Source organism: Pectinophora gossypiella, chromosome 13 (assembly GCF_024362695.1).
Source record: "Pectinophora gossypiella chromosome 13, ilPecGoss1.1, whole genome shotgun sequence".
NCBI classification, from domain to species: domain Eukaryota; kingdom Metazoa; phylum Arthropoda; class Insecta; order Lepidoptera; family Gelechiidae; genus Pectinophora; species Pectinophora gossypiella.
This window is the reverse complement of record NC_065416.1, coordinates 326923-433194: the sequence shown is the minus strand read 5'-3', so window position 1 is coordinate 433194 and position 106272 is coordinate 326923. Positions and strand designations below refer to the sequence as shown.

Sequence of the window (106272 nt, the reverse complement as noted above, 5' to 3'; positions counted from 1 at the left end):
GCCTATACACGTCCCACTGCTGGGCACACGCCTCCCCTCAATCAACCGGAGGGGGTAATTGGTAAGTTATTACCAGATTATTACTTCTATACTTGCTGCCCACTCTATGGTGGGCGTGAATTTATATGTAAGTATGCGATTTTATATAAAATTAACCTGAATTTAAATTTAATACTGCGCCTATAAGATTTATCCTCCTACATTTATTATAAGTTGGATTGCTATTTAAAATACACAGGCGCTGAAATTTTGGAGTTGATTTATTCTTACCATTCATTTTATATGAACATTATATGTCAGGGTTTAGCGGCAATCTGGATCTACTTTGTACACTCAGTTCACTACTTGTTAGGGCACTGTTGTTATCTTGCGTGTGTTCAGATAAAGAAAATCCAATAGTCGATACATCAATCAATCAATCAATCAATAATACTTTATTGCACAACAACATATATAAAGGACATAAACATACGAATAAAACATAAGCACAATAGGCGGCCTTATTGCTAAACAGCAATACATACATGTGTTTATTGAGAGAGGTTACACGACACTGAATCATTATTACAAATAGGAACGTTTACAGGTAGATCTATCATAACACGATACATTATATAGTGCCATATTCGGCACAGGCACCATCTCTCTAGGACACCAAAGACGCCACCCGCAAAACGTATGCAGTTGACACCTGGTTGCAAAACCAATAAGACACCACGAGCTAGCATTTATACAACTACATAATATATTTTTTCTACTCCTCTACTTTAATCTGGCATTTAAATAACCAAAAAGTCTAATATAAGTACATACATAATTAAACTCTTTGAAAAAGTGTACGCTCTATGGCCTATAAAAGCATTGTTTACAAAGTGTAACTGTACTATAATGTCGCCAAAAAAGCATTGTTGTTGTTTTTTTTTTGACCTGGAAACTGGCACCTTTACTTTGTTTGGTGCCATAGATATACTATAAAAAAAAACTATACATTTGCCGCCATTTTCCCGCGCGTTGGAAAATAAATTGGAACTTTTTTGTGTTTCGTTTAAAATTACGTCGTCGTAGAAAAAGTATTGTATGCAACGTTGTATAACTAGGTCAAAAAATGCTCGTGGCGTCTCTTATTGCGATGTTCGCCAAGGCTCACATCGCAACTCACGCCACTCGCATTTTTTGACCCTTCTTATACAACTGTTGCATAAAATACTATTTTCTACTCCTCTACTTTAATCTGGCATTTAAATAACCAAAAAGTTTAATATAAGTACATACATAATTAAACTCTTTGAAAAAGTGTACGCTCTATGGCCTATAAAAGCATTGTTTACAAAGTGTAACTGTACTATAATGTCGCCAAAAAAGCATTGTTGTTGTTTTTTTTTTTTGACCTGGAAACTGGCACCTTTACTTTGTTTGGTGCCATAGATATACTATAAAAAAAAGTATACATTTGCCGCCATTTTCCCGCGCGTTGGAAAATAAATTGGAAAATTTTTGTGTTTCGTTTAAAATTACGTCGTCGTAGAAAAAGTATTGTATGCAACGTTGTATAACTTCTTATACAACTGTTGCATAAAATACTATTGCAGTGGTGGTGTAGGTACTAATAAATTTGAGTAGGTTGGTGCTTTCCAAAGCAGGCAAGCAAAGGAATATTCTAAGGTTATTCATGCATGTAAGGTTGTAAATGTGAATCTTGTGCAAATCCATTCAGTGCTCTGGCGCAAGCTAGTCCTGATTAAAGACCTGGCTCGTTGTCGACGTACACCATTTTTAGGGTTCCGTACGTGAAATGGACAAACCAAACCATTTTGTCACATTAATCGTGCCAACGCCTGTTTATGTATAGGTAGGTAATGTTTCGATTTTAATCAAGTAAGTATCATTATTAGCTCATATACCTCTATAATAATATCTAAATCACAAATATCAGGTCTCTCTCTTTATTTAAGAGCTGCGCTCTTGTCAGTGCAGTAATCGCCTCCATTTTCATTACTCCATAGAAATATCAGATACCTAACACAAAGGGTTATAGGGTTTGAAATACCTGCACCTACTAGCATTAAAAAATTGTATATAGTTAGAATCATCTACGGATGTATTGTTCATAGTCGCAGGTTCGACTCCTGCACAGGCCTAAACCAATAATGATCGAATTAGTTTTCGAAGTCATGTTTGGATTTTAAATGATTATCATGTGCTCAGCGGTGAAGGAAAACATCATGAGTAAAACGACATTCCCGCGAGATGTGCATTTCCAGAGGTATGTGACCTAACCTGTATTGGGCTGGTTTTCCCTTCGCGGGTTGGAAGGTCAGACAGGCAGTCGCTTCTATAAAAAACCGGACCTCTCAAACCTTCTGGTACTTAACCAGCTTAAGCGGACTCTGTGAAAAACGGGATAATGCTAGGGAAATGATGTGAGGTACGGAACCTTAACAGCACGAGACCGACTCGCTGTTAGTTACTTTTCCGTGCTTATGTCTCTGTTTTCATACAGGTCCGCCATTACTTTACATTTTAGAGTCGTGCTTTTAATGGAACACATTGTTCATACGTAGCGAGGGTTTTCTAGCATTTTATCTCAGATTTTAGTCAGTTTTATTACTATTTTACCCCATTTATAAATGCACGGCCGCCATCAGAGCGACTAGTCGAGGGAAAACCTTTCTTTTAAAGAATATACTCAACATTTTAAACCGTGTAGCCAAAATTCCTACCAAAAATCACCATCATCTCCCTAGCGTTATCTTGTTTTTCACAGGGTCCGCTTACCTAACCTGAAAATTTGACAGGTATTTACATAAGCGACTGCCTGTCTGCCCTTCCAACTCGCAAAGGGAAAATCAGCCCTATACAGGGTAATGTTATACATTACTGCCTACCCCTTCGGGATATAGGCGTGGTGCTATTTATTTTATAAATTATGTAATACAAACTGGATTTAAAAAAAAGAAAGGAAAACATGAAACAGTAGGACTAGGGCCCTGTGCTGGGAGGTTTTCTGGCCACGTCTTTCCCTCAGCGTTACAGATTCCGATGTGGTAGTAGTTTTACAGCTAGGTACATAAATGTATAATTTTCCGAATTTTACAACTTCGAATCTGATGACAGATATTCAATTGGTACAAGATTTTATCGGACAATCATTAATCACATTGTCATATTTTTGTTCTTAAACTAAGTATACTCAGACAATCTAAAATTGGTAAAGTTCTGACATAAAAACAATTTGTCTGGAACACTTTTTTGATAAGATAAATGGACAAATAAAGGGACAACTGCGTAAATTTTCAGAAGTTTCCAACTTTACTGTTACGGATCACGTCTGTAGCCCCTAGTAGAGTGGGCAGCGCAAGTCACTATCCTGCAAATCACAATTTAGTGAGACGTAATTTGCAACTATAACTGCAACTATCACTACATAGTATAAAACAAAGTCGCTTTTTCTGTCCCTATATCCCTATGTACGCTTAAATCTTTAAAACTACGCAACGGATTTTGATGCGGTTTTTTTAAATAGATAGAGTGATTCAAGAGGAAGGTTTATATGTATAATAAGTATAATAACATCCATTAAGTAGTGGACAAATACTTACTGTTATTTTTGAGGTTTCTAATGTGATGTCGTAAATAATTTAATTTTTTTCTCAGCATTGCATCCGAGCGAAGCTGGGGCGGGTCGCTAGTTATTAATAACTGTAAGTACCTTTTATAGGCCTGTGGGTGAATTACACCCAAACAGCGTACAGGGCTATGCGCACCCATTATAATAACGCCTTCAGGGCGCTGATGGGGCTGCGCCGTCACTGCAGTGCATCTAGGATGCTAGCAGAAGCTGGAGTCGATAGCTTCTCAGCTATAATTAGAAAGCGCATCGCATCCCTGATCCATCGGGTGAGGAGCAGCTCCAACAGCCTATTGCAGACTGTCGCGGCAAAGCTGGACGTGGACAGTGCTATTATGCAGCACTGGACCCGCGTCCAACTTGCCAAAGACACTAAGCTATATAATTATTTAATCGATTAATTAATTGTAATTTTTTTACTAACATAGATATAAGACTTTTGTTACTAACAATTACTATGGGAAAACACCCGAAATAAATGATTTTTATTTTTTTTATTTTTATAGACAAGAAAAATCTGTCTTTTTTATCTTTATCTAGATGACAACTCGCATTCTATCTTTTTAAGGTACGGAACCCTAAAAATAAACCCTCTTAAAATAAATATTTTTATATTGGACTTTAAATTGGGAACCTTTCATCCGCAAAGGCACAAAGTGGTGCAATCAAATATAAGGGCAAATCAATTATTTTTTGGGACTTACCTGAAAACACAGCACGATTTTACCGAATTATAATCACTATCGCGAATTACTAACCTCATCAACCCTGGTGTCAGGGTTACTATTGAGCCGCCAAAGGCCCCTGACATGACTCATAACCCACACAATTAATTCGTTCGTTTAATTAGTTAGTAATTCGCCTCACAACCCACACGATAGAAGAAGAAGATCACTATCGCAGAATGGATAAAGTCGAGTTTTGTTTTATTTATACGTATTGAAACAATCGAATGTCACCAGATAGTTACACGCTTGGTTGCACCACCAGTAAGCACACATTTTGTGGGCTGCACTACCATAGTGTCCTAGTGAGAGAGGGCCTTTAAAGGAAAAAAAATGTCTCAGTATGCGCTGGTCTTTAGGTCAGTCAAAAAATTCAGAAAGCGATTAATCTCCATGGACACGGGAATTTCATTACGCTAAGTCCGAAACATTTTTAGGGAGCAGTGTTTGGGGGAAATTTTAAAAATACCTTCCGCAAGCGAGTAGATTGGGCAATGTTGACTTTTTTGGGGTCCGACGGCGTAATTTTAAACGTTTAAGCGTAAGTTCTACATTTTGATGCCCCTGGCGTGTGGCGCAACTAATCTGTGCTCCTGGTGTAATGTAGCTCAGTGAACCGTGAGTACTTAATTCATCACGCGATGATGAAATATATAGTCGTAGGTTTATATTTATTATTATATTTACAAAATATAATACAGAAAGTAGTTACAAGAGGGTAGGCTTCATTAAAGTCATAAGGCCGAATGTCCTTTTAAAATCCAAACCACATTTTTTAACTATTGTGTCTGGAAATCTCGGCCTTAGGAGGTTAAAAGAAGACTTCCCGATTACATGGGTAATGTTACAGCCAATCTAAATACACCAGGTCTCAAGAGGACGGCCAGAAACAAGATGGGCGGATGTGGTCAAAAAGGACCTGTGCTCGTGCAATGTCTCCTTTTTTTTTTTGACGTGACTTATTGTAGATTTGCCGCAGATTGCATTAACTACTTGGCCGGACAAATGGGGAGCGCTGAAGGCTCTCACCCGGTACAACGTTTAAGACAACAGGCCTGAGGGTGCCCAGTGCAATGTCTCCGAAAACGACACGTCCGATAGAGCGAAGTCGAAGATGAATACGAAGAAGGCAGACCCCACCATCAGATGGGACTAATAAATGCTAAGGAGAGAGAGAGAGAGAGAGAGAATACAGAACGTACATAGACCAAATTGGAGATGACCTTAGAAAAGGTTCAGTACGATCTATTCTGAACCGGCGTGCGTGTGTGAAACGATTGATGAATGTGGAGAAAACAGTAGTGTGTCAGGATCGAAACAAATGGAATATTATAGTCTCTGCTTACCCCGGTGGGAAATAGACGTGAGTTTATGTATGTATGTGTAATACAGAACCACGAATGTGCGTGTTACTTATTCTATACCGGTTTTTTCTCGACTCGAGTTTTAAAAGTGGTAATTTAAAAATGTTAACGATGCCGGGAATTGTTAGCTTTAGGTTGTGCTATCTCAGTTTTATTCAGATGAGGCAGCTTCTCTTGCTAAAAATTCATTCAACTTCCAGCATAGGGGAGTATTCTTTTTTTGTACCTAACTATTTTGTATGTAACCATTGCTTTACGTAGAGTTGAGGTACAGTATGTGGTCCGTTTTTGTAAAAGGTATATTATAGTGTAAAGTTTAATGTACCACAATTTGGTCGACCACTATAAACGGCGATAAAGCGAAAGAAAGAATTTTTTTAACAAAAAAAAACCGACTTCAAACGCAAAACTAAAAAGCAATAAATAAATTTACTTCGCACATAGTAATAAGTACGTATTTTCAATTAGTTAATTAATTTTATAATTCTGAAGTCGGTGCCAAGTAAATGCTACAACAACCCTAACTACTAAATATACGGCCGAATTGAGAACCTCCTCCTTTTTTGAAGTCGGTAAAAATAGTTATAGATATGGCCACGGAATAGAAGAAAGAGGATGGAAAGGCCATATTTTTGATTTTGAACGTGTATTTCTAGGCTATATACAACTGCATAGATTTTTTTGGTATCCTAATGAGATAGGCCCCATAAGGTAAAACTAGTTAGGAATAAATAACTTTTTGCGCAACCTTCGAATCACGAATCGCTTGCAGCGAAGTATTTTCCTGCTAAACTAAATATTTAAAATTACTTTCAAACCAGTGGAAATCAGTTTGACTGAGATGTTGATCAGTTCGTTATCTTATCGTGTTTACTTCTTGAGTCAGAATACCTTACAGTTACGTACAAAACTCAGGCCAATAAGTGTAACTGGGGTGGGCAGAGTCGCAAGCGTCAGCAGTCACACTCAGGTAATTGATGTCTTGAGGTGTTATAATGATTAGTAAGAACACAACCGCTGTGGTCTAATGGATAGAACGTTTAACGACTTAAAGGACCGGGTTCGATTCCCACTGGAGACATTTTCGGAATCGCTTTGTGTGACTGTCCTTTTGGTCAGGAGATACCAGACTTGAGTTATCTTATTGTCCAAACATTTCAGATGATTCCGTGTTTCGAAAGACACCCACACTAATCCTGGAGTAATACTGGAGAAGCGTGGTGGAGTATGCTCCATACGCCCTCCGTTGATTGAGGGGACGCCTGTGCCCAGCGCAGCAGTGGGTATTACGTTAAAAATTAATGTCATATAATATTTATGTTTGTACAAAGAAGTGTAAAATAAAATAAAAATGAGAAGGTTCTCGACATTATTTACAAATGTGCATAACTCATAACTGCACGAAGAATAAAGTCTCTTCAGTTCCTTATTATTCGGTATTTTGTGTGTACTATTTATATAGATATTTTATTTATATGTTTGTATTTATAAATATAAAGTATGTATTTATTTATTACTGAGCATGTATTTATTCGTAAGTTTTACTTAGTGTGCATCCACATTTTTTTAATTTTTACATATTTCCTCGCCTTATGGTTGTCTGGAAGAAATGTCTTTAAGCGATAAGGCCGCCATTTCACATGTAAAATCAAAGAGCAAAAATACAGTGACTGAGCCCAGCAAAATATTTGTAAACAGTGGTGAAATTATGACCCATTGTCATAATTATAAAATTTATGTTTCTGGACTATTACAAAAATGACATGTAACCAGGAGGTCTTAAGTGCAACCAGTTAATTTATTACTTTGCAAGAAAATGATTGCAATTTTGCAACTTATCGTACGTTAAGTGTCTTTTGTAACTATTTTCTTTTATTTTGGTGCGATGAAGTATATTTTTATTTGTAATGAATGGCACATAGTTTACCTAGCAGGGTCAATAACTGATGAAAGCGAATGTTGCGCCGGCGCACTCCAGTATGCTAGTGGAGTGACCCTGACTTTGATAGCTAGACATTATGGCGAGAATGTTCACAGAAACAAAGAATCGTTTCTATTGAGAAGTGTTCCGCAGCAAATATATAATATTTACACACCAGTAATCTCTAATGCCAATGCAAGGGCGGTGAGTGAAAGACATTTCATCATAATAACTACCGTTCCTTCCTTTACTGGACACGTGTATGTGTTCCACTTTTGACGCAACTGAAGTGTATGCAAATACTCGTCATTCATTTGTTTTATTTAATGAATAAAGTCTTTTTGATGTGTTTCCCTTGGTTTTTTTATGACGTGAGTTATTGTAGATTTGTCGCAGTTGGCATTAACTACTTAGCCGGAGTTTCCCTTGGGCAGCTAGACTTATTGACCGAAATATAAAAGGTAACTTGGCTCAAACATCTGACCAGTGCCTCTGTTAAACAGGAGACAACTTGCAACCATTTTCATAAGAAATCTGCAGTCAATTTTCATAATATTGATATTATGATGTGTATTGAGATCGCCTTAACTTCGCAAGTCCCGGATATCCAAACACAATTATACTATACATATAGATAAACAATGGATTTTGGGTTTTAAAAGGCATCTGAGTCTAATATAACGGTCGATTTTGTAGAAGAGATACACAGGAAGATCAAGATAATTAATCCAGCACATGTAGAATTTCTTCTTCTTCTTACTATTACAAATAAGTAAACAAAACCCAGAATATTATGGCCAAAAACTATCGTTAAAATGATGGTTTTTCCGTGTAAATCTTGAAGTATTTTATCAATAGTGTACTTAGATATAACGTTATAAACATTGAATAAGGATCTCCAATCTGAGCAATCGATTGGCGAGCGTGACAGCAGGCGCCGGCGTCGCGTGTCCGTTCACCTTTACATCAAAACATGGCACAAAACACTTCGCATTTTAAATTATAAATACATTTCAAATTAAACTTCTATTTATAAACGTGCCTTTAACAGTATTTTTAATTTGAAATTCAAGACATAATTGAATCTAGTCCTAATTTATTTTTAAAAACATTTCAATTTATAAATATTAAAACATACTGTTGATTAATTTATATTATTAGTGAGTGTAAAAAAATGGATGTCAAGGAAAAAAGAAACAATGAAGAGGAGAAGCCAAGTAAGTTTCCTAACAAACGTGTTTTATTAATAATCAACCATAAGCTATAGATAGATAAACTTGATAGCAAATAATATTAGAAAGTGATAAATATGAATATTCCCGTTAGCCTTGGCAATATTCGGTCTAGCCGTATGCTCGCCGTTTTAAAGTAGATATACTTGACGTGGCCTTTGTTCGAAATATTAAAAATTCTGGATTTGATCGCGGAATGTCCGCCTAGGACTTTTTGTTACGACTCTCCACTTATCACATAAAAATCTTATCCTTGCTAATAAATAAAGTTGTTTTTCAATCAACTACGGCACATTTCTTTTGGTAACTTTTTAATATCATCAATAAACTTGACATTCCACGTACACTCAAATAAGTTTTTAAATGCCATACAGGCAAATATGCAAGAATTTTCCTTAAATTCTTGAATAAGAATCATATTTTATTTAAGAATAAATAATTGCGAAACTTTTTGCTTTCTAGAAACATAAATAAGTTTACCTTGACTTTGATACTTTGATACTTTGATACGTATAATTCATATTGTTGAGTGTGGCATCATCTTCTGATAAAACAATTTACGAGTATACTCTAATATATTTTAAAATAGCAGCATTAAGAAATTAAAAAAAAAACAAAAAATTTACACGATTCATTTATAACAAACATCGTAGAACCATAGAAACAAAAAGAGTGTAGACCTAGAAGAACATTTATGAAACAAATAAAAGAGAAGGTGCAGGTCGTGCCGTATCAGGAGGTGAAAAGGTTTTAGCGGGAAGAAGAGAGGAATGGCGATTACTCCACCGACAAGAGCGCAGCTCTTAAATAAAGAGAGTAGAAAAAAATGAAAAGTTAACGGACCAACCCAGGAGTAGCGTGGTAGAGTAAAATGCTCCATACTCCCTCCGGTTGATTGACGGAAGGCCTATCGAAGGAATATTGGAAGAAATGGAGGGAGGCCTTAGCCTAGGAGTAGGACACTACTGGACAGGCTAGATAAAATTATGTTACCTGAACTATACCTACCTACCTATGTTACCTGTTATGGGCGATAGGCTGATCCCTTATCACCATAAGGTTCATCATATCCAGCTTACGACATCGTATCAACAGTGGCTGCAAGTTGTCTTTGATTACTTGTGGCTCTGCCCACCCCATTAGGGATTACGGGCGTGAGTTTATGTATGTATGTATGTATGTGTACCTGAACTATAAAATCAGCATGAATTATTCTTATCACACCTGCCTTCGAAATATGCGTAACAATGATACTTTAAACAGTAATATCTCACTGAGAACATGTAAAACGTACTATAAATATATCAATCATATGTATATAAAACAGGTTATTGGAAATATAGCTGTAGAAAGGTAAGTTATATAAAGTACTACATTGAGTACTGAATACAGAGCATGGAACAAAGAAATCGATCGCTAATAACACAGAATTGGCAAGAAATTATTCCGCCTTAAAACAAAACGGACTAAAATAGGTAAACTAAGTTTAAAATAATAATCCACACCACGAAAGAAGTCGACGGATTTTAATGAAACTAATGGACTAATGGAACCCGGGAAAGTAACTTCTTTCGTGACTATATTTAAACCTAGTTTATATTTTAGTCTTCGTTTGTGCTCCGGCCTTATTCAGTTGTGTAAAATATCGAAATGATCTCGAACGGGTGTCATTGCTTTCCCTAGTGGTAACTTTGGTTACAATACACATTATACCAAAAGCTAAATTGCTTTCGCGGAGTAAGCCACCCTCGTTGACTCTATTTCGTTAAAAAGGCCTAATCGAATCAATTCATCTAAAAAAGCAATATTGCTTTGTGACATTTGTGGCCATTGCGCACTTACTTTAAAGTCGTAAAACCGAATGATCTTTTAAAATCCAAACCCCATTGTTTAACTATTGTGTCTGGAAATCTCGGCCTTCGGAGGTTAATATTGCTTTTTTAGTGGATAGCTTCGATTTTCACCTTTAAATTCAAATTTAAATAATTTATTTTCAGACCATAATAACGTCCATAGAAAAAAATAATAATATAACATAAACACTAAATAAGTACAAAAATTGTTAAAAAATAAAAGTACAAATACTTACATAAAAATTATAAACAAGAAATTAAAATTAAAAATAATTAATAAAATTTACGTAACAATAAAAAAAAACACAAAAACAAAAAACACAAAAACCCCTCTGACTACAGCGGCCTCTGATAGCAGGGCGACAAGGCCCCAACTCTGTGGTATAACGCCTAGGGTTATAAAACGTTTACGACGCATACGGCCATAAACGCCATAAAAGGAAAACATTAACGTTTAGGAAGAGAAACGGGCCTACGCGGTCACCTTGCGAACAAAAACGCCGGAAGACGTTCCGGTATAAGACGTCCAGATAGAAGAAATCTTCGGTACTTTAAAGCAACTTTTCTCCTCAATTTTATGATAGAATAGAAGACAATACATACATACATCAACAGCCTATATACGTCCCATAAGACAATAACATGATTTTAAATTTTCACAAAACAATTACATAAGAGCAAAACGGATTTAATGAAAATATGAATCTGTCAGTTTAGAGGATTACAAAAACGTTACATACGACGAAAGTTGTTAGTAGAGCTAGCAGAAAACAACCTAGAAGAACGTACATTGCCATAAAAAAATATTCAGTACGATCACTCATACTCATCCTTACAATAATTGATCGTAAGACAGACATGTTGAAACACTGTACAAAAGTACTCATTATTCTTCCCATGTGCCAACTAACACGTAAGTGCGAGCAAGACAAACGGACCGCACGCTCCCTTACTCCTTTGTAGACCCAGAGGGGGTGAGGTCGGCGCCCGTAATGAATTGGTGCGGGGCGGAGGTTTACCGTTCTATTCGTAGTACTATTCCTAAATTTATGTAGCCACTTGAATTTTCACAGGTTCGAATCCAGCACATACCTAAACTAATGATTGTCGAATTTGCTCTCGAATTCATGTTTGGATCATAAATGATTATCACGTGCTCAGCGGTGAAGGAAAATATCGTGAGGAAACCCACATTCCCACATGCATTTTCGGAGGTATGTGACCTAACCTGTATTGGACTGGTTTTCCCTTCGCGGGTTGGAGGGTCAGACAGGCAGTCGCTTCTGTAAAAAACCGGACCTGTCAAATCGTCAGGTTAGGTAAACAAGGAGATCATGATGATGTCGCTATTTGAGTATGTTTGATTTATTTCAGCTTATGGCTTGGGATTGAGACATGTGCAAGCAGCTCTGCTGTTCCTGGGGATGGTGCTCGCTTTCGCCATGCGGGTCAATATCAGCATGGCGATTGTCGCCATGACTGATAGCACTAAAGATAATGTGAGTATTTGATGGAGTTGGGCGGTTTTGGTAGCTATCACTAATGAATACCGGCCACCTACTCCATCCGCCTCAGAGCATCTGCCTGCTGCGTTATACTGTCAAGTTTTGACAATGGCCATCCCCCTTCAGAATTCGCTACAAAATTCACGTATTTTTTTTTCAATTTTGCAACGGAAAATTTCACTTGATATCAACTCGGAATCATGGTCTGAATCATCATGTCTCTAACATCTGTATAATGAACGCCCTACGTGTGAATCACGATAGTGAAATGAACCGCGCTTTGAACAGCAGTCGGACGCGGTTCCTATTTACTTGAGTAAATATGCAGTTGTTACATGAGCCATAGCTGCCTTTCATATGGGGTCTTTGGCGGCTCAATAGCAACCCTGACGCCAGGGTTGATGGGGCCGTTAATGGTACAACCCACACGAGAGAAAAAAAAATATAACATACATAATTCTTGTAGTTCCTAGAAACCTGGTCAAGTATATCCCCTATTACTGTCTTCCTGTGAGATACAAATTGCTTTAGACAGCGATGAATGCTTCCGACAGAAGCCAAATATGAAATTTGATACGTAACATACTTACGTAATTTGATAAAGACCCACATAGCCCATTGCACTTCAAAAACTTGCTTATCAGCTCTCTTGTACTACAAGTTTCCATACATTTCCGATAACACAAAGCCATATTATCATTTCAGGAGTTTTTATCAATGATTGGATTCGTTATCGCCTACGTCTGTCAATCTCAAAATTTGTTACTCTAAAATTGTTAGAAAGAGCTAGTATGGTGCCGCAATTTTAGTTTTTTTTTACTAAATATTTGACCATTGCAATTTATTCATTTTTGGGGGAGCTGTAATATATACGTGAAGCACCTATCTACTTACCGCCGCACATTCGTAAGAATAACGTCTCTATAAACACATCATCTTCATCATGGGTCCGCTTACCTAACCTGAAGATTTGACAGGTCCGGTTTTTATAGAAGCGACTGCCTGTCTGACCTTGCAACCCGCGAAGAGGTAACCACCCCTATACAGGTTAGGTCACATACCTCCGAAAATATATTTCTAGGGAATGTGGGTTTGGTCACGATGTTTTCCTTCGCCGCTCAGCACGTGATAATCATTTATGATCCAGACATGAATTCGAAAACGAATTCGACAACATTGGTGAGCTGGATTCGAATCTGCAACCTCAAAGTGAGAGGCAAGCGTTCTACCAGCTGGGCTACCACGGGTCTCTATATTCATATACCAAAACAAAATCGGCACTTAAAAGAACAAAACACGAACTTGTCTTTCATGTACATTAGCAGAGGTGAACGCGTGCGCTTGGCAACTCCCGTGTATAATAATTACTTTGAGATATTTATTTATCTAAGCAAATAAATGTGTTTATTTATACTCTATTGTATTGTCTTATTTTTTGCAGTCATTTGACTGGAGTATACAGAAGCAGTCAGTGATCCTGTCCTCGTTCTTCTGGGGCTACATCCTGCTTCAAATCCCTGGCGGCGAATTGGCAGCCAGGTTCGGAGGCAAGATCCTCATCACTCTGTGTGTTGGCATCAACTCTGCCACATCGCTTATCATACCCATCGGCTCTTATTATGTAAGTGACTCGTGCCGTCCTTTTTTGGAAATTGGTATCTTGAATTGACACTTTCAAGGATACAGACCAATAGTCATTGGCATTTTAATTGTATGCTATGACACAAAATCGGAACATTGCCTTTAGATGAGTGTGAAGGTTGTTTTGGACAAATTGTGATCTACGTAGTGAAGACAAAATAAAATATCTGTTGACCAGAATGTAATTCAAATATTGTATATTTCGTTAATCACATATAAAGCTAAGATATTTCAGACTTTTTCTGTGAACTATAGAATAAATTTGCTCTGATATGTCTTTATTGGCATATGAAACAATTCAATAATAACAGTCAAGTCAATGAACGCAAAAGCCATGCTTTATATTGTTTAATCTTTACAAAAACTAACCACTTCTATTGGAGCGAAACAGTGTTTTATAAAAGAAAAACATCAGTCCTTGATCTTCAGCTAGAAGATTTTCATCTTCATCATGTTATACTGTTGTTTTATCAAGCGTATACACATCAATAGTTTTCTGCCTTGGTTGATTCGTCGTGGCTTTAAGTGCAGTGGACCAAAAACAAACAAAATTCTTTAGTGTTTCTTACTCAAGTACTTCAGATAACAATTTATTATCTTTAGTTTTATTCATGTCATGTTGATGACCTCTTTTTGTATTGACCTCATAGTAATTGTGTGCCTTCAAGTCAGGATTAAAGAAGCGAAGTATCAATTTGTCTGTTATTAATTATTTTATAGAGCTATTCAATTTTATACCGTTAAAACTAAATGTTGAAGAACTAAGCAAATCGTTGTCACTTATTGGGTACGTCAGGATTGATATTGGAAACTAGGTAGACCCTGAGAGTGATGTTCTCGATACTGGACAGATTGGTGGCAGTATGCTGAATGTCATGAAATATGGTGAAAGGTGGAAATATTAAGGAGAGGTTTTCGCCCAGTAGTGCCTACATCCACTTCTCGCCAACTATGTTTAAGTGTCATGTATTAGGGGGCGAGTCTTAATATTGAAAGAATACAACGCTATGTTCCAAACATGAATTCAAACTAAGTAGAATTAAGTGACGTAGAGGGATTGGCACCCGTGACTACCTCTGCTACCATGGATTAAGTAATGGGACAATACTGGCCAATAAGAAAAAAAAGATAAACAATTTTAGTGCAGCAATGACTTATTCATTAGTTTTTTTTTTCAGGGAGGTTGGCAATTGGTATGCGCATGTCGAGTGCTGCAGGGACTGTCCCAAGGCTTCCTGTTTCCTTGCATGCACAACCTGATCGGGAAGTGGGTGCCTCTCGAGGAAAAGAGCCGGCTGGGCACCTTGATATATGCAGGTAACCCTATCATGTATAGAATTAAGAATACATGGACGTGTTATAAAAACCGTTAAAGGAGTTATGACATTAATAACACGTTAGATATGAGGCTAACCACTTGTCAGAAGATGGTTCTTCATGAGTGGCTGCAATTTGCCTTCTGATAGCTTGTGGCTCTGCCCGTGGCCTTTGAGAAAATGGTCGGGTTTGTAGATGCATATTATCATATTTCATGTCATTATACAACTATACAAGGACTCAGTAGACAACGACACGGTGGTCAGATGACGTCGTTGCACCGACAAAAAAATAATTTTGTGGTAATTTTCGTCGAATGGAATTTTCACTAAAACATTTCGCGCGACCATTAAAGCTCACCATAACGGCTCATCATCTATCACGTTAGTGTAACAGAGAGGTCGGTGAGGTGTGGGGTTTGTACCTCTGATTACCTCAATTGATAGATAGATAAAATCTTTATTTAGGTTTAAGACGCTACATAAACTTCTTAATATTAAAATTTGAACATAATATGAAATGTAAGACTTAAAACTAAAAGGTTAATAGCTCGGCTAATGTCGTATCGACCCACATGAGGGACAATACGACGCCGATTTTCAGCCAGACCCTTAAAAAAATAATACAAAAAATAATATACAATTGGAATGGAATACAGTCGTGAGTTAATGTTAAAAAAAAAAGAGTTTTTACAATCTTATCCATGTTCGTTGTTGCTAATTGTGTAAACGTATGTACTTAAATAGATTTGCAGCTGACTAAACAACAGAATATAATTAGGTACCTATTAAAACACTCATGTGATACTGTTATGAATATGCACTTGCACAAACCGACACTATTGTTTTAATATCCCTCATTGTATGAGGATTATTTAAATAACTATTATAGGTACTGCCTCAGGAATAGTGGTCACGTCAGGGGCCTTTGGCGGCTCAATAATAACCCTGAGACCAGGGTTGATGAGGTTGGTCATCCACCTCACACGATAGAAGAAGAGAGACGAATAGTGGTGCTTCAAAATCGTACCTAGTGCTTCCGAAGCACGAATTATCTTACTCTTTTGGACAATCAGGTGATCAGCCTGTAATGTCCTAACCAAACTAGGGATCACAAAGTGATTTTTGTGATATGTACCCATCGGGATTCGAACTCGGGACCTCCGGATCGTGAGTTCAACGCTCAACCATTGAAATGAAATGAAAATTTGTTGCAATAAATGTGGTAAGTATGTCGATGGAAGTAAAGCTTATAGCACTCAACACATTTAGTCACGTTGTGACATACAATAATAAATAAGTACTTACATAAAGTACTGAAAAATATTGGACCACGGAGGTCGTTAGGGAGATGATGAGTGCCATCTTTATTTTTTTGGGAAACGCGTCCTGTAAAGTCCTTCATTGGGATGGAGTTACGAGCTTATGTTATGTTACAAGGCATCACTATAGTGGACCTATAGAGTACGTCGGCTTTATTGCAATGTTTATTTTTCCACACACAATCGTGGCTGGCAAATATTTTTGCGTTCTTTGCACGAGTGTTGGTTTTAACAAGTCAAGGCTGTATTGCAAATGACAATGCGGCAAAGTATTTGAACAAGTGGAGGATGAGACGGCTTTTAAGCTTTTTGCAGAATAATAGTTGGCAAATCGCCTCCCTAATTAGCAGCCTCCGTGGTTTAGTGGTTCGATTCCCGATGGGAACATTGTCGAAACCACTGTGTGAGGCTGTCTTTTGTTTGGTAAGGACATTGCAGTCTTGAACCACCTGATTGTCCGAAAAAGTAAGATGATTCCGCGTAAAAAAAACCTCCAACCAACTCGCAGTGGAGGAGCGTGGTGGAGTATGCGCCATACCCTCCGGTTGAGGGGAGGCCTGTTCCCAGCAGTAATGGGACGTACATAGGCTATTTACGTTACGTTTTATGTTTTAAATTACCTCCCAATCTGCAGTTAATTATTGGTATAATTTAATTTCCCAAATAGCCTCCTGCATAAATCACAAACACGCGTATTTTTTGAGTTTTCCTGAATATTTTTTTTCAGTGGTCCATTTGAAAATTTTTCCTCGAAAAAGACATTTTGCATATTTTTTAAATCCAGTTTTGATCTGCCTTTGTCTATATTAATTCGACTTTTAACACCAGAATCCGTCTGTAATATGTTTTGGTCTATCGCGTTCGTTTAAATAGATTTTCGTCTGCATTTAAAAATATGCTGCATATCAATGTATCCGTTGAATTACATATCGACTACAATTCAAATGTACGACACACTTTCATAACAGGAAAAAATCTGATGTTACCAGTTTATAAACGTGTTGAAATAAGCTTGAAGGACAACAAACTCGCAATTTACATTCAAACAAGTTTACATTCAAACAAACTTTACTAACTGCTTGTCGAGATTTAAAAATATATATTTATTTTTATCTCGAACGATTGAATTCTATTTTCAAAATGATAACTAACTAAAAACAGTTCAAATAACACGTTAAATTAATTTCCTGCCCATTTGTAAAGTTCCGTTGCCAACGTCAAAAGTGATACAAAAAACATTATAATAATAAAAATGTAGGTATTCGTTATGAAATTAATACGTAGAGAAACAATCAAATCAACAATGGCTCCCCTTGTCGACGTATCATATTCGGTTCAATAATTCGCAGACAATACCGGGTGCAGTGACGTGTGTATTTTTCTCGAGGCTATCCTCTCTCAGTTCGTGAGTACAAGGGAGTGAAGGTTTTTTAGAATAAGTTGATATTTGGTTGGGTTTTGTGTACATTTCCTTGCAATGTAATAAATACATGTTCAGGGGAAGGGAATAGAGTTTCAGGGACGAAAAGAAGAACTACAAAGATAATGTAATCGCAATGACATAGTACTCCAACATAGTGAGATGAGGGGGAGCTATGGCAGGTCACTACATAATTCGCGCTTTACATCTATGGGTTGTACCAATTTTATTGTCGATAGAAGCATTTATCAATAAATTCAAAGTCAATTAGGGACATTAGGTTTAAAATACTATAAAGATAATCTTCTACGACTTCTATTATTCTAAGTTAGGTTCAAAGTCCTGACTACTCAATACATAACGATTTTATTTTATTTATTAACGTAGATAGGTACGGTCACGAGCATTAATATGTATACACTTTGGTACCATGTCACATTAACTTTTTTGAGAAATTAAACTGTAAGTCTCACTAAATGCTAATGTGGGTAAATTATACTTGTAACTTTAGTGACGAATATCACTCATCATCGTGGCAATTTTTCAATTATAAATTACATTTTTTATTTCAACTTGAAAAAGGTCATTCATTGTTCCCTTTTAACAATAAGTTACACTAAAAGGGTGATATTAACCAGCTTTACAAAATATGATAATAAATTACCCACCTGCGACAAAATGTACTCTACTAGTAATGAAATTTTATTAAAATTTTGATTTTTAAAATAATTTTGCTTAGAACATGTAATTTATATCGGTACTAAAGCGTAAAAAAAACATAATAATGTAGATAATAAAATTCGGTAATCGAAATCACCGACAGAAATATGCAATTTAATTTTTTATTCTATATTCTTAATAACATTTTTAACATTCCATATTTAAAATGTTATTTTGTAATAAAAAATATTTTTTTCTAAACTTGCCGGAACGCAGATTCTGGCTCTAATAATTAATATCGGCATTGTATTAAGCAAAGATCCTCTACAGTGCTCTCTATTATTTCCATAACGTTGAAAGATTTATGATTGTATAGGTTATTTATTCAATTATTCAATCAATAACTATGTATTTAGATTAAGGATATAAAGAAAAAAAAATAATACTTTATTGCACAACGACATATACAAAGGACATAAACATACGAATAAAAACATAAGCACAATAGGCGGCCTTATTGCTAAACAGCAATTATTATTTATTCTTCATAGTAGTAGAGTTAATTTGTAAACTTTAGCTCATGTTGTTATAATTAGGTATAATCAGTGTTGACCATAATTATTATTGGCAGGCATACTGGAACTTTTCTTCAGCGAATTTCATTTTGTGTGTTTATTCTTAATAAATAAAAGTTATTAATTTGTATTTCTTCAGTCAATAACACATAATTTGCTCAAAAATTATTTACTGTGCTACATAGAGCAACACGGACCTCCGCGGCTGTGCTATCACTCAAATAAATAAATAAATAGAATTTTGATTTGATTTTCATTTAGGTGTTCTCTTCTACTCTATATTTAAAATAAACATACCTAATAAGGAATAAATAATTGAATAATTAATAAAGAATTGTTGTCCCAAATAATGAAAATAAAATAAATAAATAAACATTTACCTTTTTTACCATAAAAAATAAATGTTCATTCTTTCAAAATAAAATTTTGATTGGATTTTTCCCCAGGAGCTCAATTCGGCACGGCCACCCAGCTGATGGTGTCGGGCTTCATCGCGGAGGCGTGGGGCTGGCCGGCCATCTTCTACGTGAACGGCACGCTGGGCGCCATCTGGACGGCTATCTACGTCTTCATAGGCGCTGACTCGCCGCAGACCTCGAGGATGATCAGCGAAAAGGAGCGGTTCTACATTCAAAACTCTCTTGGGCATGTTGGTGTTGCTAAGGTTAGAAGGTATATTTCACACGTCCGCGGACACAAATGTCATTTTAAACTGACCACTTTAAAAACTAGTGCTGTCCTTTATTTAAGAGGAATGTTAACAAGAGATAGAGCTATAAACATAAACAGCCTATATACGTCCCACTGCTGGGCACAGGCCTCCCCTCAATCAACCGGAGGGGATACGGAGCATACTCCACCTCGCTGCTCCAATGCGGGTTGGTGGAGGTGTTTTTACGGCTAATAGCCGGGACCAACGGCTTAACGTGCCCTCCGAAGCACGGAATCATCTTACTTTTTCGCACAATCAGGTGATTCAAGCCTGAAAAGTCCTTACCAAACAAAGGACAGTCTCACAAAGTGATTTCGACAATGTCCCCATCGGGAATCGAACCCGGACCTCCAGATCGTGAGCCTAACGCTCTAACCACTAGACCACGGAGGCTGTCAGAGTAAAATTAAATTGTCTGTCGAAATTGGCACCTACACACGGAATGGATACAATAGGGAGCACGTAAAGTTTTTGTTTGAGCGTTTGACTCACGATCCCGAGGTCCCAGGTTCAAATCCAGGTGGGGACATATCGCAAAAATCACTGTGTGATCCCTAGTTTGGTTAAGACATTACAAGGTAATCACCTTATTACCTGAAAGTAAGATTATCCGTTACATAAGTCATGTCAGGGACATTTATATCTTCCGGTATGTCTTTATATTTATTCTTAATTGTAACTTCAGAAACTGAAGACGCCATGGAGATCTATTTGGACGTCATTATCATTCATATCTCTCATCGTGGTCCACTGCGGCCACAACTGGGGCTTCTGGACTCTCATGACGGAGATTCCTTCCTACATGAGCCAGGTTCTAGGCGTCGACATTAAAGCGGTAAGATCTTCTTTATTGCTTTTTCTTTAATTTCTTAAGCAGGGTTTTGAGATTTCTACATTTGCCTGGCCTAGAAGTAAACTCGAGACTGCGATAGAAAATATTTCAGTAGTCAACACGATGACTCTTTAAAAGATTATCGACCCAAAGTCCCCTTCACGATTCTGTTATTATTTTTGTGCTGGACAAATTCGAAGATAATCGAAGTCAAATTCTGGCGATATTTTAGATTTTTAGGTAAGTATACATTTGTTTCCTTGAAGATCTGAAAAACTAAGCGATATTGTAAGAAAAGATTCTGGCACTTGGCCAGTAATACGCTAAGCAAAAAGAGAAATACACCTTCGTTCTCTTGCGCTGTTTCTGATTAACGTTATTGATAGAATTTTCTGTTTCTTTCCAGAACGGCCTCATGTCAGCTCTTCCATACTGGGCGATGTACGTAATGAGCTTCCCACTCGGCTACTTGGCTGACCTCGTGCTGAGGAAGAAGTGGCTCAGCATCACTGCTTCGAGGAAACTATCCAATTCCATCGGTAAGTTGAATGTGCAACGAATCTATCCTTTTTTTAATATAATCCACTCGTATCTACTTGGAATATGTATGGCGTCGAGACCTCTCCAGTCGGAAGAACGCTTGATTCTCACGTGCCTGAACAAATTTGTTTTCAAATTTTGTTTAGATTTTTGGATCATAAAATATAATTCTCATGTCATTTCAAGGAAACCCTCATTCCAGAGAAATGCGTTTCAGAGATATGAGACCTAACCTGTATTTGGTTGCTTTTTCCCTTTAAATTGGCTTCTCTAAAAAAACCAGACTTGTATAATATTCAGGAGATAATTATTAAAACACATAATAACGGGTTCTTACCGCGTTTAAAGTAAGGATATGAGACTCCCGATAATAACCGCGTAAACTTAAAACAATGTATTCAGGAGTTGATCGATAATAATGTACTTAACTTACATTATCATGAACGATTACGATTGTCGTGATTTTAATTGAATATTCGAGTAACTCAATATTTAATGACGATCCTTCCTTAACTAAATTCTGGATAATTGGGATAGTGTTAACATAACGAACTTATCTATAGAAAATGCGTTGGTAATCTGCACATACAATGAATTATTTCTCATTTGCTTATTCTGCGTTTTAGTCACGTATTCCAAAATAGTTCATCATCACTAATTTAAGAGCCACGCTTTTGTCGGAGTAACATAGGAATGTTACAATAGCAATGTTAGGTGTGTTATGTTATAGACAGGAGTCTATGCTACTTTTTAGGGACAAATAGGGCAGTGGTTTCCCTCTTGCCTTCTGCCCAAAATAATTACGTATTTACAAATTATTTTTCGGTCTTGGTTCCTGAATCAAAATAAATATCTGTCAGATTGGCTTTATTTCTAACTACATGTGCGCAGGACACTACGGGCCTGCTATTGCTCTGATCGGGCTGTCGTACGCGCCGGCTGGCAATGTGACTGTTGCTGTGGCACTACTCACCCTCGTCGTTGGACTCAACGCTGGACATTATACTGGATACTTGGTAAGTAAATAATTCTAGTAATCTGTTGCAAAAATATAACATGACAGCGTCACCCCTGTATCCAAGGCAGAGGTGTATGTAGTATATACTTACACTCAATCCTCGCTAGCTGTCTTTAATCCCCGACGCAAAAACGACGTGGTGTTATAAGTTTGACGTGTCTGTGTGTGTCTAAATGTATATCTGTCTGTCTGTGGTATCGTAGCGCCCAAACTGATGATCCGATTTTAATGCGGTTTTTTTTTGTTTGAAAGTTATATCAGTCGATGACTATGTTACCTACTGAATAAAGATATTTTTGAATTTGAATTTGAATTTGAATTTCAGGGCTATGTTTGGTGGAAATCGGTTCAGGTCTTCAAGGTCATCAGGTCGTTTGTTAAGTGTGATAGGAATGTTACACGCTCAGTTTGCTTGCAAGCATATGTGGGATAAGTTTTTTTTTGCTTTTTATAGGGTTTAGCATTTTTCACATTTTGTCGTAATAATTGAGTATGAGTATTTTTTTATTAGGTGAAGTCTTTTGCCTTTAACCAGGCACAAACTCTGGAAACAACCTGATATCAATATGTACGATCTAAACATACATTAAAACTCATTAAGTGGTTCAGAGCCCGTGACATTACCATGTAAACCAAGCATTCTCCGGACAGGGCTATTACTGGTTTAAAAATATAAACATAATTATTGTTTCCGAATAATCACGCGAGCAAAAAGGACGCTGTTTTGATCGCTTGATAAAGATGCACAGGAATTTGCGTGTGATTTGCTAGAAGGCTCATTTTTTATAATTTGTGTTTTACCTTGTTTAACAGTTGGTACACATTGACATGTCGCCGAATTTCGCTGGTACTCTGATGGGCATCACCAACTGCTTCGCCAACGTCATCTCCATCATCGCTCCACTCGCTGCTGGCGCCATTCTCCAGGACGAAGTAAGTAGTGACGTTTAACATAGCCGTGGTCATATGCCAATAATTTGTCTCAAGAGTTCGCTTACCACGGCATACGACCACGGCTCTCTACTAAACATCACTATTCTGAAGAATATTAGAAAAATATACCTACCTATTTTTTTGTTTCATACTATATAGAGCGTGATTTTCCCTTAGTCGTGTTTTAGTTTTTAAACTTATATTTTTATTTAAGTAATACTAATTATTTATTTTTTTTGTTTTTTTTTTAAATTAAAAGAATAAATGCTATTATTATTTTTATTTTATTTATGATCACCATGCAGCTAGATGAAGTTGGTGAGTGATTTAGTCCGATCAATGCGGTCCAAAAAGGGGCTAACACCACTCTGACCACCATCATTTCACAGTGAAAATACTTAACTATCATAAAGTCCACTTATGATGGCTTCCTTATACCGGTATCCATTCGGTACGGTCACCTCTAAAATTGTGTATGTCTACATACTTTAGAACCGTGTCGCATTCATATATTTTGTCATTTAGTTTGACTTTGTTTTAGTTTGTCGAATAAGTTAATGTGACTTGGTTCGAAAGTATAATACATACCTACTTTAGTTTTGACTTTACAATCTAAGAAACTATAATCAAAAACTATAATGGTTACAACTTTCAGACGGACCCCAACGAGTGGCGTAAGGTATTCTACCTGTCTTCCGCCATCTACATCATTTGTAACACCTTCTACGTCATTTTTGGCACCAGTGAGTTACAAAAGTGGAATGAAGTCTCTAACGATGATGAGAAAGGTAATAATATCAACATAACATAAGCGCATGACTCCCAATTGTGTTAGCCAGAGGTACAGTCATGAGCAATATAATGTACCCACTTTAGGACTCTGTCGCACTAACATATTTGACATTTAGTGAGACTTACAGTTCAATTTGTCAAAAAAGTTAATGTGACATGGTACCAAAGTGTATACATAATGCTCGTGACCGTACACCTATGGGACTGCCCGCAAGATCATGTCAATCTGACAGTCCTTATATAAAAACAGAGTTTTGTTTATTAACCATTAACCAAATATTAGTTTGGGCACGTTAAGCCGTTGGTCCCGGCTATTAGCCGTAAAAACACCTCCACCAACCCGCAGTGGAGCAGCGTGGTGGAGTATGCTCCATACCCCCTCCGGTTGATTGAGGGGAGGCCTGTGCCCAGCAGTGGGACGTATATAGGCTGTTTATGTTAACCAAATATTAAAAGGTCATTGATGGTTCATAATAGGTAGTATGACACCTTGGAATCGGAACGTCCGTAGACGTTCTGTCCTTGAAAGTGTTAATACAACAGAGTTTAGTTTATTAACCCTTTCATGGACAGAGAGCATGGGTCATTGATGGTTCATAATAGATAGTATGACACCTTGGAATCGGAACGTCCGTAGACATTCTGTCCTTGAAAGTATTAATACCACCCTTATATTGTCAATTGCAGTTTAAAATCAAGTAATGGGCATTATATCATTAGCTCAAGACTATATCCCGATTGGGGTAGTCAGAGGTTCATCCATCGCATGATGAACTTAATACCCATACCTTACTGAGCGTTCTGTAATTAATAACAATATTTGTTTTTTTTTTCAGATACAGAAGCAGAGAAAAAAGTAGAAAGGGCTGTGTAAAAGCGAGAAGTTTATAATGTACCTGACAAATGATTAACTAAAGTAACATATTTTGACAAAAATAAATAATAATTTTAATAATAATTGTGTTTTAATTAATAATTATTCATCTATTCACAGAATACATTGTATACGTATAACTAAAACACCTCCAAACTGTCATATCGAGGCGAGGTGTCCAACAAGCTGGCAACAAAATTGTTTTTTGAAATAGCATTATCAATGTTTGTAGAATTGAAGGAAAACAAGTGTGCTACTTTAATAGTTGCTACACAGTAATTGCTGTCGTGACGAAGTTCTTCGTCATTAAAATTAATTAGCAAATTAGTCATTTACTTGGTTTATCTTCATTATAAGCGGTCGTGCAGGCACCTTAGTACTGTTTACATATTAATTAAAATTCAATAGCCCATTGGTAAGTCTTTATCAACAGGCTATTGCATTTTTACTTTTGGTTAGGCTGTTAGCCTATCGGCAACGGGCTCGCGCCTTATATGGAAGTCTGCCTACCCCTCTGGGGATATAGGCGTGATGTTATGTTACGTTGTTTTAATATAATAGCAGGGTATTTTTCAGTAATTATTATGAGTCGCGGGTGGACTGTATTTCCTCAGCACTGTATTTCTGACTGTTTTTCACCAGTTGACTGTATTTCACCAGACCAGCGTTGAACGTACACGGTCGTTTCCTTTCTTTCTCTTCAACTCCCGTCTCTCGCAGTTTTAACAGTAATACAATCAAACTACCTACTAAACCGATTGAGTTATTTCCTATAATCATGTCACTGACTACGGCTTCGACACTACTCAACAATACAGTTTGCTTATTCGTTACAGTTTTCAAAATAACAGCATGCCGCTTTGACATAATAAACAGTAATTCGTAACAATTCAATTACATAACATAACATAACATAAACTGCCTATATACGTCCCACTGCTGGGCACAGGCCTCCCCTCAATCAACCGGAGGGGGTAAGGAGCATACTCCACCACGCTGCTCCACTGCGGGTTGGTGGAGGTGTTTTTACGGCTAATAGCCGGGACCAACGGCTTAACGTGCCCTCCGAAGCACGGAATCATCTTACTTTTTCGGACAATCAGGTGATTCAAGCCTGAAAAGTCCTTACCAAACAAAGGACAGTCTCACAAAGTGATTTTGACAATGTCCCCATCGGGAATCGAACCCGGACCTCCAGATCGTGAGCCTAACGCTCTAACCACTAGACCACGGAGGCTGTTAACAATTCAATTACTTGTAAATAAATATGAAATTTGTTTGATATGAGTTCTTGAATTGTCTTCTGGTTACTGTTGGCTGTGCCCACTCAATTAGGGATTACGTGCATTAGCTTATGTATATACGAAATTTTATGAACGTAATAAAATTACAGTTGTTAGCTTTTTAAAGTAAGTAGTTAGTTATGAATTAATACGAAATATGATCTTCTTCTTATCGTGTCGATGGCAAACTGAATTGTATCGGCCCAAAACTTGGCAACAAGTACGGCGCTATCTGCAGCGCTCATCAGATCCTCCTGTGTACAGGTGTTCGGGCACGCAGGACACGACACGATGTAAGATGTTCCATCGTTTGGGGAACAGTGCCGCACTTGCACTTTAAGTCCGAGCCATCCGAGAAACCCCACCTGAACAAATTGTCCTTACTTCGGCCCATCTGAGTCCGAAGTCTATTTAGAGACTTCCAGGTAAGCCAAGGTAAATCAAGACCTGGCGGAGGTCTCTCGGACGGCGAAACAAACGAAATGTGATGAGCGGAACAAACGTCAAAACAGCTATCATAGCGTGCCGATAGATTTAGAGGTACTATCGACACGCTACCAGTTCATACTGGTGATAACCAGTTTGTACCCCACCAAGATTTTGTAAAGACTTTATATTACTCACGTTTTAACACTCCTTTTCAATGTTGCTTTTGTCAGACCACTTGTGTGGTAGATAAATTATTATTCAGCAAGTTTAGATCAGATCTGTCAGATTAACTTGTGCCTATCACCATGATATTATCGGCAACTTGAACCCATGTAGATAGTACATGACATTTCGATCTTATGTAATATGAATTGATGTTACTATTCGGTAATAGAATTTTTAGGTACTTATAAATTTGAACAAACAAGATATTGTTTATATTTTTCAATAGATAACTAGTCTGTTTGACTTTTTTGCTGGATTAGAAATAATGGTGTAGCATAGAATTTCACGTTAAGAAAGTTGACTAACAAATCATGTCTCTCACACATGATAAAAGTATTGTATGGGCGATGAGCTGGGAGGTTAAAAAGGCCACAAAAGCATTTCATCTTAAAAAGCAATATTGCTTTTTGATATTTGCTGGCATCGCACAATAATAAGAAAAAAAAATATAATGAAAATAATAATAAGGGATATATAAACAAATAGTGTACAAAAAGAATAAGAATAAGTAAAAACAAGTAAGTAAGTGAGAAAATAGTTGGAAATATTTTTTTTATGTGCAAATTTTAACGTCAAATTGCAAAATTGATTTTAAGATGTAATGTTTTCGTGTTAAAGAATTGTAATACATATTTCATCATAATCGATTTTAGGTGTACATTACCAAGAAAAAGAGTTATCACCTGATTGTCCGAAAGTAATATGATCCGCCATTGGTCCCGGTTACTACTTATTGATGTAAGTAAGTACATAGTCGTTACTTGAGCCATGCCAGGGCCCTTTGGCAGCTCAATAATAACTACTACAGTACAGCAGGGTTGATGAAGTCGGTCATTGATCTCACAACTCACACTAAATAATGTTATCTTCTAATGTCTGCTATCTAGGAAATGCAATCCCGATCTCGCGAGATCTCGCCTAATTTTCAGGGATCAATCTCGAAGCATAATATGACGAGATCTCATTCGAGATTGACGGGATTGGGCAAATCTCCTTCAATTATACTTTTTGTTTTGATTATGCTGATATCTAAAAAAACACTTAATTATTTAGTCAGTAATATTAAATAATAAAGGTTATTGTTTTCTTTCAAAAATTTTTTGTTTTAATTTACCTTTCCCACAAACAAGCAGTTTCCATCGTTTTCAGCCATCCTAACTTTATATACACTTCTCATCAAAAAAATCGAAACACCTTGCAAGTTTACGTTTTGTCAGGATTATCAGAAAAATGTGTACATTTAGGAATAAATGTTAAATGTCGTTTAATAGTGAGTAATATGAGCTTATCAAATCTTAATGTTAATGTTCTAAATTTAAATGAATTTTTCATAGGTTTCGTATTTTGTTAAATGAGTCATTTTTATTCCATATGGAGTATAAAGGAAATGGATAAAACAACACACGTAAATGAAAAAAAAAGCTAAAAAACGTTTATTTAATAACTTGTATTCCCTCCCCGAGCTCTAATTACTGCTTCCATACGGTTCTTCATCGATCGGATGAGAGTCACGATCACATGCTGTGGTATATTGTCCCATTCCTCTTGGATTGCATCTTGCAGCTGGCTAAGTGTTTCTGGGGCAGGATCTCTTGCTCGAATTCGTCTCTTAAATTCATCCCACAGATGTTCAATGGGATTCATGTCCGGGCTTCTTGCTGGCCATTCCATAATAGAGATATCGACTTCGTTAAGATAATCTCGTACGACGCCCGCGGTGTGAGCCCTAGCATTGTCGTGCATGAATATGAAGCCGTTGCCAATAAAATGTGCATAGGGCATCACATGAGGCTCGAGACACTCTTCGACGTACCGATGACAGTTTAGTGCAGGCAGACGTGGCCCAGACACGAAAGCAAGCTCTGTCTTACCGTCGGCGCTGATTCCTCCCCAAACCGTCCACGAACCGCCACCATAGCTGACCTTTTCTTCAATGCAGCATTGTGCATAGCGTTCTCCGTCTCTTCTGTAGACCTTGTTCCTTCCGTCGTTACCATACAGCATAATTTTACACTCATCAGAAAAGAGAACTTTGCTCCACTGTAGGTATGACCATTTTAGGTGCTCACGTGCAAAGTTAAGGCGCGCTCTTCGATGGTCTGCAGTTAATTTCGGCCCATTTGCTGGCTTATGCGGTACCAGTCCACGATCCTTCAACCTTCTTCTAATTGTAGAGTCACTTACAGCCACCCTTCGTACAACACGAAGCCGCTGCTGCAGTTGAAAAGCGTTAAGGCGTCGATTTCTTAAAGAAGTTGTTACAATAAATCGATCATCTCGCTCAGAAGTGACCCGATTCCTGCCAGATCCTGAACGGCGCGTGAACAAACCAGTCTCCCGATAACGTTTATAGACTCTATGAACAGATGACAGGCTTAGATGCAGTCTTGCAGCCACAACACGCTGACTAAGGCCAGAATCCAGCAATGCCACAACTTGGGCGGCTTCTGTGGGCGAAGTATCCATACGTTTTAGAAAAAAAAAACCTTTTTTTAGACGTCCCAAAGTCACAGTATTGAAATAAAAAACAAAAAGTTTAAAGATAGGCGCCAATTTTTAGTTTTTAAACGCTAAATATACTCCAACCCTAAACACACATTTGTCTCAAAACAGTGATGCATTTCGTTTATAAGATAAACAAATGAAATTCTAATTTTGAATTTAGAATTTTCGCTTATTACTGTAATGGCCAAACTGCCAGCTATACATTTATGTATTTTTTTTCATCGTATGAATTCTTTTTTGTGTTAAATTCGGACAGAAACAATGAAAACGGAAGTGTTTCGATTTTTTTGATGAGAAGTGTATTTTTACGAACTAGACGAGATCCCGAATATTTTGGGATCTCGAATTTGCGATTTCGAGTCGGGATTGCATTCTATACCTACTGTCTCAATAAAATTTGATACTGTGGCTCACGCGAGTTTAGATCCATCTGCGTGTCTGTAAATATTTTGCAATTAACCGACATCAGAACAAAGTGAACAATATTATAATTCAAATGGTGAGTCAACAGTAATGAAAACACTGTTTAAGAATGAAGTAAATGACAGAAAAACAATAGGAAAACCTTGAGTATGTACACTCAATAAATGTCTACGGTTCGTGACGGGAGGATGATAACTGTGACTGTTCTTGATATCGACTCGAGCGTTTTTTGTAACACTTTGTAAGACGTTCTTGTTTAGAGCGCATTGAAAAACAAGTCTCAATAAATATGAAAAATTCTGCTTGTTAGGTTTATTTTATTTTCAAAAAAAAAAATAGGTAACGGTCTAGTCAATTTTATTTAAGGCGGAAATTTTTTATACTGTTAAGTGAAAATGACAAATGAAAAGGTCGAAAATAACATAGAAGATGAACCAAAACCAAGTAAGTACGATTTTCTGTATACATACTTATTTACTTAACAAAAATTTATATACTTGTTAAAATTGATTATTAAAAAAACTGCTACTTAGTTTCGTGAACCTTGGAATAAACGCTAGGGAAATGATGGGCCTCAAGGTCGATTATCAACCGCATCAACTGCAGTGCAATCCGGGTCAGGTTCGAGGTCTTGGCTCATGTAACGGTTCATCACCAATTTAAGAGTCGCGCTCTTGTCGGTGTAGCATTATCCATGCTACTTTTCAGGGAAAAATAGGGCAGTGTTTCCCTCGTGCTTTCCGCCCCGCAGTTTTGTCTGACGCCAGTGGGATGGCGCCCAGAGTAGTCTACTTCAAAGCCGTACTAGGACTCCTGTCCTCCGCCTCTCAATAGTACTGGGGGGTTAAAAAGGCCACATTATAGCAATTCATTTAGCAAAGCAATATTGCAATTTGACATTTGCGCATATAAAAGTAAGTGCGCAGTGCAAACAAATGTCAAATAGCAATATTGTTTTTCAAGATGAATTGCTTTGATGTGGCTTTTTTAACCCCATTGACAGTTACTGCTGCCCTCTGTCAGGTTCCAGGTTACAATCCCTGTGACTCGCCTTTCCATCCTGCATTGTCGTATCAATATAACGGCTACGCATCTGTAATCTTACTTATGGCGTACAGTCAGGAGCACTGGCGTTATATGCCTAATTCCATTCTTTCTTGTCAAGTGTTCCGTTGTCTATTAAGGGCGTCAAGTTCACGAACCGCCGGTCCTCGGATCTATTCCCGGTCAAGCTAATAAGCACTTTGTATGACTGTTCTTGTTCGCCAGATTGTACTGTATCTATCTGTATACATTTGTGTAAATTTGTCTTGTATGTTGTGTGCAATAAAGTATATTCAATTTAATTTGATATGATTCTTAATTTAGTCACCAAAAAACTTATTAAATTTAAAGCAACTGGACTTTGTTAATGATATATTGCACAACGTCTGTTACCTAACAGAAAGCTGGATGAGGTCTGGGTTCTCAGTTCATCTTGCGATGGATGATCTCTGACTAATTGCGATATAGCCCTGAGCGTATGTTATGCTTATGTATTGTTGTCTGTTGTGATCCTCAGGTTACGGCTGTGGTCTCAGGCATGTGCAGACGCTGCTCCTTTTCCTTGCGATGATGCTGGCCTTCGCCATGCGCGCCAACATCAGCGTCGCCATCGTCGCCATGACTGACGACACCAAGGACGATGTAAGTTTTATTTAGAGTTAGCAAAACACCAAAGTATTCCGCTCACTACAACCCTGATACTCCACCTTTATGCTCGCCGGTTTATAGTACTCTTGCGTTGACCTTTACGTCTGCGTGTTGAGGTTTTCCCACCGCGCTATGATATGAGGTTCTCCAAAAAAGGAGTGAAAAAGGCATTTCAATCGACATTGAAATGCCTTTTTCACACATGCCTTTGTCGGCACAACATAGGCAATACGAGTACCTGAGTGCTGCAAATGTCCATAGGCGGCGGTTCCTGTTTGCCGTCCATGTCACATAAAAAAGTTGCTTTTATTGCGATTTTAACAAGTCGTTTTTCTTTCAAGTTACATCTTATCTACATCTCATCTCTTTACATTAGTATTATAAATCACATCACACTGAAGACATAGAATTTTTTTTATGTACTCGGTTCACCTGATAACCATCTAACTTGAATTCAAATGGAGAGAAAGTACAGTCAGTTCTCTAACATCAACTGCTGGTCTTAACAGCCTATTATGTAAGTGCATTGATTTAAATTAGTCAACCATCACTATAACAGCACGTCAGATTCTTATCGAATCAATGATCTCAAGCACACTTTTATATCGCATTGCATTTTGTTGTAGTATTGCAAATGCATATTCTGACAACCCACGTAAATTTTTATCTGAAAAGTGAACTCTCTGAAGTACTCATTTCCCCTTATCAACCACGTGTCTATTATTATCATGACATGTTTCTTATTTTGATAATATTTTTTTGCTGACTAAGCATGTTAAAATTACTTGTTCTTAGCAACACAAATCCTTGTCCAATTCTGGACTAGTAAACCCAGTTTCTAGCTTTTTATGGTCCCTGGAACGTAGCTAGGTAAATAGCTCTTGATGTGTATGAAGACCCTAGAACAATCGTATGTAGTGTGCATGTAATTAGACTTGACAGTCGCACTATTGAGTTGCAAATAATATACATGAGTGAAATTATGATTTGGAGAATCTCAAAAAATGGCCGTCTTTCACATTTATGTTTTGGGTGATTTACTTTATTTGAATTTCCAGACATTCGATTGGAGCATGCAAACACAGTCGGTGATCCTGTCCTCATTCTTCTGGGGCTACATCGTGCTACAGATCCCTGCTGGTGTACTGTCAGCCAAATTTGGCGGCAAACAGCTAGTCACAATAGTCATAGCTGTCAATTCTGTCGTCTCTTTGATTCTACCTCTTGGAGCGTATTATGTTAGTACCTATTGTTTACATTTTATAGACGTGAAGAATATTTATTGTTGTTGATTTTATTATGCCGCCATCTATCGCGACAGTTGTCGTCTGCTATTTATATTATATATTTAGTAATATATTATATGTCAACATGAATATAATATTTGTGAACAATAGAAATGGTATAACTAACAAGTTTTCTGAAGTAAAGTTTTGAAAACCTGTGATATTGACTTCGAAAACCTTGACTTTGAAATATTAACTTCGAAGACTATATACTTTATTTGTAGATTAACGTCTGTGACCTCAAATTGATTTATTTCAGGGAGGTTGGCAGTTGGTATGTGGATGTCGGATACTACAGGGTTTATCCCAAGGTCTGTTAAATCCGTCAATGCATAGCCTCATCGGAAAGTGGGTACCACTTGAAGAAAAAAGTCGACTGGGAACATTTATTTATGCTGGTAAGAGGTATCCTGTGTTATTGAAACAAATATAACACCATAAAGAAGTCCTATATTTATTGAATCTATTTTAATATTTCAACATTTTACAACGACATTAACCAGATGAGCGACCTTTGGTGATTCATATTCATTCCTGTTACTAATTTTGATGAGGTCGGTCATCGAATTGACAACTCATACGCAAATTTTCACCATTGGTCAATAAAATTTAACCTTTCATTCATAAAAGTATGCCAGTTGAAAACAATAACAATTGTTATATTATGTTTTCAATATAATTTTCAATCAAATCTGAAAGTCAACAAGTAATATTACTGGGGGAGCCCTGAAAAGGGCTGTTTGTGGTTGAGTCCTGAAAAGGACTGTTTTGGGGATCCATGATGAAATCGCAGGATAAAGCACCGGGAGATTCGCAAGGAACAGTCCGGTGAGCCATTTCAGTCGAGAACGAACCCTTGCCCTTGGTTAAGGGAGCTTAAGCTGGATATTTGATCCAAGCAGGATATTTGTCTGCCATACGCAATAATAATAACAAGTAATATTGAAACACATTTTACCGGGTTTTTACCACGTTAAAATCAGAGATATGAAACTCCCGATATTTGAATACTGTTGAAAAAGTCATGATCACGGGATGATTTTAACGCGGTAAGAACCCGGTATTATGTATTTTATTTATTATAATAACCGCGTTTAACTCAAAGAATGTATAAGTAATATTGTCTCATAATCATCTTCATTCTTGTAAGGTCAACAGTTCGGAACGGCCATCCAGCTCATGATATCAGGCTTCATCGCGGAGGCATGGGGCTGGCCGGCCATTTTCTACGTCAACGGAGCCTGTGGTGCCATTTGGTTGGCTGTGTACGTGTTTATTGGAGCTAACTCTCCTCAGCACTCCAAGATGATCAGCGAGAAGGAGCGGCATTACATACAAAGTTCCCTTGGGCATGTTGGTGAACAAAAGGTACTTTTTTAATTCTTATTATTTTTAAATTATATAAAAAAACTTGATTTGAATTTAAGCTTGTACCTGTTGTCTAAAGCTAAAGTTCTGTGTATAAGATTTACTTTAGAGTATATTTACGCCACATCTTGTATGATGCATGCTGCAAATTATTATTTGTATTTGTTTTCAGTTTAGAATCTTCATAGACGACTTTATAAAAAAAATAAATTTATTATAATACTATCACCTAACAAAGTGCATAAATCATAAAACTGCAAAGTGATTGATGAACTTTTAACAACAGAAACTCAAACAACTGTTTCAGAAAATACAAACCCCGTGGAAGTCGATGTTCACTTCCATACCGTTCCTGTCCCTCATCATAGTGCACTGTGGACAGAACTGGGGCTTCTGGACTCTCATGACCGAGATGCCCTCCTACATGAGTCAAGTTCTTGGCGTCAATATTAAGGCGGTGAGTTCCTATAGTAACAGAAGTTTATGTATCAGCACTATTGACTACCTACTTAAAACAAAAATGTCTTTAATGCTTGGTAAATAAGTAGACAAATGTTATTTCATCATCAGCCGTATGACGCCCACTGCTGGGCATAGGCCTCCCCCAAGGATCTCCACAACGATCGGTCCTGCGCTGCCCGCATCCAGCGGCTTCCCGCGACCGCGACCGCGGCCGCGTGTTATTTAATAAATATAATCTAATATTTGTTCTGATGAAGAAAGCAGCAGACAGAAATAATTTATTTATTCATTAAACATTATGTCCGGTAGTAAAAGATGTTTTTGAAGATCATAGAATGTCAAAATATAGGTACTGAACTTCTGGTTTTACTTTTTTTTTTTTCGTAAATACACAGTGCATAAGATCTAGCTTATGCTTGTAAAATTCCAGAACGGTGTAATGTCAGCACTGCCGTACCTGGCGATGGTGGTTTTGAGTATTCCTTTCGGCTTCCTCGCTGATCTGGCCATCAAGAAGAACTGGCTGAGCATCACAGCTGTTAGGAAAGTCTCCAATTCTATTGGTGAGTTTGGTGGATTGGCCGGAGATTCATTACCCTAAGCTTCTTCAATTTCTTCTGAAATAGGTATTGTTCAATTATTAATTATTAAGACCTAACGCAAATCTATTTAAATAAAAATCTGCTTATTTTCCACTTAACGTTCCCTTTTCTATCGAGAAAAAGAAATGAGGGAATACAAAGGTTATGAAATAGTACATTATTTGTTTTTTTTCTACCAGGTCATTATGGTCCAGCGTTAGCTCTCATAGGCCTGACATACGCACCAGCCGGGAACGTCACAGTTGCTGTGTTGCTGCTGACCATGGTAGTGGGCTTGAATGCTGGTACTTACACTGGCTACTTGGTTCGTATCGTTATTATTGTTTTTCTTTGGAATTACTTTGTAAAGTTTTAGTCATCAATGCAACACTACATAATCTTCTTTTTGATTTCCAACTTATCAGTTTTATGTAAGCTTTTTCGAATGAGAGTGGAAGAAGCGAAAGTGTGTGAGTGTGTGTGTGTGTGTGTGTGTGTGTGTGTGTGTGTGTGTGTGTATCATAGTAAATGAAACTCCTTGATCTCTGCCTACGCCAATGGAAAACATACGTGATCTTGTGTACGTATGTATGTGTAAATTATCAGTTATTATTTTATTTATTAATAATACACATTTATTTCACACTATAATTATAATAAATTTGAATTGTTTTTGATTTTTTTTTAATTTGAATTTGAATAATGTTCTTTCTTTGTCATTGGGATCTATCATGACAATTTCTGCAGATTCAAAGTGTTTTCTTTGTACTGTAACTTTGATATTTTTTATATTTTACAGTTGGTACATATCGACATGGCGCCGAACTTCGGTGGAACAATGATGGGTATCACCAACTTCTTCGCAAACATCATCTCCATCATCGCTCCACTAACTGCTGGAGCTTTACTTCATGATGAGGTAAGGATTCTACCACTTCTTGTCGTTGGCATAATCATTATCATTTCGCTATTATGAATATACCTATCTTAGGATTTCGTATAAAAATGGCTTCAAGTTGTCTTCTCGCTTCTTGTGGCTTAGCTTTCGTTCGTGAGTTTGCGTATGTATGGATTTCCCTAGCATTATGTGCTAATGCTTTTACACAGGGTCAGTGTATCTAACGCGTTAGTTTACAGTTGTTTTTTGGGTCTTTGGCGATTCAATAATAACCCTGACACCAGGGTTACTGAGATTGGTCCTCTATCTCACAACCACACGATATATGTTTACCTAACCTGAGGATATTGACAAGTTTGGTTTTATAAAATTCATTGCCAGTCCGAAAAGGGGAAACAATCTGAAATACCGATCCCATACATCTGAATCATATTTCGGTTTCCTCATGATGTTTTTCTTCACCTCTATCAATTATCAAACAATGTGTGACGACTGCGAAGAGAAGTCGAATTTGATTTATGTATCTTGAGGCATGACTAAGGTTCCTAACGTTATGAGATATGGAAAATCATAACAATAATAATGCAGCATCTGCCTGCGATTGGCGAATTCTTTCGAATACCAATAAATAAGATATGGCATTTTCACGCCGTTAAGGTTGCGGTGTTGCTCCAAATAAAGACATTTATTTTTCCCTTTCAGACCCAAGCCAGTGAATGGCGGAAGGTGTTCTACTTGTCATCTGCAATATACATAATCTGTAACACTGTCTATGTCATCTTTGGAACCAGTGTGAAGCAAACCTGGAACGACGTACCTGAAATCGAGGAAGACCGAACAGGTATAACACATACTTAGAGCATAGAATAAGGAATAATAACTACGTATAGAACGGCAACTCTCCGCACTCCATCAGCGACTGAACTAGGTGCAGTGGTTGAGCGTTGGCCTCATGACCCGGAGGTCCCGAATTCGAATCCCGGTGGGGACATACTACAATAATCACTTGGTAATCCCTAGGTTGGTTAAGACATTACAGGCTGATCACCTGATTGTCCGAAAGTAAGATGATCCGTGCTTCGGAAGGCAAATTACTGGTTACTATTTACCGATGTAAGTAAGTAATCGTTACATGAGACATTTCAGGGGCCAAAGGCGGCTCATTAATAATCTTGATACCAGGGTTGATGGGGTTAGTAATCCACCTCACAACCCACACGATAGAAAGAGTACTTACAAAGAGAAACCATAAAAAGTGACCGGACGGAGTAGTGGACATATAAAAGTACGTCTTAACAATGATAATGCCAATAGGTGAGCTCGTTTACGGTCATTACTAAATAAACTTTGCGATTCCAATCTTCTGCTTAATTTGCGGTTTGTAAAGCGTTCCTAAATTAGACCTGATGGCGTAAACTCCATACACAATGTGAATTGACAACTATTGCGAACTCGTGTAGGCGTAACAAACGACACTATTCAATAAAGCCGAACTTCCAATGCCGCGGACTGTTCTGCAGAAGTCCACAACTTCAGCGGTCTTCTAAATTACAGACAATGTCTCCAGTGTATTCGACAATTTAGAACGCCGTAGTTAACTCGTACATCTACTGATGCGAACTAAAAGGTCTGTTATTATGACGAACCCTACCAAATGAGCCAATGTGATGAATGCGTTTCCTTTTAACTTGCCACCAGCTATGTCGCGGTGATATAGTGTACGAAATAAGTCTTGCAAAACCACAATCTTCTAAAAAGAATATGCCTATCTTTGAGGAAATATTCGTTATAATAGTTGAAACCCTAAAATATTTTTTTAAGTTTTATAGAAGTTTTCCGTATTATTACTTAAAATAAAATGAAATATAATTAAAATAAGAATAAGAAATTAAAGTGGAATTTCTTTTTGTAATTTCTTTTTGTAGTGAGAATGAGAATGTTAGTTTTACTTTATCTGTAACTAGCAAAGCTTCAAATCGGATGAGTTATGTCAGGGGCCTATGCTGCCGTGTCACGCACAAGTCTGCTATCTTAAAATAGTCGAGTTACGAATAACCAGTGCAAAAGGGGTTTATATCCTATGCTTTACATAGTTCAGTAAAAACATTTTAAAATTTATTGATACTTTTTGAGATATAGAGGTTGACAAAGTCTGCTAACTTGATTTTTTTGCATGTGGGTCACGCCTAACTCCTCTAACTAAAAGTTACAATAGATAGGCGTGACTACGACGAAGGCAATCCTAGCGATTCGCGACATTCTTTGTACTTGCAAACCCGGCGCCCAGGGAGGAAACACTTCCTGAATCTGAGAGAGAAGTCGAGGACCCAAAATGCTTTGAACCAGGCATAAAGAGGAAATATTTTTTGGTTTGAATAAGAATGAGAAACTTCTTTAGAACAGTGATACTGCCTGGAACCGTTGGTCAAAGGATTGAGTTTTGCAAGAACCATCAATGGGAGGATACAATACCAGGCTGGAAAACTGTTTGTTGTGAGAAAGCATACTCAAATGTGATGAGGATGATAAGGTCTTGTGACTTTTCTTGTTGAATAAAGAATTGCAATGGATTTAACCCTGGGTTTTCATAACTGAGCAAGCGATAACATCATCGCTATTAATATTATTTTTAGTTTTGGTCATCAATTGCAGCATCAAAATCGTAAATAGTTCATGAGCACAGGGTTATTTTGTTTATTGCTTTTGTCCCTAGATGATTCTCGTTCGCCGAATGCGATTTTTTGTAAAACATTTGTTGAACCTTTGCTGGGTTCGGCTTCTTCAAGGGTTCTATGTATATTATACCCCCTTGGAAGCGGTTTTTGTGGTTTGTCGCGAAACGGATTCAGGTTTTATGGACTGATGGTCTGTGTTGTCGATTTTTGTAATACTCTGTCAGATCGTCAATCACTTTTACTCTCGAGAATTCAAGAGTTCGCTGTGCAACCGGGAACTGTATCAGTTGCCATGAGGGTGTACCCTGGTTCCAGAGGTTTGTGTATTCTGCAGTCACAAGTGAGGACGAGTTGATTGATCTCATCATAGCCAAGAATTATATTTTTCTTTTGTGAGGTATAATAATTGTCACAATTCAAAGCCATTTCTTGTGATTGAAAGGGTTGTTCAATACAGAGACAGAATGCTGATGCTGTATTATTGACTTTTCAGCCTGCAGTGGCCTTTCTCGAAAAATAATCCTTTACGATTGGTTTCCACATCCATAGTATGTAAATATGATCCTAAGCTAAAAGCTTTTTGGCAGTACTTTCAATTTTAACACCATCTTCTGAATATCTACGAGTTTCATAGGTGGAATAAGTCCCATAGATGTTTAGAGGGCGATCTAAATAATGAAGGTACCTACTGTTGACGAGATTTTTGCTGTGGATGTGCAGGAGGCTATTAGCATGCCCAGGCTAGCTGTGGGGATTGCTATTTTCAAGAACGTTGGTTCTGTTCATTGAGACGTTTGTGTCAAGGGTGAAATATGATACTGAGGCGAAGCAGGCGGAGGAGGCCAGTTTTTATAGTTTTATTTTCTACTTTCTTCGAGGGTTGTCCCTCGCAATAGAAAACTAAATTCCTACTCTGAAGTACAAACTTCACAGGATCCATTCTTGTTGAGAGTGGAGATCCATTTTCAGCAATGATCGTCTTGATTGACTCTTCTACGCTTGTGGCTGCAAAAAGCGTAGGGAGTATGTTTCGAGCCGGTGCAAACTTCCATCGTGTCTGGTACAATTCGTGCTTGTATAGCAGACAAGTTTTCGGGAGAGGGGAGTTATGCAGTCTAGCAGATTGTGTGGAGAAAGAGTAAATAAGTCGTCGGAAGGTACGACAATGCAGACTCTTGGCCACAAAAACATTATTTTATTTTGCGACGAACTACTGGAAGGTGTTTCCAAGGGGGTGTGGTGTGCTGGCCTTGAGGATGGTTGAATTTAGTAAGGGTTCAACAGATGTTTTGAGTAAGGGGTGGTGCATGTGTGCCGATGATTATACGTATAGAGTCATGAAAATTGTGAGGAGGAATTAATCGATTCCTGAAGGTTATGCCTAAAACATTTTTATGCTGTTGGAATCCCATTTTTTTCATTCTATTGAGAAGAAGTTTGAACATAATTATATATTTCATAAATATTTTTTCTAAACATTCATTATATTTTAGATTATTTTATTTAAAATTATAAAATTACATAATTCTGAGCTCTTGATTGCTGATTGATGAATGTGTACGAAGCAAAAAATGAATGTCAGGGTAGAAAAAAAGGAATTCCGAACTTGTACATTAATTTTTCCAATTTTGTAGATATCAATATTAAACTAAGTACTTAATATAAATATTTTCCTTGTATTTCACTTAGTCTACTCAACCCGGGCTACCCCAAAAAGCAGTATTTATAGAAAGCTTGTAACGATCATCTCTTACAACTAATAATTAGCATAGATGGATTAAAGTTATAATAACAAACCGGCTGCATGTGCCAAACTCTGCTAACTTAATATAGCACAGACCGCGTGACCACATTTCTATGGAAGAGTGGTCATGCACAACTCTTAAACTCGATTTAAATAAAAACTATTATAATAAAGAAAAAAATCAAAAGTGCCTGTTATTCAGAGTACATTTTAGGATATTTTCTGATATTTTGATGACAGATATTTCACTTAATACGAACTATACAGACGATTAACTGAAAAAAACTTTAAAGGCGATTTACTCAAAACAGCATTTTTTGAGATAGCAGAGATTCGTATGACACGGCAGTATGGCGGCTCAATAATAACAAAAAATACTTTGTGATCCCTAGTTTGATGTGGACATTGGACGCTGATCAACCGATTGTTCGGAACTAAGGTGATCCATACTTCGGAAGACACGTTTAAGCCCAGTCTTTTATTTACATAAATATGTAGTCGTTACATGAGCCATGTCAGAGGCCTATGACAGTTGACCTATGACACCCTGGTCAACACCCTGACACCAGGGTTGATGACTCACACAAGAGATGGATTTTTAGGTATCAAATCTAATCTAGGTAGTCTTCTGTTTATTTGCAGCCCCACTGGTACCTTTAGATATTACAGACGTGAGTTTAAGTATGTGTATAAGATGCAGGAGCTACCATTTCCTACCGCTAGTTTTGAGACGAAAGGTTACCGACATAGCACTTCTAATGAACGCAGCCAAATGATGTCTGAACTTCTGTCTAAATTGCTATTTTATGGGCAATTTTTGCGAGAACTAACCATGATATCTATTTGATACGATCTATAGATAGTTTTAACAGTTTACCACCTGAGTACGATTAAGAACTATTTAGTTTTAAAATTTTCATGATGCGAAAAAAAATTGCGTTTACTTTCTGACACAAATGACTTATTAGCCCTAGTTTGGGAATATCAAATGTTTGTACTTAACTATTTTTTATGACTGTAAAAATGGTAGGTAACTTAGCTACTCAGCTAACCAGCTCAGTTAGCTTAGCTGTCTCTACATAAGTAGAGACTTATAATTAGCCTTGAGTTAATGTCTGCTAATTATTTTACGATATTTTTACGCCAGTAAGTTTTCCTCAAAATAAATAAATAAAATAAAAATAGGTTAAAAAACCGTTTTAAGTTAAACGGTTTTATGTTAAATATACATTGCAATGTTTAAGCTAAATGTACTAAAAACCAAAAAATAATAAAATAGATACAGTCGTGGGAATTATAAACATATGCATAGACTAGACTAAAATAAAACCGTGGGGCACGTCAATTGTCTACAAATTATCGACTTAATGTGCGATAGAAGAATCGTTTAATTCGTCGTTAGGCAGTTGGCCCGCAGACAGTGAGGAAATTACTTACTATTTTCTTGCTCATGGAAATTCCAATAGTTTTACACTCCATGTAAATAAAAGAGATGTTTCAACTAGTTTATCGTTGGACATTCACACTGCTGGCTGGCGAGGAATCGTTTCACTGCTCGTAGTTTGTCTTTAATCGACAAAACATATGATAAAAGTACTACTCGCTCACCACTATGAAACCCTAAAACTCGCTTATAATCGAGCTTGCTAGCTTGTTTCCACATTCTAGCCCTACTTATCACACATCCATCGTTGTCAGTTGAACAACTGCCTAATTATAGAGTAACATTACAAAACAAACATTTTATCAACGATTGTAGACAATTGACGTGCCCCACGGTTTTATTTTAGTCTAGTCTATGCATATGTTTATAATTCCCACGACTGTACCTATCTATTTTATTATTTTTTGGTTTTTAGTACATTTAGCTTAAACATTGCAATGTATGTTTAAGAATAAGAATAAAATAATTTTATGTTTAACATAAAACCGTTTAACTTAAAAAGTTTTTTTACCTATTTTTATTTTCTAGTTTTTAGTTTTTATTTCGCATTCTGTTTAATTCATTTAGTGCTTCATTATTGCAAGGTTTCGTGCCCGTTAGTTTATTGCAGTCCAACTCCTCTATACGTAGTCCCTGCAAAGATCTTACTCTACTAAGAGCCACGTAGGCTTGACCTTCTTCAAACAGTTTCGCACCTAAGTATACGACTGCGTGATCCACAGTGCTGCCCTGCATTTTATGTATTGTAGAAGCCCATGATAGTATTAAAGGCAACATTCTTCTTTCAGCCGTCATCCCAGATTCAATTTCTAAATTTTAATCTTATTATTATACGCCATTTAGTGGCTGCGCCCATCTTAAATATTGAGGTTGTATAGTGCACTGTATTCTTCTTGTCAAGCCCTTTTATTTGATACCCATATTGGTGGGATTGATAAAAAATTGTTATAAGCCATTTGGTAGCGGCAGCCATCTTAGATTTCAATTTTGCATAGTAAATTGTATTCTACTTGTTGAGACCTTTCATTTGATACCCATGTTGATGGGATTGATAAAACCTAAGTTATCCGCCATTTTGTAGAGGCCGCCATCTTGGATTTTAATTTTATATAGTACATTGTATTCTACTGGTTGAGCACTTTCATTTGATACCCATATTGATAGGATTGATAAAACCTACGTTATCCGACGGATTGATAAAACCTACGTTATCCGCCATTTTGTAGCGGCCGCCATCTTGGATTTAATTTTTTTTTAGTATATTGTATTCTGCTTGTTGAGCCCTTTCATTTGATACCCATATTGATGGGATTGATAAAACCTACGTTATCCGCCATTTTGTAGCGGCCGGCATCTTGGATTTATAATGATAATGAATAAACATAATTGTAGTGTCACCAAAATCCAAAGTGTATACAAAATTTCAGATTAATCGGTTGACAGGAAGAGGGTGAAATTTGAATTACTAAATTTGACCCAAGAATAAATAAAACCGTTTAAAAATAATTATGTATAATCACAGTAAGAATTAGGATCAGGTTTTCTTCAAACAATCAAACATTGGATCTCGTGTGACTTTTTGATTGGGGATCTGTTCAATGTCTTAATTGGAGCCTTTGAGTGCCAGCTTCAATTGTCGTCACACAATAGAGTTGAGGTCGCAATACCTACAAGAAAGGATTCAATTAATGTCACAAACGAATGTTCCTAACGCAGAGTGTTATTTTAGGAAACCAACCTTTTCACCTTTCTAGCACGAAAAGGGTGCCTTTCTCCCGTAAAAACAGTGTGGAAAAGCGCGTTTTATCTACTTAAGACACAAAGTAGCTTTTAAATTTTTAAATCGGATTTTCCAATAAAATAATGCAAGGGAACACAAACATGCAGCCTAATCTACAGTGTTCATTCCCATCTATTTGTTTTATATGACTTTTTATAGAAAATAATATTTTACAATGACTCCGTTTCGACACCACCTAATTTTATTTTATGTTATTATACCCTATCTATCTATCTTATCCACCAAAAAAGAAAGGAACTGATGTCTGACAACTGTTAATTTTGAAATGAATGAGTGAATGAATAAATAACCCGGGCAAATAAAATGGCATTTCGCTGTTATGCAACCCGTTTGATGTATGCTGTCAACTTAATTTCGTCGAGTTATTGGCCATACTTGTTGCCAAGTTTTGGGCCGATACTATTTAGTTTGCCATCGACACGATAAGAAGAGAAGATTGGCCAATATAAAAAATTGGGAGGGTTTTTTTAAATTTCTAACTAAAATTGACGTGTGTTCCATAAATTTTATGCCTATCGATTAGCCGTCCCTTCCCTTCTCGGCGGATAAGAAAAAGACAGGTATATATAACTTAAAATTACATGGTATGTACTGGACTCAGCACCAATTTGAATTTAACTTTTTAAAATGAATTTATTGTCACTTAATTACAAATAACATACAACAACTAATGTTTTTTACATTACATATGGTCCCAGTATCCCCGAAGTGCATATGCATGTTCGCTAACATTTTATTCCATCCAAATTGAAAGATCTTTCAAGGACCAAGTGTAGCAAGAAAAGTATACGATATTCACGCGGGTTTTAAGTTAGCGAATGCATCTTGGTAAGGAATTCAATCACAGATCATATAATACTAAAATTCAATGTTCTCCAGAGTACAGACATTGTATGGATGTTTCTGAATTTATAATTTTTCTTCGCATCGTAAATACCGACAAAAATGTTGCTGTCCACATTTATCATAATAAGAGATTTTGAATTTAGAAATGGTAACTCTGCAGTTATTGAGCAGTTCGTTATTTCGAGTGGTTGACTAAATTACACTACGCTTCAAGAAACGCTACCTCTAACAAACGCTTCGTACCCTTAACACTGTTTCTGTAATGATTCAATTTCTCACTGTTATATACAATTTAAATCGATTAATCCAATTTCAAATTGATTAATCCAATTTCAAATTGATTAATCCAATTTCAAATTTATAGTTATGCCTGCATTGTTCGTATGTACGTATATGTCGCAATCGGATTGTATAATCCGCTGTATTACATTACGGCTAGCTGTTTTCAAAAACAGGGCCGTTTTGTAATGCGGCGGTTCAACAATTCGCTGTATTGAATGCGGCTAAGTAAAAAATCGCCGAAACGTATTCGTCGCCATACGTCATTCCACACGGCTAGCCGTAATGTAATAAAGCGAGGGATTAGCCGCCTCTTTGACAGTTTTTAGTTCCGATTTTTAACACTCATGGCGTTGCTTGTCATAACAACAACAATGGCGTTGGATGCAGAAAGTGTGTTATTAAATAGCGAAGTTACAAGTGAATTAAATAAAGGAAACGTGTTAAATATGTCGGTAAATAGTGAATTTAAGAACAATTTTCAAGTGCAGTTAGAAAAAAATATTATGGGCACCCTACAATTTAAGTAGTAGTGCTGCTAAACGTGGACCGCTTTATTGGAGAACGTATCGCAATGACAATACGGCTAAACGTAGAACCGCCGCATTACAAAACGGCCCTGTTTTTGAAAACAGCTAGCTATAATGTAATACAGCGGATTATACAATCCGACTGCGACATATACACTAATGTAACTAATAGTGAGGTAGGTGTATTTCTATGTGCTCTCAATGAGTAAATCTACTATGGTTTATAGTAAATTCGGTACAAATAACATAGCATTTAATTTTGTCGCATCACATGCGAAGATAGACAGATACAAAGATGTAACCTAATATATACAGTAGACGGTCGACGTAACATAGATGTAAGTATATATGTTATATACCCACTCTAGACAGCTTTGTTTAAGTCCCGTGTTATAGGAGGCGAACCTAACGGGTGGAATCAGTATAATCATAATTTACATAACATAAACAGCCTGTAATATACATTCCACTGCTTGAAACACGCCTCCATTCCTTCAACCGGAGAGGGCATGGATCATATTTCACCACGTTGCTCCATTGCGGGTTGGTGTAGGTGCTTTTACGGCTAACAGCCAGGACCAACTGCTTAACATCCCCTCTGAAGCAGGGAATCATCTTACTTTTTCGGACAATCAAATGATTTAAACCTGCAATGTTCTTACCAAACAAAGGACAGTCTCACAAAGTGATTTCGATAATGTCCCCATCGGGAATCGAACTCGGATATCTCCAGATCGTGAGCCTAACGATCTAACCGCTAGGCCTCGGAGACTGATAATCATAATTTAACATTTTTTATATTTTGTTTCAGATCCTGAAGCTCAGAAGAAAAATGAACAATAGTTTGAAAACAAGGACTATGTTAAATATAACCTTAACAACACCACTGTTGGATACAGGCCTTTCCTCAATCAATCGGAGGTGGAATGGAGCATATTCCACCACGCTGTTACAGTGCAGAATGTGCTTAAAGTGTAAATATTATAGGTTCTCGTACAATTCGATGAAACATTAAGTTATAATTTGTAAAAGAGAATTATTTATTTTAATGTAGATTAAAAATAAATTATGAAATAACTAAAAATAAAAAAAAAGAGAAATACAGTCACGAACTTAAACCCATTACATCAATTATTAATTACTATCCTGTAACTTTAAAAGCAGAGTCAGATTATTTGGACAAATCATTCCATTTCTGTTTCCTGGTGGATCCACAGGCGAGGAACAAGAAATTAGTGGCTATTAGGATCCCTGCAACCAAGAAGAATACTTTCCGCCATTCACTAGATAAAGTCTGGAATAAAATTCATTTTCAAAGTACGGATACTGCTACTTTTATCATTTAAAGAAAGAAACGTTTATTACATCCGGACACCACAGACACAGACAGACAGGTACATTATATTTAACACAGGACAGAAACCACACGGAAATCAATAAGTACACAAAAAAAAAATAGATATTTAGGTAATCATTAATCCTATAATAAGCTTTTTACATACAGTTAGCTTCACATGAGCTATGAGTAAAGTATGTGAAACCTTAATGATTCTGACATTGGGTTTGGTAAGACAAGTGGTGATGACGATGAAGAAAAATGTACTCACTTCATCTTTGATCATAAAGCCAGCAGCGATAGGAGCGAAGGTGGACACGACGTTGGAGACGAAGCCACTGATACCGATCATAGTTCCAGCATGGTTCGGAGCCATGTCCAGATGTACGATCTGGTGAGCAAGTCACTTGATTACAAATATGATCTTAAAAAAATATCCATTAAAAGATAATAATAATAAAAACACTTTATTGCACACAAATTCACAAAACAGATCTTTGAAACCTAGATTTTTTTTGAATGGGAAGGAATAAATAAGAAAACAGGATATATGCGACTATCCAAATTTAACGTTATTTTAAAATTGACATAGATAAAATAAATACTTTCAAACGGCCATACTCTTAAGTATCGGGGATTTTTCCTGTCTATTCATTTACTCTTCCCAAAGCATGGGTAATGTAGTTGACAGTATTCGAAAGAATATTCGAAAATGCCTTACGTTGAATCCGGCGTAGACTCCTGAACTTAACCCAATGCATACAATAAGCAGCATGACGGCTAGAGTGATTTCGCTCGTCACATATGACAACCATATTAGAAACAGCGCCGGTCCAAAAGAACCTGAAATTTAAGCAATGTGGTTTAAAAAGTTGTTTAAGCTATTTGAAACTATTGGCGAAAATTTCCACAAACTTACCTATGCTATTATTAATTTTGCGACACGCATTGACACTTATATATTTTTTTCCTAGCGTATAATCTGAGACGAAGCCAAATACGAAACACATGATGAAGGCAGCTAAATAGGGAAGAGCTGATATTATACCGTTCTGAAATAAAAACTTTAATAAGCAATTTGTTAATGTTGAAATAGAAGAAGTTGTAATGCTAGTGGTATTACATTATGAAATGCAGGAGACAGAAATGAATCTGCGCTTATTGTGACTAGTAATTTAGACTAGTTCTCATTTTTCATGTAAGAAAAGTATCTCATTCACATATCAGCAGGCAACGTTAAGTAGTAATAGCTCTATGTAGTAATACTATTCATCTGTATGCAGGTTTATGTATTGATGTGTGTGTGTGTGTGTGCGTGCGTGTGTGCGTGCGAGCGTGCGTGCGTGCGTGTGTGTGTGTGTACTTACCGCTTTAATATTGAAACCTAAAACCTTGGTCAGGTAAGTTGGTAGCTCCGTCAGCAGGGTCCAATAGCCCCAACTGTTACCAACGTGTGTCACTATCAGGATCAGGAATGGAATTGATGTCAACATCGCTAGCCATGGAGTCTTCAGTTCCTGAAAGAAAGAAACTATTAACATTGTAAATAAGTATTATAAAAGAAAAATATTGTTAGTCATATCAAATACTTTACTAATTTGCAAGAAGGCACTACAATTTATTTTCATAATACAGTTTTCAGTCATTGCAAACGATGGCTATGATATAATGATGTTTCACTATGTCACTACTAGTATAGCAGTTTGCCTCGAAAAATTTTGAAATGAAGTAATGTTAGATAGAGAAACACATAGACAGCCTATATACGTCCCACTGCTGGGCACAGGCCTCCCCTCAATCAACCGGAGGGAAGCAGCGTGGTGGAGTATGCTCCATATCCCCTCCGGTGGATTGAGATAAAGAAAACGTTCTATCAAACTGATACAACCTTGGTTGTGTCATCTTGTCCCAAAGACCGTTCGATGTATATTCGCTCCTCTGCGCTTATACTTTTAGAGTTCAGCGGCGAAGCAGATCCCATGACGATGTAAATTGCCGTCCAGATTGCTAAGATCAATCCATTCACGTAGAAGATTCCTTGCCAACCCCAGTACGATGCTACAAAGCCTGCCATTAGGTATTCCAGGGCAGTGCCAAGCTGTCCACCTGTGGGAAATAAATGGACGCTCAAGTACATTCAACCATGTATATTTACAAGCCAAGCTTTATTTCGTCGCTTCCGAAAATATATTTTCCATTGTTTACGATCCTATGCACTGGACAGATATTAAGGTGGATTTTTCTTAGATACATGGGCAAGAGTGCAAAAAAAAAACGCTAGTTTGTTCCATGTCTGCCTAACACGATGAAATATTGGTATTTACGCTGGGTTGTTCCTGTCACTACACGATTTACCACATCGCCTTGACAGTGTTAGAAGCGGCAGCAAATTTCTGATGATTTATTGCAATATACACTGCATTAAATGTGATAACCGTGAGTAATGTAAGTCATATATGATTGTCAAACATACATAAACACATGCTCGTAATATAAAATAGGGTTGGAAAAGCCACACATAAATAAATAAACAAACAGAAGATAATCAAAAGCTACTTTTGTTAAGAAGTCTACACATGAGAAATACAACAGTCTACATGTATGAGAAATTGTATGGTAACAGGTGATCGGCCTACCTATATAGTGGTCCATCGCTTTAGATACGACACAATACTTCTGTAGAATTTTCAATATGCCCGGAGAAGACAATTAGCTGAGAGCGTGGCGCAAGATAATTTATTAATGTTATCTTTTATTTAACAGCCTCCGTGGTCTAGTGGCTCACGAACTGGAGGTCCAGGTTTGATTCCCGATGGGGACATTGTCGAAATCACTTTGTGAGACTGTCCTTTGTTTGGTAAGGACTTTTCTGGCTTGAATAACCTGATTGTCCGATAAAGTAAGATGATTCAAAGTCAAAGTCAAAGTCAAAGTATTTATTGCACACCATATGGTAAACAGTCCGTGCTTCGGAGGGCACGTTAAGCCGTTGGTCCCGGCTATTAGCCGTAAAAACACCTCCACCACCCCGCATTGGAGCAGCGTGGTGGAGTATGCTCCATACCCCCTCCGGTTGATTGAGGGGAGACCTGTGCCCGGCAGTGGGACGTATATAGGCTGGTTATGTTTTATCTCTTTTATTTGCCTTATTGTAGATCTGCTTCGAATGGCGTTCACCATGCGCCTAGAAAAACCCATGTTATATCTTACCAGCATACATGGCAGTGCTGATCCGGCTTCTTTCATCTGGTGGGGCCCACTTCCCCGTCAGCGTGTGTATGGTGGGCAGCAGCAACCCTTGGGCCAGTCCTTGGATCAGTCTGCATGCACAGACAGCCTGCCAACCACCCTGGAGCATAGAAAAGCACCACATAACACCACGTTGTTGTTTATAAACCCACACCATTGGCCCTGACTTCATCGGAAGGGGCCATCGAAACTCTGATAATATTATTTATGTTAAGCCTTTAGATTTATTTTTTGTGGCGACGGCCAAGGAGAAGTACACTTACCATGATCTTACCTCTAGTGATGGGAAGGCATGCCAAAGTGAGAAAGCCAAAATTGTTTATAAAGTGACAGATTTAATTTTATGACAGCATTTCTATCTGTTCGTGCACTCGCATTAACTACTTAGTCAGGTAAGCTACCTGTGCTGTAACACCAGATTCATAGTCTAGGTCCGATCATTCAGAAATCTCCTCTTGGTCAGGTTATCTTTACTTCAGCTAATCGGGTTTAACACTTCTGGCTATACTTTAGTTCTTTAAATAGAAGCTTCGCTTACATAAACGCCGGCTATTGGCAGAAGCATGCTGGTGAAACAGTTGACGGCACCACATGCAACCATAACGACCTTCCCACCAAACCGGGCGGAAAGCTCTCCACCAGGGATCTTGGTCACCAAATAACCCCACTTATAAGAAGACAGGATCACGCTCTGCCTTTGATGACTCCAGTCAAATGTCTGAAAGGAAATTTCTGTTTCAAATGCCCTGTCTGGTGTTAGGCCCATGACCCAGTCTGATGTGTACCGTCTGCGTGTAGACAGAGGTCATCACCAGGTACTTCTTTCATGTCAAAATTCTTTAAACGCCGTCGTTTAAGTAACTCTTCTGTCAAATCTGTTCATTATTTTTCTTTTGGGACACTTATAGAAAAGTATTTTCTTAATGGAAGACTCATTTGATTTTCTGCCTGAGCTTGAGAAACGTAGGTCAATGACCTACTTCACCAACTACGAAATCACAATTATAATTGAGTTCATTTCAAATTGCACAATCTTAATATTATGTACTTAAATTTAGTTATTTACGTTATTCTGGGTAGAGTCAGTCATGGCTACGATGGCGATGTTCATATCAACCTTCATGAGGAAGATGAAGATCATGCCAAGGAATAGAAGAAGTGCTTGGAAGTGACGAACTCCGAACGTGGAACCTGTAAAATAAGCACACTTTGTGACGTTGATTATTCTCCACACTACATACGGTGGCCTCTACGGTTTGGGACATTTTAGTAATGTTCGAACATTACGTCTAGTGGTTGGGATCTTGGCTCATAATCTGGAGATTCGGATTCTTCTCTCATTCTCAATGTTGTTGAAAATTACTTTAGGTATGAGTGTGTGTTCGTGCTTCGACAAATCCGTTTAACCATTTATCCCAAGCTACTGGCTCAAACTCATTAAAATACAAGAGTTGTTACAAACCCCGCATCGAAGCAATTCATCTAAAAAGCAATATTGCTATTTGTAATTTTTTGACATTGCGCACTTAGTTTTTTATTCGCAAATGTCAAATTGCAATATTGCTTTTTAGACGAATTGATTCGATTTGGCCTTTTAACTCATTTGTTCAACAAAGTCCCACTCAATAGTATCGGTGTAAAAAACCAAGGGTTTTATGTAGAAAGATAATATTTTTTTTCATACGTAACAAGAAGTTTTTTTTTCTTTATTTCTCGTGACTAAAAGCCATAATTACAAACTGTATTTGCAACTACTGTTATCTAGTTGAAAACTTTTTGCTTAATGCTTTCCTAGGAACAATTTAGCAACAATTAGTGTATAATGTATTTTTAATGTCTGGTCCTAATGAAACCAAAACAAGGATCGTTAACCCTCGCACAGACAAGTAGTTCCATTGCTTTATTTACTTTATTTATTTATCCTTGTAAATATACTAACAAAAGCTCTCTAGATATACCTTTGTATTATTTCCTAAGTTAAATCTTCGAATCCACGGCGTTTTGATGACTTTGTTGTGCAAATAATAACGGAAATACACATCAGGGGGCTTAAAAGGCCACATTAAAGCATTTCGTCCAAAAACAATATTGAAATTTCACATTTGCGCACATAAAGTACTCACAAATAAAATAAATACGAGAAAAAATCTTACTTGGTTTTTTGAAGTCCGTTATTTCTTGTGCAGACATTTTAATATTTTTCGTCCGAAACAAATTAATGTTGGGAATATATAATAAATAAATTCAATGCAATAATTTACTTTGCTCACAATAATTTAAAGTACCTAGTAGGTAACTACTTTACAATATGTGAGCAACAATCAAATGATTACACAATGATTATTACAGTACAATTGAATTATTCTAATTCGCTACAATACTCCATCACAACATAGGTACGTCTGATTGTATCAAAGCATATAGCAGTATTACCTTATTATCTATAAAATATAATATAATTATATGAGTAAAGGGAATAACTTTGTCGCAAGTGCTGAAGTGCTTTATGAACATCCACACTATATATAATATTACGTGGGTTTAATATATTTTATGTACTTTATTGCACTAAACTAAAATCAACGTTACAAAAATGACTTAACCAGTACATGACAAATGACGGCGGAAAAGATAATTCCATGTTTAAAAGAAAGTCTCCGCTACATAAGAAGTCCACGGATTTTTACCCGACTGCGGCGAAGCTAAAAGGAGGGTTATGTGTTTGACCGTTAAGTATATATGTGTGTATGCAAGTCTGTTCCAACCTAACTTCTTAACCAATTATTAGAATTTAACAAATGAGGTATCAATGTAAGCGTCTCATTTATTCGGTGGTTATAGGCCATATGGTATTGTGTTGGGTATCAAATGAAAGGGCTCAATTTGCACATTACCAATATGTTCATATTACTAGCTTTTACTTGCAGGTTTACTTGTATTTACTCGATAATTACGTAGACTTGATAACATAAATGCTCGGACTTGTTTCGGATAGAATTTATCTTAATAAATAAGACCCCATAACAATATAAATAAAAATATAAGTTTGAAAACTAAAACTTATATTTTGAAAAGAAAAATCACGCTCTATGAAAAGTATTGAGTCAAGAAAATATAATTTTCTATTCTCTGAAATTCTTTCGAATCAGATCAGCCAGTCTGTCACCGAGCTTTCTGTTAAAAATCTGTTCTAAAGAAATCGCTTTAAGCGATAAGGTCGCCATTTGCCATGTACTAAGTTAAGAGTCTTTTGTAAATATGTCCTTTTATTTTGGTGTAATACAATATTGTTGTATTTGTAAACTGCATTAAAATAATATTTAATAGTTTCTTTGAGACTGCGACTTAATTTACAAGTTACGTTGTATTTCGATGATCTGTTTATTGTTATCCATATTTACACGTGAATCTACGTTAAGTAATGAATATAACATTCAATCTCAAGATCCACACGCTTCAGACTACTAATTAATTAGCCTCTTATATTAAACCAAAGGATTGAAATTGTATGGGTAATAATTACTGTTAAGTATAGTATGTGTATGTGTATAGTACACACGCCAGCAGGACGATACGACAAAATAATTGTTTGAAAAACATTTTCATCGGTTGGAAACAACAATTTTAAATATCATTTTGGCTGACTGTAAAAACAAAGTCGTTAAAATGGGAGCCATTAGTGTCGAAAAGTCTAGTGAGTTTAAATTTTTATTGTAATGGTTTTCATTTTACAGATCACTTTTAAACGTGAAATAAGTAAGTACTTATTTTTACCCAACTGCGGCGAAGCAATGAAGGCTATGTGTTTGTTACAATCTAACTTCTAAACGACGTGTCACTAGAAGCATCGTCAAATAGTGATGTTTAGGAGATTACTTACATCACTATTTGGAAGAGTTTCAGAGATTTTTTTATTCTTGTTTCATACTTCACGATTTTTCCGTAGTCGGGATTTAGTTTTCAAACTTTTAATTATAAGTATTATTATTGATGAGCATTTACGTTTCAGCTATGTAAAAAAAATGAATAACGATTTTTTAATTTCGAAAATGATAATAACGTACTTTATAGTTTCTATAATTAGGTACTATGTTTTGATATGATTTATTGGAGTTTTTCCTCCGATGGCTCTAAAAAACTTGGCTGGACAAATGGGGACCCAATTGCTTGCTTGTGATTATTCATCAAATTATTACATAATTAAGTCACTGAAAATGCGTTATTTTGTGGTACGCTGTAACAGTACGCTGTAATAGTCACCATTTTGTTGTAAATAGTTAGGCACAATTAAGGAATATAATATATATTCACTATGCAGGGTACTTTTCTGTGGGAATTGAGGACATTCGTTATAAAACAACCTGAATTAGCGAACATACTACCCGTGCCAATATAACCTCCCCTGGTATCAAGGGAGTTGCGTACCTAAAAGGTGTCCAGTTATTTCGCTCGGGTATAATGTTTGTAATCTCTATTGAGGTTGGCGGTACCACAAAACATTAAATACAACTTAAAGCTACTTTTGACGATATTATATAAAGCGCCTTCTAGTGTCTCAGGCTATAAACCCATTGATCGAGACGGCCAATCAGCTCGTGACAACAAACACTTCAAAACCCCGATACCGACCCCGCCAGCGTGGTCGACGATTTTCCTCATTCAACACTTATCGCTATCGATCGACTAAGGTCAATTAATTCTTTAAAATATTTTCCTCTCAGACGACGCCCTGAGCCGTGGTTCGCGCCCAACTAGGCACCCTCAGGCCTGTTGTCTTAAATTTTGTACCAAGTAAGAGCCCTTAGTGCTCTCCATTTGTCCGGCCAAGTAGTTTATGACGTTTGCAGCAAACCTACAATAAGTCACGTCAAAAAAACAGGCTTTAAAATAATTTATTAGTCTCAGTATACTAAAGTATGACCGGCGAGGGTGTATATCTTCGGGGATAGAGATATGATGCTGTTTGTGATGTCGATGTTGATCAGTATGGCAGAATAAATGATCATATCGTCGCATGATGCGATATTATTTTGCCCAGAATGTTTACGTATTTTACTGATTCCAGTATAAGAAGATCAAAAAGTACCTAATTAAGAAAAGTTTTTACACACCGCAATAGTTTTTCTCATATATGATAAATATACTGCCTACCTAAGTGTTATTTTGTAATACAGTTTTAATAATTTTGATTAATTTTGTTTCATGTTAACTACTTACAATTTTTTGTGTACTTCTGGCTTAATTATGTTTTTTATCTCTCTCCCGGATTCACATGTGGCACTATAATATTTTTATAACAACTGTTTACCATATATGGTGTGCAATAAATACTTTGACTTTGAAAATCAATCTCATTTTTCTTTTATGATTCTTCTCTTCTTTGTCCACCCCTTCTTCCAGTTTAGCTGGGGTAGAGGTTATGTTAGAATGAGTATAAAGGTTTGACCGCTTCAATTGATGACGTCACACAACCATATTCATAATATAGTTTTGACGTTTCGTTAAAGCATCTTTTGACTGTGTTGTCACGTAACTTGTTAAATTATTGGTTGGTTGCTAAATTCATCTCACCGGTTGCAGCCTATAGTACTTGAAGTAGTCTTAGTTAATCTACAAACAATTGGTCCTAAGATTATCAACTGCTATGCAACAATGTTGCAATGTCTAGCATGTTATCAAATGAGGATTAGACAATCAAATTGACACGTGGATGCAGTGAAGTGAATCACACAACACACCGAGTGGAGAGACAGAAGACATTCTTCTTCTTCTCTCGTGTGGGTTGTGACCAACCTCGAGTCAAGAGTTGTTATCAGAGAGGTTATTTGTTGAGAATGAATGGCAAGGATGCAAACACAGAGTATTAGTGACATAGTAACGAAAACTTAGAGGGATGATTCAGACTATGATTCCGAGTTGATATCAAGTGATCCATCGCAAAAGTATAGAATTGAAAATATTATCATTTTGAACGTTTTTTTATTTAATGTCCAGTACGACATGAGAATGAACCCCCGTTCTATAACTGTAAAGGGGGCAGATGAAACTAATTAAGTGCCATCGACCACCGGGGTGGTAGACGGCACCTAATTAGTGCCAACCACCACCCCGGTGGCAAGCCTAAAGGGGGCAGATGAGGATAAAGGAATTGAAAATACTTAATTAAAAAAAACACAAATAAAATCATGAATTTGGCGACGGAAAATTCCACTTGATATCAACTCAGAATCATGGTCTGAATCATTCCCCTTAGTATTCGTTACGATGTCACTAATACCCTGTAGTGTATAGTATACTATTATATACTTGGAAAACTCTATCATACTAACCATCCTGGTCGATAAAGGTTTTACATACATACAAAAGATCACGCCTATTTCTCATTAGGGTAGGCAGAGACCACGGTGTTCCAGTTACTACGGTGTCCTGACTTTCACCAATCTTATCAAAGACTTCATGAATGCTCGCCACTTATAGGTTCTCTTGTGATAATTTGTACCTTCCTTCAACTGCGTCCTGTGCCCATCTGATAGGGTTTAAAATAATATAATGTTTATTCTTTTCTTTATGTGTCTTGTTTGTTTTAGAATTCGGCATGTATAAGCACTGTTGTTGTTCTTCGGTGTGATGCTGTCTTCTTCCAGAGTCACCATGAGTCTCGCTGTCTGAACTGAAGTATATTCAAGCTTCTTTACAACAGGATGGAGAACAAAGGGTGATAATAGAAGAGCAAATGTATTTGTAATATACGTGCTATTAGGACATAATCAGGCGTGTAGATAGGGTAGAGCATAGAGGTAAATTGTAGAATGAGGCAGCCACAATAGATCTTACAGGTCTCAATGATACAGTGCATGAAATAAGGCCTGCATAGTCCTCGGCTCCAAAGGAAATAATATCAGGCAAATAGAAACTTTGAAAATTATAACAAACCAGCTTCCAATATATATAAATAAACTGCAGAGGGCAGAGCCAGAAGTTGACAAACACCATCTTGCAGCCACTTTTGATCACGGAGTCCATAAATATGATGAACTTTGGGGTCCAAAACGCGCAAATGTCAAATTGTAATATTGCTTTTTAGATGAATTGCTTTGATGTGTCTTTTTTACGCCCCCTTACAGGTTACAGGTGATAAATCCATTGTTTTACAACACGCCAGGGAACCTAAGCAACTACAAGTTTCGTAACTTCTAATGCAAGTTTGTTTTCTCCGAAGAATAGGCTTATGCCAGCACTTCCATACTTTACGAATTACACATAATAAGCTTCCCTTTTAGCTACACAGTGGATTATTCCCTGAGAATGAAATGGGTTTCTATTAACGTCAGCAGAAAACTCTCCAACTCAATACATAAGTACTAGCTTTTGCCCGCGACTTCGTCCGCGTGGCGTGTTATAAAAGAGAGATCTTTATGTGTGTGGGATAGTGCATATCACAAGCATCTAACTTATGCAGTTTAGATTTCTTCATACAATTTTTTTCCCGCTAACTCCCATTTTTCAAAATACAGCCATAACTAAACTTTATATTTACTAAGGTATGCATGCATGCATGCTAGATTGAAAACATTTATCTTACGCGGTTTCGATTTTTTTCATACAAATGTTTCTTCCCGCTAACTCCCGTTTCCGTTGTAATTTTGCAATATCCTGTTGCAACTAAGCTTTAATGTAACTAAGGTACCTGCATGCCAAATTTCAAGCGTCTAACTTAAGCGGTTTAGATTTTTCATACAAAAGGATTTTCCCGCTAATTCCCGTTCCCGTGGGAGTTCCGGGAATTCCTTTCTTAGTGCACCTCTAAGGTACCTAAGCTACGTCCCTTCCAAATTTCAAGTGCCTACGTTTAGCCGTTTAGGCTGTGCGTTGATATGTCAGTCAGTCAGTTTCTCCTTTTATATATTTAGATTAATATGGTTCTACTTTTATTAGGCCACTCTTCCAATTTATTTCACCGATTATACCCGTTTATAAATTCAAAACACCATTGACACTTTTCTATAAGGAATAATTGCGATGGAGTTGCTTTCGATGGAGTTAAGTTTGATGCGTCAAAGCTTGGTGTCGATACTCGAGTACTTTTACAGACTACTCCGATTTGGAATCTAGTCGTGAACATTATAATATGATTATGTTATTTCTTTATTCCAATAGAGCAGTATTTGCGTATAGTGTGTGTGTGTGTGTGTGTGTGTGTGTGCGTGCGTGCGTGCGTGCATGCGTGCGTGCGTGCGTGCGTGCGTGCGTGTGTGTGGGTGTGTGTGTGTGTGCGTGTGTATGTGTGTGAGAGAGAGGGTGTGTGACTGTGTCTACACAACAGTTATGTTATCGTATATTGCCGACTTGTTATATTTTCGCAAATAAATACAATTATGATTTCGGGCTTCGTAAGTTAATAATATTCGAGAGAAAATAGAAAACAAGTCGAGCATAATAATAAACTAATAATAAAAGGAATGAGCATCTTCTTTCCTGTTTTCATGATAAAATAACATCTGATTACTGTATCGGTATGTAAGAGGAGCCCGTGCCTCAGAGGCTTGTTGATTGATACTGATCGAAAAAATATCATTTTTTACTTTCCTATTTTTTGAATCAAAAAAGAAATCGTTTGTATGAAAACGTTGCGCCTTATGCAAAATTGGATGCATGACTGACCAGTCATTGAATGGATTAGGATTCATTTGATTTTGGATTATTTAAAGTTACATTTTCGGCCTTACATGGCTAAGTATAATAAATTACATTTTAGTAACATGAATAACAGAAATGGCTGCGTGTTCTTTTATTGATAACTTGTGGCTCTATCCCCCCTCCCCCGTCCCTCATACTAGTTATATATTTTTTGTATGTATACTTTGATATTTGGTTTTATTTTTGCAGATGCAGAGGCAGACAACGGCAAGAAATCGTAAATTAGAGTTACAAAAAATAAATGTAATTAATTTAGTTAAAATTAATCGTAATTATAATTTGTGTTACATAATTAATTTAAAATAATTTAGGATTACAAGTAGTTATGATAGTTTATTCGTTAAATCAGTCACGTTTTTCCAGTATCTGTGAAGCTGTTCCAAAGTAAAGTCGTAAAATTGTTTACATATAACAGTCACGCGTAGAACTTTCAATAACTATCTGATCTAGTGATATGACTTACAGTTGGGATATGTTTGTAGCTAAAAGTGCTAGTTTATCGTTGATTTTAAAGGTTCCCGGTCACGGTCCTTAGACAAGATTACGAAAAACGACAGTGTGTAAGCCAGATACAAAAATTGCGACGCATCTGCTCCGCACGCTATGCGCCGCATGCCTTGCAAATCTTGCAATGTACAACCTAAAATGCGTGGCCATCCATATGCTGTGGCCATCTGTTCCTTTAGTTATTAAATAGCTTGTAATGTACACCAACATTGATTTAAAAGATATGTTACACTTTGTTAACGACGCACGGACATTTTTATATAGTTTTTATACTTTTTGATAATTATATATACAATCTCCTTAGTTTATAAGAATTTCCATTTTATTCTTCTATATGGTATGATTGTCTTTTGTTTTTTTTCTTCCATTTTCGCTGTCACAAAGATCGGTCGTTGAGTTTTTAAGTTATTTTATTTTTGCTTTTCTTTTATGTATTTTCTTTTTCCTTGTATATATTTTCAGTAAAAGTTATATTCTTTAGTTTTTCTTTTCATTTTCGCGCACCCGCTACCGAACACACTTTGTGAAATGACGTAGATTCAAAAATGTTAAATTACCTTCAACAAGTTTATGCATGATAATTTCGTTGAATAAATGATTTTGATTTCTGACATGTCAAGTGCATGTGAATTTGTTAATAATTATAGAATCAAACGCAATTAAGTAAAAACAAAGCCAATGACAGAGGTCAGAACTACTAAATCTGCTACAAACATACTCGTTCATTCATAACAGCTCTTTGCACATCGTAATAATGTTCATAATGTTGTTCGTTAAATGTTTGTTTTGTTAATGTTTTGATTACGCCTGTTGATAACTACTTGCTCCGTATTATCGCGAGATAACCTTTAAGTTTAATTTAAATTATAGTACTAAACGTGATTTTAAATGTATACAAAATGTGTGGAGAAATATTCATTGTAAATGTTATGAATTGAGCGACATGAAGGAAGTTACGCCAGACCTCGGACACTTCAAATCATATTTTTACCATGTGTGCTAACGTAAATGCGAGACAGACAGTCCCGAGGCGTAAGGCCTAAGACCCAGAGGGGGTGAAGTTGGCGTCCGATACGAATTGTTGCGGGCGGAGAGTTACGTAGTAGGTAGCTCAAGACTCAAGGTTTTAGACTAAACCATACCCCGGACTTTCCATATACAAGTCTCATTCTTACCGTATGCCGCCATGCGTAGATACAATACTCGCGCTCGATCCTTACTCCTTAGCGGTTTACGGCCGTTCAAGACTAAAGCATACCCCGGACACTCCATCTCTTTCTTACTGTGTACCGCCTAACGCGGAAGAGTGAGCGAGGCTCAGCCCGCGCGCTCTGCGCTTTACTCCTTAGCGGCTTACGGCCATTTAAGACTAAAGTAAGACCCAGAGGGGGTGAGGTTGGTGCCCGATACGAATTGGTGCGGGGCGGAGAATTACCGTTCTATACGAAGTATAAGTTATTCTTTACTCTATGCTTACGATGTGCTAAGCATTACAATTACACCATTAGAATAAGGTTTAGGCTAGATTTATTTATTTTATTTATTTAGATAGATATACCAACAGTACACATATTGTAAAGTTATAAAATGCCAGTCTTAGTTTTTGTATATGTGCCCCAATTACAGGTACACATTGCATTCACAATCACAACAACAAAACGTATATATCTAGGTGTATATAATAGTGGTGTGTAGGTGTAGATTTCTTCTTAATTCGCTTTTTCTGTGTACCAATTTGCATATCTTTTGTGGTCAATGTAATAAATACATTCCATAGAAAGGGTTCGGCTGACTGAGAAGCAAGCGTTTGAAATTCGCGAACCTTTCAAACAATCTCACGTACGCGAAATTTTTAACCTGGGCTGTAAAATTTTTAGCCTGTGATATCGATATATAGTTGGCTGAATTCCATGATTTTAAGCAAAAAGATACCTACTCACTCTGCGTAGCAGTTTGGATTAGTTTCGCGTTGTGAACCGTTGTTGTCTCTTTATCATTTTGAGATAAATAACAACGGAAAATTCATTGTTGTCATTAAGATTATCTAGGTACCTACATATTAAGATATAACTCAGTTATTATACCTTGTAGGTCAGAACAACGTGGACAATAAATATCATTGTTAATTGCAACGATCGTTATTTTAGCTATTCTATTATATACTTAATTATGACCATAACGTGTCTGACTTTGCAAACTGCAATCTCTGAAATTTTTTGCTAAAATATTTTTTATCTTATTGACAATAGCAAAAGGTGCTAATCTGATTCACCAACAATTTCAGATACGTCAGTTAGCGACAACAGTGACTATAATGTGTTATATTTACTTATATACATACTTTTACTTACTTAGATATGTCCACAGGTCATTTAAGAACTTTAATGAAATCTTTTATAAGTATGATAAGTTATGGACATTTTAGTTTATAAAAAAATACTTATTACAGGTTCTTGCGGCAGTTTTCTCCATAGCAAGTTAAGTATGAAAAAGTGCCTATAATATTTAATTACTATATCAAAAAAAATCTTCAAACACAACGATTACCGGATGCGTTATTGATAGTACTTAATTTGCTAAAAAATCTTTTCAGTTACAATGACAACTCAACGCCTCCATTGTTCTATCTTGACAGCATCTATGTAATGTAATGACTTCTCCGACACTCATCTCTCGACGGTCGATCGAAACAGATCGCGGGTCATGAGAGCATCGACCGTCGAAGAAATCCTATCGACACTAGCGACAATCGAAAACTTTCGACGAATTTGAAAAAATCCCTATAGTTTTACTGAAACCATGGGTGTTATCGAACCAGAAAATTTGAGACCGAGTAAGTATTCTGTATTTTCTATTACTTTTTTAATGACTTTGATTCATCATTTTGGATATCTTTACGAATTTAAATACCTGCCTCAGTTTGTGTCTCCCTCTAATTGTAATCTAAGAATTTTCATGAGTGTAAAAGCGTTTACTAGAAAGGTAGTACCTTGGGCCACATTTTTACTTTCATAAGATAAGATTGTTGTCACACGTGAATCTATATTTAATAAAAAAGAAATGTTCAATAAAACCCTCGCTACAAGTTGTCTTCTGATAATTTAACTCTGCTCATCCCGTTAAGGTACATACGTCTTTTATTTTGTACTGTTGTGTTATGCCATAGATAATAAAAAGGAAAATTTAAGACCTAAATCGACACTAAACTTATTACGATGTAATAAATTTACACCCTGATCTTCCGACCTTTGACCATGATAGTAAGTTATTATGTTTATAAGTCATTATGTCTATGCATCAAGTATCCTACAACCTTTGACTACTCAAAAGTAACCCAGACACCAGAGTTGCTGAGGTTGGTCATAGATTTCACAGCACATACCATAGAAGTAGATCACACGGTAACAAGTCACATTTTTGCCAGAATCTAACATGTAATGGTCAAAAGAAAAAAGGAAGATCAAACAGAAGAATTGCTCGAAAGGTAACATGAGTAAGAAAACGAGGACTTAAAAGAAGTAACGTCAGAACACTCAAAACTTTCTAACTAAAAGCATAAAAATATAAGAAATTCTACGTATATACGGACATCCTCCGCCCCGCACTAATTCGTATTGGTGCCGAGCTAGATTTGCCTCACACCCAGCGCTGGGTACCACTATAGTCTAAATGGCCGTTAGCCTTTAAGGAGTAAGAGAGAGCGTACGGACTAACTTACTCACACTTACGCAATAATAAAGCATACGACAAGATCGATATTTTTGTATAAAGGGTCCAGGGTGTGCCAAAGAAAATATCAGATCAATTACAAGTTAGTGCTTATCCGGATACAGCCAATCAGCTCGCGACACCAAACACTTTAGGACCCCGATACCGGCCCCGCCGGCGTGGTAGACGACTTCCCTCAATCAGCGCTTATCGCTATCGACCCTCTAGGGTCGATTAATTCTTTCAAATATTTTTCCTCTCAGACGACGCCCTGAGCCGAGGTTCGAGCCCAATGGGGTACCCTCAGGCCTGTTGTCTTAAACGTTGTACCGGATGAGAACCTTCAGTGCTCCCCATTTGTCCGGCCAAGTAGTTAATTCCATGTGCGGCAAATCTCCAATAAGTCACGACAAAAAAAAAAGGTTATCCGTATAGTATCCTGCGTTTCCCACATTATATTGACAGATGCAATTTTCACAGAAGCGAGTCAATTTAAACTTCCAAAAAGATAGATAAGTAATAAAAGCTTCTTCTTCATAGACCACACCAGCTCTGGTGTCAGGGTTTGTTATTGAATTAGATATGAAAAGATTAAAATATTCTACGTGTATTTCAGAGGGTCTGGGCGTGCGTCATGGTCAGACGCTGCTCCTCTTCTTCGCGATGCTGCTGGCATTCACCATGCGGGTCAACATGAGCATGGCCATCGTCGATATGACGGATGAGGACAAACCTGGGGTGAGGAGTGCTTTAGTTTGTATTTATAGGTTTTTCAATCTCGTTGTTATGTTTCATTTGAATAATGGTTTTGGTCTTATTTATTCTCTTCGTTCATATTCAAATAATAGTTTTGTAAGTATAAAAAATAATGTAAATTTATTCAGAAATAATAATAATAAAAAACAGTATGTAAATCTACCACAGGATTCGTCAGAAAAACATTCATATTCAAAAAAAAACAAATCAAATAAAAAAAATAAGACACATAACATATAATAACATACATAATAAAATCCGCACAAGCTTCGTCAAAATTTGTAATTACATTTGTTTTGTAAGTATTATTTTCTTGTAGTGGGTCATTATTTTTGTTGTAAAATTGTTTTTTTTTTTCGGATTGGAATTTTCTTCGTCTTTGCAAGTCGATGGTGATTGATACTATATTTTTGCTGACCAATAGTTGGCCACGCCTAAGGCATTGTCAGTGGCTTCGTGAAGTTCTTTGATAGTGCAAGTGTTAGGGCACTTTGGACAGCACAAATGTTGAGCATAGTTTGTTGTGATACTCCACACTTGCACTCATCGAAACCATCAACCAGGTATCCCCACCTGCAGAGATTATCCTTGCAGCGGCCAAACTGTCTCCGGAGCCTATTTAAGGACTTTCATGTCGGTCAAGCTGTCGGATTGGAATTACTAAATCACTATGCTGATTTTAGTGACGGACTTATTTAACTAATATTTCTTCTGTTGAGTATTCTTAATCATTAATATATAATTTTGCCAGACTAAAATATGACAATAAGTACCTCAGAAATGACATAGTTTTGCAAAATATTTGACTTTAGGTTTCTGGTTAGACGTGTTTGTATTGACGGTTTTTGGGCAATCACGGTCGCGTCACCAATAAAATGTTTGCTGTTGTATAAACGCATACACTTCACCTGGCGTCTTGTAAGATTCCTAACCAACAAATCACTAGGAGTCAACTGCATACATTTTGTAGGTTGTACCATACTTAGTTAGATATATAGTTCTAAGAGTTTCAAATCATGAATTCACTGAATACTGTTGTATTATTGTTTACTTTACATATGAATGTGGACCCACAGTGGCGTGCGTAGAAGACATTATAATCGAGAATGATAAGCTTATAACGATGAGAGTGAAGATAAAAAAACAAATATGTTTCCTTATAAAACATACTTGATGTTTTGATACGCAAGAAATGCGCTCAAAGCGATATGATAAGAGGGATAAAGAGGATCTAACATCTTGAGATCAAAGAGTAGCGGTTATGATAAGTCATGGGGATTTTCTGAAGATTTGTGGGAGAGCTCATAACTTAACGTACATCAGCGATACACCCACTAGACTTGAATATGTGACGAAAATACATCTGACTAATAGATCAGGGTTCAGTAGGAACAATTAGTTAATGCCATCTGCGGCAAATCTAAAATAAGTCACGTCAAAAAAAAATCACAAGAATGCGATGTGCGTCATTATACTGCACTCTTATGGTGCTAAAGGACGCCCTCTTGTGCCTATACCATAATTGGCAGGTGAAGAAGCACTGATAGAAGGCCTTAAAGAGTGTGCCCTTCACTTCATTACTACATTTTGCAAATAGGCGCGCAATAAGGAATAATACCACGCCTAAACGATAATAAATTACTAAAAACAAAAATTAAATAAGTACTAAATAATATATATAACAATAAATAGAAAAAAACAAATATTATAAAATAAAATGAAATATTATAAAATAAACTATTACTATTATTTATTTTATTATTATAAAATATTATATTTAATCAATAATACCAGTTGTTTACCCACCTAATAAAGAACGCGTGAGAATGATTTTAAATATGGATTAAAATTGACAATAAATATCTGGTAAATATTGTTGTTTTTTGGAAGAAGACAACAAGGAAAGTGATGGGGACAGGAATGCCCGAAAAAATATTTCAGAGAGAAGCCTTGCTTTGTTTTGCTTCGCGTATTTACATAAATAAGTAGTTAGCTACCTAGTAAACATTAAAGAAAATGTACCTTTTAATAAGCGATATGCATCTCTAAATCATCCATTTATTTCGGTATTTTTCAATAGTCTTAGGTATTACTAAAATATTCTTATACTTAGGTAGGTACCTATTCATTTTAAAAAAAAACTGAAATGGAATTAATGGATTCTCAGTATTAAGCGGTCTTAAACGTCTTAACCGTTAGAATAATTTTAATTATTTTTATAATCTTCTAACTGAGGAAATTAATTAAATTCGATTCCATAGGGGCTCATGATATTAAACTGTTCAGACTTATTATTTATTAGGGGGTAGTCGAAGTTTAAGCGAGGAGCGAGCTGATGGTGAAATATTACATAACAGAGATACGTCTACACGTCCCACCGTGTCCCACTACTAGACAATAGTAAAATAGAAAAAAAACTTTATAGCTCTCATAGGAAATAAAAGGAAAAAATAAAAAAGTTTATTAGTAACCCCTCGACGCATAACGAAATATTTTTTAAACGCGATTTACACGCTCTTCAACGCGAATCTGAGGTGAAGAAATCATATCGGCGTCCAAAGGACGTAATATACGATCCCGATTACTCTAGCCACAGAGACAGCTAATCAGCTCCCGACACCCAACACTTCAGAACAGAACCCTGATACCGAACCCGCCGGTGCGGTCGAGGATTTCCCTCATTCAGTACTAGGGTCGATTAATTCTTTCAAATACTCTTCCTCTCAGTCGACGCCTGAGCCGAGGTTCATAAAGGTCGTCCATAGAACCACAGAAGTCCATAGAACTGTACACTTTCAGTTAATCGCTTTTCCGCTTGTAGGGATACAGTCACAAGTGCTTTTTTTTAATATTAATAAGAGTACTTGCCCATCGAATGAAATTATCGTGTATATTTCTTAGGGAACTTTCCTCACCTTGTATAATCATCGACGTCTTCAAGTTTTTCCCGTAATCTCGTTAGATAAAAAGTGTTATAAAAATTAGTATCGTTTCTTTATCATCCACTTTCTGACCTACCAATAACAGTAATGATGAACTGAAATTTTATTACTCGACAGATAAATCTTATCACAGGCACAAATGTCATTTTAAAAATAAATCGTTTGCAACAAATATATAATTAATAAACAAAACATACTAAGTGCCTGTAGGTACCTAAACTTTAATTTTTTTTTTACAATTTGTTGATAAATGATAACAGAGTTGAAAGTCATTGTTCTAATGTAATGGAATTGTTTTCAAATATAGAACATAGACTCAAATCCGTTCTCTATACATCCGTCTTGCTTTTTTTGTAATTGTTTTGTATTTTTTTTTTATGATTATGTGTGTGGCGTCCTTTTTTATATAAAAAAAACTATTTCTATTCTATTCTATAAGGATCCACAGTAGGACATCATGGCGGCGGCATCACCACAGTCGCGTCACCAACAAAATATATGCAGTTGGTGGTGTGGCTACGTGGTATACCACCATATACCATGGTGGTGTGGCCACGGTCGCACCCCAGTGAAATATGGCCCTTATAGTAGGTGGTCAAATCAACCACAAGATTGTCAAAAGAAATGTATTTTGCTGCCTATAGCTGTTGTTACACTTATTTCGACGATGATTATACAATTAATTATATATTTTTTTTCTTATTCAATGCGTAGTGCCGATTGCAGACTAAGGAATAAGCTAGTCAGTTTACAGTAGCTCGCATTGCCGATGTAGTTTTCCATAGTTTTCAGTCCGCGCAACTTCATATGTGTGAGCTAAACTTGAACTTAATTAACCCTTTCACGGACAGGGACCATGGGTCATTGTTGGTTCATAATAGGTAGTTGAGAGTATGACAACTTGTAATCGGAACGTCATTAGACGTTCTGTCTTTGAAAGTGTTAACTAAGCCTAAGTAAGCAACGGGCATTAAGCTGAGCCCGCATCGTCGCTAGTGTGGACGCTGCCACACTCTTGCAACGCACTGATATAATACGGGGATACGATCCACCACGGGGATACATAAATACATTATGTGGACCCAGCTTAAAGCAGCCGAGCGGCTAAATAACGCCTTGTAATAACAACGCATATATCTATGGTCAGGCAATAAACAAGATTAATTGCATAATCCTTTTGTTAGGCTTCTGCCATTTATCAGCCGGCCGGCGGCCTAGCCGAAAAATAGTGTCCTAGGAAATTGTGGGCTCACGGTGATTTATACGTCCAATTTTTTTATCTAATGACACGTTTTTAAAGTAGCCATGTAAACTAACTCATCATCAATATCAGCCGTACGACGCCCACTAACTTAAATAGCCTATATACGTCCCACTGAGGGACACAGACATCCCCTCAATCAACCGTAGGGGAGTGGATAGATACTACAGCTCCACTGCGGGTTGGTGGAGTGCTAGCAGCCGAGACCAACGGCTTAACGTGCCTTCCGAATCACTCAATCATCCTACTTATTCGGACAATCAGGTGATTCAAGCCTGCAATGCCCTTACCAAAGGACAGTCTCACAGAGTGATTTTCGACAAAATGTCCCCATCGGGAATCGAACCCGGATCTCCAGCCCAATGCTACCACTAGACCACGTTGGTTGTTAGGTATGTGTTAGGCAATTATATATATTTAAATGGTGTGCTCACATGCCCGCTATGTGCGAGGATGTTTTCCAATAAGATTGGCTATATACGCCACACGCGAGCACTTGAACGTCGGAGTTGAAGCAGTCGCCGTTGCCGAAATCGGCTGGATCACATCATCATCATAGTCATGTGACCTGGAAGGTTTTTCGCTTAAAGTACTACGCCTGCGCATGCTTTTTACATCTTATTTAAAACATCATTATTTACAGCTTTCCGCAAGTGACTTTGTCCGCGTAGACGTCGGTTGTCGGTTTGGACACGATTTCTTTTGTCCCCTTGGGGGATGATTTTCTGCAGGTTTTCGTATGTTTTTCCCTAAGTATTAAACGTCTAAATCGATTCATCGTTTAAAGCGTGTATAGATGAATGATAGATAAATGTCACTTTTCACTTTTAAAATATTACTTACAGTGAATTTGATTTTTCTTATAAGTACCTTTCTAAGGGTTTTTATCCAGAATCAGTTGAGGCGATATTTTTTTAGTAGAATTCTTTAGATATATTAAAATTTCGTAATTTATAATTCTGATTATAAAAAGTTACTGACAGCATTTTTACCTAAAAATCTGCATAATAAATGGAAAAGCGAAGTGTTTAAAAATAATTTAAATACATTTTCTATTTAAATAAAGGGGATGGTAATTTTTATGAATCCTCATAAACCGCAGTACTGCAATTAAATTCCTCTAAACCAGCGAACCTTCTAATTCTTCTCTTAGTGGAGTCAATGAGACCCTTCATTCACTTGTAACTTGCCAGAGACAGGTCCGATTTTGATGTTGTTTTTTTTTCTTGTAGGGGTAGTTTTTTATATCATTTAAAATCAGAAACATCTTGAGTGGGGCAAATAATATTTCGATCATATAAAAAATGTATATAAAAAAAGTGAAAAGTAAAAGAAAAAGTACAGTAAGTAGTAAATAGTAGTAGTAGTAAGTAGTGTGTAAAGTGTGTGTGTATGTGTATGCCCGACAAGAGTGTGGCTCTTAAATTGATGATGATGATGAAAAAAATCTGATTTTATATGTTCAAACGAAAAATTAATTTAAAATACTTTTCTGGTTTTGTATAGAGACGGTTTCCGATTAGTCTGCCTAAACAGTTTTTGTAAACGAACAGGCGTTTGTCTGTCTGAGGGTCTCAAAGTTCTTTTTTCTATCAAATTAAAAAATAACTCCTAAGAATCCATTGCTTAGATTCGTCATAGTTTAATTCTCTTAAACTTACTTGAATTAAATTAAACGCAGTAAGAAAATAAGGGCATCAAAACATTTGCCTCCTACATTCTTGCTTCTAAAGGAAATTTCCAGCGGCTCAAAGGAAGTGACACGAGGCAGATAGGACCTATTTAATGTAACTCTTTACTATCTTTGGGTCCTGGAAACTTTCCTAGAGGCGTGTCTCGAGATTAAAATGACGTCCGCTGTGATGTTCGAGCAATAAATCACAGTCCGCTCTATCGCGCGGGCGTGGCCAAGATGGCCGGCCCGCTGCATAAATATTCCCGCCACTATCGAACAAATATATACTACAACTAAACATAGAATGATCTGTTGACCCCACGGATGTTTTAAGTATAGTTTTCATAGGAGATAACTTGCTGTTAGGTTGTGAGGTGGATTACGAACCTCATCAACCCTGGTGTCCGGGTTACTATTGAGCCGCCAATGGTCCCTGACTTGACTCATTTTAGGGGACCGGCGGCTTAACGTATATTCCGAAGGATTTTCTTACTTTCGTGTTAGCCTGTAATGTCATAACCAAACTAGGGATCGCAAAGTGATTTTTGTCAGTCCAATATATAACAGAGACGTCGCCTAACGCAACAATAAAAGATATCAGCAGCAGCTTCTGTGGTCCAGTGGTCGAGCGTTGGGCTCACGACCTGAACGTCCCGGGTTCGAATCCCTGTCGATGTCGAAATCACTTTGTGATACTGTTCTTTATTTGGTAAGGACTTTGCAGGCTTGAATCACCTGATTGTCCAAAAAAATAAGATTATTCCGTGCTTCAGAGGGCACGTTTAGCCGTTAGTCCGTAAAAACACGTCCACCAACCCACATTGGAGCAGCGTGGTAGAGTATACTCCATACGCTTTCCGGTTGATTAAGGGGAGGTCTGTTCCCACCAGTGGGACATATATAGGCTGTTTATAATATGACTTGATAATAACAATTGCGTGAAACCTATCCAATCGTTTGAAGGTCAAGGTTAAATTTTAATGTATTGCTTATTTCAATTATGATGTCTAGACCTACATTGAATTGTTACAGTAACTGAGTTCATTGTGATAGTACATTGTAGTAACATATTCGTACATTCTCAGTATTAAGTCATCTTGTCAGTTTCACAAGATATTTCTTAGTAAGATTCTTACTAAAGACTAATAAAACCTTTTTCTACTTAACAAGTTCGTGAGACATTTATTATATTGACCTCGTTAATCACCTCTCGTGAACTGTACCCTAACAAGTAACCATAAACAACTTTTTTTTAAAGTAAGCTAGACTAAACGAGATAAGAAATACCATAAAAGACTATAATATTTCCTCCATAATCTGGTATCGAATTACTAATAAGTATTAATTTCAAAATTCTTCCATTCCATTCTTCTTTCCTCTTTTTCCTTTCTTTATTTTCTCCCCATTCTTTCTTTCTGTATTTCCTTGTCCTTCCTTTTTTGGTTTATTTTTGTGATTATTATATTATGAGCGATGGGCTGGTCAGCTATCTACCATCAGACGTTTCGTCATATCCATTTAAGACCTCGTATCAAGAGCGGCTGCAAGTTATCTTCTGATTACTTGTGGTTCTGCCCACCCCAATAGGGATTAAGGCCGTAAATTTATGCATGTATGTAATTTGTGCAAATACTTCAGTAAACATTTTTTGTTGTGCACATACTTTGAGACCAGTAGTCTAGAACAAAGCATGTGTTTTCATATATCCCATCTTGCTTGATTACTGTTTGTTTGTGCCCATTAAATAATTAATTATTTTTTTATAATTTTCCAGCATTTCACCTGGAGCCACACCGTGCAGTCGGTCATCCTGTCCTCGTTCTTCTGGGGCTACGTGGTGCTGCAGATTCCGGCTGGTGAGCTCGCCAGCAGGTTCGGCGGCAAGTTCCTGATCACCACCGCCATCGCTGTCAATTCGGTGTTGTCACTGTTTATACCCATCGGGGCTAGTTTGGTAAGTAGAAAATCATCGGTTAAAGCAGCCTTTTGGCAGTATGGCGGGTGTGCTGCCGCCATAGGATGTGTTGTGGACTGTATGTAGAGTGTGTTTGGGATCAGGATCTTGAGTCAAAGCAAAGTCTCGAATTCTAAGCGTGTTTATTCGGCGAAATCGCCCATCTTAAGTACTATTTTTGGTTTCACAACTAGTTAGGTATTACGTGCTATCCACATTTGTCATCCTATTCTAACAGTAGTGACGTCCCGCTCTAATGGTACTTCCTCGCTCCGTCCTTTTCCAGCGGCGCCGTCTCGCTCTAGCACAGCGTCCGCGACAGGATGTTTTCGTGGTACCGAACAGAGCATAGTACCCCGCTAGCCACAAGTTGGTATTAAGACTCAGGATCGACGATTCAACGGTGTCACGTTAGAAGTTGTAATATGCGTCGTGCTGTCCAAACTACGTTAGCGTGTTTCAGGCCTGCTTTATTGAATGATGGCGCCATCTGTGGCATATGGGTGGAACTAGCTGATGAACTAGTTAAGTCCGCCACAACCTCACAGTGAGAATCAAGCACTCTTCCAACTGGGCTATTACAACTCTCTCTCTCTCACACATCTAACAATTTCAAAACATAACATAAACAGCCTATGTACGTCACACTGCTGAGTACAGGTGTCCCTTTAAACAACAACAGGAAAAAAATAAAAAACAACGGGATGAAAAAATATAATTATTTAAAAAATATTTTGAAAGTGCATCTCTCTGAGTGATAAAATAAACCAAACTATTCCATGAACAATCACGCTGATTTCCAACGGCAGTTTTTTTAGCGGCCGCTCTGTGTTTTTCGCAAAAAAAAAGGAATCTAGTGCGCTGTCGACGGGGTATAAATAAAAAATAAGAGGGATTTAGAATAACGCTGAATGCACAATCCTTCTGTTCTGCCCGGGTATTGATGATCACACCTAATTATTTCGATGAAATTGGTGCATTTTGAGAAGGTGTTCCACCAGCATCTTCGTCCAAAAAGTATATTCAATCAAGATTTTATTTTTACGATTAAATATTTTTTTATTTCAATTTGGTCACCAGGGAGGCTGGAAACTGGTGTGCTGCTGCCGAGTTCTGCAGGGTCTGACGCAGGCGTTCGTGTATCCTTCCATGCACCACCTTGTGAGCCAGTGGATACCCCTTGAGGAGAAGGGATTACTCAGCACCATCATATATGCTGGTAAGATAATAAGGCCCAGCAGCTTTCAAAAGTCCAGGACTTTACTCGCATAGTTCCGGGATATGAAGACTAACAAATATTAATAAACAGCCCATACACCACCCAATGCTAACATTGGCCCCAAGAGTATGGAGCATACCACGTTTTTCACCTGCAGGTTGATGAAGATGTTTTGGGCTTGTAGCAAATTTCTTAGCGAAAGGTTTTCAAGCTTATAAGTAATTTTAAGCCAAGTCAGTCAAGGCCAAAATAAAATAAAATAAGGCTTTCTGGCTGGTAAAATGGATTTGAAAGAAACATGTTCAATGTGGATTAGTGATAGGGAACTTATATAAATACACATACAAGAGACCACGCTCATTTTTCGTAAGAGTAGACATCATCATCAGAAACTACAAAATTCCACTTACTACGATCCTGGCAAATCACTTTGGCTTCAGGGCACTTTCAGACAAAACAAATTGGTGAATGTTATCGACAAATTGATATCAATTCCACTACTTAAGAGCTAACTAAGATAAACTTTCCGACTCCAAAGTTGCAAGGTATTAACAAAATTCTCTCCATTTCAGTATAACAATTTTTAAAGTTGTTGTTCTAAAGTTGTAGAAATCTCCTGGTACCTCTCATTGCACGGAATTGCACTGCCAGTTCTAGTTTCAAGTGGCAAGTAATCCTCTCAACGACCAACTTCTATTAACTGTTCAACTCTCTTTGAACAAAGCGTTTGGAGAAGTTGTTGGCACAAAGATAGCCCTGGAAGCTTTTATCAGGTGTATAAGTACGTAAGCCTCTCTGTTACTATGGTGGAAAGTCCTGAACTATACTCCATCCATTGAGATACCTGTGAAAGTATCAAGAGCTGCTAGTTAATATATAACCGGCCCGTTTAGTTGCAATAGGCTGGCTCCTATCACATGGGACTTGAGCGTAGCTGGCGAGGAATAGGTTTACTATATAAACCTCTATGCAAGATGATTGGACACCTAATAAGACACGACGAATTCATTAAAAACATCATAGAAGGAAAGCTAGAAGGAAAGAGTCCTTTTTCATTTTCAAATGCCTTTTCATTTTCAAAGAGAGGAAGGGGAAGACCAAGAAGAGCTTGCATGGAACAAATTAAAGAAAAGGTTAACGTCGTGTCTTATAGGGAAGTCAAGGAATTGGCCTTTGATAAACTGGAATGGAAAATGCTACACCGACAAGAGCGTGGCTCTTAAATTGATGATGATGATATACACTTCTGCATATCCCTTCGGAATACCTAACAGGCGTGATGTTATGTTATGTAATTGGAGGCAACTAGAAACGTGTATTTCTGTAAGAGCACACTGTGCTGGATTTGCCACACTTTACCTGTATACTGTATAGACTATGCCGTCAAGTCATACCTTCTTCTATCGTGTGGGTTGTGTGGATTACCAACCTCATCAACCCTGGTGTCAAGGTTATTATTGAGCTGCCAAAGGCCCCTGGCATAGCTCATGTAACGACTACATACATCAGTAAGTTGTAACCGGGGCCAACGGCTTAACGTGCCTTACGAAGCACGGATCATCTTACTTTTTGGACAATCAGGTGATCATCCTGTAATGTCCTAACCAAACTAGAGCTCACAAAGTGATTTTTGTGATATGTCCACACCGGGATTCGAACCCGGGACCTCCGGATCGTGAGCCCAACGCTCAACCACGTGATAATTATCTACATACATACATGTAGAAATTGAGGTTGGGTATCGCAAATAAAATCCGTTATTATTATTATACAATATTAAAAGTCTAGTTCAGACAACCAGTTTTCTAGGTCGGACGTCTTATGGAACTTTTACGTCAATTGAAAAGCCTTGAATAGACGCTTTCAGCCTTTCATCGTCTATGCAAATGACGCACAGGCTCAGAATAAAGTAGGTATTTTAGAGGTACTTTAAAACCTGAAGTTTAATAATGTAATAGCTAGATATTTTATCAGGTCTAAAAGTTGTCTGTGATTACATAAAAATCATTACAAATATTGTAGCATCCTTTTTTATGTCAACATTCGTGACATTTCAAAAAATATTTTAGGTTAAATTCCTTAGTTTTCTACCTGCCCTGGCCAACGTGGAATGCAAAATTATGGACTTTTTGAACAGTGTAGGGTTAAAGCATCTTACCTATAAACATACTTTTGTGTTATATTGTGAAATTTCATGTTTGATGTGGCTTTTTATCAAAGGGAATCGACAATGGAAATATCTCCTTGCCGGCCAAGTAGTTAATGCTGTATGCGAGTAATCTACAATAAGTCACGTCAAATTTTCACCACTTAACAATGACGATATTTTTTTAATTTTTATCGTTTTAAAACATTTGATTTACCGGATGTGAGCCTTGAGCGCTCCCCATTTGTACGGTCAAGTAGTTAATGCCATCTGCATTTTACAATAAGCCAACTCAAAAAAAAAAAAATTGATGCTCATGCTCAGTATTGGAGCTAGATAGACAGCTGACAAGCTACCGGTAACGCTTGCTGGTCTTATATTAATTTCCTTGCTCATTCTTTTGTTTTAAATCCGCAGGTGGTCAGCTGGGCATAGCTCTACAGCTAATCGCAGCTGGCTTCCTGGCGACGAGTCTGGGCTGGCCCGTCATCTTCTACGTGAACGGCACCCTGGGCCTCATCTGGACAGCAGCCTACCTGTTCTTCGGCTCCGGATGTCCTGAGCAGTCAAAACTGATCTCCGATGAAGAGTTGCAGTACATACAGACGTCTCTTGGAAGAGTTGGGGAGCATAAGGTAAACGGTGTGTTCATAACATTAAAATTTACAATAATAGGCTTGAGAAGTCCTAGTTTAAATACCTAAGGAGGACAGCTCTGACAGAATCCTAAATCATTGTATTATTTAGATATGTTTTGAACTATTATGTTGGCACACCCGGTCATACACACATACATACAAATAAACGGCGTAAACAGAATTGCATTTTGCTTCGATCCTGATATACTTCTCTTGCTTCCTCCACAAATTCAAATTCAAAAATATCTTTATTCAGTAGGTAACATAGTTACACTGTGAATCGTCATTTTTTTCATAACGAACGTCTCATCCGCCTAAAACTACTTCGCATTCAGCAATTGTTTCATATACGCACGCCGGTTCAGAGTAGACCGTACTGTACCATGTTCGTCCTTCTAGGTCGTCCCCTGGACATTAAAAAATAAAAATAAATAAAAATGTTTATTTCTTTATCTTTGTTATTTTTACATTATCAGGTGCACGGAGGCTCCATTTAAGCAACGATTTGCTTGTGATAGGAAACTCCGCTCTTCTATAACTAGATTTACATTATTACTATTTAACTAGGCTACAATAATTAAGTAAAACTAAGTACGTCGTGTCTACAAATCAGGAGGTATCATAAGTGTAAGTACTTAGTTTCAATTTAAGGGGTACAAAGTTTCACATAGAGGCCGTAATAATGCCAAGGTACTAAGCGAGTTTTATTTATACCTACAGTTTGCATTATGCGTGTGTACGTGTGGGTGTGTGTGTGTGTGTGTGTGTGTGTGTGTGTGTGTGTGTGTGTGTGTGTGTGTGTATGTTTGTGTGTGTGTGTGTGTGTGTGTGTGTGTGTGTGTGTGTGTGTGTGGGTGTGTGGGTGTGTGTGTGTGTGTGTGTGTGTGTGTATGTGTGTGTATATGTGTGTGTGTGTGAGATTTTACATTCCATAGTAAAATCGCATTTCATGGGGAGTTACCATTCTATAAGTAGTATACCTATTATTCAGTATGCTATGCTCTTGGGTGAACATTTTTAATATATTATACAGTTGTTAATCTTGATTCAAAGAGATTCAAAAAATTCCTGGAATAGAAGTACTTACCTCACAATCGTTATTGACGAATAACAATAAAGCCTAAAGAGAACAAAATGTTAATTAACTTATAAACAAACATTGAAAAAAATTTAATGATCTTTAAAAGGCTTACTAGAAGAAATTTCTGTTAGAAAAAAGTTGTGCCTTTTGTCTCTCCTCATGTTGTCATATTGTGTTTCTGTGTTATCCTGTGTACATTAAATTATTAAATAAATAAATATAAAAAAATCTGCGCTATATTCCTAAAAATAAAAGCAGATATGTTTTCAACGAGAAAATTCTATTGTATTCTTCTCATTAATGTCCTGCGGAAATATTCTTATGGTTGATGTTAAATATACTCATTGACCCGGGAGTCTAGGAGCTTCATGATTTCGCTTCACCTGCTTACATAACTCACTGATGCTTCACACGTAATAGGCTAGTTTCCAACTAGTCAAATCAGTTACTTTTTACTAAACGTCAAAACACGAAATTCCTATGGAATTTTTATGAAAATAAAAGCGGTCAAGTGCGAGTCGGACTCGCCCATGAAGGGTTCCGTAACAGCAAGTAACATAATAGAAAAGTAAATTACGGCTTACGATTTATGATGTATTAAAAAAAACTACTTACTAGATCTGGTTCAAAACAATTTTTGGTTGGTAGTTTGCATGCTAATCTACATCATATATTTTTTTTTTGTTTTATCCTCCTCTTATTTTAGAAGTTACAGTGTGGGGGGGACACACACATTTTACCACTTTGGAAGTGTCTCTCGCGCAAACTATTCAGTTTAGAAAAAAATGATATTAGAAACCTCAATACCATTTTGGAAGACCTATCCATAGATACCCCACACGTATGGGTTTGATGAAAAAAAAAATTTTGAGTTTCAGTTCTACGTATGGGGACCCCCAAAATTTATTGTTTTTTTTTCTATCATTGCATAAAAACCTTAATGCGGTTCACAGAATACACATATTTATCAAGTTTCAACAGTATATATATTATAGTTTCGGAGAAAAGTGGCTGTGACATACGGACGGACGGACAGACATGACGAATATATAAGGGTTCCGTTTTTTGCCATTAGGCTACGGAACCCTAAAAACACACTGTGACGTCTTAGAAAAACGCGATAAAATGTCGGACTTATTATTACGCTTATCTTGATTAAACTACATGAATAAGTTAAATAGAAAAAAGAAAATGTTTTTCGTTAGTTTTAGATATATCTTTATTTAGTCATCAGAATTTCATATTTGTCTTGTACACGTCCCAATTTGTAAATAATTTACAATATAAGCCAAGAGTGCGTTGTATTTGAGTGTCAAAGGTTCTTTATGTTTTATTTTATTAGAGGTAAAGTAAAAAGTGCGGATTCCTTTCGGTTCCACGCATGATAATTTATTTAAAAAAATAAAAATGTAGAATTATTAATTTCTTTTTAAGCAATAAAAATGTTTGACGACTTCTTTATATTTTATATCGGGCTCGCATTGAAAAGTATTTAATATTCATACTTAGTTAATAATTTTGGTGTGTATTTATTTCTGTTTACGAGTCAAAAACCCGTGACGTATGAACATACGAACGGTTAAGTAAGTAAAATGTTTAGTTTTCATAAGGATACCAAAAATAGTACTTGTGTACGAATCCGTAAACGAGTACCGTATTGTCTTGTTCTGTCACCGAAGTAGTTGGTAATTCGTAATTAATCGTAATACATCATACCTGCCCGTAGATGTCGTTTGCGTACACTGGCCATGCTGTGGGTAGTGTAGCGGCTTATGCCCTTCAGATGCGGAACCCTACAATGAGAACAGTAATAAATGTAATAAAATCATAATATAAGTCTAAATAAAATATGTACAATACGTATTTTCATGTCTGATATTACTCTTAAGAGACAGACAACGCAAGAGGCCCTTTCATATTTCACTCGAATTCCACTTACTCCCTTTTAGAGGGCATCTTTCTATGATACGTGACTGTGAAAGTTTCTTTGTGTTATATATTTTATGTATTATAATATTATGATATTTATCATTTATATCGTTTGTCTATTCTAAGTAGGTACTTACTAGCTTTGTGACATCGTAACGAATACTGAGAGGGATGATTCAGACCATGATTCTGCGTTAATCATCACCAGCCCATTAACGTCCCCACTGCTGGGGCACGGGCCTTCCCTATGGATGGATAGGGAGATCAGGCCTTAAACCACCACGCGGGCCCAGTGCGGATTGGTGGTTATTAACGACTGCTAATGCACCCGGGACCAACGACTTAACGTTCCGAAGCACGGAGGAGCTCGAGATGAAAACTTTTTTTTTCTGTGGTCACCCATCCTATGACCGGCCTTTGCGAAAGTCGCTTAACTTCAACAATCGCAGACCGAGCGCGTTAACCGTTGCGCCACCGAGCTCCTCGAGCTCCTGCCTGCGTTAATATCAAGTGGAATTTTCCGTCGCAAAATTCATGTATTTATTTTAGTTTTTTAAAATTATTTTTGCGACGTTTGAGTTCCATACTTTTGCGACGGAAAATTCTACTTGATATCAACTCCGAATCATGGTCTGAATCATCTCTCAAAGTTTTCGTTACCATGTCACTAACACCCTGTACTGACCATTTTGTGTCAATAATGACGTACAAATCAGTACCATTTTTAACGTGTTTTTTATAGATTTTCCGCAAATGTCTCTCTCACTCACCCGGTACACACACACACACACCCTAACACACCTATTCACGCACAAAGGAAGATTACTGTTATGATGCAATGTGTTGTTGTTACAGAGGTTCCCAACACCCTGGAAGTCGATCGTGACGTCACTCCCCTTCTGGGCGGTGATCGTGGCGCACTGCGGCCAGAACTGGGGCTTCTTCACGCTGATGACCGAGATGCCCACCTACATGGCCAAGGTCCTTGGCATGCACCTCACCAGTGTAAGTTGAACACACACATTGACTTGAACCCTTAATCGCTGATCTTCTTCATGATCAACAACTTCATCAACCCTGGTGTCAGGATTACTGCACAAGATACACTCATTGGTGCAAGTCCGCTACCAGGATTCGAATCGGTGTTCCCTGTTTGAGAAGCCACCCGGTGTACTGCTGGACGACAAAAAAAAATATTATGGTAATCGCTAATGCCACCTTATTACAAGACCTATTTGTATTGCAATAAGACAATAAATGGCAGGTGTACCCGGTTTCTTCAAAAATGGCGTACTATTCCAGAATGGAGTATTATCCTCGCTGCCATACTTGGCAATGTACGTGCTGAGCTTCCCGATGGGGGCAATGACCGACCTCATCATCAAGAAGAACTGGCTCAGCGTCACCGCCACCAGGAAACTTTTCAATACTATTGGTAAGTTCCATTCGAAAACTAATTCTAGGGCGAGTGTTAACCCTTTTTCCGCACAGAGACCATGGTTCATAATAGGTAGTATGACACCTTGGAATCCGAACGTCCGTAGACGTTCTGTCCTTGAAAGTTTTAATAAAAGATATAATAATAGCAAATTATGATAAAATGATGAAGTGAAAGGGATAATAATGTCAAAATCGTAGCTACTCAATCGGAAGTCTTCATGACCCGATTCTGACCCCGTCGGAGTAATTGATGACTTCCCTCAATCACTTATTTTCGCCGAGTGACCGGCCATTCTGACGTCAGGACTGCATTGAGTGGGCAACAATTATTAAACACTATTTTAACTTAAAATACGCCGACGGAATACGAATGACCAGCCTTTCTGACGGTTACTTCAGCGCTTATCACTATCGGCTCACTAGAGTCGATTAATTATTTTAATAATCTTTTCAAACGGCGCCCTGAGCCGAGGTTCACTTCCAACTGGGCACCGTCAGACCTGTTGTCTTAAATTTTGTACTGAGTAAGAGCCTTCAGCGCTCCCCAAGTAGTTAATGCCATATGCGCCAATCTACAATAAGTCACGTCATTAAAAGAACAATGGGAAGTAGGAGAGATCTAACGCAAAAGACGTCAAGGTAAATTGTTTACGAGTATAAGTGACTCCAGCGCAGGCTGAAAAAAAAGGAAATTTGCTGGTTTTCAAATGTCATATTATTATGAATGAAAGATGAATCGTACGTAGTTGTCTTCTTGAGCCTGGAAAGGCCTAGGTTTCCAGACACAACACTTGAACAATGGGGTTTTGATTTTAAAAGGACATCCGGTTTTACGAGTTTAAAGTGTTAAAAATACTTTGTTTCCAGGACTCTGGGGCCCAGCGATAGCCCTGATCGGTCTATCGTACACTCCTGCTGGTAATATGGTGCTGGCGGTGGCAATGTTAACCATCACCGTCGGCATTAATGCTGGCCAGTACACCGGGTACATGGTGAGAGATATTCTATTTAATATTCATATAATAAAAGCAAGACCGGTTTATGCCCAGTCCCGTACAGTGTTATTACAAAATTAATACTAAATAAAAGTAGTTTATCTTTTAAAATTCTTCCGTGTCAAGAAAGAAGTCCTATGGCTGCGAAAGCGTCGCTACCTGTTCTGAGCTCGCTACTGTCGCAGATTCTGTATATCTGCATAATCGATTTGCTGAAATCTGTCGACTTATTTCGTGGCGTGAAACATTTTGTAATAACACTTGTAAAAGTTAAGCGGATAAGCGAACCCAATAAAAAATCTATAATAAAATGGAGATTAGTGCAGAATAGAAGTAAGTACCTACAATTGTTTTGAAAGCACTACATAATATGTTACTACTTATATTAAAAAGAGATGTGTGAAATAATTTGAATGTAAAATTTCGATATTTTAACACGTTTATTGTTAAAAACTGAAATTGGAAGTTCAGTTAATCAACACTTTTGAATTAACAATAATTTTATAATTGTAATTTGTTTGCGAAAATCCATTTAATGTAAATTGTGCAGGCAATTAGTGGTCCGCTACCAAAGTTGGAAGTGCCGATGTCCTTTTTTCTACTTGTATCTTTTTTTTAAGTATGTTACAATAGTAAATACAAGTTCAGTATACACAATAAAAGCAAAAAAGACATCAGCCAGAGTCATCCCACTGCAAATGTTACCACGAATTAAGTTTTAATTTGCCACGTTTGTTAATTAGCCACATTCTGGAAAATTACGCCTCTAAAGTTTCCTACAACGTACGTTGCATCGTGTAATGGAATTACAGTTGAGAACTTCATGCAATTTATCTAAAAATGGCTTCAGCTAGGAAACATCAAAAGTTTTTGTACGCCGCAAATTAAATTTACGAAATGCAAAAATAAGTTATAATAACGTAATATCTCTTAATGTTTATACATTATTTACCATATTGGGGATTTCATAATTCTTCTTGAACGGATGTTATGACGAGAATTTTCCTGTTTCATCACTATACTTTTTTCCTATTTCCTTTGAAAGATATCGTCACGTAAAGATTCCTCACATCTCTGAAATGAATATTTTACTTAGAAAAAATAATTGTCAAAAAGAATAATGAAAAATGATACTAATTATTTTATTTCTTTAAGAATTAAATTCGTCTTAAATAACGTAAGACATATTTATAATGACGCCACAGATCGAATGCCTACGCATGATCAAAGGCATAAGTTTCATTTCTATCACAATCAAAATCGAAGGAAAATTACTCCTGGCATTTTTTTTTCCAATCACAGAATATGATTTCTGTCTACCATGTATGATAGGAACTTACACGAACACTCTGATCTCATTCTGGAGCCGGTAGTGTAACTGTGGTGGTGTAAATACACACAAGAACTTTGTCAAGAGCTGCGGGGTCAAAGGCAATCCGAATCAGAATTTTTTTCCCTTTGTGACGTTTCCAATGTTAAAGTAAATGCTGATTTCAGTTGGTTCACATCGACTTGGCTCCCAACTTCAGTGCTTGTTTGATGGGCGTCACCAACTGTTTGGCCAACATCGTCTCCATCATCGCTCCTTTGGTCTGCGGGATTATAGTCACTGATGAGGTGAGTGGGGTCTACAGTAGTTCTAGTTATACTATTAGCGGTATATCATTTTCTTGGTATTTATTTTTCAACCAAGATTGTTGCTACACGAGCCACTCTGTTTTTCTGTCATCCTGGTATACGAACCACGCTAGAACGCAAATAGTAGGTAGGCAACAAGACCAAATTGCGAGAAGACTTTGAATGATCTGTACCTCTTTGCAGTCCCATTTACTTTGGGTTTCCTCGTTATTTCTTTATTGAACGAAAGGTAAAATGCTGTTAAGTGAAAATAAATACTGATAATAACCTGCTTTTCTGACAACTGGAAGATTGCTAGTAAGCTCTAAAAACTTCTTTATCGTTAACCCTTAGAGCTGGCTTTTCACCAGCCCCACATGACAAGACAAACAACAGCCTTTGGAATGCGGAATCGAATGCAATGTAACTCTTGATGTTCTTTGATAATTACAGAAAGACCCAGCGGAGTGGCGGAAGGTGTTCTTCGTGGCGTCAGGGATATATTTCTTCTGCAACCTATTCTTCATATTGTTCAGTACTTCAGAGAGACAACCCTGGAACGAACCGAAGAAACACGATGACGACGTCGGTACGTTGAGGAGATGCTTGGTGGAAGCTAGATATTATGATACTTTTTGAAAGTGCATGTTCACTTTCAGGCACTCACTTTATTACAGTAAGATACATGGAATCGGTCGGGATTAAGTTTAAGAAAGAAGAATAAGAATAAGAATAAAATAAATTTATTGCCAGTAACAATTTACATTTGCTATATAAACTAAGTACTTAATAATAAACTAAGAACAAGAATCTTTTTATTATGAAACTGTAAAGTACAAGGTAGAGGGAACTCGTTCACTATGTGAGATAGGATTTGATCCAGGTGACTTCATAGTATGGCGACTCCTTTAAGCCCCATTTATGTAGGTGATGGTTCGACATCCCGTGGCGTGGCCGCGGTGGTAACTTCCGGTTCCCAGGTGGCATAGCCGAGCTGCATTGTGTGACGAATGCGGCAGAGACTTTGTTTGGTAAAGACATTGCCGCCTTTAATCACCTGATTGTCAATAATAACAAAGTAATATGACTTAGGGCTCCGGAGGGCACGCTGTTGTGTAAGCTGTTGGTCTCGGCTGTTAGACGTAAAACAGCCTCACCAAGCCACAAAGCAGCGTGGTGGACTATGCTCCATACCCCCTCCTTTTGATTGAGGGGATGCCTGTGCCCAGCAGTGGGACGTATATAGCTGTTTACGTTATATATCTATTCTGATACAAAATGGAACACGAATTTAATCATACAGAATATAATATCATAATTGACACTTTAGTCTAATTGAGCAATGAATATTTAATTTAATAAGCATATTATTCATATATAAACCTAACTAATTGATAGCGAATAATACATACTATATATATGCATATTTTGATTCTTGTAAACAATAAATTACAGAAAAAACACTAATAATAATAACCGCGTAAACTTAAAACAATGAATAAATTACAGATATTTAAATTTCCTTTTTTGTGGATTCTGATTGGATATGCAATACTTACGAATAGAGATTAGAGACTTAGATACTCATAGTATTTTTTTTTTGTCTTTAATTTACTTAAGATATTTTTAATGAGTTAAGTTAATACGGTTTGGAATAAATAATACTCGAAACCCGAAGTAAAGTCAAAAAAAAATCTTTAAAGGTAGGTAAAGAATATTATAAATACGGTCTCGCCTGGAATGTTGTCACAGAAATGTAGAGAATTTTAACCAAAGGATCGCTTTATTCTTGCTAAATATTTGGGCATCATTTTATGTCGACACTACTTTAGCAAGGTTACAACCCTTTATAAACAGGACCATATTATTATTATGAAAGGGTTCCTAACTAGTTTTACCCCCGACTTCTTCCACGTGGACTTTGGTTTTCTCGAATAATTTATTTTTTCTGACGCTGTTGGAATCTTGTAAAGGGTATACAAAACGCGATAATGGATACTATTTTATTGATACAGGGTGTAAGTGACGTCGTAACGAATACTGAGGGGAATGATTCAGACCATGATTCTGAGTTAATATCAAGTGGAATTTTCCGTCGCAAAATTAATAATATTTTTTAGTTTTTTTTTTCATTAGAATAATAACATACTTTTGCGACGGAAAATTCCACTTGATATCGACTCAGAATCATGGTCTGAATCATCAAAGATTTCGTTACGATGGCACTAACAGCCTGTAATATACATAAACAGCCTAAATACATCCCACTGCTTGAAAAAGGCCTCCCCTCAGAGGCATGGAGCATACTCCACCACGCTGCTCCACTGCGGGTTGGTGGAGCTGTTTTAGAGTTATAGTAACCGGGACCAACGGCTTAACGTGCTCGAATCTGAATTATCTTTTTTTTTGGTCAATCAGGTGATTCAGCTTACTTGTTCATATTCAACAAAGAACAGTCTTACAAAGTGATTTGGACAATGTCCCCGTCGGGAATCGAACCCGGACCTCCAGACTTCTAACGATTTTACCACAGAAGCTATTTCGTGTATCTATTTTATTTTTCTTCTATATACGTAGACGTGGTTTTGCCCATCTCATTAAATATTGACAACGTGTATTTTTTATTCTATGGTACCTATTTGATGGTAATAAATTAAGGACTTTCCAAGTTACGTTCTCCAATAATAATATACATGGCGCTGTCTAGATTTAACGTACACACATACATAAACTGCCTATATACGTCCCACTGCTGGGCACAGGCCTCCCCTCAATCAACCGGAGGGGGTATGGAGCATACTCCACCACGCTGCTCCAATGCGGGTTGGTGGAGGTGTTTTTTACGGCTACTAGCCGGGACCAACGGCTTAACGTGCCCTCCGAAGCACGGAATCATCTTACTTTTTCGGACAATCAGGTGATTCAAGCCTGAAAAGTCCTTACCAAACAAAGGACGGTCTCACAAAGTGATTTCGACAATGTCCCCATCGGGAATCGAACCCGGACCTCCAGATCGTGACCCTAACGCTCTAACCACTAGACCACGGACGCTGTTAAACCGAAATCGTTAGAAGTCTGGAGGGTGTTAAAGATTTTTTCTACTCCTCTACTTTAATCTGGCATTTAAATAACCAAAAAGTCTAATATAAGTACATACATAATTAAACTCTTTGAAAAAGTGTACGCTCTATGGCCTATAAAAGCATTGTTTACAAAGTGTAACTGTACTATAATGTCGCCAAAAAAGCATTGTTGTTGTTTTTTTTTTTGACCTGGAAACTGGCACCTTTACTTTGTTTGGTGCCATAGATATACTATAAAAAAAAAGTATACATTTGCCGCCATTTTCCCGCGCGTTGGAAAATAAATTGGAAAATTTTTGTGTTTCGTTTCAAAACACTACATACATACATAAACTCACGCCCGTAATCCCAAATGGGGTGGGCAGAGCCACAAGTAATCAAAGACAACTTGCAGCCACTGTTGTTCAAAACACTAAAAAGTATAAAATAAAAAGGAAAAATGACGTCTTCGTAGAAAAAGTATTGTATGCAACGTTGTATAACTAGGTCAAAAAATGCTCGTGGCGTCTCTTATTGCGATGTTCGCCAAGGCTCACATCGCAACTCACGCCACTCGCATTTTTTGACCCTTCTTATACAACTGTTGCATAAAATACTATAACGTAATAATTATCTATTTTCTCATTACTCGGGTACATAATTATTCAAACATAATTATAATGTAATGACGGAAAAAAATAATAAAATATAAATAAAAGTTGCTTGATATTTGAATCAGTAAGTATAGAATTATGTTGCATCTTCCACAACAGTGCCTGGGTGTAATTAAAAGGGTTATCATTTATACCAAAACACAAAGAGAAGCTGAATAACTATGAAATTAGAAGGTTAAGCGAAGGAAAATATTTACAGCGCCATTTGTATTTTTTTGGGGAACCTAGTGCTAGAATAGTCCCACATTCACATGAAGTTTTTACTGAGTACTTAACTCCTGTTGTATATTTATTTGTTTTTTTTTTTCAATAAATTTCGTGTACATAACGAAGTCTTACTTTCACCCGAATATCAAAGGAAATATTTGTTATTCTGTGAAGATTAAAGCGATAAGCTTGTTTAATATAATCGGGTCAATGATTCCTGCTTAATTTAACAAATGATTCCTGCTCGAGCGTGTTATTGAAAGGTACATTTCAATTTGTTTAGTCGAATAAAATATTAATATTAAAGTAGTCTGCTTTTTTAACAGCCTCCGTGGTCTAATGGTTGGAGCGTTAGGCTCACGATCTGGAGGTCCGGGTTCGATTCCCGATGGGGACATTGTCGAAATCACTTTGTGAGACTGTCCTTTGTTTGGTAAGGACTTTTCAGGCTTGAATCACCTGATTGTCCGAAAAAAGTAAGATGATTCCGTGCTTCGGAGGGCACGTTAAGCCGTTGGTCCCGGCTATTAGCCGTAAAAACACCTCCACCAATCCGCATTGGAGCAGCGTGGTGGAGTATGCTCCATACCCCCTCCGGTTGATTGAGGGGAGGCCTGTGCCCAGCAGTGGGACGTATATAGGCTGTTGATGATGATGATATATTATTGTTATACAATCCACATGAGAATAAACATTTATAATATTAAAAGTTGAAGACTTGAAGGTGTTAAAGACTGATTTTAATTTAAAAATAAAGATAAAGCTATGTAGCTTATCTTCAACTCTTCATCTTTTAATATTATAAATGTTTATTCTCATGTGGATTGTATAACAATAATATATACTTACGACTATATTCTCAATGTAGATCTTTCCAGGCTACGTTCCACAAAAAAAATATAGATGGCGCTGTACATATTTTCCTTCGTTTTACCGTCAAATTTCATGGATAACAGACATATTTTATGCATCTTTTATCTTTGTTTTTGGGTATAAATAATGTCCCTTTTTATTACACCCAGGCACAAATACATCTTCCACTCATTATCATTATCATTATTCTGATCAAAATAAAGAGAAGCAATGTCAATCAATTTATTTTATATGTTTTATCTAATTTTATTTATTTTTATTTAATTTTATTTTATTTATAATTTTAATTTATTTGAATGATTTATTATGTAAATTATGGATCATAATAATCTGAAATAAAGCAATTCTAATTTTAATTTTAAATGTAACGTAGCAACATAATTCTATACATAATATGAGTCAAATATCAAGCAACAATATTTTTGTTCCTGAATATTAGACTACTGAATACTGCTACATTTAACTTATGTTTGTTCTCATTTCAGAAATGAAGACTCCAGAAAAATCTGAGGTGAAGTATTGACCCCGACTTACAGAATTTATTTATTTATCGTACCTGAATTTAAGTTAACTACTCATTAAAATAAATGAATTATTTTTTGTATTTTTTATTACTTATTTTACCAGACGTAATGATCTAAACGAACCATTGTGTTACTTTTGTAACTAGTACATTGTGAACTCCTGAGCACCTTACTGGCGAGGGTAGCAATGACATCTTAAAGTAGCTTATGGTTTCCTAACGATCCACCATCGGATGACATAATACAGAAGCTCTAAAACGGCCACATTGAAGCAACAATATTGCCAACGTTTATGTTGAAAACGCGCACTTAGTTTTAAATGCGCAAATGTCTAATTACAATTTTAATTTTTAAGATGAAGTACTAAAAAAGAGTGACAAGAAAAATAGGAGGCCTATATACAGCAGGGGGTATATACGGTTTAACAGATAAACAGAGTTCCATAATTATATTTCTAAAGTACGAGTAAAGTATTTAAAAAGGTAAGTATTTCTCTGTAAGTAATGAGAATGAATAATGAAATTCCTTGCTCGTGACACAATGTCGATAATAAATCATAATAATTTCATGTTCCAATTTAAAATTCAGATTTTACTTTGAACGGCTGTAGATGTACCACAAACAATTAATAGGCTTTGTTTACAATATATCAAGCGAAATATTATCTTTGGTATCTGGATAACGGTGTAGCATTTACATAGATCAACTGTTTTAATTGTCACCAGACCTTTCGGATGTCCTCTACAAATATTCTGATACTGCCCCGGGATACCCTATTATACATTAACCACTCCCTAATATCACAGAATCAACATGGTTTTCCACTTGACCAGTTTATTACCTACATAATCCTTTGGTATATCTTAGGAAACCGTCTTAGAAATCCAACTCCAACGACCGACCAAAAACTCCTTTGGTTCCCGCCAAAAACTTCCCTTATAGACAAAAAAAAAGTTCAGTCAGATTGCCGCCATCGCGCAAAAACCTAGTTATAATAAAACTCAACTAACAACTATCAAATTACAACTATCACAGAAATTCTTCTTCTCTCGTATGGGTTATGAGTTGAGGTGGATTACCAACTTCATCAACCCAAAGAATTTCTGTGAATAAGCCATTTTTAACTACCTACTCAGATACTTTTTTGGTTATCCATATGTACTATATCCATTAAACTAAATTTTCGAGTTTTGTCATGTTTGTGCAACGATTTACTTAGCTCATTAGTTACTGGCCAAAGCAAAATCGTCCTGTATAAACTCAGCTTAGCCCAGTCAATCATGGTAAACATCATCATCATCAGCCCATTAACGTCCCCGCTGCTGGGGCACGGGTCTTCCCTATGGTTGGATAGGGAGATCGGGCCTTAAACCATCACGCGGACCCAGTGCGGATTGATGGTTATTGACGACTGCTAATGCAGCCGGGACCAACGGCTTAACGTGCCTTCCGAAGCACGGAGGAGCTCGAGATGAAAACTTTTTTTTTGTGGTCACCCATCCTATGACCGGCCTTTGCGAAAGTTTCTTAACTTACCGACCGCGACCGGTATATATTTACAGAATTTTATGTAAAAAAAATAATACTCTTATAATATTATTCCTTTGCTCACATTCAAAGCATAAATAAATAAGTAAATATTTGCCAACGAAAGAGGTGCCCCATTCTATTTTGTAAACAAACATTAATATTATACTTTGCGCTTGCTCTCAGACGGTTTAAACCTTTCACAGGGTCACACTGAATGGTTTCAAAGGATTTCGATAGCTTTGTTTCTAGGACACAATTGCATAGAGTTCTCTATCGTTATAAGTAAGTATATCGATATGTTCCGAACACTACAAAGGGCGGCTTGAGAATTAGAAGCACGGAGTATTTTTCGAGCAATCAGGTGATTCAACCGTGTAATCGGAACCTCCAGATTATGAGCCTAACTAGTGATGTGCCGTTTCCGGGAATTTTCCCATTTTAATGTTCCCGGCAGAGAAAAGACCAGAGCTTTATTACCTAACCTTTAGCCAGATAAGAGCAAACTACAAGAAAGAACAATTAGCAAAAGAATAGCAGACACCTTACTATTAACCCTTTCACGGGCGGAGACCATGGGTCATTGATGGTTCATAAAACAAGGTTTAGGTGTGTCTGTGTCTGTGGTGTCCGGAAGTAATAAATGTTTCTTTCTTTCTTTCTTTCATAATAGATAGTGTACCTTAGAATTGGACCGTCATTAGACGTTCTGTCCTTAAAAGTGTTAAAGAGTTTTTACAACGGGAAGATTCCCAATTTGGGTACATTCCCGGGAACAACACGTTATTGAGTCCAACGCTAACCAATCGACCATGGAGGCTGTTTACATGTATTATTTCAAATCTAAGAATAGTTATTTCTGTCGAGACCCAAATAAATAAATATAATCCCAGAAGATATTCAGCTGTTTATTTTCCCAGGCGTGTCCTTTTATTAACATAATGGTCCATTATACGGGCGAGATGGCGCCGTCACCACACGGACCATAATATCCATCTTAGGATTTCATAACTAAAATGGCTGCAAGTTATCATACAGGGTGTTAGTGATATCTTAACGAATACTCAGAAGGATGATTCAGACCATGATTCTGAGTTAATATCAAGTGGAATTATCCGCCGGTAGCCATACAAGTAGGTATGGGTGTTAGTGACACCGTGACGAATACTGAGGGGAATAATTCAGACCATGATTCTGAGTTGATATCAAGTGGAATTTCCTGTCGTAAATTGATGAAAATTTTAGTGCTTTTTAATTTATAGTAATCTTTAATATAATCTTTTAAATTATTTTCCGTTCCATATTTTTGCAACGGAAAATTCCACTGTATAGTATATTCATATTCATTTATTATTTCGTAATAGCCTACCTGACTACATATCTGTCTGTGTGCGAACGGCTCACCACCCTATCACGTTGGTCTAACTGAAAGCTCGGTGAAGTGTGGGTACTTGGTTCATCTTGCGATGGATGTAGTACTGACTACCCCATTGGGGTACAGTTGTGAGCTTATGTTATACTAAGTTTGTTTTTGCAAGTTGCTCAACAATTTAATTACTTACTGGTCAACTGGTTTCGGCGAAATATTCGTCTAGTATTAATGGTAAGGACAGACGGAGGGTAAAGTTTAGGGTCGTTATAAATCAAAGCTGTGCTTATGAACGGCTGCTTGTCCGGTCGCGTTCTCGTTTACTTACAATTACTGGACAGACTCGCTCGTTTAATTAAAATGTGTCCCTTATTTTATTTTGAATTATACTTATAATGATACTTTAGCAGTCTTGCTGACTAGATTTGTAAATATTGATTATAATATAATTATTATTTTTATATTAATTTTTTGTTTAAACAACAAGCGAGTCAGGATCGCCGGTCATTTATAAATGTAATTTTATTTCTTAAATACTTTGGAAGCAAATGTTTGGTGTTAGGCTCTAATAATGATTATTATTTATTTATTTATTTATTAAAGTACATACAACATTACAGTATGGCCCAATGCGCTGTATGACGAGAAAACAATGTACAAACTAATACAACAAAAATAAACATTGAATGAAAAAAAAATAAACAAAAAGAAAAATAAGACTATAAAATAACATGAAAAACATTAAAAGAAATTACAATTTCAAAATTAAAAAGTAAACTATCACACAAAAATAAAAATAATAATATAAAAAACAAAACAGTAAATCATGAATAGATTCTCGCAAAAAGCCAAACACTCTCTCCATACACTCCACCATCTATCAGCGAACACATCACATTGTGGTGTCGATTCCAACATCGCATCGATGATTTTGATTTCAGAGCGGAAAATGTATTACCTAAACCTCTATCAGAGCATTTATATTGGGACAAAAATCCATAAAGTAGTCTTACGATAAAAAAATGAAATGCGAATATCCAAGCCACTTCCTAAGTTATTTCAGTGTTCCAATCCTAGATAATGTTTGAACAAGACAAACAAAGAATCAACATAGTCATTTTGTGATTTGACGATATATGTAATCTTTAAACTTAAGAATGAAGAAGAAAAAAACAACCAAACAAACCCCACAAATAAAAGAAAAAACAATTGTACTTGCATTTAAATTGAAATATGATACTCAAAGGCCCCTTTTACACGAAAACCTTCTCTGTAGTGCCACGCGATATATTTTCCTTAACCACGTGTCTCTCTAAAACTTGCAGAACCGTCGCATTCCTCATACATAACCTCACTCTACCGTGTAAAACAACCTTTAGGGCGCGTTCATTTGACACAACATGACTAAGTACGTGTAAAATAACTGCAGTAAATGGTACACACGGCACAGGATAGAGGACAAAATAGAACTTTCACTCTGAAATATTTGAATATAGCTTAATAAATTTGAAAGCCATTAACCAAAGCCAGAGCTCTCAGAATAACTGTTTTAATTCCCGCGTGAACAAAACAACAATATCTAAATTAAACTAAGTTATGAATTCAAATTCTGTACACAATAAATGTAATAAATTGATGAACATGGATATTCGTTTGTATTCGGAATTGCGATGTTTCCTGAGAGAAATTTCAAAAATGGAAGCACTGCATTCGAGAATAACATAAAAAAAGTTTTAAAACAAAATTTAAATTATTTGTGGCATACTCATACAAAGCGTGCGCTGTGCACTCTAGCGAGCGAAACTATGCACATTATTCCATGCAGACATCTGACCTCTCGGAAACCGTTCTCGTGCTGGTGGGCTATTCCGAATATTTGAACATTTTTACTTCTAGTAAAATAGTTTTCACATTCTCCAATGAACAATGTGGCCAGTGAGCGTCGGCCGCATGAAATTCTTTCCGATCTTTTAAACGCTGCTTTACGTGTGCCGGAAAAGGGTTAGAAAGGAGTTTAAATATTTATTTGGCGGTGTCCATCGGGTGAAGTAAAATTGCAAAGTCTTATGAATGTTTTAGTTACATTAAATTAGAAGAGAAATGTTGTGTTGAGCTGTTGATGTGCCGGAGGTGCGGGAAATTTGTATTCTCGTCGGCGGCACGAGTAATGTGTGCTTGAGGGAATACGGTATACGTGTCACGCCGGCGGTGTGGTTGGAGATTATTCCTTGCTTTGGGTATTGTTTGTAGCTCGTGTTACATGAGGCGATTGATCCGGTGAGAGAATCCGACCGAGGTCAGGTGCAAAATTGCATAAAAGGTATTTTCAGCATTGCTATCATGGCAAGAATCACTGTGTGATCACTATCGCAAAGTGTTTTTTATATGATTATATAACATAACATAAACTGCCTATATACGTCCCACTGCTGGGCACAGGCCTCCCCTCAATCAACCGGAGGGGGTATTGAGCATACTCCACCACGCTGCTCCAATGCGGGTTGGTGGAGGTGTTTTTACGGCTAATAGCCGGGACCAACGGCTTAACGTGCCCTCCGAAGCACGAAATCATCTTACTTTTTCGAACAATCAGGTGATTCAAGTCTGAAAAGTCCTTACCAAACAAAGGACAGTCTCACAAAGTGATTTCGACAATGTCCCCATCGGGAATCCAACCCGGACCTCCAGATCGTGAGCCTAACGCTCTAACCACTAGACCACGGAGGCTGTTATGATTAAATCCTCACTGAAAATCGAACCCGGGACATCCAGATCCAAAAACCAACGCGCTCTAACTGGATGCCTAGCATTGAGAAGAATAAATATGCAATTTATATATCCACTTTGAGCACAGATACTTTTCAGAACCAGTTTCAAAGTCGTGTCTAAGGATTCAAACAGGCCATCAATAACTTTTTCAAAGGGAAATTAATTATGTTTTAAATTATCTACACGTGGATCACGGTTCTTGTTACAACAGTGTCAATATACTTTATATCTAAAGAATATTGACATTCTGTCAATAATTTCTGGGAAAAAAACATATTAGTTCAGTGTTGGGCGAAATAATTCTTCTTAATATTATAAACGCGAATTTTGTGAAGTGTGTGAACAATTATTTGTTACCTACTATTAATTAAAAAAACCAATGAATTTATTTGAAAGACACATAGCAATAATATATTGCTCACAACATTACCTCAGGTGTTTTACAAGAACTCAATTCGATGCAAAAATTTTAAAGACATATTTCAGATGTATTTCAGTGAATTTCGCCTCACTTCGTCCAATTACGATGCCACATTTCCAACAAAATGTTCTGTTTCATAAAATTTAAGTAATTAAAAAGTAATTTTTACAGAATAAATAGATTCATGTATTTATTTTGCTTCGGGAAACAGTTATTTTTAATAATAATATAAGTATGCTACGTTTTTCAGATTAAATTAAGAACGTGATACCTTAGTCGAGACCTATATGATTCGAATGATAAGCAGCATCATACTTAGGTAAATTCCGGGATATATCAATATTTTCGTCTCTTGCCATTAATTTAAACTGCGACTTTGTCCGCGTAAACATCGGTTATTACTTATTCATCCCCTTAGGAGATGATTTCCAGGTTCAAAAATATTGCTCTTCCCTAGGTCTCTTACTATCAAAACAGTTGAATTTCGCTTTTAATTTCAATCTTCTTTTTACTTTTGTTCCATTTCCAAAATGTATATATAGATACCCGCATTGGAGCAGCGTGGTGGAGTATGCTCCATACCCCCTCCGGTTGATTGAGGGGAGGCCTGTGCCCAGCTGTGGGACGTATATAGGCTGTTTATGTTTTATGTATATATAGATATAGATTCCAGATTTAAATTTATTTTTCCAGCCTTTCTGGTCTAATAAGTTAATGCCACATGCGACTAATCTACAGTATAAGCCTTGTCAAAAAAAGGTTATCCAAACATGAACTGAATATATTGAAACTGATAAACTCAAATTTAATCTTTTTTGTGTTTGTTCCCAATAAATAAATTAAAATAAATAACTTTTAAGCTCCATAGGCGCAGCGGTAAACGCGCTCGGTCTGCGATTGTTGAAGTTCAGCAACTTTCGCAAAGGCCGGTCTTAGGATGGGTGACCACAAAAAAAAGTTTTCATCTTGAGCTCCTCCGTGCTTCGGAAGGCACGTTAAGCCGTTGGTCCCGGCTGCATTAGCAGTCGTTAATAACCACCAATCCGCACTGGGCCCGCGTGATGGTTTAAGGCCCGATCTCCCTATCCATCCATAGGGAAGGCCCGTGCCCCTGCAGTGAGGACGTTAATGGGCTGATGATGATGAAGCTCTATAGACACAGACGAAGCTGAGAGCGATTCCGGAACTGTTGTTCATTCGCACGCGTCCACATACAAGACTCACACGGCGGCGTCACTTATGTGATTTCATACAAACTCCTGCTGGTTGAACCAAAATGTTCCGGTCAAGTAGGTAATGTCATTTGAGGCAGTAAAGTCAAACTCATAAAGGCCAATTCAGTGGTTTAGATACGGGATTCGAACTTCTTTTTTTGACAGTGACACTACCTACTAAGACACGCGTTCTTCGAATAGGGCCTATCACGGATTCTATAATATTCCTTAATAAAGAATCTCACTTAGCAGCAACCATGGCTTAGACCCCGACGTTGGTGTTCTATGCGGAAGATAGCCCTCAATGAGTCCACCAATTCGTGGTCGAAATCGACTGTGATGCATCAACATGAGTAATGCTGATAGAGCATTACTCCAAATAGCGAAGAAGTTACTTAATCTCCTTAGCGTTGTTCACAGGGACCGCTTACTTAGCCAGAAGATTTGACAGCTTTGTTTTTACAGAAGTGACTGCCTGTCTGATCTACCAACCCACGAAGGAAAATTACTCCAATACAGGCTAGGTCTCATACCTCTGAAATGAATTTCTCGGGAATAAGGGTTTATCTACGATGTTTTCCTTCACCGCTGAGCATGTGATAATCATTTAAGATCCAAAAATGAATTCGAAAACAAATTTTAAAATGATTGGTTAAAAAGCACGTAGCAGGATTTCAACCTGCGACCTCGGAATGTGAGTCAAGCGTTCTTGCAAATGGGCTACCACAGCTCAGCGAAGAAGTCACTTACTTTCCTATTTATATTCTACCAACCCTACGTAGTTAAAAGACTAAGAGTGTGAAAATATGATGATGTTTTGTGAACCTTTTCGTAATCGGATTCCCGCGGGTCGCAGCGGGTCGGCTGGTAACTCACCATCCTGTCATTAAGTAGTGCGGGAATCAGTATTCCGCACGCATCTTGTATTATACGTCAGGTGCTTGGTGTTGGTGAGACGCGACAGCGGTTGACGCTTGAAAATGTTTGTCTGTCTTTGGCTTCAATAAGACACCTTTCACGGGTAGTACAAATTTTGGTCAAAACTGTTTTAAATTCCAGGTAATGCCTAATGTAGTGGTCTATCGCGCTGCGCACATTGTACAATCATTTATTTAAAAACCACGCCCTTGTCAGTGTAGCAATCTCCATTATTGTCTTTTATCAAAGGCCAATTCTTTTACTTCCTTATAAGACACGACGTTCGCCTTCTCTTTGATTTGTTCCATGTGAGCTCTTCTTGGCCTTCCTTTCACACCAATCAGCAATCGTTATTATTAAATATTTGTCGTATTAAGTTGAGAGATCTCATTATCAAAAGGTTCAGAATCCATTCCTCGGCGTAATAATAACACTTGTATCTTATCACTGCGTTTATTAAGCATAACTGTTATAGCTATTTAGGTATACTCGATTGAAGCGCGGTGATGCCGATTAGTGATTGCGTCCGATCTCACCGAGCTCCGAATAAAGACTGCCCTTTCCAGAAATAAAAATAGCATGGGGCTTGCTGTATTCCCATTAGAGCTTCTATGGACCAATCACAACATGGTTCCACCCAAGCGCCATCTGCTTGACGTTTCAATCGAGTACAAATTAGTTACAGAGAGTTTCAACAGATGGCGCTAGTAGTAATACACACTGCACTGCACTGCTACGCTGCACTGTTTTGGGAATAAAGTTATTCTATTCTATTCTATTCTATTCTAATAACGTAGTAAGTAACGACTCCATTTCCGACATATTTATAATGAAGTTTCTATTCAAGTCTCAACGAGTTTTCTATTATACCAACGAGATAGGTGGTAAGCAGTATCACCATCTTTAGTTTAGTCAAGCCAACTCAATTAGTGAAAACTGCATTTAAAATAAATGAATAACTTATTGGTGCAAGTCTGGTTCCAGGACTCGAACCGGCGCCACCCCTTTGAGAAGCCAGTCGTTGTACCACAGAACCTTTTCTTTCGTTTTTTGACGTGACTTATTGAAGATTTGCTGCAAATGGCATTAACTATTTGGCCGGATAAAAGGGGAGCGCTTTGGGCTCTCACCCGGTACAAAGTCTAAGACAACAAGCCTCAGGGTGCGTAGTTGGACGCGAACCTCTTCTCAGGACGTCAACTGAGAGGAAAATATTTGTAAGAATTAATAGACTGTAGTGAGTCGATAGCAATAAGCGCTGAATGAGGGAAATCGTCGACCACGCCGGTTGGGTTGGTATCGGGATCCGGGGCCACTCTCTCTCTCTCTTTATTTAAGAGCTGCGCTCTTGTCGGTGGAGTAATCTCCTCCATTTTAATTACTCCGCCGCCGCCACCGCCGCTAGAGTAATCTCGAGATCGTATATCACATCCTTCGGGCATACCACAGGACCAGAGTGACTATAATATAAAGAAAATATAAACTTTATACTATCCGCTTCAGTTTATCGCAAGGCCCTCATGACAGGCGCTAAGTCAGCCATACATCGGCGCGCCACGCGTCGTGTGGATTGCCCCAAGTCCTTCCCATATTATATTACTCTAACACTGCGACAATTCACTCGCACCGTAACCTATTTAACGTCCATTTACTTATTATTTTTGTAGGCACTTGAGAATTATCTTGTTTTAGTATTAGAGGGCTTAACGTTACGCTTCAGGAGATAGATATTATTATGAACAGCTTATAAGTACCGTGTGTATATTGACAAAGGGAACTAAAGATAAACATATTATACCTACGTAATTTACAAAAGCAGAAGATAACTTGTATAAATTTGACAGTTACGATGAATATGATGAGCCTTGTTGGCGCGTCTGTGGTTGCGATTATGATGGTTGCGCCACCAACAAAATGTAATATGCAAATGTATCAATAAATAAAATACTACCTCATGTTGGTATTAATAGCATACATTTTTGGTGACGTCGACTCTGTTTCGCCATCATGGTATTCTAGTGAATCCTTTGTTTTTGTTTTTTCCGACATGCCATGGCCTTGAAAAGCTGGGGGTGTATAAAGGACACATTAAAGCAATTGATCTAAAAAAGCAATATTGCAATTTGACATTTGCGTATTTGCGTAAGTTGACAATAGATAGTTTCAATGTGGTTTTCAGATCAGGAGTACGCTTCCACTCATCCAGTACAGCAGTTAAAAAGTTTTACTTCAATACCTGCGGAGTCTTATAAAAACCTATTACCATAATGTCGTATTTGGCCTTCAATGCAATAAGATCTAGTCTAGACGGACACGAGACCTATAAGCTATCATTATGTTCAAGTTATTTACATATTGAAGGTCGATTTTAGGAGTGGGTCATTATCAACTATACACGGTAATTACCGTATCGTAATTATACAGACCTCGTAACATAGTTGTAACATAACATAAGCTGACGACAATTGAGGCAGTCATAATATGCACTTTATATTACATTTAAAAAACCTTGTTTTTAGGGTTCCGTAGCCAAATGGCAAAAACGGAACCCTTATGGATTCGTCATGTCCGTCTGTCCGTCCGCATGTCACAACACAACCACTTTTTTCCGAAACTATAAGAGCTTTACTGTTGAAACTTGGTAAGTAGATGTATTCTGTAAACCGTATTAATATTTTCACACAAAAATAGAAGAAAAACAACAATAAATTTTGGGGGTTGCCCATACTTAGAACTGGAAGTCAAATTTTTGGTGGGATATCTATGGATAGGTCTTCAAAAATGATACTGAGGTTTCTAATATCATTTGTTTTAAACTGAATAGTTTGCGCGAGAGATTCTTCCAAAGTAGTAATATGTATGTGTGTGTCGTAAACCGCAATTTACATTAAAACATCGATGAAAGTTACAACGAACTATAAGAACATTTCTATTTTGATACTTGCTGCTGCGGAACCCATCATGGGTGAGACCGACTCGCACCTGGCTGCTTTTTTAAAACGGAATACCGCGCGTCGTTTGCATAATAGTCGCACATGTCAACGTTATCACAACGCTAAACCGGCACAGTTATGGCAACACCACCTATGATAGCACTTTGAATATACAGTACAGTGAAGTTAGTTTTTAGAGGCATCATGTACAATACCATAGAATAAGGAATGATACTACGTATAGAACGGCAACTCTCCGCTCTCCACCAGCGTATGAGCTAGGTTTACTTTACCTCTATTCGAACACGGTTTAGACTTACAACGTATGGTTTCAGACGTCACACACACAGATGTGCGTGTACGATAATATCAATGTATAGTGTCTGTGCAAAACGAGGTTTTCGTGTGAAGTGTCCCGGGTGTGATTTTTTTTAACGTGACTTATTGTAGATTTGCCGCAGATGGCATTAACTACTTGGCCGGACAAATGGGGAGCGCTGAAGGCTCTCACCCGGTACAACGTTTAAGACAACAGGCCTAAGGGTGCCCAGTTGGGCGCGAACCTCGGCTCAGGGCGTCGTCTGAGAGGAAAAATAATTGAAAGAATTAATCGACCCTAGTGGGTCGATAGCGATAACCGCCGAATGAGGGAAATCGTCGACCACGCCGGCGGGGTCGGTATCAGGGTCCTGAAGTGTTTGGTGTCGCAAGCTGATTGGCTGCCTCTATGGCTAGAGTAATCGGGTCGTCGGGATCGTATATTACGTCATTCGGACGCCGATACTTTTCAGTACCGTCCCTAAGCGGAACCTGGGTGTGAAAATACTATACTTAGGTAGGTATTTCAACAAATGCGGAGCGTTGAGGACTCCAACCCGGCAATCATTTTAATGGTAAATGCGGATACAAATTCCTCTGAATCGTAAGCACTGCTGTCAGAATTTCAGTTTTGAATTGAGTTATAATCACACATAAACCCACGCCTATTTCCCACCGGGGTAAGCAGAGACTATGGAATTCCATTTGCTTCGACCCTGACACACTTCTCTCGCTTCCTCCACATTGATCAATCGTTTCAAACACACACGCCGGTTCAAAGTAGATCGTACTGTACTTTTTCTAACGGCATCTCCAATTGGTCAATGTACGTCTTTCTAGGTCTTCCTCTGCCAGCCCTACCACCAACCTTCCCTTTATATACTGCGTTCCTATTATCCTATATGTAATCCTATTATCTTTCATCCGCTCTACGTGTTCAAACCACCTTAACATTGCCTTCTCAATCAGGAGTTATATTATAATCGCTTTTACATAAAATGTAAGATTGAATGTATCATGCGGGTTGTGAGGTGGAGTACCAACCTCATTAACCTTGGTGTCAGGGTTACTTGAGCCGCCAAAGGCCCCTGACATGACTCTTGTAACGACTACGTACTTACATCGGTAAGTAGTAACCGGGACTAACGGCTTTACGTGCCTTCCGAAGCACGGATCATTGTACTTTCGGACAATCAAGTGATCAGCCTGTAATGTCCTAACCAAACTAGGGACCACAAAGTATTTTTTGTGATATGTCCCCACCGGGAATCAAACCCAAGACCTTCGGATGGTGAGCCCAACGCCTAACCACTGGACCACGGAGGTCGTAAAGACAGGGTAAGACTTAGAGATTAACAATATTTTATGTGAAGATTTAATTACTAGGAAATTAATATCGTAAAATATTGTCACGGAAGTTGTCAGTAGCGTCTTTATTCCAGTAATAAAACCGTCTCTAGGTTGATACACGGAGACATACACGGAAAAAGGAACCTATGATAGCCAACAAACCAATACTGCAAGCTACTGAATTAAACGGCTGAACTACCGTCGCCAGAACGACGCATCCATACTAATCAACATTATAAATGCGAAAGTAATTCTGTCTGTCTGTCTTATGTAGTACTTCTCAGATGTGTTTATAGCGTCTTGAATGTTCAAAGAAGTGATATAATGGAACGATGAGGGCAAAAAAAATGTTACAGTATCTACCATCAATGCTTTTATAATGGTACCACTGTCAATCTGAGAACCCCGATACCAACCCCGCCGACGTGGTTGACGATTTCCCTCATTCAGCGCGTATCGCTATGGCCCCACTAGGGTCGATTAATTCTTTCAAATATTCTTCCTCTCAGTCGACGCTCTGAGCCGAGGTTCGCGTTGTACCGGGTGAGAGCTCTCAGCGCTCCCCATTTGTCCGGCCAAGTAGTTAATGCCATCTGCGGAAAATCTACAACGAGTCAAAAAACCTAGGGTATTGGGAGCGTTTTGGGGCATATATTTTAAACGTGACGCAAGTACTTTATTGCTTCTACTTGACCAGAACATTTCGGTTTAAGCAGCAGGATTATGTTAGAAATCACATAAGTAACGCCACCGTGTTACTGTTCTATGTGAATCGCTCTCGGTTTCATCTGCGTCTATGGATCTTATATTCGTTATTTTTTTAATGTATTTATTTATTTATTAAGAACAAACACAAAATAGGTTAAAACACATAATAACGGGTTCTTATCGCGTTTAAATCAGGGATATGAGACTCCCATATTTCCCCGTTATTAATTATGATAATAACCGCGTAAACCTAAAACAATGTATAAAATATGTTAAATTCAACTTATCAGTTTCAATATATTGAATTCATGTTTGGTTTAGAAATAATTGATATCACGTGTTTTAGAGAATTTGTGTCCGGTTAATGGCAGTAGGTTCGCTCTCTATTACATGGGACTTGAACATAGCCGGCGAGGAGTGGGTGAAAGGGTTTATAAACTATTACACACGTGCCTACTCCTTTAGCGATACAGGCGTGATGTCAAGTTATGCAAATAAAATAACATTTATATTATAACATTTACGCGGACAAAACCGCGGGCATCCTGTACTAAACACTTTTCCTCTCAACAAAGTAGACAAATGACCTCTTGGTGGTAATTAGATGGTCACCAGCAGGATAATGGTGGCCACACGTGACCATCGCGACAGACTTCCGGGATACAGGTGTGAGGAAAATGCGAGGAAAGGAAAAGGAGGTCGGAGTACTAATGGGACCATCATAAAAGATCATCGATGTGTTGTCTTCCATGCTAATTGATACAATTGAACAGACATTAATTTAAATTGTTTTAAGTAGGTAGGTAATAATAACGGCCTCTGTGGTCCAGTTGTTGAGCGTCAGGCTCACGATCCGGAGGTCCCTGGTATAATCCCGGTAGGAAAATATCGCTAAAATTACTTTGTGATCCCTAGTTTGGTTAGGACATTACGGGCTGATGACCTGATTGTTCGAAAGTAAGATGATCCGTGCTTCGGAACTTACTGATGTAAGTACATAGTCGTTACATGAGTAATGTCAGGGGCTATTAGCGGCTTAATAGTAACCCTGACACCAGGGTTGATGAGGTTGGTAATCCACCTCACAGCCCACTCGAGGGAAGAAGAATTAGGTATACTTTCAGTATAAGTATTTCGGGTGTAAAGAGAGGATGTCTATAGTCAAAAGTGGGATATAGGTTGAAGCTGAACTCTATGTTACATACACTTTTACATACATACAATTACATAGATATATAGGTAAACCCACGCCTATTTCCCACCGGGGTTAACAGAGACTATAGAATTCCATTTCCTTCTATCCTGACAAATAATTATCAATTAGCATTGTAGTAATTAATAAAGTTATTAATGATGACATGATGGACTTATGTTATGGGCGATAGGCTGATCCCTTATCACCATAATGTTCATCATATCCAGCTTACCACATCGTATCAACAGTGGCTGCAAGTTGTCTTTGATTACTTGTAGCTCTGCCCACCCCATTAGGGATTACGGGCGTGAGTTTATGTATGTATATATGTAATTAAGTTATAACTATTATTTTCCATCATTTTATAATATGATGTAGTTGTAAGTAGGTATTTATTTCCTCCACCCGCAGTGGAGCAGCGTGGTGGAATATGCTCTATACCCGATTTGAGAGGAGGCCTATGCCCAGTAGTGGGATGTATATAGGCTGATTATGTTGTTACGTTATTACAATCGAAGAGAGAAGCTCACACATTTAACAGTGTTATGTAAGTACGTAAATAGTCCTTTATTAGACGTTGATAATATATCATAATAGTTTAGTCCTAGACAAAATATAAAACTGATTACATAAGTCTTGATACTTAAAATCCTAGAAACTAGAACTCACAGAGCACGAAATCAATACATGTTCGGTAGCTAGTGGAGGCGTTTTTGTAAGTGCAAGTACAATTCGTATAACATGCGTGTTTAAAGGCGTGAAGAAATCAAAATCTCAATTATTTTGCCGCACGTTATATGGGCTCAATGACTTTAATAAGGTACTTGCCCGCCCCGGCTTCGCTCGGGTGCAATGCCGAGGAAAAAATGAAATTATTTACAACATCACATTAAAAACCTCAAAAATAACAGTATTTTTCCACTATATAATGGATGTTATTATATATACAAACCTTCCTCTTGAATCACTCTATTTATTAAAAAAAAACGCATCAAAATCCGTTGCGTAGTTTTAAAGATTTAAGCGTACAGAGGGATATAGGGACAGAAAAAGCGACTTTGTTTTATACTATGTAGTGATTCGCTTCTATTAGCGTCCGCGCATAGTTCCATGTTCTGTGGTAGTGTAGATATAACCGTCACCAGCAGAGTATTAAAACAATAGCTGAGTAGTAACAAAACGCAACGCGGCGTTTTCCTCGAGCGTTTATCAAACCACTCGAGGCAAGTAGAGCAAACTACATGAAGAGGAAACTCAAATCGCGTTCCAGATTTCAAAGATAAATGGACAAGATTTGTGACAACCTTGGATAGCATACAAGCACCTACATTATCATAAATAATAATCTATACTTACTACGATTCAAATTGTAACTATGTTACCTACTGAATAAAGAAATTTTTGAATTTGAATAACTATTATAAATGCGAAAGTCTATGTGTCTGTCTGTCTGTTTGTTTGTCCGTCTTTCACGGCAAAACTGAGTCAGAAATTGACGTGATTTTAAGTATAGATAGTTGAAGTGATGGAGAGTGACACAGGCTATTTTTTGTCTCTTTCTAATCTCCCACTTCCCTAAAATAGGGGGTGGAAGTTTGTATGGAGCAATTTTCAAGGTTGAAAGTCAAAAATTGGTACGCGGACTATTTATGACTAACAAAAAAATCGAGCATCATTTTTAGTTAGAAATCTGCCCCCAAACCCTTTAGAGAGGGGGTGATTTTATATGGGACTTTTCGCAGTTTTCTATGTAGATATCTAAAAGTTGGTACATAAGGAAAGGGGCGTGTTACCTCGGAGCGAAGCCGCGGGCAAAAGCTAGTGATGAATAAAAGTTGTAAGGGGCAACCTCTGTGGTGTGATGGTTGGAAAAACACTAACATTGAATAGATATCCCAATTATATATAAGAAAATTACACATGTAAGTATTTTAAATTCATTAAGGAGTTTAGTTATTGTTTAAATAATAAGGGTAACTACACAACTGTAACATGAGCGTTTTAAGGGCTATATCTACTTCACTAGGAAATATGAACTTACAAACATTATCTTTAATGGTGTGCGCAGAAGAGACGAAAGTGTTCAGAAGACAAATGCAGCCACTTTTGGTACGAGGGTCTAAGATGGATACTAATTATACTCGTAATACCGTAGGTTAAAACTGATTAACACACCACCAATCCGTCCGTCAGTTTTCAAAAATATGAATACACACAAATATTTATAGTATTATAATGCGAAAGTAACTCTATCTGGAATCTTCTCACGCTTAATCGATTTAGATAAAATTTAGTTCGGAGATAAATTAAGACTTATGAATGAACATAGGACAGTTTTTATCTCAAAAATCACCCCTAAGGGGATAAAGAAAACGTGCCGCGCGCGATAAGAAAGAAAAGATAAGAAATCCAGCGGAAAGTTAATTATCTATATTATACTGCTGGACTGGGTTTATATATTTTACCGAATTAGCTTTATTTGCGGATGATACAGCCATCTATTCTTCGTGCCGTGGTCGAGTTATGATGACCGGAATCCTCCAACGCGCGGCCAATGCCTTGGGCAAGTGGTTTCGCAAATGGAGAATCGAGGTAAACCCGGAGAAAAGTGCAGCGGTGTACTTTTCAAAGGGCTATTATAACACGCCACGGTCACGCCGTCAACTTAAAATCATTAAGATGTTTGGCAAGCCGATCCCTTGGGAGGAGCAAGTCAAATATCTCGGCGTAGTCTTAGATAGACGTCTTACTTTCAAGGCCCATATCAAACGTGTGCGCGATCGCGCCGCGTTTGTAATGGGCCGTCTTCATTGTCTCCTTAACAAGCGAAGTAAATTGTCCCTTAGGAATAAGGTGAAAATCTACACGACTTGCATCCGTCCGATCATGACCTATGCAGGGGTAGTTTTCGCTCATGCGAGTCCCTCTCAAATCCACCGTCTACAGGTAATACAAAATCGTTTCATGCGGAAAGCCACGGGAGCTCCGTGGTTCCTTCGCAATGAAAATCTGCACATTGACCTAGGTCTGCCAACCATTGCCCAATGGCTCAAATTAGCTTCCAAACGTTTTTTCGATTCTGCTCCGCACCACCCGAATCCCCTGGTAGTTGCGGCTTCCGATTACATCCCGCTTAGGGACGGTACTGAAAAGTATCGGCGTCCGAAGGACGTAATATACGATCCCGACGACCCGATTACCCTAGCCATAGAGGCAGCCAATCAGCTCGCGACACCAAACACTTCAGGACCCCGATACCGACCCCGCCGGCGTGGTCGACGATTTCCCTCATTCAGCGCTTATCGCTATCGACCCACTAGGGTCGATTAATTCTTTCAAATATTTTTCCTCTCAGACGACGCCCTGAGCCGAGGTTCGCGCCCAACTGGGCACCCTCAGGCCTGTTGTCTTAAACGTTGTACCGGGTGAGAGCCTTCAGCGCTCCCCATTTGTCCGGCCAAGTAGTTAATGCCATCTGCGGCAAATCTACAAAAAGTCACGTCAAAAAAAAAAAAAAAAAAAAAAAAAAAAAAAAAAAAAAAAAAAAAAAGGTTTATATATTTGATATGATTGGATTTGACTGGGAATAAATTAAAAATATAGATTTTGTGTCTACTGATTGACCTCTCGTGGGCCAAAACTTCACCCACGCCGGCGGGGTCGGTATGCGGGTTCTGAAGTGTTTGTTGTCGCGAGCTGATTGACCGCCTCTATGGATGGAGTAAT

At 37.4% G+C, this 106272-nt stretch overlaps 4 protein-coding genes across 5 annotated transcripts; 3 read left to right on the top strand and 1 right to left on the bottom strand.

Annotated features, from left to right (window-relative positions):
- The first annotated feature begins 8561 nt into the window (after positions 1-8561).
- Positions 8562-24947, top strand: LOC126371732 (putative inorganic phosphate cotransporter). Of its 2 annotated transcripts, XM_050017068.1 has the most exons (11): positions 8562-8855; positions 12098-12222; positions 13670-13849; positions 15048-15186; positions 19609-19826; positions 20560-20709; positions 21113-21245; positions 22138-22262; positions 23078-23197; positions 23853-23985; positions 24826-24947. In XM_050017068.1, the coding sequence occupies exons 1-11, from the start codon at positions 8813-8815 to the stop codon at positions 24861-24863; spliced, it is 1404 nt and encodes a 467-aa protein (XP_049873025.1). In that variant the 5' UTR covers positions 8562-8812; the 3' UTR covers positions 24864-24947. The 2 variants fall into 2 exon arrangements, with proteins under 2 accessions (XP_049873025.1, XP_049873026.1); XM_050017069.1 differs by lacking the exon at positions 12098-12222.
- Positions 24948-29897: 4950 nt separating this feature from the next.
- On the top strand, positions 29898-46654 carry LOC126371731 (putative inorganic phosphate cotransporter). The gene is made up of 11 exons (XM_050017067.1): positions 29898-30172; positions 31290-31414; positions 32479-32658; positions 32966-33104; positions 33857-34074; positions 34382-34531; positions 34967-35099; positions 35318-35442; positions 35917-36036; positions 36718-36856; positions 46146-46654. The coding sequence occupies exons 1-11, from the start codon at positions 30124-30126 to the stop codon at positions 46175-46177; spliced, it is 1410 nt and encodes a 469-aa protein (XP_049873024.1). The 5' UTR covers positions 29898-30123; the 3' UTR covers positions 46178-46654.
- LOC126371737 (putative inorganic phosphate cotransporter) lies at positions 46498-52166 on the bottom strand. Its single transcript, XM_050017076.1, has 10 exons — positions 52073-52166; positions 50986-51110; positions 50458-50637; positions 49881-50019; positions 48559-48776; positions 48038-48187; positions 47590-47722; positions 47392-47513; positions 46942-47061; positions 46498-46628 (listed from the first exon to the last, which is right to left on the bottom strand). Exons 1-10 carry the CDS (start codon positions 52107-52109, stop codon positions 46506-46508), a joined length of 1347 nt encoding a protein of 448 aa, XP_049873033.1. The 5' UTR covers positions 52110-52166; the 3' UTR covers positions 46498-46505.
- Positions 52167-61774: 9608 nt separating this feature from the next.
- On the top strand, positions 61775-87897 carry LOC126371733 (putative inorganic phosphate cotransporter). The gene is made up of 11 exons (XM_050017070.1): positions 61775-61956; positions 63448-63569; positions 71240-71419; positions 72500-72638; positions 75202-75419; positions 79288-79437; positions 79735-79867; positions 80740-80864; positions 82365-82484; positions 82938-83073; positions 87786-87897. The coding sequence occupies exons 1-11, from the start codon at positions 61923-61925 to the stop codon at positions 87821-87823; spliced, it is 1395 nt and encodes a 464-aa protein (XP_049873027.1). The 5' UTR covers positions 61775-61922; the 3' UTR covers positions 87824-87897.
- The last annotated feature ends 18375 nt before the right edge of the window (positions 87898-106272 follow it).

Excerpts from the sequence above, each read along its gene's own strand:
- LOC126371737 (XM_050017076.1), bottom strand. The coding sequence starts at position 52,109 with ATGTCTGCACAAGAAATAACGGACTTCAAAAAACCAA. Across the intron at positions 51,111-52,072 it reads AACGGACTTCAAAAAACCAA|GTTCCACGTTCGGAGTTCGT; the intron begins GTAAGATTTTTT and ends CTTATTTTACAG. Across the intron at positions 47,514-47,589 it reads CAAAATTAATAATAGCATAG|GTTCTTTTGGACCGGCGCTG; the intron begins GTAAGTTTGTGG and ends CTTAAATTTCAG.
- LOC126371733 (XM_050017070.1), top strand. The coding sequence starts at position 61,923 with ATGGGTGTTATCGAACCAGAAAATTTGAGACCGA. Across the intron at positions 79,438-79,734 it reads TTGGCATGCACCTCACCAGT|AATGGAGTATTATCCTCGCT; the intron begins GTAAGTTGAACA and ends GTACTATTCCAG. Across the intron at positions 79,868-80,739 it reads GAAACTTTTCAATACTATTG|GACTCTGGGGCCCAGCGATA; the intron begins GTAAGTTCCATT and ends CTTTGTTTCCAG.
- LOC126371732 (XM_050017068.1), top strand. The coding sequence starts at position 8,813 with ATGGATGTCAAGGAAAAAAGAAACAATGAAGAGGAGAAGCCAA. Across the intron at positions 8,856-12,097 it reads CAATGAAGAGGAGAAGCCAA|CTTATGGCTTGGGATTGAGA; the intron begins GTAAGTTTCCTA and ends GATTTATTTCAG. Across the intron at positions 15,187-19,608 it reads GGGCACCTTGATATATGCAG|GAGCTCAATTCGGCACGGCC; the intron begins GTAACCCTATCA and ends ATTTTTCCCCAG.
- LOC126371731 (XM_050017067.1), top strand. The coding sequence starts at position 30,124 with ATGACAAATGAAAAGGTCGAAAATAACATAGAAGATGAACCAAAACCA. Across the intron at positions 32,659-32,965 it reads TACCTCTTGGAGCGTATTAT|GGAGGTTGGCAGTTGGTATG; the intron begins GTTAGTACCTAT and ends GATTTATTTCAG. Across the intron at positions 34,532-34,966 it reads TTGGCGTCAATATTAAGGCG|AACGGTGTAATGTCAGCACT; the intron begins GTGAGTTCCTAT and ends GTAAAATTCCAG.